General features: G+C 43.2%; 2 protein-coding genes and 1 long non-coding RNA gene across 3 annotated transcripts; 2 read left to right on the plus strand and 1 right to left on the minus strand.

Moving 5' to 3' along the window:
- Nucleotides 1-16,201: 16,201 nt before the first annotated feature.
- On the minus strand, nt 16,202-89,303 carry ERCC6 (ERCC excision repair 6, chromatin remodeling factor). Its single transcript, XM_082718626.1, has 21 exons — nt 89,186-89,303; nt 85,281-85,717; nt 83,321-83,441; nt 81,343-81,454; nt 76,871-77,588; nt 61,335-61,460; nt 55,890-56,048; nt 49,403-49,538; nt 39,010-39,180; nt 38,388-38,564; nt 33,978-34,094; nt 30,162-30,257; nt 27,342-27,557; nt 26,792-26,902; nt 26,280-26,399; nt 25,577-25,671; nt 23,921-24,066; nt 23,134-23,835; nt 21,387-21,591; nt 20,719-20,797; nt 16,202-19,579 (listed from the first exon to the last, which is right to left on the minus strand). Exons 2-21 carry the CDS (start codon nt 85,700-85,702, stop codon nt 19,160-19,162), a joined length of 4,449 nt encoding a protein of 1,482 aa, XP_082574752.1. The 5' UTR covers nt 85,703-85,717; nt 89,186-89,303; the 3' UTR covers nt 16,202-19,159.
- A 187-nt stretch (nt 89,304-89,490) lies between these two features.
- Nucleotides 89,491-90,675, plus strand: LOC309857337. Its single transcript, XR_014307646.1, has 3 exons — nt 89,491-89,789; nt 90,310-90,365; nt 90,499-90,675. It is a non-coding gene; the product is annotated as an uncharacterized lncRNA (long non-coding RNA).
- A 35,299-nt stretch (nt 90,676-125,974) lies between these two features.
- On the plus strand, nt 125,975-128,862 carry SLC18A3 (solute carrier family 18 member A3). Its single transcript, XM_082719267.1, has one exon. The coding sequence runs from the start codon at nt 126,956-126,958 to the stop codon at nt 128,507-128,509; it is 1,554 nt and encodes a 517-aa protein (XP_082575393.1). The 5' UTR covers nt 125,975-126,955; the 3' UTR covers nt 128,510-128,862.
- Nucleotides 128,863-130,295: the final 1,433 nt, after the last annotated feature.

Raw genomic sequence — 130,295 nt, forward strand, 5'->3', positions numbered from 1 at the left:
TTTTTTAACAAAGCAAGACGAATATGTTTTAAAAGTTAAATGCTACTCCAAAGCCAGTCATTAACCAGCTGTACCCTATGCCTTGTCTGGCGTGGGACTACTACACAGGTGTACACATTGTCCTCAAATGCTGGATCCTTCCCTCCCTGTTCTTATTGCATAAGGAGGCATCAAACGTGAAAGCTCCATGTGCAAGGACAGAGCTGGCTGCTTGATGACCATCCTGGGGGTCCCCCACGATTTGGAGTCCCCTTCATCCTGAAGGTCCTGAAGAGTGAAGTCTTTTCTCTTGGTCATTCAGTTTTTCCAGAAGAATCTGCCAATTTCCTAACTAGGGGATGAAATCTGGTTACTGGGATTCTGGGCCCAGGATGGAGAAAGTGGCTTGGCTCTCACCATCTCTACAGGCATCCACTTGATTTCTATCTTGCCAATGTCTCTGTACCCCTACTCTCTGCTGTGCCCACTGCCCCCAAGCCCACAACTCCCCCAGTTCACTTCTGCAGAGGATGCACATTCCTGCACTGCCTGGGAAGCAGAAGGGATCTGGCATTTCCAGACTTGGAGGAGATTCTGCTGCATTCAACCTCCAGCGAGCCCTTGTGTCTCTAATTCTGGCTTTCTGGCCTTCTTCAGCTTTTCTTCCTCCCCCTTCAGATTTATTCTGCTAGATTATTGACCCTCCTTCATCTGTATTGTCTTTTTGAAAATATTTTTGGTATTCTCATCCACTCTTTCCTCTTCTGTTCTCATGCCCTTGTGTACCTACACCATAGTTCAGGAATGAAGGGAGATAGCTGTGACCTCAGCCACACTTTCTAGCTAGAGGCTTTCTCTCTGGTCAGTTTTCTAAGTTATATTGCTTTGAAGTTTCTTAACTTCTCTGGGCATGAGTAACCACCTTTGAAAGCCAAGAATGATAACTTTTGGCAACTTCAAGATCGCAGACTGCTCGATGACCCAAGCACCTAGGTGTGTGGTGTCGCCAGGATTCAGCTCTGTCTTTGGAACAGCAACTTCTCACTCATCATGGAACAAGGCTTAGGAAATGGCAGCATGGGGCGAAGTTGCTGCACTAATGTTTGATGCTGCTGCTGAAAGGAGGCCCTAAAAAGAGGGAAGGAAAGCATATACACTCTGCCCCAGTGCTAGGTGAGTCACTTCCCTCCTGTAGCCTCAGCTTCTACATCCTTCTGTTAAGAAGAAATCCTGTATGCAGGGTCTAAGGACCAAGAGAGTCTTCTCGATGACGAATGGAGAATGGCGAGTGGAAGTGGATGACGGATGGGGAGTGCAAGTGAGTGGAGGTAAATGGAGGTGGATGGTGGGAGATGGGAAATGGAGGTAAATAAAAGTGAGTGGAGGTGGGGAGACTGGATGGCTCCGTCGTTAAGTTTCTACCTTCAGCTCAGGTCATCATCTCGGGGTCCTGGGTTCGAGCCCCGCACCAGGCTCCCTGCTCAGCAGGAAGCCTGCTTCTCCCTCTCCCACTCCACCTGCTTGTGCTCCCTCTCTCGCTGTCTCTCTCTCTCTGTGTAAAATAAATAAATCTTTAAAAAAAAAAAAAAGTGAGTGGAGGTGGATGGTGGTGGATGGTGAGTGGAGGTGAATGATGTGTATAGAATGGAGGTGGATGGTGGGCGGGAAAGGAGGTGGGTGGAGCATGGAGGGGAGTGGTAGATGATGAATGGAGTCTGGGAAGCTCTTTCCCATCTCGGAGCAAATGGAAGACTTTTTCACATTCCTATAATTTTCATATCCACCTTCAAAAGATTTTTTTTCTCCAATCCATTGGAAAGAGTAGGAATTTGAGGTTGGCTCTCAGATAGCATCCCACTCCTGGAAGATAAGTTCCAAAATAAGTAATCCCCAGAACTTAGCTCTAACCCCTAAATTTAGGTCCTAGGGACATATCTGGTTGTTACCTTCCAGAATATAAAGAGAGTAGGTGGCTCCCAGAGTGAGGTCCTTAAAGCCTCAGCACCACCCAGGATCTTGTGAAAGAAGTAGATTTTAGGTCCCACCCCAAATCTACTGAATCTGGACTTCCAGAGGTGGGGTCCATTGATTTAGGGAGCCCTCCAGGACATCACGATGCCCACCCAAGTTCAGAACCACTGTTCTCTAACACGCACACAAATCGTAGAGATCTTGTCAAAATCCAGGTTCTGAGGCCTAAGGCCCTGCCTGCGCTTCTCACCTCTCCCAGGTGATGCTGATGCTGCTGGCCCGAGGACTTCACTCTGACTCGGAAGGCTCTCAAAAATATAGTCTGAGCCATGGATTGAATTATATATTTTCTGGTAGCCACATTTTTAGAAAGTAAAAGGAGAGGGTGCCAGTGTGGCTCCCTCGTTAAGTGTCTGCTTTTGGCTTAGGTCAGGACCCCAGGGTCCTGGGATGGAGCTCTGCCTCAGGCTTCCTGCTCACCGGAGAGCTGCTTCTCCCTCTTCTTCTGCTGCTCCCCTTTCCCCTTCTGTTTATGGTCTGTCTCTCTCTCAAAAAAATAAATGAAATCTTTGAAAGAAAGGAAGAAGAAAGAAAACTCAACACTAGAAGTGGTTTATGAGGTGAAGAAAAAAACATATTGAAAATTAGAAATTATAACCAAGTAATGATGACACACAGGCTTAGAAACTATCAGATCCACCAAGGAAGTATTTAAAGGGAAATTTATAATTTTAAATGCATGTATTAAAATACAAGGAAGATGGAAGGATCATGAAACAAGAACCCAGCTCCAGACATTATTAAAAGAATAACAGGCTAAAACTCCAAAACCATAGATGGAAGAAAATGATTTTTAAAAACATGTTCATTTGGGGAAATAAGTAAAATTGAACCTCTACCTCACACTGTACATAAAAATGAATTCCAGGTGCATTAAGTACTTAAATGTTGAAGTGAAATTTTTAGTAGAAAATACAGGTAAACATCTTTCTGAGTTTATAGTAGGAAAAGATTTTTTAAAGTAGGAGACATCAAGTACTGGCATTAAAATTATGATAAATTTGACCATATCAAACTAAGAATTTATGTTCAATTGACACCTTAAAGAAAGAGCAAAGACAAGTTACACACTGGGAGAGCATATTTGCAACATGGAAAACCTACACCAGATTAGTATCAAGAACCCCTACAGATCAATGAGCAGGACAAACAACCCCATAAAAATGAACAGGAGAAAATGAAGAAGAAAACAGATACTGAGAAATCTACAATAGCATTTGTGAATCAATGATCAAGGGAAAAGCAAATTAAGATTAAGAGGAGAACAGTGCCTGGCTGGCTCAGTTCAAAAGGCATGTGACTCTTGATCTCAGGATTGTGAGTTTGAGCCCATGTGGGATGTAGAGATTATGTAATAAAACTTAAAAAGAAAGATTAGGGGGAGATTTTACTCATTTGACCCACAAAAACTATGAAGTCAATAGCATCAGCTGTTGAAAAGAATATGAATCAACAGGATTTGTTATCATTTGCTTGAAAGGGTGATTTTTGGAACAACGGGTATAATTGCATTCCTGGTTATATCCAGTAAAATATGTCCCAGAGATGGTCTTACTCATGGAATACCAGGGAGCATATATCAGAATGTTGATAACGCAAAAACATGGAAAGTACCGAATGCTTTTCAAGAAGTGAATAAATAGGTAACTTACAGAATATTCACCAAATGTCATACAATGGTGAAAATCGGAGAAGTAGAGCTACATGCAGCAACATGAATGAGACACAGCAGCGTGATACTGACTTTACAAAACGAGTCCTGGGGGCACCTGGGTGGCTCAGTCGTTTAAGCATCGAACTCTTGATTTTGGCTCAGGTCATGATCTCAGGGTCGGAGATGGAGCCCCATGTTGGGCTCCACACCGAGTGTGAAACCTACTTAAGATTCTCTCTCCCTCCCCCTCTGCCCCTTCCCCTCACCCCCACCACTTGTTCACATTCTCTCTCTAAACAGACAGCTCTCAGAATATCATGTAGTACAGAATGCCCTTTATCATATTAAGAATACTGAAAAAGAAACAGTGTACATTCAGAAATACCCACAAATACAGAAGCAAGGAAATGAAAAGCACAAGATTCAGAATAGTGATAGTTGGAGGAGAAAGCTGAGGGAAGGCGGAGGAATGAATGGGTAGATGTGAACGGTTGTGGTTGTCCTTTCTCTCATGTTGAGCAGTGGGCTCCCACGTGGTTATTGTTACATACATGAGCCAATAAAACAGGCCACGACAGCATAATGATGAGAATCCTGAGCCAAGAATTCTCGCTTATCCCATTCTGAGCACCTGAGGTCTGTTAGAAAGTTAATAACATAGTAATCAAAGAAATAATAGAGAGAATGACAAAATCTAAAAGCTGGTTCTTTGAAGAGACTCATAAAAGAGACAAACCTCCAGCATGACAGTGAGAGAAAAGAAGGAAAAAACACAAAAACAATCTTGGAAACATAAAGGAACAAAATTACAGACACAGTCAAAATTGAAATAACCATCTGAAAATAAGATGAGTAAGTTTATGCCAATAAATTAGAAAACCTGGATAAAATGAAGCATTTTCTACAGAAATATAAGGAAGGTCATACACCAGATTCATTTATGAACACAGACTATAAAAATAACAATAAAGATATGAAAATGCAGAATAGATTCATATCTATTTCTTTAAGTAGAATTAGTAGTTAAAACTCCTCCATAAATACAGAAGATACACGAAGTGAAACATGTGGGTTCTTCCAAAATTTCTAGACACAGATAACTTTACGCAAATTTCTCCAAAATTCTGGAAGAGCAGGAAAACTCTCCTAACTCAACATATGTTCTAAACAAGGATAGTATACAAAAGAGGTACCTGAGGAGCTCAGTCAGTTAAGTGTCTTCCTTTGTCTCAGGTCATGATCCCAGGGTCCTGGGATCCAGCCCCGTGCATTGGGGCCCCCTGCTCAGTGGGGAGCCTGCTTCTCCCTCTTCCTGCTGCTCTACCTGCTTGTGCGCTCTCTCTCTCTCTCTCTGTCAAAGAAATAAAATCTTCAAAAAAAGAAAAATAACAGTACGCAAAAGGAAAGTCATACTCCAGATTCATTTATTTTTTTTAAAAGATTTTATTTATTTATTTGACAGAGAGATCACAAGTAGGCAGAGAGGCAGGCAGAGAGAGAGAGGAGGAAGCAGGCTCCCCACTGAGCAGAGAGCCCGACGTGGGACTCGATCCCAGGACCCTGAGATCATGACCCGAGCCGAAGGCAGTGGCTTAACCCACTGAGCCACCCAGGCGCCCCTCCAGATTCATTTATGAACACAGATGCAACTACCCTCGATAAAGCAGAGGCAAATGGAATCTAACAGTATATTCAAAAATAGTAGCAAAGTAGGATTCATCACATGAAAAGATCAAAGAAAGAAAGAAAATCATCATCACCTCAATAGATGTAGAAAGAGCATTTGATAACATTTAACACCATTTTTTATTATGATTCTTAGTAAAATCAGTGAAGGAAATTTCCTTAGCCAGCTATCAGAACCTAAAGCAAAAACCATACATAATATTACTACCTTTTAAACAAGGATTAAGAATTTTCTGCTAAGGAGAAAGTAAGAGAACTTAACGGATAGAACTAATAGATCTATGTTCATCATCACAAGCCATCAGGGAGGTTTAAATCAAAACCACATTGAGATATCACCTCACACCAGTTAGAATGGCCAAAATTAACAAGACAGTAAACAACGTGTGTTGGAGAGGATGTGGAGAAAGGGGAACCCTTTTACACTGTTGGTGGGAATGCAAGTTGGTATAGCCACTTTGGAAAAGAGTGTGGAGATTTCTTAAGAAATTAAAAATAGAGCTTCCCCATGACCCTGCAATTGAACTAGTGGATATTTAGCCCAAAGATACAGATGTAGTGAAAAGAAGGGCGATCTGTACCCCAATGTTTACAGCAGCAATGGCCACAGTCGCCAAACTGTGGAAAGAACCAAGATGCCCTTCAACAGACGATTGGATAAGGAAGATGTGGTCCATACACACTTTGGGGTATTATGCCTCCATCAAAAAGGATGAATACCCAATTTTGTATTAACATGAACTGACTGGAAGAGATTATGCTGAGTAAAATAAGTCAAGCAGAGAGAGTCAATTATCATATAGTTTCGCTTATTTGTAGAGCATAAGAAATAACACGGAGGACATGGAGAGACGGAGAGAAGTGAATTGGGGGAAATCAGAGGGGGAGAAGAACCATGAGAGACTGTGGACTCTGAAAAACAATCTGAGGGTTTTAGAGGGGCGGGGGGCGGGAGGTTGGGTGAGCCTGGTGGTGGGTACTAAGGAAGGCACATATTGTATGGAACACTGGGTGTGGTACATAAACAATGAATTCTGGAACACTGAAAAGAAATTTAAAAAATAAAAAATTTTTTTAAAAAGAGCTAATAGGTCTAATCAGAGGATTTAATCACCTGGCAAATACATTAACAGGTAACAAGAAAATGTAAATTGTTAAAAGGTATGAATCCCAATAGCAACAAAATCTGTAGATATCTTTAACTAAATCTAACAAAAGATGTGTATAAAACTTCATAGTAGGATATAAAGGACCTATAAAAATGGAGTTTGAATAGACTATTCAAATCATAAATATAGCACTTCTCCCTAAAATAATCTATGAATTCCGTGCAATTCTAATTTAAAAACAAACAAGATTTTTCATAGGACCTGAAAAGCTGATCTTTAAGCTCCAATGAGGGAAAAAAAAGAAAAGCCAAGCCTGTTCTTAAGACTGAGATGATAGGGGGCGCTGGGTGGCTCAGTGGGTTAAAGCCTCTGCCTTCGGCTTGGGTCATGATCCCAGGGTCCTGGGATTGAGCCCCGCATCGGGCTCTTTGCTCAGCATGGGGCCTGCTTCCTCCCCTTTCTCTCTGCTTGCCTCACTGCCTACTTGTGATCTCTGTCTGTCATCTAAAATAAATAAGATCTTTATTAAAAAAAAAGAAAAAAGGGGCGCCTGGGTGGCTCAGTGTGTTAAGCCGCTGCCTTCGGCTCAGGTCATGATCTCAGGGTCCTGGGATCGAGTCCCGCATCGGGCTCTCTGCTCAGCAGGGAGCCTGCCTCCCTCTCTCTCTCTCTGCCTACTTGTGATTTCTCTGTCAAATAAATAAATAAAATCTTTTAAAAAAGAAAAAAAAAAAAAAAAAGAAAAAAGATTGAGATGATAGGGCGCCTGGGTGGCTCAGTTGGTTGAGCGACTGCCTTTGGCTCAGGTCATAATCCCGGACTTCCAGGACTGAGTCCCGCATCAGGCTCCCAGCTCCATGGGGAGTCTGTTTCTCCCTCTGACCTTCTCCTCTCTCATGCTCTCTCTCACTCATTCTCTCTCAAATAAATAAAAAAATCTTAAAAAAAAAAAAAAAAGACTGAGATGATAGACTCTCCACTTCACATGTCAAATCTTACCATAATACCACAGAAATTGAAACAATATGATAAATATAAATGTCATATATATAAAATCATATACACACACATTGATTGCATGTGTGGGGGGGCATAAAACTTGTTGTCTGACAGAGGTAAAATTGTAAGTCAGAGAAGAAATAAATAAATAGTGCTGGGTCAATCAGCTATCTATATGGGAAAAGATAAAATTAGATTCCTAGTTCACATCCTCCACAAAAACAGATTCCTCACAGACTGAAAACATGAATATGAAAAATAAAACTTTAAAGGAAAACACAGACGATCTTTATGAGACTGGGGAGAGGGAATGATTTCATAAACATAGCACAATATGCTCAAACCATAAATAAAGAGACCGAGGGCTGAAAACTTCTCTGATAAGAGATAAATTATACAAAGTAAAAACACAAGCTACTCAGAGGCAACTTTTGCAACATACAGATAAAAGACTGATATCTAGACTGTGTAAGTCATAAAATCAGTAAAAAAAAAAAAAAAAATGGGGGGGAGAATGATAGAAATAAGCAAATGATACAAGGAGGCAATTCACAGAAAAGGAACATGATGAACAGCCTTTTGAGCAAATAAAAAAAATGTCTAACTTTTCTAATAATCAGAGAAATGAAAATAAAACAATGAGATACAATTTCACTATCTACCCATTTAAAATACATTTTAAATATGTATTACACTTAACAAGATGAATTCAATGAACATAGGTAAATGTCCACAAACGTAAGGTTTTCACCAACAACCCTCCCACAACAAAATCATTCACAGTAATTCAACTGCTTTTGCATTTGGCAATAATGCCAGATAAGTGAATTGGCTGGTGACTAGCAAAAATGACCCCAAGGCCACATAATCAAGAGTCTTAGCAACAGAGAAATCCTGAGCACCCAGGTCAGGGCAGGAGGTTGGAGCGGGCCCCATGTGATATTATTTGCTTAACTTTCACTTAGGTCTTTGCTAAAACAAATGAAATGTATGTCCTTTAAGTTACCGGAGAAGAAGAGAACAGAACAGATATTAGTTATCACCATTCTGTAACGATGAAATGAAGACATTTCCTGACTGTATAATTAAAAGGAAAAAAGTCTTTAAAAAGAATATTAATCATTTCTATGTGTTCATCATAAAGCTCTATTTCTGAATGTTTTAGTGTTTTAATATCAAAGTAAAAACAAATGAATACTTTTTTGAATGTATAAAGGTTCTCAAAATCTAACAAGTATTGGTAAGGGTGTAGCTCTCATAAACTGTTGGCAGGAAAGTAAATCAGTGTGTTTACAGAGAGCAATTTGTTAGTTCCCAAGATAAGCTGAAAATGCAACCCCACAGCCAGATGCCCGTCAGAGAGAAGCCCTTGCCTTGTGCGCAAGGAATCTGGAACAGAGCTATTCACGATATTATTCCTAATAATAGCAAAAATGTCTGTCTGTAAGGAATTCGATCACAATAGATACTATACAGCAGTAAAAATGAACAACCAAAATAATACATTATATGTTAATTATAAAAGATATTGTGGTATAAAAATTTTTAAAAAATTAACAACCAAGAGCAATACATTACCAACAAGGAACGTTATCTCAAGAGCATAAGGTATGTTAAAAAGTAAGTTGCAAAAAATATGCACAGAATGACACTATTCTGTTTAATGGTTTTTTTTTTTTTTTCTAAAACTTACTCTATTTAGCGTATGGCTAGGTATAGAGTCAACGAATAAAATAAGATCAACATATGTCAACATTAGGTAGCTAGTTACCTCAGGGACAGGAAGCGAAAAGGAATGGAGATGGTTGATTTATTTTGTCACTATTATTTATTTAAGAAAAAAGATCAGAAAAAAAGTTTGCATAACCTTCATATTTTGAAAGTGGGTCAAAATATCATTTAATTCTGCTTTCATGAAAGAGCATAACTTAAAAGGCACTTCATTGAAAACTAGTAACTTAGAAATAGGTGAAATGCAGGGGACAAAAGCACCTTACAAATGAAGATTTATCCTCAGGAATGAGAAGCTTGAGGGTGGGAGGCTGAAATGGCTGAAGAAAGAGGTGAGCAGGGAGGCGGGGAGTTACAGGCCTGGAGAGACCGGGAAGCAGTTAGAAATCTTACTAAAATATTACCTTCCTGCCTTGACATCTCAGGGTGTCTGAGGTTCCAAGAGGTGGTTATTAAATGAAGGGGGCACCTCTTTTTTAATGCAAATTAAAATTATCCTAAAATGTAACTATTACAGAAGTAGGGCTAATGAAAAAGAATTTTAAACCCACTTTGTCCTCTTAAAGGCAGAACAGTTGTTTACATCTTTCCCTGTTGCTTTGTATCTTTACAAGATACAAACTCATAAACTCATTTTACACAGTATACAATCCTGCATCTTGGTCCCTTTTTTTTTTTTTTTCTTTTTAATTTTATTTATTTGCCAGAGACAGAGGGAGATTTGCCAGAGACAGAGGGAGAGATAGCGAGCACAGGCAGACAAAGAGGCAGGCAGAGGCAGAGGGAGAAGCAGGCTCCCCGCCCAGCAAGGAGCCCGATGTGGGACTCGTCATGATCCGAAGGCAGCTGCTTAACCAACTGAGCCACCCAGGCGTCCTGGTTTTTTAACAGTAAAATGTGTTGTTCCGCGGAGGGTGCCGCACGGGGGCGATGGGGGGCGGGCGGTGCTCTGTGTGCCACTGGCGAGGGTTTGCATTTTCCACCCCCGGATGCCCCAGAGCTCATTCCCTCCCACAGCACCAGCAGCCTGTCCAACCCTAGTGCAGCTTTACAAAGCTGTTTTCCCAGTTTCATTGGTTTAAAGCTGGAGCTTTGGTTATTTTGATTACTGGTTATGAGCCACTAAAAACCAAAAGGAGATGAGACCGGAACGTGAGAGCATGGGGAAGAACGGGTGCGGAGAGGGAGAGCTGGTGCTTCAAATTTAAAGCAAAACTTCATCTTCTGAGATAAGCCAGGAAAGGCTCCCAGGAGCCAGGGAAACCTGGAGCACCTAGGTCCCTTTCAGGGAGATCTTCTCCCACTCCAGGGTGTTAAGGACTCCTACCCTAGAAGCACCCCTCTCTGGCCCAGGGAGGGGAAAGAGGGGGGACGCAGATTAAGTGAATAGCAACAGTTGCAAATGTACAATTTCCTTCCCCCCGCCCCCATCCCTTGCCACCCGCACCCTCCCCCAATCCCGCCTCTGCAGAGGGTTAAACTCTAGTTTTCCTAGTTTGCATCACTGTGGTCTAGGTTACCCGAGACAGTGGATTATGCCCCTCTCCAGGCCTCCTCCCTCTGCCTGCCCAGTGGGAGTCCCCAGGCTGAGGGGGAGTGCCCTGGTCTGCCCTGATTGCTGAGAAAAACAAAAAGAAAGCACATTGGTAGTCTTCCTCCTGTCATACCTACAAGGTTGAAGGCACCAAATTCACTGTCCAAAAGAAAACGATAAATGGCGGTGGCCAATAATCAGATACACAGTTTCTCAAACCAGGGTACAGGTTCAAGTGCTGTCCTATCTCCCGCTCCAAAGAAGCAGAGGGTTCTAACAAGCAACTTAGCAGTTCTTGACGGCAACAATACGGATGAGATCCAGTAGTCAGTTGCAGAGATGCCTTTGTCTTAAACTCCGGGCTATCCGAAGCAATAAGCTAAATTTTAGAAGCTGGGGTCTAGCCTTTTCTTCAAATCCGAAATCCACAACACAAGTAAAGGAAATATGCAGAACAAAGGTTATCAGGTCTGAAATCTGAAAACACAAAAGAGGAAATAAGCAAAACAGGTTTGGCGCAAAGGGTCTGCAGCACTCTTGCTGGGTTGGTCTTGCTAAGGAACACAAGAACTAAGTGGTCACAGAACTACGAAGAATTTCTTCTGTTAAGATGGACTGAGATTACGATGCTGTTACATGCTTCACCTCCAAAATTTCATTTCTTTATTTACTGAAAAATATTTTCCACTTAATCTCAGTCGACTTGCTCAGCAAAATGAAATTTTTTATTCTCCTGAAATAAAAAATTCAAAATTATACTCCATTAATTTGAGGATGAAAACATATCCAATCGACTAAGAATATTAGTGATGTTCTTCGCCTGTCGTTCCTTTGTTTGCATTCATTTCATACACTTGTGCCAGTGCAGGTATAAAATGTCCCCTTGGTGTGACTGGATCATCAGGAGGTTACCTTCCCAGCCCTGTCTGCATAAATGAAGTTCTCAGAGATTTAACAGCAGAGGACACTGAATGCGAAAGTGAAACTCTACCTCTAAAAGAACCTTTCCCACTTGGGCAGTAAATTAAGATTCAGATAAAAAATATGTTCTAAAATTACTCTCATGAATTAAGTGTTAATACATTTAGGTTAAAGAAGTTAAATCAGAGTCATTATATGAAGACTGATCAAATGGTAGACTGAGCATAAATGCTTGACACCCCTTCCAGACAAAATATATATACACATATAAAAACATCATATATAGTTGTATGATATATATACATAATCAGTCTCAGTAAGTGTTGGAAGATGAATAAAGGAGGGCACGGTGAATCAGAAATCATGAAGCATCCCTGAAGGGCAGACCCCATGGGACGAGAAGGCAAGCTCGGATGGAGAGGTGGTGGCTGCCATGGTGGCAGTTGCTGGGTGTTGAGCCCAGAGGCAGCAGGAGGTCATCGTCTTAGGATCAGCCAGAGGTTGGGCCCTCCCTCCCCTGCCTTTGTCCACTGTCACTGCAGCCATGTGGGCAGGCACTTGGACAGGGCTTTGCCATGCCTTCTGCTAGAAGCAGTGAGGAGAAATGGGGTGCCTTCATGCACCTGAGACTTGCTTTGGAACTCTCTCCCCCACAGCAGAGCCCAGGTCCCTCCCTCTCCAGGCAGGTTCAGATCAACAAGAGCATCTCTGAGCAGAACCACAGAGGAGCTCACACATATCCATGCAAACATAACTAAGAATCAATCATCAAAGAGGGAAACCAACATCACAAAAAGGAAGTACGGAAACAACCAGCTGCAGCACTGGAGTTCCCGGAAATGAACGGACTAGAGGAAGTAAAAGGAGGTATTAAAAGGTAATGAACACACCTGAGGGACGAGAAATCCTATCGCATCCCTGACAAAGGAACAGACTATTAGGAAAGAAAGACCAATGACAAGTCTTAGAGACGAACAATATATTGTGAAATTAAAAGAATCACAGGAAGGCATAGACAGAGGAACAGAATGGACACTGTTAAAAAATCAATTCAATGAGCCTAAGGATCAAGCTGAAGCATTCACCCAAAGGCACCAAACCCAGAGCTTTACAAGCATTCTGTCAAAGGTTCACATAACTCCCATATGGTACGAACTCATCTTAGAACAAGGTGAGAAGTGTCTCAGCTCATTTTCCAAAAGTAGAATAACCACCCGCCCCCCACATACACAGAGCACATCAAAAAATGAGAGAAAAAAAAATCTATAGAGCAAATTCTTTTATGAACCAAAGGGTTAAAATAAAAATACTAGCCAGCTGAAACCAGCAATATATTAAAAGCAAAATATATCATGACCCAATAGGGATCTCCCACCTCCAACCCAGTATTGAGAACATCCTGGGAATGACTGAATGAGTTGACTCAATAAAAACTAGATCTACTATACTAAACCAATTGAGAACATTAGCAGATTAAAGATTATCTTTAATCTTTAATTAAAGTTATCATCTTAGTAAATGCAGAAAATGCAACTGAAAAATTAAACATTTGTTCTTAATAAAAAATAATTTGCAAGCTAGGAATAGGAATAAAAATTCTTAACTCATTAAAAAGTATCAAACAGGGTACCTGAGTGGCTCAGTGGGTTAAGCCTCTACCTTCAGCACAGGTCAGGAGCCCAGAGTCCTGGGATCGAGCCCTGTGTCGGGCTCCCTGCTTGGCAGGGAGCCTGCTTCTCCCTCTCCCATTTGGGCTTTCTCTCTCTCTCTCAAATAAATAAATAAAATCTTAATAAAAATAAAAGCTATCAACAGAAACAGTGCAAATATACTTGACACATGAGAAGTATCCTTGATTCAAGTAGGAACAAGACATAGGTGGCCACACTATTTACCATTTCTGGCTAGCAGAACTAGTAAGTAAGGAAAAAAAAAAAAGAGGTATTGAAAAGCAAGAGACAATCCTGACATTATTTGTAGATGGTATTTAGAGTACCTAGAATATATAAAAGAATCAGCTGTAAATTAGTAAAATATATCAGCAAGATTGCTAGATACACACCAATATGTAAAATCAACAGTATTCTTATGAACTAGAAAACGTCTTTTCTTAATGTCATTTACTATAGCAACCAAAACCATAGGATAATCAGGCATAAATGTAAGATGTGTATGACCTTAGTATAAATGAAAGATAATAGTGCAATTATGACTTCATAAATGTGTTAAAAATGGAGAAATATCTCCCATTCATAGATAAGAAACTCAATATCATAAACAGTCCTCCCCAAATAATCTGTATAAATCATTACAATTTTGATAACAAGAATCTAAATGTGGCAACCTGATCCTCAAGTTTACATGGAATCATGAACTACGGCATCTTTGGAAGATGAGAGGAATCATTCTACCATATGATAAACAATTCTAAGGCTACAATGAATAAAACAGTGGGTTATTAGCAAAGGTAGCTAAGTGGACCAATTTAACAGAATACAGAGCCCAGAAATATTCCCATAATTATATGAAAATTTGATATAATCATAGAGATATCTTTACAAATCAGAGGGAAAGAATGGGCTTTTTTTTTAGAGGTATTAGGAAAAGTAAATATGAATTTACAAGAAAATTTATGAGAATGTAATCATGACCTCAGATTAGGAAAGGGACTCTTACATAAGGAAACAAAAAAAGGGGAAAGACTGAATTTGACTATACTTACATTTAAAACTTCTGTATGATAAATGACATCATATGCAAAGTAGATACATGGATGTTCTAATTCTCCACATTTTTATGTAAGAAAGATCCCCAACCAAAACTAAAAAATCTTTAAGACCTAAGAATAAACCTAATATGAAATGTGGCAAGACTTCTATGAAGAAAGTTATTAAAATTTTATCCAAGAATATAAAATACTTTAACTAAGAAAATGAGACCTATCATGATCCTAATGGGAAAAACTATATTAATTTGAAGAAGTCTATTATCCTCAAATCAATGAATACACTAATGCAATCTCAATCAAAAGAGCAACACAATCTTAGTGACGTAATAAACTGATTCTAAGATTTACCTGGGCAGTGGACCAGAAGGACTAGGAACTTGCCTGTAGATAGCAAAACATAGTACAAAGTCAACAGTGAAGAGTGTGGTTGGCAGAATAGACATCTGGATCCATTGGTCCAGGAATAAGACAACTTGGCATACAATAAACTTGGCATTTCAGATGGGTAGAAAGAATGAACAGAGAAAAGAATGAAGAATGCAAAACTTCAATAGTAATTAGGGATGATCACCATTTCATTTTTGTTTGGGGGGAGGGACCCTATAAGATTTAAAACCAATTGTAAAACTAGACAAATGTGATGTGAGCAGGGAATACTCAAGATCTACAAATGGTCAACGAACATGGAAATGTTTGGTTGTCTAAGTAATCAGGGTAACTGAAGTTCAAACAAGGTATTTTCAACCGTAAGATTGGTTAAGAACAAAACAAAAACAAAAACCTCCTAAGACTGATTGCTGCTAAGGTTGTGGAGAATGGGTCCTCTTATGGGGTATAAATGGAAGAAAGCAGTTTCACTACATCAATTGAAACTAAAAATCTGGGGTGCCTGGGTGGCTCAGTGGGTTGAGCCTCTGCCTTGGGCTCAGGTCATGATCTCAGGGTCCTGGGATGGAGCCCTACATCGGGCTCTCTGCTCTGCAGGGAGCCTGCTTCTCCCTCTATGACTGCCTCTCTGCCTACTTGTGATCTCTCTCTCTGTCAAATACATTTAAAGAAAAAAAAAACCTAAAAATATCATTCTTTTCAATTATGTGGAATTTAAGAAAAAAAAAACAGATGAAAATAGGAAAAGGCAAAAAAAAAAGGCGAAAACAGAGAAGGAGGCAAACCATAAGAGACTTAACAAGCGGGAACAAACTGAGGAGTGCTGGAGAGGAAGGGCGTGGGAGGATGGGTAACTGGGTGATGGGTATTAAGGAGGACACTTGAAGTAACGGGCAAAGCTGGGTATAATATGCAAATGATGAATCACTGATTTCTACCTCTGAAACTAATAAGACAGTATATGTTAATTGAATTGAATTGAAATTTAAAAAAATTTTTTTAAATTTAAAAATCTATGTCATTTTTAATCCAGCAGAGCTATTAATTGCAAGGAAGAGCTATTAATTGCAAGGAAGAAAAGATGTCTTGCATGTAACATTAAATGAAAAGTTAGGGGCAAAGCAGTAAGGATGAGGGGCGCCTGGGTGGCTCAGTGGGTTAAAGCCTCTGTCTTCGGTTCAGGTCATGATCCCAGGGTCCTGGTAGAGACTGCATCAGGCTCTCTGCTCAGTGGGAAGCCAGCTTCCCCCTCTCTCTCTCTGTCTCTGCCTGCATCTCTGCCTACTTGTGATCTCTGTCCATCAAATAAATAAATACAATCTTAAAAAAAAAAAAAGACAAAAAAAAAAAAAAGCAGTAAGGATGATATAATCTCATCTATGTTAAATCATACCTATAAAACTAAGCTGGTTCTATAATAAAGAGACTCCAAAAGACAGTGGTTTAAGCAAGTCAGCAATTTATTTTGCTCTCAAGTAACAGGTGGAAGGAAAGCAGTTCAAGGCTGGCAGGCCAGCTTCTCCAGCCTCAACACACAAGCTCCACAGCTCCCATATCACAGCTTAAGGTCCCCCAGAATCTCAGCCAGAAGAAGATACACCCAATCCCTTATTTAAGGGCCCAATCAGGAAGTTCCATTCACATCCCACTGCCCAGTCACGGGGCCACAATTTAACTGCAAGGGAGGTGGGGAAGCCAAGTCGTCAGCAAAGCAGCCAGGCGTCCTGGCAAAATTCCAGAAATTCGTCAGTAAAGGAAGGGGGAAACATGACAGCAGCCTTCTCGGCCACATGTATTTGCAAATACCTGGAAAAACAACCTGGAATAAATAGACACTAATTGCCTGAAATTGTTTTAACGGTGATAGTACATTTATGTAGGAACTAGGAAGTTTTAAAATTTCACAAAATTTAAAAATCCTTTATTGTTGCTTGATACCAATGTAACACATTAAATACATTAAATCTGTCTACATCGTACTAAGCTTTTTAAGTTCCAAAAAGTAGATTCTATCTAAACGAATAAGTTACTCTCTATTGTTAAAAACATTACACTTAGAGTATCTTCCGCTAAGCCCCTCCACCTGGGAGGCCTGATGACCATGCTTATAGATGTCCACACTGAGACACGGGCAGAATGGCAACCTGCCCAAGGTCCCCGCATGCTGGTGGCAGAGCTAAGAACGAGAGTGAGGACCACCCTGATTTTACTGCATAGCTTTTTGATGGCATTTTCTATTTGATGAGAAGGTTACAACTTCTCTCACTCTTGGGGCACCTGGGTGGCTCAGTCGGTGAAGCACCTGCCTTCGGCTCAGGTCATGATCCCAGGGTACTGGGCAGGTCGTGGTTCCAGAGTCCTGGATCCAGCCCTGCATTGAGCTCCTTGCTCAGTGGGGAGTTTTCCTCTCCCTCTCCCCTGCTCATGCTCTCAATCTCTCTCAAATAAATAAATAATATCCTTTAAAAAAAAAAAAAGATAAACCTCTCACTCAGTAACTGAGTTCGGATTTCAGAAAGAAAGAGAAAATGAACTGCATTCAATCTGACAATAAGGGGGAAGCGATTTCGTTACAGGCTAATGATTACAAAAATAAAAATAAAAAAAGAACTTCCCAGAAACAAAAGTCATGAGTTTTGACTCCCTTCTGAGCCAAATTCTCAAGTTTAAGATTTATTGAGCTGTTTAAAAATCCTTTCTATGACTTCCAGATAATGACAGCAGACCGAAGAAAATAATAGAATCTTCTTCCGCTAATACATAAATCACTCTAAAAACAGAATAAGATGAATAAGCCAGAATGTTTTTAAAGAGCAGCAGAAAATCCTGGTGGGAATCATGACTCTAGGACATCTCCTCGCTACCTCTAGGATTCTTTGGCCCGAGCTATTTAACAAAATCTCCGGAACGGCGGGGTAAAACGCAAATCCTCCAACCAGAGCTGTGTGGAACCCACAGAGGCTCTTCCCCACTCCCAAACCCAAACCCCTTCTGTCTGGGTCACGGGGAAGGGCATACAGATATGGACGCAGCTCCTCACGTGCAATATAAACAAGGTGTAAAGAAACGGCATGGGAGGAAGACGAGCACGATACACGATACGGAGAAGGCAGAGAGGAAAAACAGCCTGCCACAGAGAACAAGCCCAAGAAAGAACTCCACTGTGACAGCTCGAGAAGAAAGTTAAGGAATGTAATGAATTTAAGAAAACAAGACTTCAGGGCTGAGACGATAAAACAACAGAGAGAGGGAAACAAGAAAATCGAAGCTAAGAAAACAAACTGAGGATCGAAACACCACCATCATAGAACTATAAATGCATAAGCAACAGCCAGAAAACAGCTGAAAACCAAACGTCCAGAACAGGAGCCTCGCAGGGAAGGCAAAGGACAAAGAGAGGTGGACACAACTGGACAGAAGATAATACGCAGGAGAGTGATGGTGCCCAGGACAAAGTCATCAGCATCCTTAGAGAAGCAAACAGTAAATAAAATAAAAAATGCTCCAAGTCCCCTCCCAGCACATAAGCAGAGAGAGGGGGCCACAACAGTGGTCACGACATGGTAATGGTGGCACACCGGCTGCAGTCCGGAGTGACGTTTGTATGTCTGTGTGTGTTTTTATTTTTACTCACTTTTGATTCTGCTTAAGATTTGTGTATTTTTTAAGATAATGTATTTTATTTTCCTAAAACCAACAGTCCCCACAGAGGGGAAAAAGATGTCCTTTGCTTTAAGTTAAGCCCATGTAAGCTGAGTACACTACAACCTTCTGCAAGGACAGGCCCCATTATTTATTACTGAGCTATTTCATGCTTTACTAGTAAAAATACCTGCCGATTTATAGTACCTTAAAAGGAAGACTGCTTAAAGGCAATTAATATATTCAAAAGACATTAAGTCTCATTTGTTTATGGGTGGCAAATGATAAATTTAAACATTTAAAAGGTATGCATCAAAAATAAATCAAAAATAAATATCTGTTATCAGATATTGGTGAGCTAATTAATTGAATAGGTCTGACTGAATGTAAGACATGTTTTTAGCACCAATAAAATGAATTCTTGCGACTTCTTGTCTACAAACATCTAAATGAGTAGTAACGGGCTCTCTGATGGCATCTTTCGGGTGAACAAACAAATGTGATCCAAGCATTAACTGTTAGGTCCCTGATTTTGTAACATAATTCATAGTGCCAAAATAAAAACATCAACCCAAGTATTTTTAAAATTTAAAATTTTAGAGATGAATTTCTTCTTCCTTAAAGTTTTAAATTATGAGGTAGATATCAAAGTAAACATCAGACACAGCCAACTTCTGTTGACGAACATGATTATTAATCATAGGATTAATAATCAGAAATTCCCACTAGGAAATTGAAAGTTTAAAAAGTAATGTTGATCAGCAGTATTCTGGCTTAAGTTTCCAAATTCCTTCACCATTAGAAGTTCTATGAAAAGTGCAAAGATTTCGCAACAGTTCTCGGAAGACACAAGACTGTGAGGCTGATAACTTGGATTCGAACTCCTGCAGTATCTCGCGAGTGCTGGCCTGGCCATCCACGTGGGCCTGAAAAGCGATGAAGTTTCTCATGTCCACCAGCAGGTCATCGTGTTCGGTGGTGGAGGGTGGTGGCACAGATGCCTCGTGGTGTGTATTTTCACTTTCCAGCCGCTCTGGCAGAATCAGGTGGTTCCTAGCTCTCATCTTAGCCAACAGTGAAGACGAAGAGAGGGCCGCGGGTGAAGACTCTGCATCTTCCATTTTCCCACTGAAGTGCTCGGAAGCATTATCCTTCCCATCCTTTCTCGTGACGCCGTCCTGGAGAAAGAACACCACTGCAGTGATGAACCAGCTTCTAGTTCCTGGTCCCACTACTTCCCCAAAGGCCCTGAGGAGCCCCAGACCACAGAGGAACACTCGAGCCCCAGGCAATGAGGCTGACAGCAAAGAATGAGAGAGCATCAAACAAAAAGGGAGGGTGAGAGACGAGCACTGAAATCCAACCAACGTTAAAGAACGTTTCTGGAAAAAACCCAAATCCCCCAAACTACACTCTTCACTTCATCATCATTCTGTGCAGTGAGAGGGAGGGAGGGGAGGGTGGGGGCACCGAGCCTCCCTTTGGCGGGAAAGCCGGTTCCAGGAGGCACGGGTTCTGCAGGCTTCTCCTGCTCTTACTCCCAAATCCACCCTGACCGCGGCACTGAGGGACAAGGAGCTGTTACACAGCTGCGCTTCCTTCTCCTCACTTTTCAGTCTTTTGACTCTTTCCCTCTTTGTGCCTCATGTGAGTTGCCCTAGAACAACAACACAAATCTAACTTCTTTCCACATCCCTACTGCCAAAAGAACCTAACATGGGAAGTCAAAGAAGGTTTGCTATTCCAAGTGTGTTCAAGTTAATCTAAAATAGGAGTCTCAACTTGGGAGTCTTCAACTTTTATCAGCAACATAGCCCTTGACTAGAAAAGACCAGAGAGAGCACTGAATGACGAGGTTTGGTCTAATCTTTACTCAGTGAAGCACTCAAGGCATCCGGGGGTTACGGGACCAGGAGAGACGGGCGCAAGGCTCCAGCAGCCAGTACGTTACACACAACATTCGAAGGGCTCTTCTTCATCTTCATTTTAGAGGGTGGTACTCTCTGGAGTGGGTACCTCACCCCTGGATGGGGCAGGCGGAATGGGCAGCAACTCACACATCACCTATACCCTTTGTTAATTTTCTCAGGCCCAAACACAGATTCCGCTATAGATTTGAGGTTAATACTTGGTCTTTTACAAAGTTGGCTGGTCCTTTTAGCTTCAAATGTAAGTGCTTCATTCATCAGAGCCTACAACACACACACCAGGTGTCATTATGCCAGTGTTTTTCCTCACATCTGACTCAGGTGAAGTTTTCATGGCAACGCAGCCACGTAAGTCTCAGACAAGAGAAGCAGCTAGGCCATCGTATTACCTGGCATTTCTCCTTTGAGCCTGTTGAAGAAGGGTGCTGCACAGAGATGTTGGAATTCCTTTTCTGACCAAATCTACTCCTAAATAAGGAAAAGAATCACAGTAGATAAAACGTTTGTTTTTGTGACTTAGACATGAAAATGCCCTTTCAACAACTTAATCTTTTCCTGGAAAAGTTTTCTTCTGCAAGGTTATTCTTTCATAGCCACTATGCTCATCCCCTTTAATTTTTCTACTTTACCCTCCTAGGAAGTAACTGCTGCATTTCAAGTAAGAACCACTCAATATCTTTTTCAACACAGGATGGAGACTATCCTCAGATTCTAGGTAGGAAGATTATTCTAAACGATTCTACCAAATAGCACAGTGGTTACTGACTGCTAAACACTGCCTAACCATCTCATTAAAGTGTAATTGCTATTCTGTTATCTTATTCTTAACATCATCTCTTAAACAAAACGGACCATGTCTCCTTTCCCTAAAACTCAGCTTTGGAAAGCAGGGGACAATGTAAGGCAAAATGTAAGATGATATGTCGTTCCCCATGCCCTCCAAATCTGGGTGACCCCATTGCTCCCTGAGCAATTTTCTACCGCGCCTGCTCTGGCTGTACTCCTAGCCTAGGTGGTCTGGCCTCCTCACGTGCATGGCAAGGCAGTCATCTCTTACTTGATTCCTGCTGGCGCACCAGAAATGCCCCGGTGGCCCGTCCAGGTGGGAACACCAGACGCTGCCCCCAGACACCGCTGGCGAGAGAGCCTCAGCGCTTTCAGGGCGTCCTGGGCTACCCGGTTGGCCTCCGCCTCCACCAGCACATAATCTGGACTGGCTCCATCCATGATGGCATCATGTTTCATGACACTGTGCACTCCGACTAGCAAGAACAAAAGGAACAGTGACATGTTTCAGTTTGTACACAGTCACACTTTTTCCCTCTGTATAGTCTAGTATGTTGTGGGTAGAGAAAAAACAGTGAACACTTTCAGCTATTTGCCGAGGTGACTCTCATGACCCAGGGACTTTACAAATGCCACCGCCACTCACCTCCATCACTACCCTACAAGGTAGGGACCAGTCGCTATCCCTGCTTTGTAATAACCTAAGTATAATGCCTTTGTCACAACTTCAACATCCCTGCTATCTGGAAAATTTTAAAGCCTCCTATTAATCAATCAATTCTTTATTGAAAGGAAAAATATAAAAATATAAACCAAAATTATGGAATTTTTAGAAAGTAATGATCATGAAAGTGCTACTTATCAGCAGAACTTAATGCAGGCACCAGTGGAAAATTCACAGCCTTAAATATTTATATATCAATAGAAATGAAAGAATAAAAACAAATGAATTAAATTTCCAAGTCAAAGAGTCTTATAAAAGTTCAGCCAAAAAAACCCTCACCAAAGCACAACAAAAACAAAAGCATAAGGAAGAAAGTAATAAAGATAAAAGCAAAAACTAATGAGGTAGAAAACAACCATAGACCTAATTAACAAATTAAAATGCTGGTTTATGTTTAAACAAAAAAAAAAATCACAAAATAGTCAAACCACTAGCTTAACCCAACCAAAAAAGGGGTGGAAGAAATATACAAAATTAGAAATGACAAGGGAGAAACTATCTTGAGACAGGAAGAAATTTTTTAAAAATTGTTACAAGAACATTTTCAATGCCTCTGAGCAAATAAACTTGAAAATTAGGCAAAAGAGATCATTTCCTAGAAAAACAGACCAGGAATTATAGAAAAAAAAAAGAAAGTCACCAGTAAACTACCTTACAAAAAAGTTTCAGGCCCAAATGGTTTTTCCTGAAATGCCATATAGAAACCTGGCGCTCCTGCACCCAGAACGACAGACAGTGACCTCTGGGAACTCGGGGCCGTCATGCTGTGAACACAGTGACTGCAAGGCCTGAACAGGATGACACCCCAGGGATGACGATGCTATGCAGGACTGCCTGTCCTCCCTGGTTCTGAGCAACTGTTGAGTCTGCTTTCCTGAGTTTTCTCCTCTGACAGGAGCAATCAAGCCTTCCGACTTCCAGGAAGCCTGCCCTGCCTCTCCCCCACGGCTGTTACTTTAATCTGCGGCTGGAAAATCAGGTGAAAACAGCACGCACAGAAACTTCCTATCACTGGTCAGTAGTACAAACCTACTCAGAGCACTGCACCCCTCCTGTGTGTGGCTATAAGTCAAGTACTGTTGTGCTCCAGAGTTTCAAATTCCTCTAGGTCTTCAGAAGAGAGAGGTGAATACGATTTTCAAAATGTCGATACATTTCAAATCTGAATTTTAGAAGAACAGATACTTCCAGTCGCGAGCCTACTCTGCCCCGGGAGTCAAGGCTGCGCTGCTAGAAACAGCCTACTCCTCTTCTGTTCCTAGCACACCTGTGACAAAGTCAGCAAAAAGATTACCTGACTTTTTGAAAAGCTTTTCCAAAACATAATCCTCATTGCTCTGTTCGCTGCTCTCATTCTCATTTTCACTGTCCCGCTGGTGGTACCGCCTTTTCTTCACGAGGTGTGGAATCCGAGTTCCTTCAAACTTAGCATCTCTGCGATGCTTAGAGCTCTTCAGCTTCTGCGCGGGCCTCCCAGGCTGCTCCGGGGGCTCCTCCTCTGGCGCACTATGTTTCGTTTTTGACTTGTGCTTACAAAAATTACCCTCCGATTGCTTTTTCTCCCAAAGAGGCTCTGTCTGAGCCTGGCAGTTTTCTCTCCCGTCAGAAAGACCCTGCTTTTCATGGATACTTTCCTCACTAGAGACGCCATCCGGTTTGCTGATTCTTGGAGAATCTGGACAATCCCCCTGTCCATTAATCACGGCTGACTCCTCCAGTCTAGACACTGCCTTCGTCCCTTCTCCAGGCCCGTCACTGCCAGGTAGATTCCGAGGTGTTTGAGGGGCATCGTTCAAAGGATCACCTGGATCAGAAGTTACTGCATTTACTTCAGCTCCTGTCGCTGTAGATTTTTCTTCAGTGGATGGGGCCTCATTTGTGGATGCAGTAGAATCAGGAAACTTTTTGCATATTGGAACATCATGGTCTGCTCCAAAGGCTGGTGGAAGTTTTCTTTTTAAATGGAGCTTGGAAGCCTGAACTTCTGAGCCAGTCCCTGTAAAGAGGAAAAACACGCTCAAGTTACATGACATAATTCTTCTGTACTTTATAATTTTAAGTGAAATTATTTTATGTAATACCTGCAAAAATCGCGCTTGTTTCAGTGCTCTGGGAAGGGTCAGGACTCGTTAGAGTGAATAGCTCATAAAGATCATTGGACTTGAAAAATCGCCTTTGCTTTGGATCTTTTAGCACTCTATTTGCCAGGAACTGCTTGAAAATTTGTCTAAAAAGATAAAAATTAAACTGGTATAAAACAATGTTCAGTTGCAGCTCAAAATCCCGGCTATAAAACAACATGAGAGGTAGGGTAACTGTAGCTGGACAAATGTGTACATCATCCCCAAGCTTTCCGCCTTGGAAAATTACAATTCAAAGTTTATAAAATATCGGGCGGTCTCCCATGCCTGATGGAATTTAAATTACAAAGAGTATCTTATTATTTATACCCAGTGAGCTTTTTCATCTCCAACGTCACGTCAGAAATCACCTTTCTACATACAATCACATGACTCGCAGCCTCTCCAAACTGGAAAGAGTTGGATTCTAGGACTCCTGGACCAAGAGTCCCCTGCCCTGCCCTCCTCAGGACCCCTCTGTGATGGGATTCAGGATTCTCTCTTACTGGGCCTTTGCGAAGCCTTCCCTGGGAGCCATCTCACCCACCTTCCGCCCGCTGATTCACACTGCATGCTAAAGCTCCACACCATCGTCACTCTTGCCCAGACACCCCCACAAAGCAGTTCTGCCCCTTCCCGCACCCCCTCCCACCCTGAGGCGAAAGCACATCTGAGAGGACGCTCTCCCTCACAGGACACAGCTCGTCTCCTGCCCTCTCAGAATAAGGCCTGGAAGAACACACACCTATCTGGGAGTGCCCCAGTGCCTAGTGGAAAGCAGGGAGCTTCCCTTTAAAAGCTGGGGTGCAGTTCAAGAATAAAGTCCTGGCAGAGGAGGGGGAGAAGCTGGCTGTATCTCCACCCCATTGTTAAAGAGCCCCTTGTCTAAATCCCTACTCATACAGAGAGATGGAAAAAGAAACAGGTGTCCTGGTCAACCTCCCCCTCGGGGGCATTTGAGCCAAAGACCCATGCTGAACACAACTGCAAAGTGTGTGAAAATTCCAGGACATATTTCAACTTTGTTGCTTCTTAAAATTTTTACAAAAAAGGGCACCTGCATGGCTCAGTGGGTTAAGCCTCTGCCTTCAGCTCAGGTCATGATCTCACCGTCCTGGGATCGAACCCCACATTGGGTTCTCTGCTCAGCAGGGAGCTTGCTTCCCACCACCACCACCCCCCAGCCTACTCGTGATCTCTATCAAATAAATAAATAAAATCTTAAAAAAAAATTTTTTACGAAAAAAAGATGGTACACTATAGTAGGTATGTACATTCTCTTAAAGAGTAATTAAGATGAAGTTGACACACAAGCAGTCCTTGAGGTTTTATAAGGTAGAAGAATGATCAAGTTCAAAGACATTTTTAAAAAACTCACAATAAGCCATTTAAGCTTATTTTAGTGAGAAAGAAAATAATACAAAAATGAAACAACAAAACACCCCCACATATCCTTTAAATTAACAGCAACTATTGCTCTAAGATAAGAACACTTTTTTAAAACAATGCATTTAAAAAATTCCCAGCTCAACCCTTGTGGCGTACTTCTATAGCTATACCCTGACCGCACGGCAGCCAGGAGAGCTGTCTCCGGTCATAGCCACCGCCTGTACTGACCGGTGGTAAATCTTTTCTTCAATGGTGCCGGCAGTCAGAAGTCTGTACACAGTTACTTGTTTCTTCTGGCCAATCCTCCATGCTCGCTCCCGGGCCTAGAGCAGAGATGCACTTCAACAAGCACCCTTCCCGACGACAAGAGCTCAAGAAAACAAACAGAGCTGGCCGCTTCCTCCCCCTCCCAAAGCCCAAATTCTGCCTAATGCCACTAAATACACCTCAGGTCCATTAAGGAAGATAAAACAGGCAGATGATAAAGACAGGCTGAGCCACCTCTAGATGAAAAACAATGTGTGTCTGTAACTTTGCCCTCTCTCTTTGTACCCCAGACACGGTGATGAACGCTACAGATAAAACTGCTGGCGAGAAGCGCCTGGGTGGCTCAGTGGGTTAAAGCCTCTGCCTTTGGTTCAGGTCATGATCCCAGGGTCTTCGGATCGAGCCCCACGTCGGGCTCCCTACTCAGCGGAGAGCCTGCTTCCCCCTCTGTTTCACTCTGCCTGCCTCTCTGCCTGCTTGTGATCTCTGTCAAATAAAAAAAATAAAAAACTGCTGGTGACTCTGCCCACCTGTGAGGCCGAGGGTGCCTTCCTCCATGCCTAGGACTAGGTAACAACCAAGACAGGGGCAAGCTGACAGGGGTACCAAAGGCCCCTCCCAAGGGCTGGCCACTCAACTGTCTGTCACTCGTACTCCCCTTTACCTGAGTGTCTGTGCTTGGGTTCCAGTCAGGATCATAGATGATGACTCTGTTTGCCCCCGTCAGGTTGACTCCTATGCCACCCACCCGCGTAGTCAGAAGAAACACAAATATGGATGGGTCCTAGAGTAAGACACACAACACTGAGCACACACAGTTAGGACTAGTTTCAGCTCTTCATCTCTGTCTTTACATATTCCACACACTGAAACCTCCTCCCAATACAAAGGATGGGTTACATCCTAGAGACCACTGGTCAGTCAAGATGCCATCTCACAACTTCTGCTTTTAATACCAGTTATAGTGGCAATAGCTCAGAGGTGGCTTTTCAAGAAGGAATACGTTCTTTGTTTACACACACAGAATCCAGCAATGCCCAGGGGTAAAAGCAAAAAGTCCCCCTCTACCCGCCGCCCATCCCCAGGGTAAGCAGGGCTCAGGTGGTTGAGGCTGCTCTTCCCTCCTCTGCATGGAGTAGCACTACTGGGTTCTACTGTTCAATTCCCCCACGTCACCTCATTGTATCTTGTAATCAGTGGCTGTCTTGAAGCGATTGCAGTGGTACCATCCATCTTGAGATAAGAATACTTTTGAGCTCTAAGGAATACTTCAAGGATGTCCAACATCTGTTTGGGAGAGGGGGTGGGGTAAGAGTTTAAAAATCAAATACACACCTTTGGTGAGGTCCACCCTTGTCTAAACAGTCATACCTTCCCACAGTCTTAAATTAAAAGGGGCTTCTTGCTGTGAGGCAGATCAATGTAACTACTACGAAAGTATCTGGTTTTACCCTACTGTTCATTCTTATAGGCCATCTACCTGAGTTCAGACCCAGACTTGCTCACACCCTAGAACCTCACAGTAAGCCTTTTAAGAAAGCCAACTTCTGGGCACCAACTCTAGAGAAAGATCCAAGCTCCCAGAGAGATTTACAGGCTGCCATCTCAGTATCAGCAGGTGAATTTGCTTTTAGAAACATTATTTTAGATCATAACCCATTTCTTCACAACTGGCTGTAAGTCTTAAAGAACCAAACTGTTTCTTCTATGACGTCTGTATACTCACTTGTCTTGACTGAGAAAATAGCAATACTCGTTGACCCTGCTTGTGCCATATCTTCAACAAGGACTCAACTACTATCATTTTCCCAGAACGTTTCCAGTATCCAAACTGATCTTCTTCTAGTTCATCATCTGGAATACCTTTAGCATTCTTTGGACCTCCAGAAAAGAGATCAGGGTGGTTGCAGATTTTTCTTAGGGCTACAAGTCCAGAGAAAATCTATGGTATAAAAAAATTAGGTGCATTTGGATTATGCCATATAAAATAACATTCACTTGGGAAGGAAGGGAAGGAAACTATCTGATATGTAACACAGATTAAAAAGTAATTCTTGGGGCGCCTGGGTGGCTCAGTGGGTTAAAGCCTCTGCCTTCAGCTCAGATCATGGACCCCAGCTCCTGGAATTGAACCCTGCATCAGGCTTTCTGCTCTGCAGGGAGCCTGTTTCCTCCTCTCTCTCACTCTGTCTGCCTCTCTGCCTACTTGTGATCTCTGTCAAATAAATAAGTAAAATCCTAAAAAAAAAAAAAAAGTAATTCTTGGGGTGCCTGTGTGGCTCAGTTAGTTAAGCATCCGTTCCTGATTTAGGCTCAGGTCATGATCTCAGGGTCATGGGAATTAGCCCGCAACAGGCTCTGCACTCAGCATGGAGTCTGCTTGTCTCTCTCCCTCTCCTCCTCCCCCCACCCACTCTCTCTCTCTCTCTCTTTCTAAAATTAATGAATATCTTTAAAAATCTTAAAAAAAAAAAAAAAGTAATTCTTCATCAGCTTCTTAGCTTCCTCCCTATTCACAGCATATTAGGAGCTAGAAGAAATCAACCTTCATTCATCTTTTCTTGACAAGGCAAGTTCTCTAGAAACAAAAACATTCTATTGGATCAAACATCTACTGGTCATATTTAATTGCTAATGACTTATTTTCTCTTACTAGGAAAAAAAATACATAATTCACAGTATATAAAAAAATGACCCATCTTTTATGTGAATAAAAAAATGTCAGGGTGCCTGGGTGGCTCAGTGGGTTGAGCCTCTGCCTTCAGCTCGGGTCATGATCTCGGGGTCCTGGGGTCGAGCCCCGCATCACAGCCCCGCATTGGGAAGAAAAGCCTGCTTCCCTTCTCTCTCTGCCTCCCTCTCTGCCTACTTGTGATCTCTCTCTCTGTCAAATAAATAAATAAAATCCTTAAAAAAAATGTCATGCCCATCTAAACTAGGAGAAATCAGGTAAATGACTTAGCAGATGCATTCAAATACTACACTAAGTACCCCTCATTAAAGGTTCTGTAGTTAAACATATGCATCAGAGGTTGAAGTTCCACCTACTTATACAGTAGAATATCAGAAAACACATCTGCATGGGAAATACACAAACGGGAAAGATATGGCGGTGGTTCACGCAGCAGAAGGGCACAGGAGACTGGGGGTGCCTGCCCTCCAGGCCCCAGCAGGAAGGCATCCTTCATAGCTTTCCAAGTGTGACCCAAATCCACCTCATAAGTACAAAAGCTCAAGGAGAAAAAGATAAACCATAATTTAATAAGCCAAGGTAGTTCTACTGGCGAACAACAGTTAAACAAATAATTAAAAATCTGAATAAATCAGGAATATTTCAGAACTCCCATGAAGAGTCATGTGTAACTCCTCTTTCTGCCTCCAGATTGATGCTTCCAGTACAGTGGCCACAAGCCACAGAAAGCCAGTCTACACTGAAATGTGCTGCAAATGTAAAATAGCCAATTTGGGAGACATAGTTTTAGGGAAAAAAGGGTAAAATACCTCACGAATAATCTAAAATTTTTGATTACATATTAAAAATGGCATTTTAGATCAAATTAAATAAAATTCATCACCAAAACTGATTTCACCTGTTCTTCTCTTTACCTTTTCGAATGTGACTGTTAGCACAATTTAGAATCACACATGTGGCTTATATTCAGTATTTACAGGTCAGTGCTAATCTAGATCACCTGAAGCTTCACAACTTGAAGGCACATGAAGATAAGGGCAGATTTAAGAGAGATGAATAAATGTGAATGATGTAAGAACCTCTCATAGAGGCCAATCATAGATGAAATAAGAGAAACAGTGAGCGATGGCCAAAAGAACTGAAATGACTTCCTCTGGAAGAAAAAGCATGCAGACATGATGGGACACAGGCAGCCACAACACCCACACTCATCTCTTTAGCAACCTCTGTGTATGAGCAGGAAGTGTGTTTCAGAGAGTAAGATGCTTGCTACTTAGCTGTACCTCCCATGAGGACAGATCCAAGACTAAGAAGTTTTATATGCCTAATAAATAAAACACAATTCACACTTTAGGACCCTGAGGCACAAAGAAACTGATTAGTTCATATGGAACTTCAAAGTATATGCTGATTATAAACCCACTATTTATGCTTACTGAACAGACCTTTACCAGCATCTGTTACTGAGTACTGCCAATAACTAAAATGTTATTACTTACACAAACACTTATGATAGTTAATTCTTCCTTCAGGCCCCTGCTAACCCCAGCAGTCCAGGGCCACTTCCCTGTGTTCTGCTCAGAACAGACATCCCTGAAGGACTCAGCGTTACAGACCCTGTACCTAGCACTACTCTTCTGCTAGACCACATGATGTGGGGTTCAAGTGTAATGGTGCTGCAATATAGACAAAAGCAAGTGTGCTCAAATATAACTGCACGTTGTCTTACTTCTGCAACAGCTCTAAATTAAGGGATGGTTCACACCCAAGTTTTCCCCAAGAGGAAACTGTGAAACAGGACTAGTACTAGCTTCCTTTCCTCCCCACTTCCCTGCTCTATAATTCATTTCTGACCTGCATATCTCCATTGAGAATTCTGTAAACTTCTTTGGAATCAATAAAATTTTGGTAGACTTTATGTTGCTCCTCTGTAAGACGGCAAAATAAGACCTATGGGGGAGAGAAAAAAAAAACCCAGAGAATTAAAAAAAATAATTAAGACATCAACAAAGTTTTCTAATCAAAAAAGCACAACCTATACAATATTAACAAAGTACCTCTTTTTTCAAAAAGCCAAAATGGTGCCCCATTCCAAAGCTAAACAAAAACACAGTCACCCCTTCTCATCAGTTCCTCCACTTCTGTCATCCATCAACCTCTTGGTCCCTACCCACTATCCCAACAGTCCCTGAAGACTGGCTTCCTTCCCAAAACAACGTTCAGCACAAGTCCTCCTCCATCGTAGCCTCCAAGCACTCAGACAGCCCATGCCCCTCGCTCACACTTCACTTCAGACCAGGGACCCTACCCTCACTTGACCTGCCCCCTTTCCTAGAGGTCAAAGCACAGGTCCACGAGTTTACCAGACCTGTCCATCCTTCCAGCCCAGCTTTGCCTGTTATTCCATGCCAGAATGTTCCCTTTCTGCCTCTCAATCCTCCTCTCCTTCATATTCACTCTATTCCTTGGCTAGTCATAAACCCAAGACATCTTCCTTTAGCTACCCCTCTGCCACCTACTACTTCTGCCTTGTAAACTTTCACATGAAGACTGACTCAAACTCCTGCCTTCAGGTCATAATCCCAGGGTCCTGGGATCGGGTTCCTCATCAGGCTCCTCGCTCAACAAGGAGTCTGCCTCCCTCTCCATCTGCCCCTATCAGCACCCCTACCCTGCTCATGCAGTCTCTCTCATACTCTCCCTCCGTTCAAATCAATAAAACTCTTAAAAACAAAACAAGACCAAAAAAATGGACAAAACATCAAAGACAGAAATCGAAGCTATCAGTCATGATTCCCTAATTTTCACCCCCTAAAGTTTATCTATTTATCTACCTCACTTCGTTTTTTTTGTTTTGTCTTTTTGTTTTTTTTTTTTTTAATTTTCAGGGGAACAGCTAGTTTCCTCTTTGGGAACTGGGACAACCCTCTGACCTTCGCACCAGATCTAAAAACCCTCTCCTCTTCCTCTGGACAGTGCTCCACCACCTTACTCTCTCCAAAAACTGAGGGGGGAAAACTCCCTAAAAGGATTATGTGTACTCACGATCCCCACACCCTCTCCTTCTGTCTCTTCCGGGACAAGCCTGGAGGGCATACCCACTGAGAAAGTGCTATGAACGAGCTCACTAATGATTTCCTAGCAGCCAGCCATGCCGAGTCCCTAGGCCTCATGCTTCCACTTCCCCCAACTCCCTCCTGCCTTTCTACCTAGGCCTCCTGTCTTCCCAGCTGGCCCCTCTGGATACCGGCTCCACTGTAACTTCTTTCCTCTCGGTCTGTGTACGTGCCTCGGGCAACCTCACCCCTGCTCATAACTTCCACACCTTCCTGGCTCTGAGGTCACAACTATATCCCTGCCTAGAATTCTCCTCAGAACCCAAGACCCACCTATAACTGCCTTTTGGGCAGGCAGATGTGCAGTGGACACTTTAAATGACCCGAATCAACTCACAACTATCTCCTCTATGCTCTGTCCTTTTGAAGTGTCTGTCAGCAGATCCATCCCAGCATCTAAACAGGAACCTGGAAAGCACCCGCCAGCCCCACACCCTCCAGGGCTCAGGCCCATCCCCTCCAGTCCCTCCCGACCCCGCTGTGAACTCTGGAAGGACCACCTAACTCACCCCTTTGCCTCCACTTTCCTTCCCCTCCAATGCTTTCATATGCTGCCTGAGTCATCTTTTGAAAATACGAATCTGAGTATTTCTAATTCCTCACTTCTTAAATTTGTATTTCAGTCTTTAAATACAATGGTAACAGAGAAAAGCCTTTTCTCTGATAGCCACAAGGTTAACTGAACTAATCATTCACCAGATGCTTAGTGTGTACAAATCACTGTTTTAGGTGTTGCGTGGCACTTTAAGGTCCCGATCTCAAGGAGACCTAGTCAAGAGTCCTGATCTCAAGGAGATCTAGTCAAGAGCCTAGTGGGATCTTACAACTTCAGTGTGTGGGAAAGCTGGAGGGTGGGGTGGAAAAACCTCCAGGAAGAGGGAACATCACATGCAAATGGAAAGACAAGTGGCACATGTCTGGAAAACAGGAACTGTTTCCAAGCCATTTGTCTTGGCTCCACATGGATTACAAAGAAGAGACATTCTGGGACCCCATAGTGAAAATAAATTGGTGCAAAGAAGCTAAATCGGGATTCTTGATGGGAAGAGGGCCATGAAGGTGTGTCAGCAGGAAGAGGAGCCTGGGAAAACAAAGCCAGCGATGCTGTGTGATACCAAGTGAAGTGGAGAGCGCCCACGGCTGGAGGCCAGTAAGACCGTCAGACACCGGCCAGACACCGGCCGCACTACTTTACGAGGATGCCGCGCAAAGTGGGCGTCGAAAAAGGACAAAACAGCACAACAACTGACAGATTGGGATAGGCCACGGCACAGAGCACTGTGGCCCAAGACACTGGCCGCAAAGGGAGACCTGTTAGGAGAATGTGGAGATCAAGGGTTGACTTTGGAAATGAGTTTGGGGGAGGGAAGAGGTGGGGATGAATCCAACCTTGGTGAGAGATCTCCGAGACCCTTTACAGTTTCAACACTGAGAATCTACAATGTATTTACTGTTCAATGTTAAAAAGAGGGTGCAGTCATCTATTGCAATAACAGAACACCAGGATGGACTTTAAAAGAATGCCCCTTCTACAACCTGAGTCAGATAACGTCACTCCTTGGCTCCGTCTCTACCTATGAACTGCTTCCTCACTCACAGTAAAATCTGAAGTCTTCACCACGACCAGCAGGCCCCGATGACCTAGCCAACTAACTGACTTCTCCCTCCAAGAATTCTCATCCTTCTTCCTGCCCTCAGGCCACAATGCCCTCCCTGCTGGTCCTTGGAGGTACCAACACCCTCCTACTTCCATCAACCTGGAATGTTCTTCTAAGAACCCCATGATTTGCTTCCTTTACCTTCTTTAGGCCTCTGCTCAAATGTCCGTTTATCAGAGAGGAAACATCTCACTGTCCCCTTTAAGAAGCCCACTTCCGGTGCACCTGGGTGGCTCAATGGGTTAAAGCCTCTGCCTTCAGCTCAGGTCATGATCTCAGGGTCCTGGGATTGAGCCCCGCATCGGGCTCTCTGCTTAGCAGGAAGCCTGCTTCCCCCTCTCTCTCTGCCTACTTGTGATCTCTGTCTGTCAAATAAATAAAATAAAATCTTAAAAAAAAAAAAAAAAAGAAGCTCACTTCCCCAAATCCTCACCCTATATGCCCTATTCCCCTGACTCTGCTCAGGGTTTCCTCCACATTACTGCTGCCTACCAGGTGGCATGTGTGTCTGTGACTGTCTCCCCTCCTCAAGAACAAAGGTGAGTCAGGAGAGCAAGCAGTTTCTCTGTTCACTGCTATCTCCCAGGAACAGGCCTGGCACCTCCAATTTATGGCATGAATGAGTTGGGGCGTGAAGAAAATGGGTAAGTTCAAAAGTGCAGCCGCAGGAATCTGTGTGTAAATAGGACAAAGATCACAGCCTGTGAACTAAGGAAGAGTCTTGCTGAGGACAGGTGCCACAGCAGGCTCACTTGTCCCATACAGGTGTATACAGATAGAAACCAGCTGCCCTGAGCACACCCATTAGCCTACCATTTTTGCATGTGAAAAGCAGAATAAACAGACAGGTATACCCACACATTAGGAGTGGGTTGGTAACTCCTGGATTTACAGACCTGTTCATTTTTATCTGGCAAAGAAAGGCTCATTTTGACATCTGACTTCATTCTCCGCAACAGGTATGGATTTATGGTATCTCGTAAGACACATGCACATTTATAAGCAGTTTTAACCTTCAAAAAGAGAAAAGGGCAAACAATTACTTATGTTTAACAAATGCATTTGTTCTTACCTCTCAACTGATTCCAATGTTTAAAAAAATTTTCCAAAGACCTATGGTTATATATAATTGGCTGGAAATGGTTGAAAATAGTTTGGAAAAATTAGGATAAGTTCCATATACTCCAAAAGGTGGTACCTTTCCAAAGGTATCATCAGTTAAAAAAAACTTATTACCAAAATGTACAACAAAAGAACTGGTAATCTAATCTTGTGTCTAATTCCTCCTCCATACTTTGCTTTAATTATTATTATTATATTGCTAGACCCTACAGTAGAGATTTCTTCGGTTCTCGACTACCCTCTAGGGGAAAAAAACAGCTTTCAAATGAATCTCTGTTTATAATCTTGCATTCTCCTAAAGCTACAAGGGAAGTGCTGCTCTGCAAGACTGAAGATCAAAAGCTAACTCTGGGGGAAAGCTTCAGCTATGGGAGCAACCAGATAATAAGCAGAGATTACTGCCCACTGGGGATTTAGGAGAGTAAGTTCAAGAAAAGCCCTATGATCCCAGAAATGAAAGGTCACTCTAGCCTGAGATGGAGCATATGGTTCTGTAATGGAGCATAGCCACATGAGATGGGTATTAACTGTATGTAGAAAAACAAAGACCCACAGCTCTGGAAACACTCCCTCTGCAATTCACTTAAAGGCAAACAAAGAATTCAGTAAATTATTGATACTTAAAAAAAAATTCTGAATAGGCTTAACAACCTAGTAAATTACTATTTAACGGAACAAGAAAAATTTTAACCAAAGTCTAACAAAATTAGCTACAAAATGAATGAAAATAAAAAGAGTTTGAATGTAACACATACAGAAAAATTCACATTAAAAAATTAACATAGGGTGCCTGGGTGGTTCAGTCAGTTAAATGTCTGCCTTTGGCTCAGGTCACGATCCCAGAGTCCTGGGACAGAGCCCCACATTGGGTTCCCTGCTCAGCGAGGAGCCTGCTTCTCCCTTTCCCTTTGTCCCTCCCTGCCCCACTATGCTCTTTCTCTTTCTCTCAAATAAATAAATAAAATCTTTAAAAAAAAATAGTGAAAAATATTTTAAAAAACCCTAAGAATATCCTCACTCAAGTATGTATACATGTATACACACATATGTGTGTTCACCTTGTGTGTATGTGAGCATGTACAGAGAAAAATACAGGATTTATTTGGAACAGCAGACAATAACAAATAAGTTCAATTAATCAACAACTTCTAGTTACAGGTAATATCATAACTGTATCATTCAGCCACTGATTACAAATTATCCTTAAGAGGATGATCAGGTATATATTATGGTTTGGAATACAGAGATAATAAATTTCAGAATTTAATGTGACATTACAGTCCCACCAAGAAGTATACTGTTAAAATTCTTCCTAAAAATATATACAGTATGTTAAGGAAACTATCTCCATATCCCCACCTCTACTCACGTATTTCTCCTCCAGAAGCACGAGTGAGCGAGATGATGCTGCTGGCAAACCAGGGCCGGGTTGGTGAGCACCTGGCCGCTCACTCCCACTTTCTCCTGCCCGCCCAGCCCTCTGGAGAGTTCTCCTTCCACCATCCCTCCCTGTTCCTGGCCCACTGTGGGGAACTCACAGGGGTCAGACCTCACAGTGGCTGGGGATGGGTCTGTTTTTCACACCCAACTCTCCTTAGAGGAAGAATTGGAACTCTGGAATGTGGTGGGGATAGAAGAGCAAGGAAGACTAAGAAACCCAGTTTTAGCCTTGATGTTCAGCCACGTTCTCTGTCCAGCCTTCCTAGGCAGTCCTGTGCTTCAGGCAGTAACGCGGATTCTAAATTATTTTTCCCATCTGCCTCCCTGTCTCTCTGACCACACCACATGGTAGGGATCCAGAACTGTATTTCTCTTAACTATCACTCCCAACCTCCCAGTGCCATGGAAAATGGAGATCAACTGAACATCTAAGTTTCCTTTCTATTCCTGACAAGGCAGAGTGATATTACTCACCAGTTCTGCCTTTTCCAGAGCTGAGAAACCTTACCTTAGGCCAGTCACCAAACCATGGAATCTCAATAAACCCTGAGTAAGAATGAGGAGGTTCTTATCAGTTCTAAAATCTAAGCTTAACATGCAAAGCCAAGAAGCAGGCCATATTCTTGGTAACTAATGTTCTCCCCCCTCACCTTCCTCAGCCTAGCACAGTCATCTCTCCTCCCGGAATCCTTTCTTGACTCCCACAAGCTCTGATATTAGATATCCCCCCTGATCATAGTCCTCACTACCCTGTACTACAATCATCCTACTGAACTGAGAACACAATTCAAGAGAAGGTTCTGGTTGCCAGCCACCTCTCATCATTTTAGCCCCAGCCTGAAACAATAAATAACTGCTGACAGATGATCTTCTTGGGATTCAGTAACTCATGACAACCATGGACTTAAAACAAAAAAGCAATTACAAAAACAGCAGCTCTGGGGCCCCTGGATGGCTCAGTCAGTTAAGCATTTGCCTTCAGCTCAGGTCATGATCTCAGTGTCTTGGGATCAAGCCCCGTGTCGGACTCCCTGCTCAGTCGGGAGCCTGCTTCTCCCTCTGCCTGCCACTCCCCCTGCTCAGGTTCATTTCTGTCTGCCTCACTCTCTCAAATAAATAAAATCTTTAAAAAACAAAAAAACAAAAAGTTCTGCTCCCAAAGACCTTATAACCTACAAAGGGAAAATAGGTAAGTACATAGACTTCTAACACAAGGATGTCAAGGAAAAAAGAGAATGTTTAGAGGGTTTCCAAATCTCTCTGTAAAGTGATTTATTAATTCCAAAGAAAGTGGTTAATTCAAAGAGTTTAGAAATCTGGTAAATACCGCCTCACCCAAGCAATCAGACACTACCAACTGCCACTACCCATGAAGGATAAACCAACAGCATGTGCTAAAGTGAAACACCAAGAAAGACAAGTCACAGAGAGTGGAAGACAAACCCAAAGGGAGGCACATTCTACAAAATACAAGGCCTGTCGTCTGGAAAGTCACGGAAGGCAAAACAAAAACAGAGAAACTGTTGCAGATTAAAGGAAAACTAGAGACAAGGAAACTACTGGAAGAATTGACAAAATGTGGATGACTACAGTCTAGACCTCAGAGATGTACTGTGTTAAATTTCCTCCTGATTTGGATATTTTTACTGTGGTTATATAGGAGGCTGTCCTTGTTCTTAGGAAATACACACTGAAGGATTTAGAATAAAGGGACATAATGTCTACAACTTGCTCTCAGATGATTCAGGAAAAACAAACAGTATAAATTTGTGTGCATGGGTACACAGAAGTAGGGAAGGAAGGAAGGAAAGATAAAACAAATGTGGCGAAATGTTAGCTGATGCTAATAACTGGTGGATCTAGTAAAAGAGTACAGGAGTTCTTTTTATAATTTTTCCAAATTTTATAATTTCCTACCCCATTTCCTTTATCTTAAGGGCCCCCATGTCTTGTTTGTTTTATGGGAAAAGATGCCATTTGGAACTTTTGCTCCCCACCTTCTTTCTCAGAATCACCATCCAAGTCCAGGTTCAGGTCCTCACCACCCTCACCACCCTGACCCCTAACAATTCCCAGAGGTCCCCAAAGCCAGCCGCAGTCCCATCACCACCTGCTGCCTGAGTGGCCCTGGAAGAGCAGCCATCTTTCAACCTCCCGCTCAGACACCTTCGGTGGCTCTTTGCTGCCTGAGAGCCTCTGCCTCCCTTTCAAAGCCCCCATCTCTGGCACCCACACCTTCCTGGCTACCTCACAAGCATCTCCAGGGCAATCAGGCATGTCTCTTCACTGTGGCCCATGGCCACACAATATGGCTGTGGTCATACCACTGCCCTGATCTAGAATGCCCTCACTTTTCTTGGCCTGTTTTCCCAGAACTGGGTTAAAGAACATTTAAGTGTTGTACTAAGTCCTCTCTGAACAACTCAATCCTCCCTGGCTTTCCCTTCTCTAAGCTGTTACACTATCTTATAAGATATACTAAATTATATAGTGTCCAGAACGGATTCATTCATCCCTTGTTTTACTTTCTGACTGGTTTTGAATACGTTAGATAATTTTTTAAAACTCATCTAGAAAAGCAGGAGCTCTCAAGCAAAAATAATTTTATGATTTTGGGCAGATACCGGTTTATAAGCTTGGCCATTTCCCTCATATTATGAATGACTTGGCTACAAAGTACAGTATTAAGTAGAAACAGTTTAAATATTAAAACGCCTACAAGTGTTAGCTGCCTACTACATTACCTGCACTGGGGAGGCATTTGAATACCCCCCCATGGTGATGGGGACCGAGAACTGCTCCATGAACACGGGCAATGTGCCTAACTTTCCTGGGAAGATGAAGTCGAAGAGCGACCACAGCTCCCGGAGGTTATTTTGCATTGGCGAGCCAGACAAGATGATGCGATGAGGGGTGCGGAACTATTTGGGGAAAGAAAACACTTTTTGTTAAATCCATTTTTCAAGAGATGATCCCCATCCCTACCCCAAAATATGTCCACACAATCCTGGTTATTTAACATTTTTACACATCACTTTAATCTCCAAAATGTAGACATTTTACGCAATATAGAAAAAATAAAGAGGGAAGAATATTTCTTATTGTTCGTTGAACACTAGGAATGAGAGTTGGATTGGATTACATTCTAACCACTGATCCCTACGAGACACAGTCAGTAATGTGAATAATTTGAATTTCTTAAAACCATGATTATGGGCAAGAATAAAGAATTTTCTGCACTAAGGCAAAACATGTATTTCAAATTCCTTATGCAGAGGCACAAGAGTCAATAAGAGTGATACCAGAGTTTATTCTCAATTAAATACTATTTTCCCTGGAAATCTCCCTTGTTATAAAAGCTCATACCTGTTTGCAAGCGAGGGTGACAGCAGCATTTGGATTTCGAATTTTGTGTCCCTCATCCAAGATCACATAGTGCCAGTCATGCCTACTAATGTCATCTTGCATCAGCCGAATGTAGGAGTAAGAAGTGATCAAAATGCCATGACAATGAGCAATATCTCGAATTAGTTTCTCCTAAAATGATGATAAAATGGTAAAACCAGTTTTAAATAAGCTCATTTAAATAAACTAAACGAACATGATTCTTTAAATGGTAATCTTTCAATGATGTAATCTACTGTACTTTTTTTTTCTACTGTACTTTTAAAATATGTATACAATCACAATACATACAATTGCAACTATATATTATCAGCACTGGAAGTTTATGTTTCATTACTCTGTAAACACTGACTACTACATCTACTTAAGGAGGAGGGCCCTCAAAAGAAAACTAGAAAAAGTTACAATAAGTAAACACTTACCCAATATTTATTTTTCTAAAATATCCTTTGTGTCAATTCTTTTTTTTTTTTTTAAGATTTTATTTATTTACTTGACAGAGAGAAATCACAAGTAGATGGAGAGGCAGGCAGAGAGAGAGAGAGAGGGAAGCAGGCTCCCCGCTGAGCAGAGAGCCCGATGCGGGCCTCGATCCCAGGACCCTGAGATCATGACCTGAGCCGAAGGCAGCGGCTTAACCCACTGAGCCACCCAGGCGCCCCCTTCGTGTCAATTCTTGTTAAATTTAAAACAACAAGATAGATGGGAAGTGATTTGTTATTTTAAAACCAGAAAAAGAAAATGAGAGAAAAGCCAGAAAGACCAGAAAGACAAATTCAGGCGCTCTACTGATGCAGAACATGAATTCCAGGAGGAGAGAATAGAAAAGGATATAAAAACAATTTTTTTTTTAAAAGGCAGAAAAAAATTCTGAGGAGAAACAGGAGTCTATAGAGCAAAAAGTAATGGAGTGTCAAGGAGAAACACTGAAAAAAGACCTATCGTTAGGAATATACCTACTAGAATTCCAAAAGTAAAGAGAAAATGCTGTAGCTTCTAGTCAGAACAAAACAGAAGATTCCCTTCAGAGGAAAAAGACTCCACCTGAGCTGGACACTTCTTCTGTTATACTAAACTGTCAGAAAGCAAAGAGCCAGACTTTCCATAATTGTAGGGGAAACGCTCTGACCCCAGAATTCTGCACTGATCCAAACTAGCAGTCATGCTTGACAGAAAAAATAAATTCTACCTCCAGACAGACAAAAACAGAAAATAAAGCAGCCAGAGAGAGGCCAGGTATAGTACATGATATATCCAGCCAGGTGTGGTCACTGAAAGAACACGGTCCCTTTCCAAGGGCAGAAGAAAGTGTGCCGGGAACACACAGCACTCTGCAGAACAGCAGAGAGTAGAGCTCCCAGGCCCAGAATGCTCACTGCAGACAGAGCACGCCCAGCAACTCCCTGACAAAGGACAGAGTCCTTATGAACCCCTGGTTTATGGGGGGAGACTGTAATAATATATCAGGTCACACAGCTGGTAAGTGGAGGAGTCAAGATGTGAACGTAGACGGGCAGCTAACTGCAAAGCTAGTATTAACTAAGTATCAGGCAACATTGCCTCATACCTAACGGTGAAAGAAAAAAAAAATTTAAGGGTAAATTACATGTAATATTACACCAGTTCTTTCAAATATTACAGGTATCCTCTGCTTTTCCAAAGTTCAGCTAGCTTCTTCACTATTACAAAAGACGTACTTTAGTACCCGTTTTTGCCCACCCAAAGAAAGCCAAAGAGGATTTTCACTTTTATAAAAAAGGTGAAAAGCAAAAGCAGCGTTCCGTCTTTGTTGTGCAGTGAGCATTTATAGAGGCAGCCCACGCCCCGAGCACGAGTGGGGCGCCACCAAGCTCCTTCCCTGAGAACTACACTCTGCATCTGGGCAGCAAGCGCCGTAGCTTTGAATGGGATCTATAAGCATCTATGCATTATCTCGATTTATTTTGTGCGTGTTAGCAAGATGTATCCTAAGGTATCAGAAAAGCCTAAGAGAGGTACTGTTTGGGTAGGGAACGCTCAAGAACTTTTCCATATAAATTAATGGTAAGTGCTTCTTCATTTCAAGCGGTTTCAGGGTACGAAAAGGTTTTGTAGGAATGCTCCACTTTTGGAGAGCAAGGAAATCTGTTTTAAAACAGTAAGTAAATGTTTAAACATTGCTTTAAATATTAATGAAACCGTTAAGAATAAATCTAAAATATAAGGAGGGATATATTTGGGGACGCCTGGGTGGCTCAGGGTTAAGTGTCCACCATCGGCTCAGGTCATGATCCCAGGGTCCTGGGACAGATCCCCACGTCAGGCTCCAGCTCAGATGGGAGTCTGCTCTCCCTCTGCCCCTTCCCCTGCTTTTGCTCTCTCTCACTCATTCTCTCTCAAATAAATAAATAAAATCTTTTAAAAGGGGGGGGTATATTTTTAAGTGTCACTATAATTCTAGTTTAATATAACAAAATCTTGAATAACAAACAGGAGAAATATGTGTACTAAAAATCCTGCCCTGTCCAAGGGTAGAAAGGGGCAGAGATGACAGACATTGTCCACTTTTTAACTGTGAAAGAAAAACACGTTGGATTATATTTGTAAAAAAACAAGCCCATCTACTGACCCACAGCTGCTACTTCCACATGAATACAAGAAAAAAACAGACTGTAGAACTGTCAAACCACTCTAGGGGAAAAAAGTAATAGAAGATAGAAAAAAAAAATCAGGAAAATAGAAAATACAATCGCTGGTTTCAGATGAAATGTACCAGGAGTCTCCACAATGACAGTGGGTTATTAGCAGCAAGACTTTCCCGTGGGTACACACGGCCCAACCCTTACACCCAAACGAGCCTGGAACTGAAAGCCAAAAATATAGGCATTACCCAAGAAACGCAAACAGAAATGGGGCAGGACTAGAAATACAAATAGCAGACAGAAAGAACTGAACAGAAAAGAAGAGGGATATTTTATATCTTAAAGGAGACAGTGCACAACGGAGGAGCCGCGCACCAAACCCGGGGCGCAAAGCCTGCAGAGCTGTGCTGATGAAGCAGGACATCCACAGCCGGCAGGGGACCCGGCACAGCCTCCCAGAGTCTGACAGACCAGAAGATAGAAAGTAAGATTAAAGAAAACAAGAGGTCAAAAATTAAGATACAAATGATGTGAGCACCACCATCCCCGAGCTCCTTTTAATAGTATCAGCAGTTTCTGACCACACAAAGAATACTCATTCTTCGCATGCCACTGACGCTAAACTCAGGCAGAACAGTCAGTCAGCGCAACCTGCTAAAAAAGGAAAATGAGGGAATAAGGTAAAAACAAAACTCAGTGGACCCTAAAAAAACAAAACTGGCAGAACTGAAAAACCATAAAATGAAATAGCCCACTGAAAAAATCAAACAAAACAGACAAAGATCTGTCAAGTCAGCCCAAAGAGCAGACTCAGACGCAGAGCATGAGAATGTCGAAAGAGCAGAAAGCAGATGGAGACACTACACAAATGTCTCTTCTCTCCACCACCACTAGTGAGCTAATGCCAAAACCCTGAACACTTTGACAGAGGACAACTGTTCAAAAATAATAATAATAATAAAGTACCAAAATAGGCCCAAGAAAAATGAGACAAACCAATCAGACCAATTACTGAGGAACTTAAAAAAGATGGTATATGCTCTTCTCACCAAAAGCCAACCAGACTCAAAGGGTTTCATGAGCAAAGTAGAAATCCATCCCATTGTTTAACCTATCTCAAAATGCAGGAAAAGACAGGACGCATTGAAATGCGTTACTATAAGGCCAAAAGAACCCTGTTTTCAAAACTAACAGGCACAACACACACGTGTACTCCCTAGCAGAGATCCGTTACTTATAAATGAAACCTAGCTGTATATTAACCTAATAAGGTTCATCATAGTAATATAAGAGTGAAATATCAAGAAACCTAACACAGTAGTTCATGTAATTATAATTATACGAATTTTAAAAAATTCAACATCTTCAAAAATGATTTTAATATGTTAATAAACTAGGACTAAAATATTTTTTTTAACTCAACAGAGTTATAAAAGGGTGTAATAAGAGCCAAAAAAATTTTGAAAGAGAAAAACAAAGTAGGAGAAATGACTCTCTCATGTCATAACACACTCAAAACTTCCCAGTTCATAAAAGTACGATACCCAGTACACATCAAAGGTTCAACAGGGAGAGCTGTATTATCTACTACTACTTTGCTGTCCTCCTATTCACGGTTTTCAATGCCTGCACAGTCCTACACTGAAGACCACACCTGACTAACCATTTCCCAACTCTGTACCTTATGGTGAATGCACAGTAAAAACCTCAGAGCTCACAGCTTTCCAAAAACACAGACAGGTTTCTCCTGGGACTCACCTCTCTCCCTTTCATCCTGACTACACTGTTTATCCACCACCACCGGCCCCCCACAGCTACCAGCGCTCATGTAGAAAGGTGGGCTGTCCAAAGACACACTGCACCACCTCGATCGCCTCATTCCACAAGTCCCGTGATTTTCAGAAGCCAGAGCGGATCCTAAGAGCTCTTCTGCATCTCAATTTTCCATTGAGACTGGGGACAGGCAGCTGCCACCAGCTCTACCCTCATTTTCCCCACCAAGAGAGCAGTGGCAACTAGAACTCATGAAGCAGTTAGGACCCGAGAAGGCAGCAGACTGAAACCGAGAATGTCCATGCCCAACTCCCCTCTAGACCTGGAACTCTGTGCATACACAGAGGGGGATGAAAACAACTACCAATGTTTGGGGCTTCACAACCAAAGAGGATCAAATTACCACCCACGTTTATAAAATGTCTGGGTCATAAACAAGCCCTACAAATGTGGGTCCACTTGGTTGGGACCCTGAACTCCTGTAACTGCTGGACGCAAAGACTCGCCATGGCCATTCCCTTAAACCCCGCCAAGGAATGCCACCCCAAGCTGGATTCTGGATGTCACTTCACCACAGGAGAACAAATGAGATGCCAACCCTCTCAAATACACACCACTGGCACTGTGGTCACCTTCTTCTGCATGTTCAATAAGGACTAAAGTTTATTTGGAAAATTCTACAATGTTAAGCCACAGAATTACACAATTTCTACCATTCTCAGAAAGATGTATGATGATGAGTAAAAATCAAAAAGACTTTTATAAGAAGCATAAGAAATTTTTTTAAATGTCCTATTGAAAATGTAACTTCCACTTAACAGCCACTGGGTAAAAAACACCATGTAAGACTTTTTGTTTTCACCTGATTCAATCTCAGAATTCTATAACTGCCTAGACTAGAGTTTCAATAATGGCGAATTGTTGAATATTATGGACGTCTCTATCCAAACACTTAAGACAAATCATCTCGGGCGGTTTCAAATTAAAAGCTTGTAAAATATGTAACCTCTCCTAGTTTTTGCAATTAATAGGGTACATCTGCAATTAGCCTGACTTACTGAATGCAGTGCTGTTGTCATTAAAAGATGTCTGTGAAAGTGCTGCTGTTATTATGGAGGCTCAGGAGACCAATCCCTCCTAGAGGGCAAACAGTGGACTGGTAGAAAACAACAGCCATAAATCACACTGTCAGGCAGCGGGGAGAGCGGAGTGGAGCACAGGCACATGAAGGCCATTCACGGTAAACACAGCACGGCAGCTTCCCAGGCAGGATTTACTGCACCTGTAATTAATTAAAATTTCCTTCAAGCTAAATCTTTAATAAACAAGGATTTGTGCTGACAATGAAGAAAAAAAGGGCTCCAGCAACATAATTTTACAATATACCTCACAGAACAAGCATAGCATCTATCATTTCTTGTATCAGGTGTATACACCGTCTCTGAAGTTAATAGGAATTACATCACTTTGTGTTATAATTTGTGTACTTGGAATGGGTTTGAAATGTTTAGGATGCTTGAGGGACCATGCGGCCCTTTTTAACTTTAATTTTTATGTTTTTTCCTGACTCCCTTCCAGCTCTTTAAAAAGCCAAGTCCTTTGACTCTAGTGTTCCAGAAAAACGGGCCTTTTTAAAGAACACGTGATGGCAGTTTCATCAAATAGCCATGTTTTCCATGGTTTGTTCTTTAATCAAAACTTGTGTTTCGCAAAAAGAACTTTAACATGCTATTTCATTGTTTCCATTTGGGACCAAATGCACCTGGATGTGAGAAAAAAGGTCTAGATGTGAATGCCTGTGAACGTGTTTGATAAATCAAGTGCGAACCTTCAGTCTAGCGAGTATTTATACTGAATCAGTCAGCAACAGCAGAGCATCTTCTCTTCGGACTACCACAGAAGAATGGGTCTACAACATCCTTTGTTTCTAACAGTAAGAATTACCTGAGTAAATGAATGAGTAAAAGAATTACCTGAGACACTAAGCTTCTCGTGCATACCTATTACCTCAACAACTCTTCACAAAATTACCAAAAATACTCATTTTTTGAGAGACCAATCTAGGCTCAGAGAAGCTAAGTGATTTGCCCAAGGTCACAAAGCTGTAAGATTCAAACCCGGGTCTGGTCATGGCAAAAGCTATGCTTTAAAACCTTTATGCTATTGTTGCGATTCCCTCTAATTGTCATGAGTTTGTCAAAATGAGATAAAACTCTTTGAATTATCACAAATATTCCACAGAATTACTGTATCTGCAGGATACAGCAGGGAAAGGTGGGAGAGACAAAGTGACAACTGTTCAAAATACAAGGAAGACATTTCTCATTAAATATCTTCCAGAAAATTGAAAAAAGGGTCCTTAATAATTAAATAAACTTCATAACACAGTAGCTAAAGATGCCACCATCCACTGTGAGTTATAGCATAAGTACCACAAAACTCCCTTCTTTTATTATCTTTTCGGGCATTTTCTCTCCCCAAGAAAATGGCTAGATTTTCAAGGTCAGTCAAAAACACCATATGCATTTTTTGGAGCGCTAACAGCCTCAAATACAATGCAATGCAATGACAATACAAATGCAATGTCATGTTTATCGTTACTAAACAAGTAAGTGTTAATCAACTCACATATCAAGTTTCTCTATGTTAGAAAAAAGGGATCACAAAACATAATGAGAAAAAGAAAAATCTTAGATTCCTAAGAAATGAGATTTCAATTGACCATTAAAAGAAGATCCAGACGACTGAAAATGTCTGTATCTGATTTGATTGTTTGGTTGAAATACCAGCCACATATTTTTCTGCATGGTTGCTGGGTTCACATTTGATAATTCCAAATTACACTGTCAATCAAAGAGAGTATTAACAAAGATAATACAGGGTCATGTGGTGAGAGGTGGGAAGCTAAAAGGCAATGTAAGGAAGAAGAATGACGGATGCGCTCCATTCAGAAACTGATCATCTGATGCCTGTGCTCTAAATGGAAACTTTAATTTTCAAAATTTTATGTCATATAAGTTACAAAAAATCATTAGGAAAATAAAGACAATCTACATGAATGATATGCAGAACAATTCTTGAATCAGTACTTTCAAGTTTTCTAAAGAGAAATTCTCTTTTCTTCTATATTTTCTCCAGCACTGAAAGTCCCTATGCCAGAGCGCCGTTATCTGGACAGGCCCGGGGGCACAAAAAGCTCCCCCATGGAGAAAAAGAATCCTAGTTGATAAGGACAGAAAGGAAGTCAGGGGTTAGATGCTGGGTTGGATCAGACACTGAGAGAATATTTGAGATATGAATTTAAAAACGTATTTAACTCCAATCTAACACATTATCTGCAAGTCAACAGGTATGCAGGGGTGGTGACAAAGATCTTCAAGAACAAATATTAAAAGGAATGAGAAAAGGTATCAAATGTCACTTTGGTTTTTTAATCTAGCAGCTGGAATTCTGATCTTGGAAGTGTTACTAACGAGGTCTATGCAAAGGATTTAATGTATTTTCAATATCCTCATCACAAATAATAAACTGATATTAACAATAATAAATAATAAATGATGCATACAAACATCTTTTTGGTCTTTTGCATAACAACTTACATATTCAGAGATCTGGGATTCTTTATAACGAAAAAGAAACAAGAGGGTTGGGAGCAGTGGTTAGAGAGGGTGGTTGGGTTATGGACATTAGGGACAGTGTGTGCTATGGTGAGTGCTGTGAAGTGTGTAAACCTGGCAATTCACAGACCTGTACCTCTGGGGCTAATAATATATTATATGTTAATAAATAAAAAAAAAAACTGGTAGAGTTAATTAAAGGTCAGAGGAAAAACACACGTCTACTGCTTTTCCTCAAAAGTTAAATAAAAAACTTCAAGTTAAGGTCCGTAGCATACTGTAAAGCATCAAACAAAATTATGAAAAATCACATGTATACATGCGCTGGTGTGTGCAAAACAACCTCAGAAGATGGAATCCCTGCAAACAAGTGAAGCGTCTCTTCTCCAAAGCTCTACCCTCCAAACAAGGAAGCAAGGCACCAACAGAGACATTTGGTTTACATGAAGATAGTTTTTCAGGTTATAATAAAAGAGGAAATGTAAGTAAGCTATGATAAAGGTGAAATTGAATATATACCCTTCAGAAGCCCAAAAGAAAATAAAAAGATAAAGAGAACTTATGAAAAATGTGCCTTTTCAAGGGAAACATCAAGTAAGGAATCCTGCTGGATTCTGCAACACAAAACATTACGAAATGTCAATAGATGATGGAAGTGAAAAAAGACATCAAAAACTTTTAATAAAGGTGTCAAAAAGAGGGGCGCCTGGGTGGCTCAGTGGATTAAGCTGCTGCCTTCGGCTCAGGTCATGATCTCAGTGTCCTGGGATCGAGCCCCGCATCAGGCTCTTTGCTCAGCGGGGAGCCTGCTTCTCTCTCTCTCTGCCTGCCTCTCTGCCTACTTGTGATCTCTCTCTCTGTCAAATAAATAAATAAAATCTTTAAAAAAAAAAAAGATGTCAAAAAGATAGTTACAACCATTTAGTTTGACTAGAAAAACAATCAAAATGGTTATTTTCATGCTGTTAAAAATCACTGTTTTGTTTCGTTTTGATCACAGCATTAACCCTACTTCATTACTTTAACTCAGTTTGTTTTTCATTTATCATTTAAAATTCGGGACAAAGTCACTTGGCTTTAATAGCAGCTAGTATAAGCAGGATTCCACCCCACTGAACTTGAGCTACCCAATTACAGACACTCCTGATTCACTTCTATCGAAAGTTCCACTTACTCATAATTGTGAATAAAATGGGAGTTTGGAGGAAAGGGGTACTGGGTCAAACTCCAGAAACAATGGCGTTCAGGGGCTCACGTGTCTAACTCAGTGAGGCAAACATTCAGCAGCTTTTTCAGGCACACTGCTCTTGTGGGGGTACACAAGGCTCACTCAAGAGCTCCAAAAACTTGGGAAAGAAAGAACTCATAACAAACTACCACTTCATCTCAAAAAAGTAACCTGCAAACCCACAGGGAAGAAGTGGAATTATCAGCTATTCAGCAAACGCTTATGGGCACTCCACCCAGCTCAACAGTCTGGATGATCAAAGCTGAAAATTTAAAAAGCATAATACAATCTCTCCATGCTATCCATCTGAGCACAAATAAACCTCCTTTTTAATCAGGTGACTAAAACTACAAATAAGTAAAGAAATCCAACTTTCAAAATACAGTGATTAGGCTTACATGATGACCAAGGATTCAGAGAACACAAAGCAATTTAACTAAAAACAATACAAATTGGGGGCGCCTGGGTGGCTCAGTGGGTTAAGCCTCTGCCTTCAGCTCAGGTCATGATCCCAGGGTCTCTGCTCAGCAGGGAGCCTGCTTCCCTTCCTCTCTCTCTGCCTGCCACTCTGCCTACTTGAAATCTCTGTCTGTCAAATAAATAAATAAAATTTAAAAAAAACAAACAAACAAAAAAGAAAAACAATACAAATTAAGAAATTCTCATAATTGTAAAGGTTGTTCCTTTGTTCATTAAAAATATGCTGAAAACCATGTTAAATGTATGTACTTACCAATTATGAGTTATTACATTATTTTCCTAAAACTGTGGAAAGCTGCTAATGGCCCAAATCCAACTACTTAACCATTCTGGAAGCCCCCAGTGCATGGTCCCACTCATGCTAGCAGGCTTGTGGTGCCCAGTCTGTGCCCAGTTGTGTTTTGTTGGACAACAAACACATCTCAAGGCACTATGAACTGTTAGAATGATAAAGCCTACATTCATGTATTGTTTTGAAAACATACAGCTCTAAATTAAATCAGTAACATTAAGTTAATGCATAAAAGCACACAGGAACATACACTTGAGAAATACAGGAATCAAAGGAAAAATATGTAAAGTGGAGAAGTTTAAAAGAAAGCAAACCAACAGGTACTGAAGTATTGTAGTGTTACCTTTTTGTGCGCATAAGAGCCAGTTTCGTGTAGAATTGCCACACGGAATGGAGGCCACCACGTGTGAAATTCCTTCACCCACTGATGCATCACTGTCGTTGGACAGACAATTATAGTCGGACCCAACCCCTTGAACCTGCACCCAAAACATCCAACAAAACACAACCGTGAATGACAGCATATGGATGAGTAACCACCAAAAAACAAAAAAGAAAATAAATAGGAAGGTAACAGCTTGAAATAGAAAAGCCTAGCTGTGGAAATTTATTGATATTTTCTGTAAAGAAAAAGCTGTTGAATTTAACACCCAGTAAATGAAATTCAGAGTAAAATAAAAGAAAATGAAGCAAAAATTACTTAACCAACTCTAAGTGAGGGAAGGTATTACATAGCTCTTCAAACCTAGGAGAATCTTAGGAGTTTCCACCCACACAATTTCAGCCAACCTCCCAGCTGTGGGAAGTAAGCAGGACAGAAGTGCTCTGAAGGTCGGCAGGCCCAAAGGGACGTGGTTACCAGTGGACGTGGCGATGTCTACAATCAGTTTTCGAACTGCCATGGCCTGCTTTCCTGACACCGCATGGCTGGCTTCTCCATAGTGTGTGTGTGTCGGGGGGAGGGGGGCGGGAGGTGATCACAGTGACCACTTTCCCTGGAGAGCCCACCCCAAGAGTGCAGCTGCGCTGTTCTTGTGGAAAGCAGCAGAGCACAACACAGCAAGAGTATTAAGGGCAGTCCCCCACTGACCCAGCAGTCCCAAACACACATGGATGGACCAGGATACCCACCGCAGCATTATCTACACTGTGGAAAAAATGGATGCTACCTAAACATCCATGTAGACGAGGGTTGGACAAACCATTCCATTTCTTTAATTCAGCACAAGCTCGTCGTTAGGAGCACTGCCTGGGTCTGAATTCCAGCTCTGCCCACATTAACTGCATGATCTTAGGCACATTACTTTACCTCTCTGAACCTCAGCTTCCCATCTTAAAATAGGAATAATAATAGTACTGATCACACAGGACTAAATGAAGATTAATTCAGTTAATACCTATAAAGTGCTCAGAACAACAGTGCCATATAGCAAATATTATAAGGGCTTGTTAAGTAAGATGGAATATCACAGAACTATTAAAATCACTTTTGAAGAATATTTAAAAACCTGGAGAAATGCTCCTAAGAAGTCTTAAAAAACAAAACTTTACAGAAATCACTCCAACTCACTTTCACAGAGAGATGGGAGATTGGTCATGGTGGCCACTATCTCAACATCCCTCCCTCCCTCTCCCTCCTTCCTAACAGAGCCAAGACTTTGTGCATGTGTTCCCTCTTCAGTCCCACACTCGTACTTGATGGGACTCCGCCCACTGCCTAGCTGCGGCGGTGAGATGGCAGAAGCAGGAACTCGGGTCATCCACAGCTGTCAGCACATAGTACCCCTTCCCCCCACCCCAGCCTGGTACCACTCACTCTCCCACTAAGGGCCTGGAAAGACAGGTTTCCTTCAGTGTAGGGAAGGAAGGAAGGATTTCCACTGCAGGAGAGTTTTCTCTCGAGGTCTCTCCATGAACAAGGAAATATCACCCAGTGGTTGTGGGGCAGTTGGGCTGCAGTGCAAGGACATCTGATACTATAAGGAGAACTGACCTTGGGAGAAAACTGAAGTCTCTGGGTCCCTGATGACAGCACTGAGCTGCAGATCACACTGTGTCTACTGCCCACCTCCTCTGGAGGTTCCTAAGTGTATCACACATTTGGGAATATCTGACTCAGTGTAAGGTTTTGCCTACTTGCAGCCAAAATATCCTGATACACTGCATACCACAGGTAACTGACTGAACCTGTACCATCCTGCCCTCCTTCCTCCCATTACAGTGAAACAAGTGTCCTTCTTGTGTAACTAATCCCTCTGTCTGTACCTAGGAGCCCACACCCCACTACATCAAGGCTTTAATGTTTGCCCACTGTTCTTGAATAATCTACACACCTTAAACTGGCCTATGAGACCAAAAGGACTGACCTCTGCTCACCTTTTCAGCCTCACCTGTCTCACTGCCCCCATCCCAACATCTGCCTCTGTGGTTCTGCACTCCACTTGCCAGCACTGTCTTCAGTCCCTGCAAAGTGCACATTTCTCTCATGTCTTGGCATTCCCCTTGTCCCTTCTTACCCTTTATCCGAGCTGCCATCTACTTGAGCGTTAGCCCCTAGCTTCTCTTACAGAGTCTTCCTTTTTCTCTCCAAATGGTTTAAGGATCCTTCCTTGGCATACCCACACTAGTTAGGACCCCATACTAATCCTACCACCATACACATATCACTTGTTCTGTAATTGTGTGTTAGATCCTTTCTAAGCCCCAAGGGTAAGAATGGCTTCTTCTTCAAATGCCTAGACCACAAGATATAGTTCATGAATACTGGCTTTATTAAATGAAGACATTTTCTTAAAGGTTGTTAGAAAATAATGTTCAAAGAGATTATTTCTGAGTTAGGGAATCATGGGTAATTTTTATTTTTTTGCTACAGCTCAGTAAATTCTGAGCTTAAAAAAATTTTTGTAAGTCACTCAGAGTAAATCACACAGTGCTTGAAATATTAAGAATAATCTTCCACACAACTCAAAAATACCTGAGGTTCTAATACAGAAACAAGCCATAACTGAAACGAGGTACCCTTGTATTCCAACGTGACAAAAAGCCTCTACCTACTTCTAAAGCCTCTCACCCTTCAACTACAGCTACTGCCCCAGCCTACTGTCCATATTAAGGGCTCAAGAAGTAGGGACTACAGCAGACTTTGACACTTCCCAAAGAATTCCCAAGGAGGCCCTGCTCCTCACTAAGGACAGGGCCTGCGCAGGCGCCCCCTCAAGCTCCCTGGGGATGGCATAACTCTGGTCTGACCCCTTCCACGACAATATTTCTTTCTAAAAGGATTAAATGCACCAGCTTCTTTATACCCTCCACGGGGAACAAGAGTTATTATCAATATGCACTTAGCAGGGATTAGGAAACAACCAATCAAAACCTGTTTAAAATATTTACAAACAAAGTCACTTTCAAATAAGCATAAATATATATACATGCTTTATTCAGCTACATAACATTTTTTTTCTTTTTATTACATGCTTTCTGCAAACTGCTACACTGATGACTCACACTGTGTCATTTAGGGCCAACACTTTATCCTAGCTGACACGTATCTGGCATTATGATGCCCTTTCACTGCTGCCATTCTCCCCCATTAGAAGACTATGGAGGTTTTCACACTGAGTAGAAATCCAGGAGCAGACCTAGATTGTTCCTGAACCACAGGAGGGGCAATCAAATCCATTAACAGTCACATCAACTGAATCACCCTTTTCCAACCCTCAAAACCAGTGAGATGAGCATAAGAAATGGCTAAATGTACTAGGGTGATTAGCATCAATTACCAAACTGGCTAAAATTCCTTTCATCTTTGATTAGCATTGATTATCTAATGAGTTTAGGACAAGCCACTAGCTCCAAATACCTCAATCTACAGGATGGAAATCATGCTATCCACAGGCTAGGACTTACCAGGAATTACAAAGTAAAATATTAACCTTTGAAAGTTCATTAATTTTTTCAGGCCACTTTATTTGTAACCAGGAATTTAAAGTCTTGGATATCATTTAGTAAATTACTAACTGAAGTTTGAAAAGTAAACAATTTATTTCATCATGGAATTCAGGGGCCCCAGCGTTATAATATGAATAGTCAAGGGAAGAGAAGGCAGTATACACATGATGAACTGGGAGCACAAAAACCAGTATAGACTTGTACAGGTGCATTGTAATACACTCTCTTTTAAAAACACACATGCAAGGAGAAGAATCAATGAAACAAGATGGGATTGGGAGGGAGACAAACCATAAGTGACTCTTAATCTCACAAAACAAACTGAGGGTTGCTGGGGGGAGGGGGGTTGGGAGAAGGGGGATGAGGAGGGTATGTGCTTTGGTGAGTGCTGTGAAGTGTGTAAACCTGGCGATTCACAGACCTATACCCCTGGGGATAAAAATATATGTTTATAAAAAATAAAAAATCATAAAAACACACATGCAAAACACATTAAAAAAACAAAACCAAAAAACTTCTTTAAAGTGAAGTTTCTTCTTGGTAAACCAGAGACTTAAACCATTTCAATGATCATGGACCACAAAATGCAACACAAGTTAGGGCCCCCAAATCTAAAGCTCACAGGCGTTCAGAAAAATGTAAACAGCCAAAATGAGCCATGTCAGCCCACTGAGAACTTCATTTGACCATTCATCCATTTTTCTTTAGGACATAAACACAGACAAGAACTCCAAGTTCATCTAGTTGCAGAGGTGGACAGGTTATAAAACTGTGAGAAAATTGTGATTACAAAATAAGCTCTGGCACATGGAAGTGGAGGGGACCAAGCTCCCACAGCACACCTCTATTCATAAAGAACCTGGCTGTTCGTTCGGCTGACACAGGACTGCATTCTGGGAAGCCACTTCTACCAGTACTATTTTAATAAAGACAATCTGGGCTATTGTCCAACATGCCACACTATTTCATTATGGAAAAGAGGATATGAGCATTGATGGTTAATTGATTACAGCTGCTGCTCATGATTAGCCCTGCCTTCACTCCTAGTAGGATTGCCACCACTCTGGAGAGCATGTTTTAATTTTTAGATCAAAACTACACTGCAGGGATGACTTGAGTTTTCGTAGGCCCAGAGTAATAGACTCCGCACAAGTTTCATGATAATAGGAAGGGAAGGAAAGATAAGAGATGGGAAATAAGAAAATCCCAGATATCATTTAAGGAAAGAAAGACAGTCCTAGAAACCATCTGGGGCAGCCTGGGGCATTCCAGTTATCCAAAAAGAAAACAAACAAACAAACAAAAAATACCCAGGTAAAGATGCAGAGCCAACCCAATCAAAGGGCTTATGTAGAACAGAGAAAGTACTTTTTAAAATGCTAAACTAATGACACTCATAGATAAGAAAACACTAAAGGCTCATTTTCAGCTCTGACTTTTCCCTTGGGCTGGGCTGTTTTCATGGTTCCAAACAAAATATGCAATAGAATTCTAATATTTGAAGGAAAACCTCTGCTTCAATACAACTTCCATGTAATAACAAAAAATATGGCATTTTAAAAGCTTCAAATGCTTCTTTCCCTTTCCCCCATCATGTAAAATATTCCCAAAATAGTCTATAACTTTAAATACTCATGAGAATTGTGATCTTTTAAATTAATGGAAAAGTTAAGGAATAAAAACAGAACACTACTGAAAATCAAAAAAAAAAAAAATTCTTTGCTCAATAGTTTATGGTTTGCATTTGGCTCCATACTAAACATTTCTCTGGGGTTAAACCCATGTTACCATGTTACAGGACAGTCACTTTCTGCAGTTGCTGACTTCAGGCACAGCACACTGTTAAAGGTATCTCTAAACCCTGTTTAGTGAGTATCTGAGGTTGCTACAACATAACCATCTGGTAAACATACTGCTGTTATTCATTAGATAAACCTACTGGAATCCAAGGAGCTCTTAGATTATCTGGGTTCAAGATTAAATAACCTATATAATTCACCTCATATTAGTTTTACCAATGTTGACTTACATAAAGCCGATTTACAGCTTCAATATGGAAATAAAGGCTCACTGTACTTCACGATAAAATACTTCAGTCCTAACATACTGAATTTACACAATCTAAATGCCAATTCTTTCTGAATATCATAGCTTTAATAGTTCAACTAAATTCCTAAAGAGAACAAAGATCACAATCGAAACATAATTTTCCATCATTTTAGGCAATCATTTAGGCTCTGGCTTTAGGGTTGATATAAAATTCTTGAAGACTAGAGAGGGAGAGAGAAGCATAGCGAGCAGACAATTTCATGTTACCAAAAAAAAAAAAAAAAAAAGCCACTACCACTATCTATAAATGCTATCACACATAATGATTATAAAAGAAATTCAGGAGAATGGTTTCTCCAGAGCTCCAACTTTCCCCAGGAAGAGACTTTGTACTTACTGTAATGCTTACCTGGTCTCTTGCCAGAACAAATATTTTAATGTAAAATTTAATAAATGGAACGAAAGGTATTATGCCCAATTTAAAATTCCATATTGTGTAAACTATCGATATTAACATAATTGAGTTTGTAAACAATCCATTTGTAGAAGCTAACCTTAGACACTGTATTGACCCAAAATATCTAGTGGGGCTCATCTGCAAAATGAAGCATCAATGCCTGGAATTCATTAAAAGTGTTACATGTTTAATTTCTCCTGCCCTACAGCTCCATTGTCTCGTAAAAATTTTCCTTTGATGTCCCCCACTAAAAGAATTAAAGGAATATTGTAATTGAAATGTCATCAATAATTCACAAGACCCTCCTCCACAGCAATACATCTGATGAAATATTAATTGAGCTCCACAGACTGACAGTCTGCAGAGGAGCACTTGCCTGTAATTTGAACCACGAGTCCTGATCTTGCTGTAGCTCAGACCTGCCAAGAAGGCAATTATCTGGATGGTCTTGCCCAATCCCATTTCGTCTCCCAGAATTCCTCCTGCCTGCTGGCAGTGCAATTCCCACAGCCACCTAACACCTGTCTGCTGGTACCTACAACAACAAACACCAACAAGAAAGAGAAAATGGCAAATGGTGGATAATACAGATCATAACAGAAAGTACTCATGAATTAATCATTTGGCTAGGTTCTAGTACCAGTCAGAGAAACATGCCGGATGTGTGTTTTACATGAGTATTATATTTATAAGGTCATACATTTTTGATTACCTAGGCATAAAATCACAAATTTTTCTTTATAGAACATGTTAACACATTTCTAATTAAACTGATAGATGGGATAATTAGGGACTATTTCATTTCTTTTTCAACATTAGAAATAGCGTGGTAAACAAGCATAAATTTATTATCTTTTATTCAGTATCTTTCCAGGAAAAAATCTCAAATATTTTTAGTTATATAAAGTTCCAACATTTTTTCTATGAAAAAGAAGCATTAAGTTTTTCTATCTCAGCAGCATCAAAAAGCAAAAGAGAGAACACAATTTACAGCCTATACTGTTGAAAAGTCACTTGACAATTATATTATCCTTTATAGGAAAAATTTAATTGAATTTTAAGGCCATAAACAAGTTTGAATAAAAGGGTTGCTCACAAAATTAGTGTATGATAGATGATCTCTCATATTATTAGCAGATGCAAAAACGAACAGTTTAAAGACTCAACAATACAAAAAGTCTTTTTAACATTTTAAAGCAAAACTTGATTCAGGGGCTTTATCACAGATACAGAAAAACCAAAGCTATTAAAACTTTAAATAAGGAGTACAAGACAAAGAAAAATAGTATGCTCCCCTCTAAAAACAAAGTTGGTATTTCCCTTTCTCCATCAATGGCATATTTAATCTATAATCAAAAAGTGAAGTTAAAAAAAGGAATAATACAAGAAACATTTTGAGAATGAAGGCAAGATAATATCACACAATGGTATGAAAATTATACGGCAAGTTTAAAAATAAATCTAAGGCAAAAAATATTCAAAAGACCATGAAATCTAAAGATTATTTTTTTTCTTCCAAAGAAAATATCAAGGCTGATGAGCTTCCCATCTTAAACACAGGTGGTTTTGGTGTTGGTTTACTGGCCTGATATTTGCTCCAGTCTGTGTGGTATGTCAACCTAAAAATCTCACTGTGAACCCTAGTCCTTGTTGAACTAATTTTATTTCATCTCTTAATCATGTGTTATAATTAATTTCCCCCAGTAGTTACCCAGAATCAATTCCAAAAGTTTACCTCTAGCTGTTGCTATTATGACTATATAAGGAAAACTTTGTATAAGAATGTTGCTGCTCAGTAGGTTAAACCTCTACCTTTGGCTCAGGTCATGATCTCAGGGTCCTGAGATCAAGCCCCACATCAGGCTCTCTGCTCAGCAGGTAGCCTGCTTCCCCCCCATCTCTCTGCCTGCTGCTCTACCTACTTGTGATCTCTCTCTCTGTGCAAATAAATAAATAAAATCTTAAAAAAAAAAAAAAAGAATGTTGCTGCTTATTAAGTTTGCTATTATACACACTGACTATGCATCCTGAAGAAGAGGATTAAAAATCAAAACACAGTAAAGTCTAGTACGGATAAAAGATCATTAAATCAAGGAAGAAGTACAAGTTCTATTAGTACATGGTATATAATCAGAGAATAATGGTTAACTAACTCTTAAGACGCCAACTGCTGGGGAAACAAAGGGCCTCATGGTTTGGATAGAGCCTCAAAACCACCCTACATAAAGATGAGCAACCCATTTTACAGTTAGGATATGAAAGCAGACAGAGGTTAAGCAACCTGCCAAAGGTCACACTGTTAGGAAAAAATGAGCAAGCCAGAACTGAAATCCAGAGCCTCTCCTTCCAAAGTGACTCTACTTTGGAGAGAATCTTGACCAGCAGTTCTTGATGGGAATTATTTTGCTCCCTGGGGGACATAGCACAATCCCTGGAGTCATTTTTGGTTGTTCAAACTGGTAAAGTACAATTGTTATCTAGTAGGTAGAGTCTAGAGATGCTGTTCAACATCCTACAATACAAGAATAGTCCTCACAACAAAATAATTATTCTGTCCAAAATGTCAGCTGTGCTGTGGGTGAGTACGCCTGATCTAGACCAAAAAAATCTAGCTGATTGTGAACCACTACACTAGACCAATCTCAGCTGTAGATAATGATATAGTGCAACGAACTGATGTATGACCAGAAGCACTAAATACTAATCAACCTCCTTTTACTGAAGTGGAGAACAACTATGGGATCAGCTCCTCCAGGCAGAGTAAGGACCAAACTCTCCCAGAGTTTCTCTAGTGTTCCACCACTACAGCACACTGCTTCCCCAACATGGGTCCAATACCTCTTTTTGTTTGGAGCCAATCAACTGAAGGCGGGAAAATCCAGAGGAGCACTTGAGAAACCATGAAAGGAATAAAAAGTAGCAACCTGCACAGTATCCCAAAGGGAGTTTAGGAAGGCTTTAAGACGGCTGCATCCTATGTGACCCAGGAGAGGCAATAACAGTGTGATGGGTGTCTCCTCCTCTACAAATGTAATCTCCAAGGGCATATGATTGTGTGTTTATAAAATGATTAACACTAAAGAAATGGTTTAAGGAAAATTATCTACTAAGTGGTCCTATAAGTCACATCACTACACAGAAATTCCCAATAACTGGGGCATTGTGCAAAGATGGCAAAGAGTGGCTCTTTCTTTCTACAGTGGCCGTCGAACTGCATCAGCACACTGGCTGGCAGGTGTGTGCCACTGGAGGAAGAGGTGTTAGGGGGCCTGGGTTCTCGTTTTAGCAGTGCCACTGACTGACTTAGGTTCTGTTGCATTAATTTCCTAATAAATACTGTAAACAATCAAAAGCAGGTTACAGAACACAGTTTTCAGAAAATTTGGAAAGCATATAAAAAATTACTCCTTGTAAAGATTTTTTTACAAACTACTGGACAATAGTTAAAAAATGATGATACTCTGCTTCCCCCATGAGACTGAAGTACACAAAATAACCACAAATAATTGGTATATCTTGGCATTGTCACACTAACCCAAGATTGCATTTGCTAGTGTGGCTAAATGTAAGGTCAAAGATTGAAGTTTGTCATCTGATTGCTAAATTACACAGATGAATGCATTTGCTGGGCAAACTTTCAACATAGAATTTTAAAAGTTAAACATGACCTTGCAGAAAATAGCACTTAAATGGATAATTGTACCTTCTGACTCCCTTGTGTACAACTATACCCTGTTAATTTAATTCCACAGAGTGCAATAAATACAGCAAAAAATACATCTATGGTTTAACATTAAACTGGCCTGGCTAAAACTTAATCATAAAAGAAAAATGGAAACTTATCAATCCTATTAATTTTTTTCATACCACGAAAGAAAAGGAACAGAAGTTTAATAACACTTATGAAATATTTAAAAACCCATTTTTGAGAAATAAACACAAAATAGTTTCCAGAAACATGTAATTAAGACTAATTAAAACAAACTGACATGTATTTATATATTTATATAAATACAACTATATAAACAATATATTTTTATATATATACACCTCTACATAAACTACATATTTATACAACTACATAAATATAACTACACTATAGAGTTAATAGTCAATACGCTGAATCCTATTTACTTTTTTTTTAATTTACTTGACAGAGAAAGAGAGATCAAAAGTAGGCAGAGAGGCAGGCAGAGAGAGAGGAGGAAGCAGGCCCCCTGCTGAGCAGAGCCCAGTGCGAGGCTCGATCCCAGGACCCTGGGATCATGACCTGAGCCCAAGGCAGAGGCTTAACCCACAGAGCCACCCAGATGCCCCTCCTATATACTCTTAATAAGCAAAGTTTGGTTCTAATAACTGAAATTTCTTTGGCAGAAAATCTCACACTTATACAACAATGCACATTCAACTTGACTCTTGAGGATACATACCAACTTACTACACAGGCAGAAGTATCCGTCTTCATTAAATCAATTTAATTTATAATGTGAATATTCCTTTTGCTAGTACAACACTGATACTATTTGGACTGCTCCTTAACAAGCAATCACTTTAGAGATGATAAAAAGAATTGTCAATAAATGTTGTTTACATACCCTTCCATAATTAATTTTCATTGGGAAGAAGCAATAAACAAAGTAGCCACCTCTCTGGGCTACAAAATGATTTGTCTGCAAAAATTACTAGAGTGATTCAGATTTGAGCTTCTACGTAGATCGGCTTCTGTCCCGTGATGGCAACCCCGCCAAGATACTTCACATTTTTAGGATTTCAGCTTTCCTGTATATTTAGCGGGATAAACTAACACTCCCAACTCCTTTTGCCCACCCTACCCTCACTAAGGTAAAAATTAAAACCATAATATAAGCCCTCTGAGGGGAAATATAAAAAGCATGTTATTTTTAAATAGACATCTTGCACGAGTTTAAGGCATGGCAGACAACCGAATCTATGAAGGAGAATAAGCATAATCGTCTCAAAGAAAGAAGTTAAACATCCTCCAGCCAATTACCAAGTGATGCTACTAAATGGAAAGTAGCTCTTTAATGGTTTAACTTCCTATGTGCATGCATCAAGAAGTCTTCCTAAAGTATCTTGTTAAGTAAATCCCAGGAGTGATGAGACTGAAGCTGCGCCTCAGTATTTTCATTCATCATGGGGGACTGGCCCAGGCCATGCAGGCCAGAGGCTTCTATCACACAGCTTCCAGTTATCTAGAACACTCGGCCACTTCACATATGAAATAGTCAGTTTCAAATAACAACTTAATACTGAAGGTGTTTGCCTTGATCTTCTATTTTGACATTAGAACAAGATCTACATAAAATATTTAGATGCACATTTGGTCAGCTCAAAAGTATTATACCCTTAGGTACAATATAAAACACTCAAACTACTCTCAATAGTTTTTATTTCTACACGGAAGAAAAAAAAACACCCCAATATTGATTTTAATATACAGCTCTTCTGACTTAATTCATCTGACTTAAGAAATTAAGAGGTTTGGTCCCTTAGAATCACTAAGAACAAAAAAATAATTCAGTGCAGATGGCTTTTAAACGTGTTGCTTTAGCTGGCCGAGACAGGTCCACATAGACTCACCAGCTTCCAAACATGCCCCATGCGCACTTCAGTCAATTTATTATCATCTACTTTTAATGAGCAGCACGTGGCTAAAATTTCATTTGACAGTATCTATATTTGCAATGAATTGCTGCAAGTATCTTAAGGGCCCATAGGTAACTACTGTGTCATATCTAAACTATAAATTTGTACACAATGGCTTGATGACAGATATAAAGGAAAGAACACAGGCACATACTTAAAAAGCTTTTTGAACAGAAAACCCGGCATTTTAAAATCATCAAACTCTGCATCGCTCTCCTCAGAATCGTCTTCCAGCTTCAGAGACTTCTCTTTGTCCCGCAGCCTCAGCTTATTCCATCTCCTACCATGAAAATAAAAATCATATTTCCATTACTTTGGTTACAAGACAGATTAAAATATAGTTCTAGATAATGCACAGGAAAAAGAAGGAAATTAGAATGGTCTTTTAGCTTTCTGCTACTGTCATTACCCAAAACACTGATAGTCAAAGAAAAAAAATTCTCTTCTCCTTCCTTCCTTCCTTTTCAACTCAATTCTTCTTTGAATTATTACATCTGCTTTAGAAATATTTCTGTAAGGTCCCATTTCATTATCAAAACTACTTGTGCCTCTTCTGACTTTACCCTGAGGGGAAATTTTTCTGCTACTTCCTAAGATATATGAATTTAATTCTAGAAAAGATTCAGTGAAAATTTCAATATAACTAAGTATCTCCAAAATAGCAATATAACAAAAAATAGATTTTATTTATCATTATTATTTCTGTGCTAAAGACATGATAGTCATAGCATAAAACAGCATAGTACCTTGAACATAAGTACCTTGAACATAGTACCTTGAACATAAAGCAAATTTTGTGTCAAAATTGCTATATATCAGATTAACATACTGTTTACTTAATGGGGGGGCATCACCAATATCAAAGGACTAATAAGTAAACAACTTAGAAAAAAATGTGTTCACTAAATAAAATCTAAGTTATAAATTTAGTAATATGATGCTTTTCGGATATAAAATGAGAGTTTACATTTCACAGAGGTGATGCCATGCATGTATACCAGAAGAAACGTCTAAAGATCTGAAAGTCTTAATAAAGACACACTGAGGTTTTTGAGAAGATATAGTCCTTTAAACAGACTAATTCGGCATCCAAATAACTACATAATGGACACCAGTGTCCTCAGTTAATATGTGTGTGTGTGTGTCTGTGTGCTGTGTGTACAACTTACACACACACACACACACACACACTCAAGAGCCTCATATTCCATTTACTTCCAAAATAAAAGGATGACCTTTCTCAGTATGCATGCAGCTCACAGTGTGAATTTCACAAAATGGTGGCAATGGAATAAAGAAATACCATCTAAGTAAAAATGCCGTCTAAGTAAAAACCTCACAGGAGGGAATGAGAACAGCAACATGTATGAGCAGACCTGTAACGGCCACTAATCACACAAGAACACTGAGAGAATGTGTGGGGGAAGGTAAAATGAGGAAATGGAAGGATCGTGTCATACACGCCACCTGATCGGACCAAGGGTGTTTTCCAGGGTCAATGACCACACCCGCACAGAGGCCAAGTACAAGAGCAACAGGCAACCCTATCCGGGTAGCTGCCGGAGGACCGTAAAGCACGTCCTCCAACAGATTCCTGCCTTGAGAATGTCAGCTCTTTACAGGAACAAAAGGAAGGGCTACCTGAGGTCTAACTGTAATCGATAAGGAAGAAGTCACTGGTGATGGGCAGCTGCTTCTCAGGCTACTAAGAGTCCCTATAAATAAGCACTGTTGGTAATTTCCAGAGAAGAACAGCTAATGTAAGAGGCAGTATTTAACCAAGCCTAAGAAAATAGCTGTCATATAACCATGAGATAGTCTTTTTGTATAAAATATTTAATGACCTTTCTGTGCTTAACTTCTAAAGGCAATCTCTTCCTCCCTTTTTTTTTTCTTCCTTAAAAATTATCTCCGTGAGGGGCGCCTGGGTGGCTCAGTGGGTTGGGCCTCTGCCTTTGGCTCGGGTAGTGATCTCAGAGTCCTGGGATCGAGTCCCGCATCGGGCTCTCTGCTGGGCGGGGGCCCTGCTTCCTCCTCTCTCTCTCTGTCTGCCTGCCTCTCTGCCTACTTGTGATCTCTGTCTGTCAAATAAATAGATAAAATCTAAAAAAGAAAAAAAAAATTATCTCCATGCAACTGATGAAATGAAGTACCTCTTGGTGGCTATAACTGTCTTTACTATTCTTCTGAGTTTCATATTATCTACAAATTGAGTTACGTGCGACGGTACACAGCCGTGGTTCTCAACCAGGGGCAGTCTGGCCATCCTGCCCACCCTAGGGTAATCTGACCACGTCTAGAGGCATATTTGGTTGTTACGACAGCTGTGGGGAGGGGGATACGCTACTAGCCTCCAGCAGGTGGAGGCCAGGGATGCTGCTAAACACCCTACAATGTACAAGCCAAGCCTCCACAACAAAATGTTATCTGCTCTCAGATGTCCACAGTGCCAAGGCTGAAAAACCCTGGTGTGTAAGTAGACCCGCTACTGAAACTTAGAAACCAAAATGACGTACATACATTTTCCTGGTGTATATATCTGAATTCTTGCTACCTTCTATCTGATTTAGTAAGCAAGCAATTTCACATAACAAAATATTCCTCAGTATCCAAACTCCTTACCATCAGAACTCAAAACCAAACATCTGCAAAACAAAAGATACTTGTATTTAGCAATTTTATGACTAATACAAAACTCAGAAGAATCACAACAACTACCATTATCCGCTTAAAAATACTCCATTTTGCAATTATGCGAAGAAGATTTTACAGGAAGAAAAATAAAAATACCAGAAGATACTGGTGTAAGAAGTTTGGCATAAAGTCAGTAAATATTTTGCATAAAGAGTATCACATATTAAACTCCATTGATAGATGATAGCTATTTCCTCAGACTTAGCCAGTAATTCCTTGTGGCTGTTCAATTTCCCACTGCATCACTCTGAGTCAACAGGGTTTCAGCTTCCTCCTCCTCCCTTCTAAAATCTTCAGGCATCATGTCACCACAGAACACAGCACCTAGGAAACCACATAAGCCACTGCAGAAATAATTGCATTCCAGTGCCTTCCGCTTCATAAAGATGAGAAGAAGCCGAACATTTATTCAGTTTGGCTAAAGGATGACTAAAGGTGGTAGGGAAAAATCATTATTGCCTACAACCATCTGTACCACTGTGAAGACAAATCGCCCCAGTAGAATCATATACACATATTAGAGACAGAAAATACCAGGGTTATAAAACCACATGCATATGCGGCTCGGGCTAAGACACCCTTCTGTTATATAAAGCAGTAATTCGTCATGTGGCTTGTAGCCAAAACAGACCTCTGACCACCTAAACAATGCCCACCGAGGCAGTGCAGCACCGAGTGCCGACAGACAAGAAGGACGCTGTGGCAGACCAGAGAGGTGGAGGAGCGCCGGATTCACCTGAATCGAGAGAAACAGATGCCCTTCCCATCCAAGATGCCATCAAGGGTCTTAAAGTTGCTCTCTTTTGTATGCTTAACCGCTTGTCCTGCAGCCTGGCGGGCTGAGCGATCTGTCTGGCCAGCAGGTGTGAAGAGATCTCTGTGCTCTGAATAAACTGGGTCTGACGCATGGTATTGGCACAAGCCAAAACCCACAAAGCCCATACCCGGATGGTCTAGAATCGAGTCCTGATTGCTCCTTATCAGTTCTTTAACCTTCAGCAAGTCACTCGGCCTCTACGGCACCTACCTTTCCTCACATGTGAGGAGAGGACAACAATGGCATGCACTTCCCCAGATTTAGGGAGGATTAAATGAGGTGTCACATGAAAGCACTTAGCATGAGCCTAGACTGTAAGTACTCAACGAATAAACGCACTGTTCTGCATAATCACATCTGCTCACTGAAATCCTCACCCAAGCTCACACATGACCCTCAGAAGCCGGTACTATTACTCTGTTCCCGAGAAGAGAAGGAAGTAGAAGCAGTATGCGTACAATACAATCTGCCTACGATAAACCAATGCACCATAAGGCTTGACAGAATGACCTAAACACGTACATTTGAGCAAAAATCACACTTGTGAATCAAATGGATGCTCAGAAAATCGTTACGAATAATGTGATCACTGATCACTGTGTGTAAACACACCTTCCCCTCAGAAGTTTCCTGCTGGAACACCTCCATTTTAAAATTCTGTAGTAGGTGTGTAAACAGTGAGCTGTCATGAAATACGGCTGCCTTCAAACTGAGGGCAACAAAAAAACATACAGAAAGACTTAAAAATTGGTTGGGGGTGGGTGAAGATTAAGGTCTGGAGCCCAGAGACTTAAAATCATAAAAATCAGATATGGTCCCCAAATGTCTAAATTCTGTTATTTCAACAAATAAGCTAGAGAATGGATTTTAAAAATGGAAGGGGACAGTCAATATTTACATCCTGGAAAAGAAAGAACAACTTCATATTTTCTGTGCTCTCACTTAAAGACCTCCACACATGTCATCGTCACAGCTGCAGCCACATAAAAGCAAGTGGGCCCGGTGTTCCCTGGCAGTGTCTCTAACTTCACATGCCTGCCATCATCAGCCCACTAGCGACTCCACTGGCAGCAACTTAGAAAAGAACCCAGCAATAAACATAAACTTACCATTCCAATCAGATGCAGGCAGAGAAACTGCTCCCGGCTCAGCTACATTCATGCAAGAACAAGAACCCGGCCCAGGCTGTGGGGCCTGGGGCCAAGACCACAATAACGATCTTGCAGAAGCAACTCAGACCTAGGGCCGGGCCGCGGGTAACAATGCTTGGCATAACCAGTTGAACCATACCAGGAACAACGCTTCCTTCAGGTGCCACGCCACCATGTCAATGGAAACTTAAGAATACACCTGGCAGCTAGCTGCCACCATTTCAACTTATTTTCAAAGGAAAATTTCCAGAATGCCAAGGATGTTCAAAATACCTAAGTGGGAAACACAGCTAGCTGTCATTATGCCACTGCCTCATGGTTTCTTCCTTCCTGTGCCATCTGTATCTTGTACTGTCCCCAGCCTCCCTCCCACAAACACACACATACACACCCTCCATGGGGTCTTCAGAGCTCTGCTCAGGAAGTGCCTTCAGAGGAGGAAGACTTCTCTGACCAGCCCGAGTTAGGTGACCTGTCCTCCAGGTTCTTCTCAACCCCTCGGCACCACGGGCATACCTGGTGTTTCTAAACTAGAGCACTCATCAAGTGTTCAGCATCATTTGAAAACCATATCTATCTCCTCCATTAGACCGGGAGCCACATGAGCCCAAAGACTATTTTTGGTCATTCTCATACCTCTAGAGACCAGTACAATGGTTTACCTTAACACAGATACTCAGTAAATGCTGCATGAATCAATGAATGAGGTTCAGAATTGATCTGAAGATAAGGAAGATACCAGGGACAGAAGCATGGCTTGAGAATGGTGGAAGTAGGTCATTTAAAAATGGGTTCAAGAATGCTCCTGTTCTGTTTCATTTACAGCCTTAGCTCCTGCTGCATTCCTCCTCTTTCCACACATATGTTAAGGTATTACTCTAAGATTAATCTACTGGACAAACATGGTTAAGGACCACAACAAAGAACAAGACATAGCAAGGACAAAATCAGAGAAATTCTCAATTTTATTTAAAAAAAAAAAAAAACAAACAAAGAAGAGAGGAAGCTCATTATATCGAGTAATAAAAATATTTTAAGTTATTTTTAAGTCCTGAGTTCTGTTTTTTGGGTTTTCGAGCAGATTTACTTTGCAACAACACTGGTTTCTACACTCTAGTCCTTGGGAAGAATCAGGAACCCTGAGCTGGGGTCCAAGCTTCCCTAGGACAGGTGTAAAAGGGAGGTTAAAAGATTCAACTTTTTTTTTTTTTTTTTTAGATTTTACTTATTTATTCGGCAGACAGAGATTACAAGTAGGCATAGAGGCAGGCGGGGGAGGGGGGGGGAGGGAGCAGGCTCCCCGCTGAGAAGAGAGCCGGATGTGGGGCTCGATCCCCGGATCCTGAGATCATTACCTGAGCCAAAGGCAGAGGCTTCAACCCACTGAGCCACCCAGACGCCCCTCAACTTTTTTTAATGAAAGAATTCATCTTCTGACAGAGGTGGCAAAAGTTTAACTAGCCCTAGTGACATAACTAGAAAAGAAATAATGCTTTTGATGGTCCCACCTTCATCTTTTTCTTTAATCCACACATGTAATAGTCACAGTTGCAACCAAATAAAATGAAGTATGTTAGTCACTGGGGAGATTTTCTAACTCTGATAATTTCGCAGACTTTGGTGGCTGCCACTCGAGGAGAACCCAGTAAAATAAACTCAGATTTCAGAGTCCCACTAAGAAGTGAAAACTAGATGTGGGCCGAGAGCTAAATTTCAGGTCTATAAATGGCAAGGGGCGATCTAAACTTTAGAAATATCATTCAGGGTCACCTCGGTGGCTCAGTGGGTTAAAGCCTCTGCCTTTGGCTCGGGTCATGATCCCAAGGTCCTGGGATAGAGCCCCAAGTTGGGCTCACTGCTCAGCAGGGGGCCTGCTTCCATTTCTCTCTCTCTCTGCCTGCCTCTCTGCCTGCTTGTGATCTCTGTCAAATAAATAAAATCTTTAAAAAAAAGAAAAGAAAAGAAGGAAGTATCATCATTCAACATCATTGCATTTGTCTCCTCGGCCAAGAAAGGAGCCAAATAAGCAGTTCTCACAGCACTACATGATAATATATGTACTACACCCTTTGGAAACTACTTATTTTTTTTATACTGCATACATGCCAGACCCCATCTCACAATTAATTATTGGCAGGAGATTATACAAAAAAGTAAAACTGAAACATTTTTGTTAATTATAGGTTAAATAGGAATAAAAAATAACAACTGTGAGAACACCAACTGCAATCTTGGGCAGGCAGGAGCCAGATGTAGCCCCCAAGTCTAGAAGGCCCTCTTGCCAGTTCACCCATGCCATCAGCCAAGAATAAGATTATCACAGACCACTTGGGGAATGATGTCCTGCTCATCTAGGTCAGCAAGGAGTATGGAAATCAAGCCTTACAAGACACAACAGAATAATCCAGAACACTGACCTGAGAACAGAGAACACAGTGAGGAACCCAAGTGTAAGCCTGACTTACACACACTTAGAACGGACCAGCAGGCTAAGAAACTTGGAAGAGTGCCCCCTGGGCAGAGGTCTAGTGCCCCCTAGTGCATTCAAAGGAGAAATAATTTTTTTATTTCTCCCCAAACTATGGATAATGTGCTCCTATTTGTACAGACATTTTATCACTAAGTGGACCTTATCATGTTGATAAAAAAATGTGAAAGAGGTAAGAAAAGCCTGACATTAACATAACTTAAGTATTATAATAGCTAATGATCTGGTTATGCATACTAATACCAACTGTAAACTGCCTTTTACTTTAGAAAGAGGACACCTTTTCGTATATATCAATATATATGGGCTCTTCTTCATGATTCTCACAGACCCTCTTACTGGCTTGAAGAAATCCTTGTAGCAAATATTTTAGCTAGTGGGCATGCAAATAAGAATAGCTAGTACTTACTGAGTGCCTGACATATGCCCAATAGCTTAAATATATTATCTTTTACAATCCTCACACGACCCCTGACCAAAGTACTCTTACAATCCCCATTTTGCAGATGAAAAGATGTAGAATATCTCACAGCTATAGGTAAGACTCTGGCATCTGATTCCATGGCCTGTAATCTCTAACCCCTATGTTACATACCACCTCCTAAGTAACATTTGCTGCTCTGGACCAGCTGTGTTTTGGGAAATTACACATACAAAACCCATACCATATATATGTGTGTGTGTGTATGTGTGTGTGTGTGTGCGTGCATGTGTGCATGTGTGTGTGCATGTGTGTGTGTGGATGTATTTTTAATTTAGAGTCAGAAAACAAATATTAAGTCATAACAAGAATAGTTACCAATGTTCACTGTGTGCTGGGCACTGTTGTAAGCAATTTACCACTATTAATTCACTTAATCCTTACAAACCCTATGAGGCAGATACTATTTTTAATCTCTTTTTCACAGTTGAAGTAGGCAGGGAAAGGGTGAAGTAGCCTGGCCAAGATCACCAACGTGAAGATTCGAACACAGATAATCGGCCCCCAGAGTCTGTACTCCTGTTACATATCTTGCCTCTCAAAAAATATTTTTTCAAACTACCTCAAACTACTTCTTTTCTCATAGTGTGAGCTAAAGAATCAATACTTGCCTCTTTAAGCACCATACAAGGAAAACAACTGTACAAGAGCAAACCAATTTCTAAAGCTTCAATTCAAATTTGTCTCAAAAGATGTCCTTCCCTACCTCAGTACTGCACAGAGCGAGTCAAAACTCATTCTTCACAGCACACCTGCCAACTCTGTCAAGTAACACTAAGTCAGCTTAGCAATTCCTTTCACTACAAATAACCTGGGCTGAACAAACTCACAGGATACATTTAATAAACAGAAAAAACGGTGCCTATACCAACTCACAAAAGAGGCAAAATACACTGAACAATAAGAACTGTCAATTATCAGTAGCTTCAGGTCATATAGTAATAAAACGAAGGTGCCCATTCCAAAGCTCCAAGGAAGTCATACACTGAGCTGCTTGAAATTCAAAAGTGACCTAACTGCTCTGCCTTCATCTTCACATTGCAAGGGCCACCAGGCTCAGAGTCTGGATCTGCACTGTGAGGAAAAAGCCACACATCGCATAGTTAAATCATTCTCAATATGGGGTGAAATTTCAATCTCGGGCTCATTCTCCACTATTGCAATATCCAAGAAAGAAATTCTACAACAGAAGCACAATGAGCACAATTTGATTTTTGAAAATATATTCAAGGCACCAAGCTGGGTATTTAATATTGTTTTCTTTTCTGTAGTGCGGTAGGTTTTCTATTTCAGACAGCTAAGAATCCCTTACAGATTAGTCTAATTTGCTAAATTGAGATACTCAGTGTTTTACTTTTCTTATCTGCCTTTTTATGGTCTATCTGGGTGGACTTAATTGGCACATGTGAGCAGATGAAATACCCTCAGTTAGGAGTCCAGATCTCACAGAGTAAATTAAGACTGATGCACACAATTAGGCGCTGGAGCTGGGAATGAGAGGTGTGTGCAGAGCACGAAGCAGAATTAGTCTTCATTTGTGTCTCAGCTTCGTCATTTAAAAGGAGCCAAGATTCTCTCTGAGAGAACTCTGTAAGGGAGTAACTTTTTCTTCTCTCTTTAAAATACGGACTCCGGGGGGGAGGGGGGGGGCGTATTTCCTGAGAAATTAACTCCCAGAAACTGATGATAAGAAAAATCTTCAAATCATTAGGTTTCTTGATCAAAGTAGGTTTAGGTTTCTTGATCAAATTTAAACTTCTAATAAATTCAGATTTTAGAGAACAAATGATTTTTTTAAAAAAGTTATAAGCTCTACAATGTAATCTGGCCTTCCTTCCCGAATGTGCTAAATCATCATCCAAGGCAAACAAAGATCCAACTAAAGAACAAATGAAACAATCGCAGTGCAAAGGGAGCCAGCTCTGGGCAAAGAGAAGGCAGCTCTGGGAGGACAATAAGATGGAGACACGCAGCTAGGAGAGTGGTTCTAGGAGGCTTGGCCTCCTAGGAACGGTACCCACAAAAAGTGTGGAGGTGGTCCCCATCAAGAGATGGCGGAATCCTGCTGCTGAAGCAATGCTCTTCTCAGTCCACTGTACTGACCAAGCCGATAATCACTCCCGCCTACCCCAATCCCCTTCAGACCCCCTCCCCTTCCCCCAGGCTTCTCTATCTATGTTCTCTTGGGCAAATTAAGTGAGCTTTCTGGGCTCAGGTTCCTAGTTCCTCAGGGTTGTGAGGATTAAACCAGCAAGCCCACTTGACATGAAGCACTGCCAAGTACTATGCATTCAGTGATGCTAGCTATAGTTGTTCTCAGAGAACCTCCTTCCATCCCCTACATGCCACCCTTGCTCAGGCCATCAAAGCCTCCAAATTTCCAAACCCAAGAGACGTTTTTCAACATTTACCCCACTTGGCTTGAACCCTGTAAGCATCTGAAAACACTGACAGCCTTTCTCTTCTCAGTCTCTTTTTCTTCTTCTCTTCATGTATATACAACCAAACCCTCCAAACCAGGATCCAATCCACCCCTGGCCATAGGGGCCCAGGGCTCAAGAGGAAGGACAACGGAGATACTGTTTACTCAGATGATTAAGCCTTGCAGTGTGAAGACACTGTGTAAGATATGCATAATGAATGGAGCCATTTAAAGTTAGTCACATAAGATAAAGTAAAATTTTAAAAAGGGGGGCTGAAAAGAAAAATCTTTAAGGTTTAAAGACATTTTATTAAATGGATTAGAATCCAGTTACACCAACAGGCATCATGACTACAGATGCAGGTTAAACAAGATATGACACAAATCCTATCCCCATCCACACATTATCTGTCAAGTCTTCTAGACTCCCTATAATCTCCCCAAGTCCCCATGCAAGCGACTTAGGTTTTTGGTTGTTTCCATCAAAGGGAGGTGGAGGCAGCTATGTACTGATTCTTGGCGCCACCTTGTGGTCATATCTAGATATCGCACATTCCACCCAATCCCACAAACAGAAGGAAAATGACATTTACACAACTCTGTCCTGGCTTCAAATCCCAGCTCTATCTCTTAACAGTGAGATCACAGGAAAGTTGATCAACCTGAACAGGACATGATCAAATGTTTGAACCTCTTACTATAACTTTAATAACTGAAAGATATGTATGCGCAGGATCAAAGCCTGGAATGAAATGTAGACAAATAACACAAAAAATAGAGATGTAAGTAGTTATTTCATCTTAATGTTATCATAAGTTCACTATTTAAAAAAAACAAGGAATCATCAGAAGTGCAAGGTGGAGAGTGTGGAAAGCCTTCAAACCATTCACAGGGAGCAACTCAAATCGGTTTCAGGCTGTGACCTCTGCAGCTTGGTCCCAAGGACCTGATAATCTGAGAAGACTTAGGCACCACCTACTCAAGAGTCTGGGAAATCTACTGCCACTCGCTGAGGTGGCAGTGGAATGCGAGAGGGGGCAGATTTATTCCAGCAGCAATACCAAACTGATTCTGGGCTAGAGTAGGGGAAAAAAGCATTTCATTTTCAAACCCCAACATCCTTACCCACAGTTCTTTCCAACAGTCTCAAGGGCTTCCTCAGTGGGAACACAGTAAGGGCCTGTAATGATAAGGAATGCTACCAACCTCACCTCAGAATCAGCGGGAGCTCAGTCAATGTACCCACACAGTGCCCAGCTCCTCCCACCCCTGACCTGGAGCCTCAGACGCTCTAGGCTGAGTCTGGAAGATGCTTTCCAGGTGATTCTGAAGCATCTGGTCTGATAGGAAGGAAATGATCTATTACATACAGCAAGTAGCTGAATGAACTAACCTCAGTTCCCCTTCAAGCCCTCCCCTATATAAACAAACTTATGCAGGGTATATATAAAGATTTTAGAGAAACAAATACAAACTGAATCTGCCAAAAGCCACAACCTCAAAAAGGAAAACAGTATATAAAACCTATTTATACACAACATGTACTTCCCAAACTTGACAGTGCATCAAACCACCTAGAAAAGCTTCTAAATATTACTGCTTGGTAGCCCCATGCTAGCCTTCTTGAATCAGCACCTCCAACGGCAGGGCTCCCAGGTGATTCTGCAGATTCAGGCCATGGTGGGGTAACCTCTGCTTTAGTCTACGCTCACTGCCAAGGAAATACAGCCCATCAGGTTAGCAACTTAAATAATAACGTCTGGCAAACAGAAACAGAAAGAAGAGCTTCAGGGTATGGGTTTAAGTCAAAGGCTAAACACTAGCCCTACTTGTGCCAGCAGGAGACAACGTGTATTTGGAAATTCATCCTCTCACTCGGGATGGAACCTGACCTACAGCCCAAGCCTGACCCAAGCAGTGCTGACTGCTGCCAGAGAAGGAAGCCAGAATTGGTGGCATTTTTTGTTGGTGCTGTATCTCAAGGTTGGCAAACGGCTGGCATGAAGGCTGCTGCTTCCCCCAGGCCCCCATGCCCATGGCAGAGACCACTAATGGACTGTGCCACTCTTGCCTGAAGAGCCCAAAGAGGGTCTGTTCCCCACCACCCCCCGAACAGACTGCCACTACCCAAGATGGGAACTGTTCGGCAAGGCAAGGGCCTGTGCCTGACCTGTCCTGCGGCGGATGGCTTAGAAGCCAGGCACCACCTGGCAACGGCGGATTGCTTAGAAGCCAGGTGACCACCCCACCAATCCAAATGAGAAATAATGTGCCTCCAAAGCAAACAAGTATTTTCCCTCTCAGTAACCTGCACCCTAAGGTCTATTTCAAAATATCTGAACTACTCAATAGACAAAGCCCTGTGCTAGAATTAATCTCCTCCCCAAAATCTTTGGTGTCTGAATTCATTATTCCCTTCACATTGGGCCTACTGGTGACTGTGTCCCCTAATAAAAGTTCACAAATTCCTTGCTGGAAACCCTAGTCCTGGTCCTAGAGCACACGTATGCATTCATGCAGCGAGAACAAGGAGGAAACAATGGGAGTTGCCTTCTATCTCATCTGTTCATCAATCAGGAACACTAAGTAACAAGGACTGCTGATCTTTGATTACCTTGAGGAGAAAGGTGCACCTATGTCTGGTCTTCTAGGCCACCCTGACCTGTTCTGGCTGTACAGACTGGATGAGGTAAGTGACATGTAAGTGTTCACCAGGGACACCTAACGCTCCAACACTGAATGTGTGTCATTCCTATTATTTGGCTCCTGGAGCTCCCGGGCCCTAGTTTTGTAAAGCAGCAATGTATTTTAAGAAAAGCTGAACAACTAAAAGCAATACCCTAATTGATACTCTGCTCTACAAAATGAAAATTAGAAAATCATGGATGTTTTCTAGGCTCTGCATACTAAGGACATGAGTAAGAACCAACAGAATATGTACTTCTAAGAACTAGCTCATCCGTCCTGGTACATTATCAGAGGTATGAAAATCAGGGAACACCACTAAGGACACAGACAGCCTCCAAATGCAACTCAGTAAAGAGAAGCAAGATACAAATGTGGAAAGGGAAAAATATATGGGCAGTTTAAAACAACGAGTAACACTTCCAAGACTGTTCTGAGGTCTTGGGCTAAGTCAGAGAAAGTAGGATCCTAAGTGCTATTATCCTATTCCAGAAAAGGTTAAGCTCTAGAGAAGGCTTGATAGGAAATTCCCACTTGGCAACAGCTAAAAACAATGATACATAGTTGGCATTACACGCAAAAACTAAGCTAGAGCTAAGGAAAGAACTCTGACAATTGAGCTGAGAGAATTAAGGGGTTAAGATCTGTAGGACTGACTCACTTTCACTTCTAAGCACCACAATGCTCTAAATGAGCATAATAATTAACAGGGCTATAATCAATACAAGAAAACACCTGGCCTAGGAACATATTCCTAAGTTTGAACCATAAAGGAAAACTCATTTTCTATGTTGCAAACTCTATAGGGCTTTATTCTGATCATCTGTCATCAAACCACTGCTAAAGGGAGCCTGAAGTCTTTTTTGGTTTTGTTTTGCTGTTGTTCGTTACAATTTCAATATGTACACAAAGATCAGCAACAACAAGCAACAAAATAAAAAAGCAACTTGTAGTTCTAAAATGTTCTTAATGCTTCTTAGATCCTGCCTTTCCTTTTACCATCCCCCAAACCATAGAGTACCAAAGGAGATGTCATACAAACATTTCAATGTGTTATCTGCAGTTTAACAGCCTTAATAACTGTAGCCATAAAATTTTAAAAGCTACAGTATTTTGGTGGCAATTAGAGTTATTGATATTTCTGAAATTCAGTTGAGATTTTACTGTAACTTCAGCAAAAAACTGGCTTTGATATGGCTTTCGAAGTAACTGTTCTACGGTCTTGAGATTATTAAGAAAAACGTGTTGCCATGAATTTAAACTAAATCCTTATTTAAAATTCAATCAAAATAAGCCACTTCTGCTCAAGATACTAATACATTTAAAATAAATATTGAATGAGAAGAAAGTACTATTCCATTTACAATCAATACGTTGAGATTAACACTTTTATTAATTCTACAGTTAGTTAAGAGAATGACAGTGCTCAAGGTTCAAGAGTATGCAGCCATATCCCTCAAACAGCTCTACAGATATTAAATGTGCAAAATAAAGTTGCAATGAGAAGTAACAAATATAGGGATGCCTGGGTGGCTCAGTTGGTTAAGCAGCTGCCTTCAGCTCAGGTCATGATCCCAGCGTCCTGGGATCAAGTCCCACATCAGGCTCCTTGCTCTGCAGGGAGCCTGCTTCTTCCTCTGACTCTGCCTTCCCCTCTGTCTGCCTGTGCTTGCTCTCTCACTTGCTCTCTCTCTGACAAATAAATAAATAAAATCTTAAAAAAAAAAAAAAAAATTGTGAATTTGTTTAAAAAAAAAAAAAAAAAAGAAGTAACAAATATAAGTCCCTCCTCAACTATGCTACACTGGTCTACCACAGTGTGAGTGTAACAGTTCTCAAGAACCGGATTCAGGTCACAGGTCCTCAACCTCTTTGTGAAAAGAACTATGCCACATCTGCTTTTAAAAGACTAGATAATGTATGTGATAGTCTGGGTGTGGGTCATCAGTTCTCAACAGAAGGAAAAAAATTATCAGGACAGTTTGCATTCACGAAGATCAGCGGAAAGCTACAAGAAACATGATAAATAAGGTCTCCCTGCATAGAAAACAAGAAAAAACTATTGAGGACTGGAAAAAGACCAGCCCGGGAGCAAATACTTAAAAATGAATCCACTAAACAGATTCCCTTTCCCTTGGACCTTCTTAGTGCTGAGTAAGCTCACGTGGGAGGCCGGGGAGGGGCAGGGTCGTGCTTGGTGGGCACACCAGGTACCTACAGCGTCCAGACCATTTTTCAGGGCTCACAAAAAATATGTGGCAACTGACTTCCCAAAGGAACATGATCACCTTCCCTTTCATCTTATTTGCATCATCTACTGAGTCACGGAAAGAAAAGCCAAAGTCAGTGTCCAGCATCAAAACTGAAAAGTGAAAAGGAAGGGCAGGCGATTGCCCGTGAAATGCCTTTCTGGCAGCATGATGGGAGTTCGTAATTCTGCAGGGGACTACTTTCTCAAGACAAGGAAGGAGGGATTTAAGAAAACAAGTTTATACTTTCATATACTAAAGCTTAAATTTCAGCTCCTTTTTGGAAGAAAGTCCTGGACAATTACTTCCCTGCATCAAAAGAAAAAAACCAACCACGCAACATACACGACACAGGCCAGTGTTTTCCTCTTCCTGACCCTCCCTTCTGGGTCCTCTCTGAGGGTAAAGGCACACGGCTCTTGCTTCAGTCCTCTGCATGCCTCTTGCCTGGGCCCTTCCCCTAAGCTCTTCTTCTGAGACATGCCCCAAATCTGAACGAAGATACAAAAGTTAGAGGCATTGGGGATTAGCTCCATTGGGGATTCCAGGGCTCTGCTGGTTCAAGGAGGCTAAGGCTGCAGGGATTCCAACCTTTGGATAAACGGGGGCCTAATACTTAAGCCAAATCTAGAATTCTTATTCAATAAACCTGCAGCCTAAGAGAAAGCAAAGAGCGCAATCTGTTTACAACCTGCAGACTGACCTTAACCGCTGCTTATAATAATCTTCATCTCCATCATCTCGGCATCTCACTACTTTCCGACTTCTTCCTCCACAGGCAGCTTCTGCTTCTTCCCCAGAACTTGGAAGGAAGTCATCCTCGATCTCCTGCCCTGTGACTTTTTTCTGCCGTTTCCGGTGCTTGAGCACAGGCTTCAGTTCATAGTCTGTGTCCTCTGCCGTCAGCTCGGCCCCCTCGGCCTCCTCCAGCTCCTCCTCCGTGGGCAAGTACTCGGACTCTTCACCCTCAGAGCTGCCCTCCACCTTCGGCCTCACGTCAGACTCCAAAGGTTTCTTTCCTTTTGGCAAGCCCACCTTCCCCTGGAAATGAAGAGCCCTTTTCTGGAGCTTCTTCATGTGCTTTTTCAAGCGCTTATCTGTTTTTGAGAGAACTTTGCTTTGCTCATTTGGTTTGTTTTCGTGGAGTGCTGTGCTCAGTTCCGAAGTGACCGAGGCCGGGGTTTTTCTAGAAGCTCTTTTATTACAAGCTTGCTTCTTCCTTTCAAAAGACAATTTTGCTTGATCTGCCAAATACTTTTCAAAACCCGATGCTTCGTTGAGCATTAGTTTTCTAGGCTTTTTCTCCTGTTTCTGAGGGATCTGGGTTCCAAAAGGTGTCATCTGGCCCGTGCGGATGAGCTCTTCCCAAGCGGTCTCCTGGGCAGGCATGAGCATGCTGCCGAGACAGGACGGCCCCGGTTCTGAAAGAGGGATGACAGTGCATTGGGCACTAGCGGAAACCTTTCCAAGAGCACAACACAAATGGTCACTTCTCCAACAAACAGCAACTATGATTAACTCACATTTTTAAAACATACCATGGATGGGGGCACCCGGTGGCTCAGTCTTTTGGGCCTGCAATTCTTGGTTTCAGCTCAGGTCATGGTCTCAGGACTGTGAGATTGAGACCTCAGCGGGCTCTGCACTCAGTGCAGTCTGCTTTAAGATTCTTTCCCCCCCTCCTGCTTCCTTCCCCTCTACTCCACACCCCACTCGCATGTGTGCTCTCTCTCTTAAAAAAATAAAAATTTTTAAAAATTAAAACATACCATGGATGTACAAAAGCATATTGTGTATAAAGAAGAGAACAACATTTATTATAGCATTCATCATGCCAAATTCAATATACTGAGTCAAAAAGCTGAATCCTCAAAAACTTTTTCTTTTTTCTTTTTTTTTTTAAGATTTTATTTATTTATTTAAGAGAGAGATCACAAGCAGGCAGAGAGGCAGGCAGAGAGAGAGGAGGAAGCAGGCTCCCCACTGGGCAGAGAGCCCAATGCAGGGCTCGATCCCAGGACCCTGAGATCATGACCTGAGCCAAAGGCAGAGGCTTAACCCACTGAACCACCCAGCTGCCCCTCTCAATAACTTTTTCTAAAATAATGCATTATAAATATACTCTCTATGCAGCCAGAGACAGACCTACCCATATGTAACGTTCAGACAAATGTGTCTGTTTCCTTATCGAAGAACAGCCCCCCCCCCCCCAGGAAGCACTCTCCCAAGTTTCCATGCCATTTCGAGTACCAGGACCCGCACAGACTTAAAATGCAAGAAACAGCAAAACTGCAAATGTATAAAGAATCAACATGCACCTGAATAGGTAAAAGTTAAATGTTTGCTCCACACAATGTGGCTATTTAAATTTAAGTTGAAAACTCAGATCCTCAAACACACTTGCCATATATCAAGTGCTCGACGAGCCGGGTGGGGCTAAGGACGACCACAAGGGACAGCACAGACAGCACTCCCATCACTGCCAGCAGGTCTACAGAACAGCACTGTTAGATGTGCACCTGACAGAACGGAGGGTGTAAACGGGAAGTTCGGTCTTAATAACATAAAGTCACCCGGAAATCTCTGAACTTCATCTCGAGTAGCACTACTTTACCCAGAGCCGAAACTCCAACAGAAGTAGGGCTGAGCATAAGGAATTCACATTCCACAATCTACGTTTCTCGCGGTGCAGTAACACCGCAGCCCGTTCTTCACTAAACTTGCAGTGAAGAAAAATACACATCAGGAAGTGCACAAATGCCAAGTGTACAGCTCAGTTACTTTTCACAAAAAAAACACACTGCACACCCATCTCCAGATCGAGAAACAGAACCTGCTAGCACCACCAGATGCACCTGTGATGGCACGTCCCAGTCTCTAACCCACTCCCAGAATAAAGACCCACCACACTATTAACACTACAAACAAGCTGTCCCTGGCTTTGAGCTTTATGTAAACGGAAATGTTGGTACACTTGTGTCACCTTATTTGGCTCAACATTACACTTGATAGTCATCCCCATTCTTGAATACAGCTGCAGTTGCTGGTTTTCACTGTTGTTAGTATTCTATCACATGGCTACACTGTAATTTTTCCATTCCACTGTTAATGGACATTTGGGTAGTTTCCAGATTTTAGTTACTATGAATTACGTTGCTATGAATATTCCAATACACATCCATCAGTAATTCGTGTATACCTAATTCTTTGGGTATCTTAAGCTTTAGCAGACACTGCCAAACAGTTTTTCAAAATGGTCCTATTAATTTTAAGTTCCACCAACAATGTTTGAGAGTTTCGATGGGTCTACATTCTTGGCATCGTAGCTATTCTAGTAAGTATGCAACGGTACCACTCTGTGGTTGTCATTTGTATTTCCCTACGAACTAAAGGACTAGGGCACCTCTTCATAGATTCGTTGACCTTCTGAATAGCCTCTTTTGAAGAAAATGTTCAGGTCTTTAGCCCTTCCCAAGAGTTCTTTAATACACTCTGGATTCCTGTCCTTCAATTAATACATGTGTTACAAGAATCATCTCCCTTCGGCTTGCCTTTTCACTCTCTCGGTGTTCTCTTTTCAACAGAAGTTGTGAGACAGCTCACTCATCAAACCTTTTCCTTTACCATGAGCATTTTTATGTCTCATTAAGTCTTTGCCCCAAGATCATGAAAATACTTTCCTATGCTGTATTTTAAAAGCCTTGTTTTACCACTCACATTTATATTTAAAATCGATTTTTCATTTATTTCTGTACATGGTGTAAGGGCCCAAGGTTCGTTTTACCTTGGTGTGAATGAATCCAGCACTACTTACTGAAAAGATGATACCTCTTCACAGCACTGCACTGCTGTATCTGTCATAAACCAAGTGACCACGCGGGGGTGGTTCTGTTTGCTGGTCCCTATATTCTGTCCCACGGGTCTATTTGTCTTTCCTTGTGCCCATACGTCACTGTCTTAATCACTGCAGCTTGATAACAGGTCTTGGTATTTTGTTCCTCTTCAAGATGAACTTTTCTTGGCCCAACACATTTTTACATCAATTTCAGAATCAGGTTGTTGATGCCCCCACCCTCACCCTATACTTCCCACCCCAGACTTTCTCCCTCAGAAAAGAAAAGCAAACAAAACCACCCACTGAAATGGTCAGAGGGCCAAAAGGAAAACCAGGAGAGACTGGGATCCTGGAAGGCACAGAAGTATCTGCTGCTACAGACAGGCCAAGTGAAGCAAGGGTGAAAAGGGGCTTCTGGAATTGGGGAAGCAACCACTAATCCTGGGCAAAGTTTTACCAAGGAAGCAAGAGGAGGTAAAATGCAGTAGAAGGTTTTAGGCAGCCAGACAGGAACAAGAAACACGGCCTCTCAGCAGCAGAAAGCCTTGGTCACAGGCCCAATAAATTCTGAGAGACTGAAATGTAAAAGTTCATCTAATGTTTTTTCTATTGCCTCAATTAATTCTTCATAATAATTCTCCCATGTTACGGAATAAACTTCAGAAACTAGTAGAAAATATCTGCTTGAAAAGCTTAAATGCGAAGAAGCCTTAATCTGTATTTCAAATATTAAATGACTGAGCAGCTACCAACAATTTCTAAACACACACCTACACATACACACACACAGACCACAAAGATATTTCATTTCGGAGCTTATGCATTTTCTCAAAACATTCTCCAAAAGACACCCATTCTGGGCAGTAATAAAAACAAAATCGGAGCCATAGTATGATAGCTCTTCTTAAACAAAAGAAGTGATGATGTTTGGAAAGCCTGTCAAATACATCCCAAAAACATATGTAAAAGCAAGTCTATGAATGCTGACTGATGATGCTGGGCTTAAAAATGTAATTCAATCAAGAAGTCAGTTGTCCCTACAAAATTAACTACACAAGAATGCTAAGCTCCCTAATTTATTAAACTAATACCAAGTGTACACCAGCAGTCTCTAGTAGATGGAGTTGAACATTTACTTTCATTCTCCAAATACCCCCTTATAACTTAAGAGATTTGGTTCTGCAGGGGTAGACAATAAAATCTTCCTCATCCGTTTTAACAGTAAGGCAAAGAAAGGGATTTTTCCTGAAACCCCGGCCAGGACTGAGGAGATACCCTCACCGCTACAGGCATCAGGCACCAATTCAAGAACAAAGAGACACTGTTCCCAGTAGCCTCACCTATATCCTCCTCCTCCAGACTGGCATGGTCCACTTCAACTTGTACCTCCGCTCCTCCAAGGATGGCCTGGAGACGTTTTTGTTTTGCTGTGATCTTCTTTAGCTGTTGTTCCTTGAGTGGTAAATATTGAATATAGAAAACAGCAATGAAGTGATTTACTGCTAAATACAAAAGATACATTTAAAAACTTTAATCAAGGCAAAATAAAACAGAAATTCCATATATTACTATTATCATAAAGAACCATATTTGAGCCAAAGGACGTAGGACGTAGGCCTGAAAGCATTCCCATGGGGCGGGCAGGCATGCCTGTCCCCACCCACTCTCCTGGCTGGGCAGCCCAGCTTTCTATGTGCCTGAGCACTGAAGTTCCTGTGCACTGACACTGCACTAGGAGGTGGAACTGCTCTAGTTAGGTTTCCCCACTGCCCACTGGGTAAATGACTAAACTTCTGTTTCTGACTTTAGCAACGGACAGGCTATGAGGTCCATAGGCTGTAGGCAGAAGAAACAAACACAACTGTTCAAACACATAAAAAAGCACCTCTGATCATCTACCGTATGTACAACTGTCCTTTACAGACTTTTATAGTATTCTACCCAATTGCTAGACTTTAAAAGGCATATACATTTGAATATACTCTTTTACCCTACCCACCCCAGACCCCACTTTGTCTTGTCTCCCTCTCTATCACCAGAGCTCAGCTATGCAGCGGTTCCTAGGGCCTCTCCAATTAACTAGGCCTATGGTACCTGGTTGTTCTTCCCAAGGTCAAGAATGTTTAAACACCAAATATGAGAGTGCGATGAGGAGAAATGCTGAGTATAAATGCCGTATTATACTAAACTGCAATTCCTTTTCCTTCAGTTTTCCCTCATTTAATCTCATTTAAACAGCCTTCTAAAAAGAAACAAACAGAGCCTTTCACTCTGAATAGTTTATCTCTAACCATCAAAGGGCTATTTTAGAAAGATAGGAATCTACAGCTGACTTAGACTAGTATGTAAAACGGCCCAAAGTCTGGTTTCACATGCTCCCACAAGAGGCCAGATGTCCTCTCTCTGCTTTGGGGAGACCTCAGCTGCTTGAGGCCACTGCTAGCTCTGACTTTTGGGCTGCTGTTCTGGAGGTAGGTGATAGACGATGGGACGGTGAAGATAACAGACTGGTGAGTGGAAAACAAAAGGAAGCACTCTACAGACATCACTAGTTTAAATAAAGTAAATGAAGTTTAAATAAAAGATGCAAGGACTTTACTCGCAGCAGGGGGTCAACTGCCAGCACAAGGATATCTGCTCGTCATTTTGGATGGCAGAAATCAAATGATCAAAACCAGGCATTCCTATCCACTCTGACCTATTTTCAAAAGGCATAAATTCCAAAAAATGTTACAAACCTCAAAAAAACAGTGTCATAAGTAATAGATATTCCCTACCCTGAGGCTGTACAACCCTAAGTGCAGATCCATCAGTGTGTCTGGGTGGTAATCATAATACCTAAGAGTAGTGACCTTGAGCATATGTGGGGTGATGGCTGTGGCCATAGGAAACACAATAATCAGGACAAGCAGGAGCCAAGCAAAACAAACAAACAAACAAACAAACAAAAAGAAAATTCACACAACACAAGGAGATGGACGTGAGGCCCACATGCCAAACAGGTGCCTAAGCTAGGTAAAAGAAAATGGCACAGCAAGGAAGACTATAATCATCAACATCAACAAGACAGCACACAAAGCCAGCAAGAGAAACTTCTCTCAAGTATGTGTGATGATGTATGTGTGTATTTTAAAAGACGTTCTTTAACATAAGATATTAAACAGAAACAGCTAAAATATTAAACGTGAAAAAGGAACTCAAAATTTTCTATTATACCTATTTCCTTCACATCTTCTTTTCAGAATACTTCCCAAATATTAAATGAACAGCAATGATGACTTTTTCAAAAATGCAATACTTAATGTTATTTGGAATCACCTTATTATACTTCTGTCGTTTTACTGAATCTAGTTTCCTGTTGATGTCTCTGTTGGTGGCAGCTTGAGGGCTAAGTTGTTCAATAATTTTATTGATTTGCCTTAGGGATGTTGTACATGACCTGAAAAACAAAATAAAATGTCTATTTTCCACTCTAGTAACATTTTTTTGTAGTGTAATGTGAAGACAGAAATGCTACAAAGATGTCCTTTTACTTCTTATTAACTGACAGATAAAAGAAACTAAAGCAGAATGCATGTTCTTGTTGCCAAATACACAACTTGAAGGGTTATTACAAGTTTAAGATAACTGCTAGTGTTTTCTTTGATCTGGCTGATTAGAACCAGGCACATTCCCATTTGTAAGCTGTTTCATTCATTCTACATTTTAAGTGACTACCCAATTCAAGAGACTGTGCTAAAACAATGTACAATAGTTGTCCTTTTAAATTAAAATAAAATGATATACGTTGTTTGGTTCTTCAAGATTTTAGTTTTTCAGAGCAGTTTTAGGTTCACAACAAAATTGAGAGGAAGGTACAGAGACTCCGATATAGCCCTTCCCCAAACACACACAAGCTTCCTCATTATCAACTACCCATACATGGGTTTTTAAAGCCCCTTTTGGAAGTAACCCCAAGTCTGGAAAAGTACTAAAAATGCTGACCTTTTTTATAAAGCCAGATACCTGTGACAATATTTTTTTTTCACAATACTGGAAGACTTATTTGCTGTAGCATAATATTTTATAGTGTGACGGGGGGGAACCAATCTCTAACATGATTCTTCTAAAACAGACACAGTAGAATGGTAACTCCCAGTTTTCAAAACACAAATTTAATCTTGACACTTGTATACTTTGCTATTTGTATCCTTTGTGGATATCAGGACTAAGGATGTTATCAATGCAAGTTACTGGTAGTCTAACCACATGTCACCACGGATGTCATGTTCATCCATGAGGTAATTCCTCAGCACTCTGTCACCTAAGCAAGCAGGAGGCACATATCTAAGATCAAATGTGAAAGTATGTTCCTTATCAGGAATCGAGCTCCCGAGACCTAGAATACCATAAGTACTCCGGGGTACCTGCCACTCAGAAGGCCAAGAGAACACACCAGGAAGCTGCTGGCAGAAAACATGTCCTTGAAGTTCCAACCGCCATCTGCACCACAGTGTCCCCAGCCAAGGGTAGCCAATAGCTCCTCATTCTTCCCTCCTCTCCCGTTCCCCATTTGAGACTGCTCCATTCCTCCCCGCACTCCTTTTCTCTTTCAGGCTTGCCTGACACAGCCTAGAACACTAGCCAAGACAGGGCAGACTAGCAATAGTGAAGAAGCTCCACCGTCGCCTGCCCCACCCTTCCAGCCCAGGTCCAGAGCTGCTTCTCCTCCAACACACAAATGAAGTTTCCATGGGACTTCATCTTTTCTATTGAGTCAAAAGTAGGACAGAAGAAAGGAAAGGCAAGGAGTTGTTTCACATTATTTCTCGAAATGCAAATCTGAAAAATTATCAAAAGACGGACATTGGGTTTAGACACAGGAAACTAAAAAGAAACTGAAGGGCAAGAGAAAAATGTGAGGGGTAAGGGCATGATGTGTTCCTGGTGTCTCAAGTTGCACACATCACACCTTTAGGTACACTTCACCTGAAAACCATTCTGGGCACATGGTTGTGAGTTCTGGGCTACTCAGAACACTATTTCTCTCTAGGATGTTATGCATAAACAGGTTGTTGTGAGCTGACCTGAGACCCTGACTACCACATTCAATGTTGCTCCTGAGGGAAAGGACTTAAGCTCACGCACACATGGTTGAGGACTGACCTAACTGACTCCATCCTCCAAATAAGAGGTTCTATAAATCTCCCATATTTCTGGAATACCATGGCTATTACCTGCATTTCTCCATCACATGTAAACACAAAATCTGCAATCAGAGAAGACAATCCACACTCACGTGAGGTCATCCAGGACTGATCGGTACTCCTTCTCCGCATCGGCAAGCTGGGCCGCACGGCTAGCCTCATGAATGGCGCTGTCCACTTGCCGAAGCACTCCCTGTTCCAGCACATCTTGGTCATACACATCCACACCCAACCCCTGCAGTTCAAGGGCCTGCGCACTTTGCTCCACCGTCTGTATGTGATGTCTGTTGATGTGCAGCAGGGCCGGCCCTCTCCTCGAAACTTCCAATGAACACCCCTCGGCAGAACTGGATGGTCCATTAGCAGAGGAACAAGAGGGGAGGCTTTCCTCCACCTCCACACTGCCATCATTCTCTTGCTTGATTGTCATTTCTTGTTTATCATTGACATACTGACTTTGCAAACCGTCTTGCTCCTGAGTTGAACTTGAGTTGGAGATTCTCGCATTTTGCATCCTCTACAAGAATACCTAAAGGGGGAAAAAAAATGTAATAAACCTTTTTGGTTATAAAGAATTGATATTTATATAGTTTCTTAACATCTTTATAATTAAGGAACACTGAATTCTCAAAAGATCAAGTAATAAGCCTCCAATTAGATAAATTTGAGTTTGCAAGTATTACTTTTCTTAAAAAGGCAAAAGCTATACATCTTCTTGAGTTCTGATAATAAGAAGTATTAACCAAAAAAAGAAAGAAAAAGACAAGAAGGAAAAAACAGCATCAACAATAAAAGACATTTGGAAAGCCATGTAAGAAAACTGGCAATCAAAATCTTGACTGGCACCCTAAGAGTCTTTTCCAAATCAACTGACGTCATTTGACTGCTACTTTCCAAGTTAGCATCTTCACTGCATTGTGGCACAAAAGTTTGATAATACAGTGGCATGATGAACTGTGATACACAAATTTAGTGAAGTAAGCAACAAGCTTCTCTATGAATCTGACCACTAGAAACTTGGCTACTTAATACGCAGAAACTCTGAACGAGACATAGTATCACCACTAAAATCCGGCATCTGAGAAAATTCTCAAAAATTACCCTATTCCAACGTGCAACACAATTTCTTGCCAATCAGGTTGTAAAAAACAGGTTAGGCCTGATTATGTCCAGCAGACAAGGAAGATCCACCCTCACACAATGCTAAAAGCAATATGAATTACTAAAGCTTTTTTGGAAGGCAATTTAACGATATCTATCAAGATTTAAAATGCACATGACCAGATACGTATTCCAAAGAAATACTCACATACATGCAAGGAAGGCTATTCACTGTAGCATATCAACAGTTTAATATAAGCGTATAAGCATTAAGTATTTTCAGTGACACTGATACAAAAGGCTTGTAAACTGAAAAGAAATCAGAGTATGAACACATTTATGTTAGATAAAAAAAAGTCTATCTGCATCTGTGTGTATTAAATGCATTCAAAGTGATCTGGAGAGACACACTAAACCTGCAACCACTGGGGAGGAGGAAGCAGGATAGGGGAGAATAAAGGAAGATTTCACATTTCACTCCACATACTCAGGATCTCCTTCAGTAAAATGTATTCACTATGTTGCCTGTGTAACTCTAATAAATACATTAAAAAGCAATGCAATAACCAAGAGACAGCCTTGCTTTTTATTTAACTATATAAACTAAGGTTTCTTTCACCACCGAAACTTTGTTTATATAAAAATACCAGGAGTTCTCCCAATAAGCCCCAATGATTTCTCATTAAATAAAACCATCTTGGCAGCCAAGCACAAGTACAAAGACACCAGGAACTCAGCACTATCCCTTCCAGAGTAGCTTATTCTCTAGGGGAGGAGAAACATGTCAATAATAACACAGCAGGGTAGGTCTGTAGAAGAGGCACCAACAAGAGGCCGCCTGGAAACAGAGGAAGGGACAATGCTTTGGGTCTGGAGCTAAAGAAACTTATACAAGCTAAGATGTGAACCCCTGATCCAGGGTCTGATACACTGAAGACACCCCATATATCCTGAAGGGAAGTAATGTTCAGAGAGGAGTCTAAAACAACAAGTCCAATGTGGACAACTGAGTCACTGGTGAATTCTGCCATAAAAATAAGAATCTCAGAAAGGAAGCAGATGGGAAACAGAAAGAGGGGCTGGAGAAGAATAAGAATCTGCAAAAAATGTCCTATAGAAGGGAAAAGCTGATGGGGAACAAACACTGGTGACAGGTGTGGAGGGCCCCCCAAAACCACAGATTGCCAACAATCCCCAAGGCTGTACAATTTGCTCCTTGGGTAATTAACAGTCCAGGGAAATGTCACTGTTGGGAGCTTTCAGAGCAGAAGCAGCAGAAGGACAAAAGCGCATGGGTACAGATGCTGAAGAGAAGAGTAGTTCAAGTAACTGAACTTGGGGTCCTAGCTGGATAGATTAGAAAAAAAGAAGTAGCAGCAGCCAGAAGGTACTGGGATAGGAAGGGAAGGAAGGAGAAAGGGAGACATCAAGAAGCCACTTGGAGAGTGACTATGGACCAAAGGGCCAAGTTTCCTGAGAATAAAAGCTGAAAATCAGGAAGTTTTCATCAGAAACTAAACAGTTTCAGATGTGAAATAAATCATTCATTTAACAAATACTTGATAGTCAATTATACCAGACAGTGTACTAGGTTCTGTCACCACAGAGCTTAGTCTCTTGGGAAAAACATACATTTTAAGAATTATATACACATACACATATTTATACATTTAAACATGTTCATACATAAATTATATCCACACACGTAATTATGGTAACCGCTATAAAAGTACAGGATTCTTTAGGACAAAGTAACAGAGGAAACTAATTGACAGTGCAGAGTTAGGGATAAGGAGGGAGACCTCTCTGATAATGATACCTGAGCCAGTGTCTGAAGGATGAAAAGGATTAAACAGGACAAAACTGAAACGAACATTATGCAAAGAAACGTGTAATTTCTAAGGCTGGTAAGAGCTGGTGCCCTTGGAAAATGAAAAGATGGAACACAGTGAGAATTTTTTACTTTATACTATGGGCATAACAGTTAAAGTTGCTGATAAGGATTCCATTCATTGTATAAATCTTGCAGATTATTTTCTAACACTCTGCAAGGAGTAATCATCTGGAAAAACAGTATCTTCATTGTCCTCCCCTTTGAGCACTGGGACTTGTGTGGGAGGCACTGGATTCTGGTTTGCACTCGGTTGTCAACATGCCTAGCTGGGGAGGGAGTGGGGCCCAAATGAAGATGTGAAGAAGTGAAGATGGAGGGGTAGCCAAGATCACAAAGGAACTGGTAAAACATGAACTTGGATTTCATTCCAACGATTTTGAAGACTTTTAAACAGGGCGATGATGTCATGACCTATCTGAATTTCCTAACAGATCACCTGGGCTACTGTATGGATAACGGACTGGAAGAAACAGTACCAGGAAACGACGGGAGACGCACGGGTGGGAAAACGACTGCAGCTTGGAACAGGCTGAAGATGGACGCTACGTAGGAAATCCCTGTTACAGCATTCGTATACGGACTGCTCAATCCTTTACCCAATCCCACTTGACAGTATCAATGCCCAAAGCGCCTGACTTGCATTTACCCCGATGCTTTCTTTCAAGTAACAACTTCAGTTATTTTTTTCATCGAAATCGAACAGGGCCGCGCTCATCCTGCGCTCTGGGCCAACACAAAGCCCAGAAGCTCAAGTTTCCGGGCCGGCCCACTACTAGCCTGCCGCCGGCCCGAGGCTGGGACCCACCGCCGCCCCAGGTGAGAGCGCTGGGCGTCACTTCCGGCCGCAGGTGCGCGGGCCAGGAAGGCGCGCGCCCGACTCAAGGGCCAGTTCCTGGTCAGCCCCGCGGATGGACTCCCTCAAGACAGCCAGATGCCCAAGACGAGGCCATAGGCTCCTGGGAGTCCGAGCTCGAAGTTCAGCACGGCCTCCCCAACACTCACCCCAGGGCCCCGCGGCCACCAGTACGGAAACGCAGATGCCACCGACGCCCGCAGCCGTGGAAGCCGGACCGGGGCAGCCGCGGCGCATGCGTCTTTGGTTCGTCGTAAGCACCGCCTCCCAGCGTGACCTAACCACGGCGCAAGTGCCGGAAGGCCCTGGAAGGGCGTGCGCGGCCACGTGATTGGACGAATGCGTGTAGCCCCGCCTTTCTCTCTGCGTTTTGCGTGTAAGGGTTGTATGGGCTGGTGATCCGATGTGTAACTTGGGTCCGGCGTTTCAGTGCTGGTCAAAAAGTACCTCTTCAGTAGGACGATCATAAGAATGGAAGGACATGTTTTCAGGAAGAAAGAGAGAGAGGTACTGTGTGCCGTGAATCCCAAAGAAAATAAGCTTGGGGAGGGGAGCCGGCTGGAATGTCCCGTTTCAGTCGCCTCTCGCGGCGGGCGTTGTTGCTCCGTCTTGGTCATCTGGCACGGCTGTTAGCACGCAAAGAAGAGGGAGAGGCCTTGTTTAAACCTGTTGCCCCTCCAGCTCCTACACACACAGCTGGGCGGGGAGGATGTGTGTGTACAGTGGACCCACATGAATGCCTTGATTGCACTGGTGAGTCATTTAATACCTGTCCTCACATCAAAGCAGTAAGAAGGATTTGGGGCCAAATGAGAATTTTTGCTTGGAGCGTTTAAAGAAACAAAATAACCATCCACACCTAGGTTCAGAACGGAGGGAGGAAACTGAGCTACTCCTGAGGAAGGAGTAGCCCACGATAGGTGTCCGCCTTAACCAAAAGGGCGGCTTCTCAGGGCTTCCACTCCCTAAGAGAATGAATTTTCTCCGGAAAGTCCTCGGCGAGTAGCAGTGACTGAGGGAAGGACCTTTATGTTGGGGGGTGGGGAAAGTTCTGTTTAGTTTGGTTTGGTTTGTTTTTTTAGGAAAAGATCTTTGGTCCTGAGTAGGGAAGTGCCTTCCTCATTTTGAAGCCTGAAGTCAGACAGTAGGAAAAGGGGGCTAGGAAGCTACTTGGTAATAGTAATAGCACCCACCATATCTCTCTTGTTAGCAGCACCAATCTACGTTTGCCTTAAGTCATCCCACATAAAAAATGTTTGTTTGTTTTTTAAAGGAATAAAGGATTCTGGTGATCTCCTGAGTACAATAATTGTGAACAGAAAGGCATTGGTAAGATATTAGTTTTAATGCTTGAATGTGAAAGCTGTTTCTCCCAGATATACAGTGCTTTCCAACAATTTTGAAAATGAGGTCCTGGAGCCGGTGGGTGGCTCAGTGAGTTAAGCCTCTGCCTTCGGCTCAGGTCATGATCTCAGGGTCCTGGGATCCAGCCCGGCATTGGCATCATCAGACCCTCTGCTCAGCAGGGAGCCTGCTTCCTCCCTTCTCTCTCTACCTGCCTCTCTGCCTACTTGTCATCTCTCTCTCTCTCTGTCAAATAAAGAAATAAAATCTTTAAAAAAAAAAGTAAGAAAGAAAATGAGGTCCCCCTTTTAATGTGCACTATTTTCGTGAGTGCCTGTGTGTCAATTAGAATTTGGACAGGAGGCAGGTGGTACACTCTTAAGTGGTTGAGGAGAATTAACAACTTTTTTTTAAAGATTTTATTTATTTATTTGACAAACAGATTACAAGTAGGCAGAGAAGCAGACAGAGAAAGAGGAAGGGAAGCAGGCTCCCTGCTAAGCAGAAAGCCCGATGTGGGGCTCGATGCGGGGCTCCATGCAGGGCTTGATCCCAGGACCCTGGGATCATGACCTGGGCCGAAGGCAGAGGCTTTAACCGACTGAGCCACCCAGGTGCCCCAAGAATTAACAACTTTTATAAAGGTGTGGGCAGGATTAGGAAAACAACTCAGCACAGTACCCCCGGGCCTAGCAAGACTTTAGGAGATGTTCCCATATATTATGAGCTGGATTGCATCCCTCCAAATTCAGTTGAAATCCTAACCCCAGTACCTCAAATGGGACTGTATTTGGATATAGGATCTCCTTTAAAGACACTAAAAATCTTTTATTAAGTTAAAATGAGGTTATCGGGGCAGGCTCTAATCCAGTATAGCTGGTATCCTTATAAGAAGAAGAGATTAGAGCATGGACATGCACAGAGGAAAGACCATGTGAAGACATGCGGAAACAACAACCATCTACAATTCAAGAAGAAAGGCCCCAGAAGAGACCAGCCCTGCCAGCCCTGGGTCTCAGAGTCTCCAGACTGTAAGAAAATGCATTTCTGTTTTTTAAGCCATCCAGTCTGTAGTACTATGTTATGGCAGCACTAACAAGTGAATACACCATCCCTGGGCATGAAAGGGTCTTCACGGGAAGACATAGGTTCAGAAGAGAACAATTGAACGGAAAAGACCAGTTGAAATGTACCAACCCATGGTCACTCATTGGGAGGGAACTGGGAAATCCATACCCTAAACTCACTACCCTTTCATTATTTCATCTGTGGCTGCCTCCTATTGGTCAAAACCTACTCACTGCCAGAGGGTCATGCAACCCGTTGGTGCCATTCTATATAGATCAGCCTCATTGGGCACAGGGCAGGGTTGAGAGAGATGGAGAGTAGGTTTGGAGCACCAAACTGGAAAGATGCATCATTACCCCACATGATTGTAATTATCCTTTTAGTATCCCTTTAATTTAGAGCAGGCATCATGAAACAGTCACTATTAATTCAGTAAAGCTTTTTAGATGAATTTGTATTTAGCTAATTAAAGGCTCTGTGTACTTTAAGCCAAGTTTCTCCTGACTTGTGTTGCCTGAGAGTAGTAATAAGGTCACATTAGCAGCAACAGCTCAGATTTTGACGATTCCTGTGCCCACCTGAATACTCAGGATCCTTCTTTTCACCCATGCCCTTATGAATGGAATTTAGTGCCATTCTAAAAGAGGCCCCAGAGAGATCCTTCCCCTTTTCTGCCATGTGAAGACACAGCAAAAAGATGGCAGTCCATGAACCAGGAAGTCAGCTCTCACCAGACACCGAATATGACAGCATCTTGACCTCATATCCCAGCCTCCTTGACTATGAGAAATACATTTCTGTTGTTTTTTAAGCCTCCAGTTCTGTAGTAGTTTGTTATCAGCCTGAATGGGTTAAGATCAACTATAAGAAGTGGTGGAGGTTTTAGTAACTTACTTATTGTAGTCGTTTACAAACTTAGGTGTCTGAATGTCAACCAAAACCTTTCTCCTTTCCCCCTACATCCATTCAGTCCCCAAATTCCACTGGTTCTGCCTCCCCCATAGATTATACATCTATCCCATCTTCCCCGTCCCCTCTGTTCAATTTTCTTGACTGTTGCAGCCAGTCTCCTAGCCCAATCTTGCTCCCTACACAGGCACTTGGGTGGGGATTTCAGACCCTTCTAATCCTGTCTCTCCTCTGCCTCAGACCCATCCCTGCAAGATAAAATCTGAGGTATTTAACATGTTATCCAAGCCATTTTATTATCCTGCCCAATCTGATTTTCTGCACTCTGGATGCCTATGCCCAAGATTGAAGGAACTATTTACTATTCTGTTTGTGATGGGCTGCCATCAGCTTGGACTGGCTAGCAAGTCTGTTATGTGTACCTTTTTTCAACTGTCTCATTTTTCTCAAGATGCCATAACAGAAATATTATGCACTGGGCGGTTAAACAACAGTTACTTATTTTCTTACTGTTCTAGAGGCTGGGAAATCCAATGCAATCCCAATGAGGACTCTTTTCTGGGCTTGCAGATGGCTACCTGCTCACTGTCCTCACTTGGTGGAAAGACACTTCTGGTGTCTCTCTCTTTTTTTTTTTTTTTAGATTTATTTATTTACTTGAACGAGATAGAGAGCATGAGGTGGTGGGGGTAGGAGGTAGAGGAAGAGGGGCTCGCTCCCAGGACCCCAGGACTCCGAGATCATGACCTGAGCCAAAGGCAAACAGTTAACCAACTGAACCACCCAGGTGGTCCTGTCTCTTTCTTATAAGGGCAGCAGTTCAGGACCCTCCCCCCTCTTAAGATCTTATTTACCTTAAGTACCTCATAAAGGCTCTATCTCTAAATCTCATCACATTATGGTTAGGGCTCCAGGGCGCCTGGGTGACTCAGTGGGTTAAGCCTCTGCCTTCGACTCAGGTCATGATCTCAGGGTCCTGGGATTGAGTCCGGCATCTTGGGCTCTCTGCTCAGCAGGGAGGCTGCTACCTCCTCTCTCTGCCTCTTTGCCTACTTGTGATCTCTCTGTCAAATAAATAAATAAATAAAAAGGGTTAGGGCTCCAGCATGTGAATCAGTAGCCTCACATTGGGAACTTGAAATTGGGGGTTGTGGGATTTACACTACCCAAACAGACAAAATCTCTGAACCAGGGTTTTTGGTAGGAGGGGGGCCGTTTTATTTTTTCCCAGCATATCCCTACTTCTTATTGTCAGGCCTCTGTGATTTTGCACATGGGTCTCTCTGCCTGGAATTCTCTCACCCATTCCAAAGTTTCTTTTTCTGAAGCTTTCCCTGACCCTCTAAACAGAATTAGGCCTTAACAGCTTCTCTGCATCCCAAGCCAATATTTTCAGTATCCCTACTGTGGCACTTCCTTCTTTTGGATTTTAATGCATTTTACGTAACAAGCCCTTTTATAGCCCTCACTGTGGACCAGGTTTTGTCCTGCTTTACAAATATTAACTCATTTAAATATGACCAGAATTGTCATTGTGCCTTTACTTTCTATGTAGTGTTCCATGTAAGAAACTTTCTCCCTACCCTTACAAAACAGAACAACTAAGCTGACTCTCACTTTTCAAAACTTCAGGGTAGTGGCAATGCCCCAAATTGGTTCCCCATTTTCCATAAACATGAAAAAACTAATTAAAAAAGCAAACAAACAATAGAAATATACTAGAAGTGGATTGAACACTGTGCAAAATTGATAAAGCTAAAAATAGGGGTAAATGCATATTTAAAATTATGTCAGCAACCACTACAAAAAAGTGTTAAAAATATTTTGAATAAATGAATAATAATTATAAAAGCAATGATATATGACAATGGTTAGATAATTCCACTGGAACCTACATGTATATATGTGTGCTGATGTGCTTGTGTGTCTACAGTAGCGGAGTACAGTGTGGAGATGAGGAACTGTCTTCCTACTTTTTGGTCATGTCTCCGCCATGGCCTTCTGTGCCTTTAACTTTCTTAGTCTCACTCTTTCATACAGTCTATCCGACTTTGTCTTTACCCTGACTTTTTCTCAAATCCCTCCAGGATTAATTTTGGGCACTGCCTTTTTCCCCTAATCTTTTAGGGTCGTTTCAATAAACTTCAACTAACACCTTGCTCTCCAAAGCTGATACATAAAAGAAAAGAACAAGAAATCTTGTCATTTGCAACAATATGGATGGATGGACCTGGAGGGTGTTTTGCTAAGTGAAATAAGACAGAAAAAGTCAAATACCATATGATTTAATTTATAAAATAAAATACCTAAAAAAAAAAAAAAACCATGAACAAGCAAAACAAACAAATAAAATAAAATAACAGAGCCAGACTTATAATTACAAAGAATAAACTGGTGGTTGCTAGAAAGGAGGGGAGCAGGAGATGGATCAAATAAGTGAAGTGATTAAGAAGTTCAAACTTCAAGTAATAAAATGTCACAAGGATGCAAACTATCATGACCTAATATGGTCAACAATATTGTAGTAATTTTGTACAGCGACAGACAGATGGTAACTGCACTTAAAGTGGTGAGCATTTCATAAGGTACAGAATTGTCAAATCACAATGTACCACTGAAACTAATACTGTATGTCAACAACACTTCAATTGAAATTTTTTAACAAAATAAATGAATAAATAAATAGGAAAGAAGAAGAAAACATACGCATGAGCAAAGCTCTGCTCAAACTTCAGGGAAAAGTACAGGTTACTCTCAATGCACCCTGATTTTAGCAGACTCTGCTATCCCAGGGTAATTTTGTTAGTAGTACCCAGCATGGTAACTGACATCTGCGCTTGTACATTAAGGAGATTTTGAAGGGAACCATGGTGATTCTGAACATAGGAAAAGGAAAGTTATTGCTGACCTAGTCTCTGTATGAGTGGAAACTGATTCAGAGTATAAACATAAAGAAGAATTTAGCAAAAGTAAGAATAACTGGAGGATGAGGACATGTTCACAGGGTAACTAATTCCAGATGAAATCTGCAGAAAGAAAGTGGAATCACATGATCTTGAATGCTGTACAATGTGGAGCGATTCCACTTGTTTGTTACATGTGTAGCTCCCTTGGAGCAGCCACCTCGCAAAGAAGGCTATTCAACAAATGGCCACTAGAGAACGCAGAGCACCAAGCGAATGGGTTTGGTTAATTTCATTTCAGCAGATACATTCTATCCAGCAGCTACTACCCTCTCCTGTCCTGATGGCTGTGGGGGACACAGAGGCCAACAAGGCAGACAGGGTCCATGCACTCATGAGACTTTAATTCTAGTGAAGGTGGAGGGGTGACAATAAATGTATGAAGCAAATAAAAAGATAAAGTAATAAATGCTATTCAGGAAAATAAAACAAGATTATAGGTTGGAGAGTACCTGGAATGCCTCTTTAGTGGGTATAAAGTAGCGTCTGAATAGGGGGCATTTTGACTGCTATCTGAATGAGAAAAGATCACTATCTGAGGGTCAGGTGGGAGAGCATTTTCAGCAGCAAGCAGTAGTGCGAAGAGCATCAGACTGGTACAAACTTGACAAGTTTTAAGACTAGAAATTGGGCCACTGTGACCGAAGCCAAGGTAGCCAGGGGCCGGGTACCTGGAGCTCTGTAAGCTAGGCATGGGACTTAGCTTTTAATCCAGGTACAAATCAAATCCATTGGAGGATTTTAAGTAAGGAAGTGGTAAATAAATACATTTACATTTTAAAATATTATTTTGGCATAAGGAAAGTCATATAGATCAATGGAATAGAAATAAGAGTCCAGTAAACCCATATATCTATAGTCACTTGATTTTCAACACATGTGCCAAGACCATTCAATAGAGAAAGAATAGTCTCTCCAACAAATGGTGGTGGGAAACGAGATATTCACATGCAAAAGAATGACATTGGAATTTACCTCACACCATATACAGAGATTAACTCAAAGGGAGTGAAGAACTAAAGGTAAGACTAAAACTATAAAACTCTTAGAAGAAAATTTAGGAGTAAATCTTCATGACCTTGGATTTGGCATTGGATTCTTAGATATGACAGCAAAATTACAACTCGGTTAGGCAGCTGCCTTCGGCTCGGGTCATGATCCCAGTGTCCTGGGATCGAGTCCCACATCGGGCTCCTTGCTCAGCGGGGAGCCTGCTTCTCCCTCAGCCTCTGCCTGCCATTCTGTCTGCCTGTGCTCGCTCTCTCTCCCTCTCTCTCTGATAAATAAATAAAATCTTAAAAAAAAAAAACCAGCAACAATAAAAAGAAAAAAAGATCAATTGCTTCTTCATCAAAATTTGAAACTACCATGCATCAAAGAGCATTATCTACAAAGTGAAAAGACAACCCACAGAATAGGAGGAAGTATTTGCAAATCATTTTTGATGAAGGACTAGAATACAGAATATATAAAGAACTCTTCCAACTCAGCAACAAAAAGAACAATCAATTAAAAATGGGCAAAGCCCGGGACACCTGGGTGGCTCAGTTGGTTGGACAACTGCTTTCGGCTCAGGTCATGATCCCGGAGTCCCGGGATCGAGTCCCGCATCAGGCTCCCAGCTCCACGGGGAGTCTGCTTCTCCCTCTGACCTCCTTACTCATGCTCTCTCTCACTGTCTCTCTCTCAAATAAATAAATAAAATCTTAAAAAAAAAAATGGGCAAAGCATCTGAATAAACATTTCTTAAAAATATATATATAAATGACCAAAAAGCATATGAAAGGCATGAAAAGATGTTCAGCATCATTAGTCCTTTCAGAAATGCAAACCAAAAACACTTTAATTGGTATTTGCCAAGGCCTGTGGGAAAGGGGAGTTGGAGAGTAATTGCTAGAGTACAAGGTATCTTTTTGGGGTGATGAAATGTTCAGGAATTAGTGGTAATGGTTGCACAATGTTGTGAATATCCTTAAAAAAAAACACTGGCTTTTACACTTTAAAAGTGAATTTTATGATATGTGAATGATATCTCAATAAAACAATTTTTAAATAAGCTCTAATACATTAGGGCTTGAATTCTTGTTTTGGAAATCTTGTGACAGCTGCCATTTAAATAAATCGAAGGGACATTAGATAAATTGAAGATGTGTGAGTGAGGTCATCCTAGACCATTCAGTCCCATCTGAGACCTGGGCCTTTAGCTGACTTCAGGGATCAGCAAAGCTGATCCAGACCAGAGAAATTCCTCACTGACCCACAGAATTGTGAGAGCCAATAAATATTGACTGTGTTAAGCACTGTGTTTTCAAGCACCGTGTTATATAGCAAAAGCTAACTGATCTGGAAGATGACCCAGGAGGCTGTCACAATGCTCAGTGCCAAAGACGGGAAGACAACAAAGGGGCCTGGTACAAACTTGACAAGTTTTAAGACTAGAAATTGGGCCACTGTGACCGAAGCCAAGGTAGCCAGGGGCCGGGTACCTGGAGGAGTCGCCGTACCAGAGAGGACCTGCCAGGTAGCAGGTCACCGCACTGTTGCGTGGAGCAAACACATCCCTAGGGACTCCAAAGGCCGCACAGAGGACTGACATTTAAAGGAGATGCAGGAATGAGCGAGCAAAAAGAGAGCCACTCCTCATCCACCGTGAGCAGGTGGTCCTTCAGTGGGACCCTTCCTGGCACTGCCTGATGAGCACAGACACCTGGAGCTTAGAGTTTGGGAGAAAGGGGGGCCACATGCTTTCCTCTGCTTTCCTCTGCCAGAAGCCCACTGCTTCTGAAGACCTGGGCCGAGAATCCTAACACTCCAAGAACCTGAATATTTACCTGAAAAGACACAAAAGTTTTAACCCTACATTAGAATATTAGCCAAGTGTGACCTGGGGAATCTTGTCTAGCAAGAGACCAACTTTTCTTTCTCCCCACTTTCACGAACAGAAGAAGAAACTGAGAAAGCAAAGTTGATAGTAATGGTTATCAGACGGGGGGTTGGGGGGGTCACATTTGTACATTGCTAGGCTAAAACTGCTCAATTCACCCTGTTACCTTTTTTCACTCATTTTTCTCCCCCTAATATTTGATGTTAGCCACGTGCCTGATCTCGGGAAGCAGAGGAATAAACATCGGAGTCTTTGCTCATGTCCTTCTCCTTTGTGATGATGGGTATTCTAGGAGTCCTCCGTGATTTAATTCAATTCAGCCCTTTAATAAAACTCTGCTGACCCCTGACTTCCGTCTGCAGGAAATTCTCCTTGCTCTTCATCCTCAATTCCAGCGCAGCACTCCCAGACAGCTTTGCAATTGGCTGGGGCAGTATCCCTTTCCCAAGATCTCAGCTGCTCCCACAACCTTGACCCTTTCCCTCCAGGGACACAGGATGCCACTCCCAGCCTTGTCCTCTCCTACACACAGGACTGTCAGGGACTGCAGGTAGAGACTGGCCACTCCTTCGAGGTGCATCAGCCCCTCAGAGACTGCAGATCTCTGAGCCAACAGCTGTGCTCAGGTTATATGAGGTGGTGAGAAGCTTCCAAAACACGCCTCCTCTAGCCTGGCAGAGCTCCTACCCACAATCCACCTCACTTCTGTGAGGTCTGTGTTTAGAGACCCACAGATTCCTCAAGATGCTTTTTAAGACTTCCTGCTCTTTGCTGGCAAATTGTTAATCAGTTTGTGGCAGCATAAATAAAATTAGAGGGTTTAATTAAAACTAATGAATGAGTGAGCGGAGACCAGCCTGGCCACTTTGCTCTATGAGCCTCGGAGCAGTAAATAATGAAAGTGTCACACCGCGAGTGATGGGTTTTAGCAGAAGTGTAGGGCCAGCAGAAACAAAGCCACAGAGAGCTCCTCCCCCCGGGTGCAATTTGCAAGTTGGTGCAATCCCCATTTTAGTGTGTCTTATTAACTAATTCTGCAGAAACTGCTCCATTTTTCTGGCCTTTCAAAAAAAAAAAAAAAAAAAAAAAGGAAAAACAAAGTAACACTCTGGAGGCCCTTTGTCTCCATATCCTTGGCATGCTTTCACAGGTCACTCCTTAGTATCTTGGTCCTCATGTTGAGGAGCAGGGAGCACAATGGTGAGCAGGGGGAACTACAGGCATTTCTTGGACAGGGATCTGGAATTCTGACATTCTCGGTGGGTAGGGCATAAAAGGGAGAATCATCCTACATCCCATTTGACTTTCAATTGCTTCCCTAGAGATGTATGTAGGTTTAAAAACAAAAATAAAAACGACCCCCCCCCCACAAAAACCCACCTGTTTATAATTATTTGGGCTTATGCCTGAGCTCCGTGTAAACATGAAGTCCCTTTTGCACAATTTTACCAAGGACATGCAACTACCATGCGAGCAAGGGAAACTGGGACTTTGCTTGATGGCATTTTAAAAGTCACATCCCCAGTGGCAACACCCCTCTTAATAGCCACATCTCGAGTATAACACCTGCATCTGTTCTCTCTGTCGCTTGTCACTTTTAAGATGATTCCACATACAGGGACAAGCATGGTACTGGTATGTATTTCATTTGCACGCGAGTGTGGGTCTGTCTGGATATTTACATGTTGAAATGAAAACGATTTTATTATGAATGACTTCCCTTTTGTTTTACTCAGGTAGGACCTTATGCCAATTAAAAAAAAATAACTGTGTGTAGGGGGTGTGAAGAAATATTTGTTATAGAAACGGATGGGTTGGATCATATGAGTGCGAAAACCACAGCTCGTGCCAACATGTGAATGTAAAGATTGTTGAGAGGGTTTTGGAGAACAAGCTCTTCCACTGCTCCTTCTGTTCCCTGTCCCCACCATCTCAGCAGGTCTGATTCAAGTTTGAGGGGACTTCCAGAAGCCGTTTCCAAGCCCCTGGAGCATCACATCAGCCTGGACAAGCTGTGCCCGGTCTAAACCCTCCATCAGGCTGGCTGCCATGCTGAGTCTGTCCCCAGCTCTCTGCTCACACTGTACACCCACTCCAGTTCCTGCAAGTCTTGGGCAAGGCCAGGAATGTTCCTTACTTGGTTTTCCTTACTTTTCCACTCACTACTATGTCCAGGGGTTTGGGGCTATGAAGGTGGGGATCCCAGACCTGGCCTGGACGCCGGGACGATGTGTTCTCCTGACTGGGACACAGGGGCACTACCTTTGGCCTTTTCCCCCAGGATGCAACACTAGGTGTGATTTACTATCTTGTGGGGTTGGTGGGGGGGAGGGAGGGCAGCTGTTTCAGAAACTTCTCTTGGCCTTCCCTGTTGCAGTACCTCTTACTCCATAGGCCAAGAGACCACTGTGGGCATTCCATCGATCACCAAGTATGTGCCTCCCAGTGATCCACTTGGGGGCGGGGGAAATAACCAAAGGGTGGGTCTTTGAGTCCTTCCACAAAAATCGTTAGCTCGGTGACCAGGTGCTCCTTTGTCCAATATGTAATGACCGAGTCATATAGGGGCACAGAGGGTAGGCTCCATGCCACAGCTCCAAGCATCTACGGACGGCCAGCCCAGCCCCAGGACTCTCAGGGGGTTAGTTCTGCCTTTCTTGCAACTGCATCCCAGCTGAACCGCCTGCCTCCCTCCACCCAGCCCCACTTTCCTCACTTCCACACTGCGTGGTTACCCAGAGCACTTCCCAGTAAACGTCCTCTGCCTGAGAGTTGTGTCCCCAGGGACCAAGACCTGAAACAGTCCGATTCCAGAGTGGTTCAAGGAAGCGGACTCTAAAATGGGATCTTACAGGCTGCCAAGGAGGGCCCCATAATTGGATTAGGAGGAGCAGACAGCCCCTAGCATGTGAAGACAGTGCAGTTATTATAACTTACACCAGTCATGCACTGGAATGGGTCAGGGGGGAAAGGATATTACAGGAGCCACGTCTCAGGCTTCTGAGAAGTTCAAGAGAAGTAATGGTCATAAAGGCAATGAAATTGGCTTGCCTTTTTTTTTTTTTCCCCTGTAAAAAAAGAGCTCTGGGGCACCTGGGTGGCTCAGTGGGTTGAAGCCTCTGCCTTCAGCTCAGGTCATGATCCCAGGGTCTCTGCTCAGCAGGGAGCCTGCTTCCCTTCCTCTCTCTCTGCCTGCCTCTCTGCCTACTTGTGATCTCTGTCTGCCAAATTAATTAATTAATTAATTAATTTAAAAAAAAACCAAAAGAACCCAAAGCTGGGCTCGATCCCAGGACCCTAGGATCATGACCTGAACTGAAGGCAGAGGCTTTAACCCACCAAGCCACCCAGCCGCCCCTGAAATTGGCATTTACTAGGTGCTCAGATCACATATGAACTCGGTGGCCCACGATTAAGCATTCAGTCTCTACGAAGACCCAGTAACCAGACCCAGTAACCAGCCCAGTATTGTCTCTCGAAAGGAGAGTTAGTTACCTGTGGAGGATGGCAGGGCTTTGTCCCCAAGGGCCTGCATTTCAATTCCTCTCCAGGGACCTACTGAAGTCTCCAAACCACATTCCTCTCTGCCACGGACATTTCAGTTAAAGACTGGATTTTAAGAAACAGAATAAATAAGTGTGGGGCTTGGTTTTTTTTCCATTTGAGTAACAGCTTCTTCCATGCTCCATAAATAATACTTTAAATATAGCATGGTGCTTTATCAGTGTGGACACGGATCCCACTGTGTTACGAAGCCCTGAGGGCAGGGACAGAAAGAACCCATTATACCTCCATACCCTCCCCGCCTAACAAAACGCCTCTGTTTGGTTTTTATGAGATGGATGGGAGGCTGGCCCATGGGCTCTGAAAGGGGTCTGCCAGGGTTTCCTTTTACCACCTGGCTCTAGCACACTCTTCTTAGATAGGAGCAGTGGTTCTCAAAGTGTGGCATAAGGCACACCTGCATCAGCTTCATGAATGTGGTCATTAAAGGCAGATTCCCGGGCTCCCTTCAGACCGCCGGAACTGGGATTCCCCAGGCCTGTCTCCCAGCCTTGGCACCTGCCACTTGCTGAGTGGCAGCCTCTGGAGTTCCAGACTCGGGAAGCATTTCTGATTTCTCAGTGAAACCTCTATCCTTCCTTCTCATCCTCACTAATACTCTCCCACATTTGGCTCTTTCCTTTCCTTACATGTGCCTCTACCTCCTGGTTATCTCCCTCCTCTCATGCCAGAATTACTACTGTGAAGTCCAGTGGTAACATTTTTCATAAAGTCACACTGCTTCACATTACCCACTCAAGAAACGCGGTATTTTGTTTGCAGCTGGCTGTTCTAGCCAGAGTCCGTACAAAACCGATACAGGTGGGGACCAAAGGTGTAGAAATCGGGAAAGGTCCCAAGATAAATCCCAACTTAACAAAACAATACCCAAGAAAAGAATGCAAAACCCTCTCAGACAATTCATGTCTTGAAATCACATCTCTAATTTAAATCCTTATTGGGGATATGAGTTGGGAATCACAGCCCATGTGGTATGTGTTGTTTTCTCACTGAAAGGGGCATTGAGGCCTTTGGTCCAGGGCAGAAAATGCCAGGCTCAGCAAGATTCCAAAGTGAAAGCAATTTGGAAATGGTTTGGAGATCAATTCGCTGCCCAAATGATCCAAGCAAACCCAAACGAGAGTGTTTTTTACACAAATGATTAGAAATGAAAGCAAAAATTTTGTCAAAGCAAAGGTGTGCGCGCAACATATTGGCCCCTTGGTGTCCTTTGAAGGAAATTAATGTGGAAGGCCAAGGAGATGGAGTCTGCAGTATGCAATGCTCCAGAGACCTGCCTGTGATTTTGTTCCTAGTGTAGCAGAAATAAATGCTCCCAGCAAACCTTCAGGGAGAAATAAGACATGTGCATAAGTAAGATTAATCAGTAAAGCTACCGTCGACGTAATGAGTCATCTTTGGCATCATAAAACTTGAAAAATACAAGGTTGTGGTCTGTCCGATCTGTGCGTGCTCAGAAGAAGCAAAATGCAGGCTGCCCAGGTGCCCAGCTCTAGGCACTCTTGGGGGCATAAGGCCTCACAGAGCAGAAGAAACAGAAACATGGCTGCATTGGAGGTTTATGGAGCTACCGTAGGGCTGTTTCTGTGGAGACCTGGGGTGGGGTTCTGGGGTAGAGAAAATCGAAGGTATGGGGGCTAATGCACCTTTTGCATTTTGAACTGCTATTCAAATGCAGTTCCCAGGGACTTGGTTTCCATCCAAATACATCAGACACCAGGATTTCCTGGGAGGCAGCAGCCCCTCCTGGGAAGCTGGGGAGAGGAGGGCCACAGAACATGGCCAGGACAAGACCTCCATGGGTAAAGACTTCAAAAATTTCCAGATCCCACAGAGAAGTGTTTGGTGTGGCCTTATGTCTACCAAGCTGCCAATTCTCCACTCCCATTTGTCATCCAATCCTGATGGCAGCTGCCACCTAGAATTAACCCTTCTTCTGAGCTATGCACCCACATCTGCTCACACACAGCCTTGACTTCCCTTGGGCCTGAAAATCACTTTGTGTCTCTCTTCGCAGCTCTGATTATCCCCCAGACTCAATCAGGGAAAGGCTGAAGGTCATGTGCAGTCCTTATATATCACGGGCCCTTTTGGAAGGTAGTCTGTGCCTTAGGTATCCCACTCCCGCCACCCTTAGCCATCAAAATACCAAACCTCCTCCTTAGAGAATCATGGATGCATGGCAAGCCAGACCATGGCCTCTTGACTATATACTCCCCAGCTATGTCCTAGGTTTGAAAGCTTTCTTTAAACACCCAAAAAACTGAAATCCTCCCTCCCTCTGTTGACTGATTCCATGTCGATGGTGGACAACATATCCCCATCAATCCTAGAGAGTCCTTCGTGGTTAGAGCCTGAAAGAACAGCCAGGTCCCAGAATGCCTGGGTGGCTCCATCAGTAAAGTGTCTGCCTTTGGCTTAGGTCATGACCCCAGGGTCCTGGAATCAAGTCCAACATGAGGCTTCCTGCTCAGCTGGTAGCCTGCTTCTCCCTCTGCCTCCCTCTTCCCCTGCTTGTGCACGCTCTCTTTCATGTGCTCTCTCTCAAATGAATAAATAAAGTATTTTTTAAAAAGGAAAGGAAAAGAAAAGAAATGAAAAAGAACAGCCTGTCCCCTCCGCTGTCACCATGCACAGCCAGTCTCAGTGGGAGCAGTGTCCAACTTGCAGGAATCAGAGCATCTCGCGCCAGCACTGGCATCTGATCAGCATCTAGACCTCTCCAGTCCTCCACACACAGTGCCGGTCCTGCGTTGCATGGCCAAATACCTGACTTACTCCACAAGACTCAGCTGTAGCACTCGGTATTCTGGGCACACAGCACCACTGCCCTCACCTCAAGTGGCTGATCCTGGAAGTCCTTGGTGAGGGCATCAGATCTGGCCCACTTTTCTGGGCATGTGCACACTCCCCGCCATGCATGCACCTAGAGGAGAGTTTTCTGGGACCCTTCCTCATGACAGCCATTGAATATATGGAAAGGCACAATCTTTGAGGCCATGTGGCAACAGGCTTGTCCTGGTGTCCTGGCTCAGCCCCTGATATGCATCCTGGGAAGTGAGTCAGCATCTCAGAGCCTTGGTTTCCTCATCTTTTATTCATTCAGTGATTCCGGTTCCTGCTGTGCTCTGCCCTGTTCTAGGCACTGAGGAGACAGTAGCAAGTAACAAAGATATGACCCTGCTCACCTGGAACTAAAGAGAGAGGTCTGAAGTAGAAACAGAAGTTTGGAAGTCTTCAGGACGTAGACGAAAGATGAAGCCATGAGATCAGACAAGAACAATCCTTTGTGTCTATAGGACCCACATCATGGGACAAAACAGTACAGTACATGCAAAAGTCCTTATGTGCCAGGCATGGGAGGGCCACCTCTCACCATTAAAAGGCCTATTGTTGTCTACCTCCCAGGCCTACTGCTCTCATGAGGCTCTTGTGGGCCACTCTGTCCCAAATTGCCAGTAATTTTATAAATAGAAGAGCAATGACAGCACTGTTCCCACAGGAAATCCACTAGAAATTGTAGTGAATATTGGGTAATGAGAAACTTTCCAAGGAATGGACCCAGAAGGATTAAATAAGAGAGGAGGATGGAAAGAGGAATGAAGAGTGTGTAAACATTGCCAATGTGGCAGAAAACAAGCTTTGCCAAAGAGGAGGAAAGGATGATTCTAAACCTCATTAAGACACTGGGACCAGCCGTTTAATCTTGATTGCACTCTGATTGCTAAAACAGACTATCTATAAAGTAGCTGGGTTGACAAGAGATGTGAGTAAATTTTGGACCTTTTGGAACAGAGCATGCAATCTGAAACTATTATTTCAAAAGGTAAAATAACCCAGTTATTTCCAAACATCTCTATTGTTTCTCCATGTCTTGAGCAAACCACAAGAAAAGGCTCACAACAACCACCATGAGCTTTAAGTACTTGACTTGTGTGTGTGTGTGTGTGTGTGTGTGTGTGTGTGTATGAGAGAGAGAGAGAAATGCACAGAGAGAGTTAAATAAGGGAGTAAATTAACCCTTTTTTTAAAAGGATTATTTTATTTATTTGAGAGCGAGAGAACAAATCATGTGAGAATACGAGTAAGAGGGGGGCAGAGGGCGTGGGAAAAGCAGACTCATCACTGAGCAGGGAGCCCAACATGAGGCTCGACCCCAGGACCCTGGGATCATGAACTGAGCCAAAGGCAGATGCTTAACTGAGCCACCCAGGTCCCTCTAAATTAACCTTTTGAAAATCATATTTCTATGTTAAATACTGTGTAAGATGTTTCTACTTAAATTTTTCTCCCCTCTTTCACCATCTCTCTCTCTCTCTCTCTCTCTCTCCCTCTCTCTCCTGCTCTTTCTCTCTTTCTCAGAGTACTATTGGCTTTTAAAATTTGACATTACAGATACAACTCTGTCTGGCTAAACAAGGTCCTACATTGTGTTCCCTATATTAAGTCAAAAGAAAGCAGAAATAAATAGTGCAGATTATTTTGGATTCTCATAGATCCCCAGATGGCCCCAGTATCTGGTCTGTTTAAATGAGCTAAGCCCAGGGACACCTGGCTGGCTCAGTTGGAAGAGCATGAGACTCTTGATCTTGGGGTTGTGAGTCTGAGCTCCATGTTGGTTTTAGAGATTACTTAAAAAATTAAATAAATAAAACATTAAAAAAAATTAAAAAAATAAAAGAGCCAAGGCCAAAGATGAGAATTGGTCACTTGTTTCTACCTCTTGCTGATGCTAACCTAACTGCCACTCTGGGAGGAAGCACAGAGGTGCCCACAGAGAAGCCCCACCACATCAGAACTTCACGCAGACATTATACCTGTGGCCTTGCTCCTTTGCCTTGCTTCTTTGTTAAATACCACAGAGCGTCCTGGTTCTCACGCCCATGCCAGCTCTCTGACTGGGTCTGCGTTGTTTTTTTCTCTGCCATTACACTGGACTCTAGTGACTGTCCAGTGTCCTCTAGACTCTCCCCAGTCTTTGATTCTCAGCTTTTTCACCCTGTGCTGGTCCTCAGCTCAGTCAGACCATGTTCTGCTTTTAGTCAACCAATTATTATTGTATTGTTATTATTATTATTATTGTTGTATTATGTATACGCAACACAACATCCACCCACCCACCTGTCCATCTAGTGAGCATTTATTGATCACCTTCTCTCTTACAGATCCTATACTTGATGCTGAGAAGTCAGTAATAATGAGAAAGTAATAATAACACAAAACCAGATTTTGAGAGGGAGTAATAAGGACCGTGTTTACCGCCCTCCCCCAAAATGGAACAACCAAAAATCTAGTCAAAATACATGAAACAATGGATTTCAACATATTAGACACCAGGCAATGAAATACAGAGATGGTAAAAAATCAAGATGAGCCCTAAAATTGCCTCAGCTTTCCACCTTTAGAGCATTTCCAGGCTGTAATACAAACAGGAAGAACTGAAACAGAACCAGAAGACTCTCTGATTTGAGAACATGGAGCTGAGAGTCTAGGACAACAAAGACAGCTAACGTTTAGAGGGCAGAATACCAGAAAGGAGTGAGGACTATGGAGACTTACAGACTTACAAAGAGTCTCTCTTGAGTATTTAGCAGAGTATCAACCAGCATGATTATATAAAAAAATTACCCAGGTCAGGGAAAAGAGCCATCTAAAAAGATTAGAGGTAACAATGCCTATGCTCACACAATGACTGGACTACGCCTGCTTCAACCAGACAGACTGGAAATCTTCATAATTTACAATAGAAGTACTCAGGAAAGTCTTGTCTCATAATGCTAAACAATCAACCCAAGACTGGGTACTTCTCCAGACCCACCAAACAAATTATAAATCAAACTTAAAGAATCAAACTGTCTCCGAGTAAATTATACTGCATCCCAGAACAAAGCACAGGAAGATTTTAGTAATAAAACATATTCAGCAACCAGCAAGGCAAACTCATAATATCTGACATTCAAAGATTACCAGGCATTCAAAGAAGCAGGAAAATAAGATTCATAATGAGGATAAGGAACTTATAAAAGGACCCAAGTTAAATTCCTGAGATGAAAACTGCAATGTATAAGATGAAAAATACAATGGATAAGATTAATGGCAGAATATAAATTGTAAGAAAAAAGATTAGTGAACTTGTAAACAAAAGCTATCCAAAGTGAAATAGATAAAAATGAATTTTTAAAATAAACAGAGCATCAGTGAGTTATAGGACAACTTTAAGCAACCTTATCTGTGTGTGACTGGAGTCCCTGAAAGAGGGCGAGAGCAGAAAACATTTGAAAAATAATGGCTGAAAAGGTTCCAAACTTGATGAAAACAATGAACTCACAGATCCATGAAGCTTACCAAACCCCATGCATAAGATATATGAAGAAAACTACACCAAGGGATATCGTAATCAAATTGCTCAAAACCAGTGTGAAGGAATCTTAAAAGCAGTCAAAAGGGAAAAAAATATCATGTACAAAGGATAAAGGATAGAGAAGACCGAAGATTTCTCTTTGGAAACGTTGCAAGCAGGAGCACAGTGGAGCAATATCTTTAAAGTACAGATAGGCAAAAAACATCAATCTAGATTTTCATACCCAACACAAACATCTTTCAAAGACAAAGATGAAGTAAAGACTTTTTCTGACATAGGGAAGCTTAAAGGATGTATCAGGAGTAGATCTGCAATATAAATAATGTTCAAGGAAATCTTTCAAACAGAAATAAAATAATACCAGATAGAAATCTGAATCTATCAGGGTGCCTCAGGTCATGATCTTAAAATCATGAAATCAAGTGCTGCCTTGGGGGCTCTGCACGGGGCATGGAGCCTGCTTGGGATTCTCTCTCTCCCTCTGCCTCTGCCACTCCCCCTCCCCCCACGTTTTTGCTTCTCTAACATAAATAAATAAATAAAAATAATTTAAAATTAAAAAAAAAAAGTCTGGATCTATACAAAGAAACAATGTCATAAAAAGTAATTATATGGGTAAGTGTGTAAGACTTTTTTTATTATTTAAGCTGATTTATTTTTTTTATTTTTTTATTTTTTTAGATTTTATTTATTTATTTGTCAGGGATAGAGGGAGAGAGAGTGAGCACAGGCAGACAGAGAGGCAGGCAGAGGCAGAGGGAGAAGCAGGCTCCCTGCCGAGCAAGGAGCCCGATGTGGGACTCGATCCCAGGACACTGGAATCATGACCTGAGCCGAAGGCAGCTGCCCAACCAACTGAGCCACCCAGGCGTCCCTATTTAAGCTGATTTAAAAGATAACATAGTTTAAACAGAAATGTTGATAATGTATTATAGTAATTACAGCATATGTAAAGTATATTACAAGAGCACAAAGCCTAAGAGAGAGAGTAAGTACACTGTTACAAGGTTCTTTATCCTATATGTCAAGGTTTCTCAATGACTTCAATAATGACATTTTGTACCGGGTAATGTTTCACACTGAGGGACAGTCCTGTGCACTGAAGGATTTTTAGCAGCATCCCTGTCTTCTACCCACTAAAGGCCCCTAGTGTCTAGACATTGCCAACTGTCCTCTAGAGCACAAAATTACCCCCAGTTCAAAACCAGTGTTCTATGTGAAATGCTTTACTATCACTCAAAGGTAGACCATGATGATTTAAAGATATATGCTATAAGCCCTAGAGCAGCTACCAAAATCACAAAACAAAGACCTAATAGGCCAACAGAGAATATAAAAAATTGAATATTAGAAAACATTCAATCTGAAGAAGACTTAAAATGGAACAAAGAGGGCGCCTGGGTGGCTCAGTGGGTTAAGCTGCTGCATTCGGCTCAGGTCATGATCTCAGGGTCCTGGGATCGAGTCCCGCATCGGGCTCTCTGCTCAGCAGGGAGCCTGCTTCCTCCTCTCTCTCTGCCTGCCTCTCTGCCTACTTATGATCTCTCTCTCTGTCAAATAAATAAATAAAATCTTTAAAAAAAAAATGGAACAAAGAAAGGATACACAGAAAACAAACCGTAAGAAGATAGACTTGAAATTAACCATATAAAGGAATCACATAAAATGTACATGGGTTAAACATCCAATCAGAAAACAGAAATTATCAGACTGGATGGAAAAGCACTACCAAAACTACATGCTACAAGAAATGTACCTTAAGTATAAAGACAGAAATAGATTAAACATCATGGTAGAAAAAAACATATGCCAAGATAACACTTGTCAAAAGAAAGCTACAGAAATTCAGAAATATAGCTTTCAAAAGAAACCTATATCAACATCAGACCAAGGACACTTCAGAGCAAAAATATCAGGGATTGAGAAAGTCACTTCATAAAGATAAAGGGACCAATTTATCAAGAAAACAAAACAATCATAAACATTTATGACCCTAATAAAGGAGCTTCCAAATACATGGAATAAAACCAATAGAACTTCATTGAGAAATAAATAAATAATAGATAAATCCACATTATATTCAGAAATTTCAATACTCCTCCTTCAGTAATTATAGAACATGGGCACCTGGGTGACTCAGTTGGTGAAGTGTCTGACTTCAGCACAGGTCATGATCTCGGGGTCCTGGGATCAAGTCCTCATCAGTCTCCCCACTCAGCAGGGTGTCTGCTTATCCCTCTACCTCTGCCCCTTCCCCTACTCATGCTCTCTCTCTCTCAGATAAATAAATAAAAATCTTTTTAAAAATAATTCTATAGCAAGCAGACAGAAAAACCAGCAAAGACAGTAGACTTAAACATTCTCAGCCAACTTGACCTAGTTGACATTTATAGAATGCTCCCCAGAAAAGTATTCATTCTTGTCCAGTGCTCATGGAACATTTGCCAAGACATTCTGGTTTATAAAATAAGTCTCAATATTCAATCTAATTCCAGTGTAATAATCATATTTCTGAAGTCATCCAATTTAAAACTACCTTCTACCTTAGTCCCTACCTGTTCCAGACTGGAAAGTTCCAGGGAGCCTGAAGATAAGGTAGGTATAAAGAACATATCTTCAATACCTCCTTGTTCTGCTCCCAGTACCACCAACGGCTAGACTGTGTTGAACCAGGAGGAACAGATGATTAACAAAAGGCACAAAATCCCTGGTCATCTAGTAAATGTGGGCCCTGGATACCAGATGTATAGTTGCCAATGTGTTCTCTCACTCAGGGATAGCGTAGGTTCATTGGTGGTCTCTTTTGGGGGAGAATCATCCTCTTAAGAGCTCAATAGTGATGTGTGGAGAATAGTGGCAGAAAGAAAGAAAGAAAGAAAGAAAGAAAGAAAGAAAGAAAGAAAGAAAGAAAGAAAGAAGGAAGACTGGAGCCTTGAAATCAGGGAAAGTAGCTCGCTCTTACCTTCCCACAGACCGCAACCCAGATGGGACTGGGACCCAGATTCAATTATGAAACTAGGGAATTCATTCTCAAAGTGTGGTCCCAGACCAACAGCTTCAGCATCACCTGGGAATTTGTTAGAAATTAAATTTTGGAGTATATAACAGACAAAACTAGAAACTCTGAGAGTGGGGCTCAAGTCTGGACTCAGGGAAATCATACACAATTCTCTCAAACTGCAGTAGCTTCCCCTTCCTGGATGCTCAAAGAACAACCCATGTTCCCCGCATCTGAGCACCTAGCCCGCAGCTTCTGATCATGGCTAGGATTCAGACCATGGTAGATCCAATATGAGACGAAGGGCTCTCAGTCACTAAGTAACAGTGCTTCCTGTCCCTTGTCCCTAAGCAAGGCATGCCAAGACCTTTATGTGTCTTCTGAAAGGAAAGTGGTCTATGAATCTGCTCTGAGGGAGGAGAAGAAACATGTATCTTCTGTTTCAAGCAGATGTTTGAGAACCCTTTCTTTAACAACCCTACTTGTTTAAAACTCAGTTTGAATGAGTTATATATCATAAAGACATAATTCATTTTTTAAAACTTGTTTGCCTACTCTTTTGATATATATCTTAAATAAATTGGGGGAAAGAACTTGGTTTTTTAATGCCCAAATAGAACCAAGGAGATATGTTATAGCTGTCTCTGTGGACCTATAATTTTGCCCCAGAGAGGGTGATGTTGGTCAAAACAAAATCCCCACCTTTTTCTGCTCAGTTGTCCTTAGAGGGGCTTAACTAAGAAAACAAAAAAAGCCAATAGGTCCCTCCACCCCATCCCATTGCCAGGCAAACCCCTATAGACCAGGGCCACATGTGTAGAAGTTCTCTAAATCCCAGCGATCCCAGCTGATAACTCCTGGACGTTACATGGTGCTGTGTACATCTGGGCACACAGGAGTGAAAACCTCAGAGGACAGTTGGTGTCCAGGTGATGAGCTGTTTCCATTTTAGGAAGAATGAAGCATCAGAGTATATAGTCTAGCCTGGATAAGGACAGATGCAGCCCAGGTCTTTGCAGACCCTAAAAATACCTATGACATGCCCGGGCTTTACAGACCTTATGTTACTAAATCCTCGGGAAATGGAATATTAGTAACCCACTCAAGATCACACCAACAAGTAGCAGATCCTAAATTCAAATCTAGGCCGTTCAATTCTGATGGTTTCAAATTTCTTGGTTCATCCTAGAAAGAGATCATTTCATAATCCTGAAATTACCCAGACAAAGCAGGACATTTTGACTCTGCCCATTTAACTTCAGCCACATTTTGACCAAATTTCCTGAAAGTTGGGGGACTTGTTAAAAATAGAAGCATAAAATACAATAGATATAAAAACATAGACAAAAAATTTTAATTGATTAAGTAACAGATTAACCCTCACCTAAAGAAAATTCTCGGGGGTAGTAGTTATGTTGGGGAAATTTGACATGGATTATTAAAATCCAGTGGATAAGTAAAATTTTCATTGAGGACTTTACAAGGACAAGAGTTCATCCCCTTTAAGATACTTTCAGAGAAATCAATATTAACACCAAGAGCCAGGGAGCCCGTGGGGCTCAGTTGGTTGAGTGACTGCTTCAGCTCAGGTCACGATACTGGACCTTGGAATCGAGTCCCACATCGGGCTCCCTGTTGAGCAGGGGGTCTGATTCTCCCTCTGACCTTCCCCCTCTCGTGTTCACTCTCTCTCATTCTCTCCTCTCTCTCAAATAAATAAGTGAAATCTTAACAAACAAACAAACCAAGAGCCAGATGAATGGACGCATAATTGACACATCAGAGAAGAGCATGTCATTCTCAAGAATAACCAGACGGTGGCAGCAAAGACCAGTAACAGAGTCAAACCAGCCAGTGGCTCTCTAAAGACGGTGTCAGAACCAGCAGCCCATTCAGGAAAAGTGTAAGATAATCTCAGGCAAGGGCAAACAAAGCCCTGCTGGGAATAAACAAACAAACAAACAAACAAACAAACAAACAAACAAACAAAAACAACCAGATTCCCAGACTCACTGAATCAGAAACTGTGGGGCCCCAAACCCTGTGTGTTAACACACCCTCTGGGCAATGCTGATGCCCAATTCAGGAAACTGTACGGCCAAACACAGTCAGCTTTTCCCTTTTCGCGTGACCTCCTGGAGCATCCATTCCAGGGAGAGGAGACAGACAGTAAACACAATCTATGAGCATGAGGATTCACACTGGAAAAGAAGAAAAGCAGCCAAAGGGGGATAAGAAGTGCGGGGAGAAATTTAGGCAAGGTGGTCTGGAGAGGTTTCATTCACAAACGCAGATCAGAGGGAGATGAGGGAATGAGATGTGCAGAGGGATTACTTTCCTAGCAGTGGGTGGAACTCACGCAAAGAGTGGATCAGCTGTGCGGAGGACCTGCCAAGCAGCTGGGATGATGGTTGTGTCTAGACCATAGGGCCCGGAGGCCACTGGGAGGACAGGGTGCTGATGTCTAATCTTCAGAGGGCAATAATGAAACAGAGGATGTGGCTCCCCTATGAGATTGTTGGTTTTTAAAGATAAAAACTAGTTGCTGTCAGGTTGGAAAGAGGCACTTTGCTGTGGGAATGGAATCGGGAATCATGCTTTTAGAAAGCCTTTTGGCTTCATGTATTAAAAGATGTAAAAATGGTCCTACCACTTGGACCCATCATTCTACATCTGGAATTGTATCCTTTTAAAAAAAGGGGGGATTCTTATTTTGTTTCTTTCAATTAGCCATTCATTCCAGATCTGGAACTGCATCCTTAAAAAAAAAAATAGGGATTCTTATTTTTTTCCTTTCAGTTAACCACAGAAAGGTAGTTGGTTCCCAGGGCCTTGGCACAGAGCCACTCCAACCCCAGGGTTTTGCACTCCTGCATGTCCCCCCCACGCCCAGCACCCCCCAACCCCCCACCTGCAGGTCCTACCTCTGGGGGTGGTAGCCTCCGTCTTTTCCTCTCTGGACAGCACTTGTCAGTATGTGCCTCTCTCTCCAACCCTCTGGCCTGGGGAAGCCCATTTACACTCCACCCCCAGCTCAGGAATGAGTTCTCTTCCTCTCCCCCAAATGCCCAGGACTGCTCCTACAACAGGTGCTTCTCTCCATCCCTCCTACAAGGGTCTGAAGCTGGGCCAGTTGGACAGGATCAGAGGGGACAACTTGGGCATCTCTTATTCCCACCACAACTAGAAGGTCTTATCTGGTGGTCCTCCATGTGGGAGGACCTTTTCTGAGCCCTTCTAGAGTGCTCACTGGATCCCATGTCTCACTAGGGATGGCCGAGTAGGGCTACTCAGGGCAATGCCTGGCCCTGCTGTTCTCTCTTTCTGGCCACTAGAGAAAAGACAGAGGCTTTCTGAGCCCATCAGCCCTGCAGATTAACTCACAGGGAGGCTGGAATTGGCTCAGTATCTGAGGAGGACAGAGAAAAAGTACATTATTTCAGGTCAAGTAATCTTCTATCAGATGGCATCTGAGAAGTTCAAGAGAGGACATGGCACCTGTCCTCCTGTCATTTGTTCATTTTACAACCCCACAGACTGTCCATTCTTTATTAGTTTGGCCAGGCCTGGAGCTTGCTGATAGTTGAACTCTCTGCTCGGGCCTCCTAGCCCAGGGGAGACAGGCAAGGTCCTTATGAAGGATGCGTGCATGTATCATCAAGAATCAGTTTGAAATGGGACACCTAGGGGGTACAGACAGCTGGGCATCTGACTCTTGGTTTCGGCTCAGGTCATGATTTCAGGGTCGTGATCTCAGGGTCGTAGGATGGAGCCCCACTGTTGGGCTCTCCACTAGGTGTGGAGTCTTCCTGGGATTCCCTCTCCCTCTCCCTCTGCCCCTCTTGCTTGTGCTCTCTCTGTCTATCTCTCTCTTGCACATGTGCACAAATAAATAAATAAATCTTTTTTTTTTTTTAAGAATTAGTTTGAAACCAGCGTTTAACTAGAATCTCAATTATCTGAGAAAACAATGTTCTGGCTGGTCTTCCTGATACTCAGAGTTGATCATGTTTTCTGAACTGAGAGTGCGCCCACTCATCTCCCCACAGCTGGCACCCTATCTGCCCAGTCCCCCACACCTGTGGGTAGAGAGGAGAAGCCACGTCTGCATTCACACCTGCAGCTATAAAGTCTCTGTGCCCCTGTCCATGTCACCATCAGGAGCTCCAGGACTAGTCGGGGGATCCCCTCTCCCACGCAGGCAATCCTGAGTCAGATCTCACTGTAGAATTGGACACGTGGAGCCAGTATGATCAGAGGGTAGGTCACTCAGAAGTGTCCCTGGCCACCCGCCCATACCTTGTAGGACCATTTCTTTCCATCAAGATATAGGTTTTTCCCTCCAGAACCTCCCATGACATCACCAGAAGTTTGAGGGTTGGAATACACAACTTTCCAGCCCAAACTTGTTCTCTCCTGGGGACATTCTCTAGGGGCCTCAACTTGCCACGTGGCCACTGAGCGGGCCTCTGAGTTTCTTCAGATGTGTCTTAATATCTTCATACGTCAACAAGGAGAAGTCACAACTCTGGTCCTTTTCCTCCCTGCAAACACCTCCAGAAAAAGCCACTTTTTATTCATTTTTCCACACGTGCCAGACACGGAGCCAGCTCCTGGGAACACACCGATGACAGATCTGAGGGAAGCATGGCTCCTGTCTATGAAGCATTGGCCAACACCAACTTGCCCAACTTCCCATCCCTCTGCTACCTCATCCCAGCCTCACTTGCTGAGTGCGGACCCCGGGTGAGGAAAGGATCCCGCTGTCCCTCATTCTGGCACAAGTTCACTGTCCTCTCCCTCCCGGAGGTTCAAGAACAGCAGTCAGACCACCTGGCAGCTGCAGCCTAACCTCAGGGGGAGGTGAGGCACCAGCTCTTTTCTTTCCTGTTGGCCTTTTCCCAAGGGTGTGCAGGGAGCTGGAAGCCACCCCTGCATGGGGCTCAGTCTGACCTCCTTTCTACCAAATCACCCCGCTCCACAAGCCCTGACCCATCAGCAAAGCCACATTTGTGCAAGTTGTGAGCATGGATTCTGGGACCACCTGCCTGGGTTCAAACCCCGGCTCTTGCTTCCTAGCTGTGTGATGTGCTTTTTTGGGTCTGTATCTCATCAAATATAAAATGGAAAAGAATAGCAGTGTAATATGATGACGTTGTTGTGAGGAATGAGGGAGGTGGTACAAGCTTTTCAATCCACAGGTCACCAACGATTTGCTGGTTATAAACCCAAATTAGTGGGTTGTGATCAGCATCTAATGTAACTATAGTAGAAATGGGAGTATGCCACCTCACTTGGGATAGGTCAGTATACACATATCTCTATGTGTGTGTGGAAGAAACCGTTCCCCAATTTTTTTTTTTCCTGTGAGATCCCGTTGTGGGCTCGGGAGATGTTAGATGGATTAAATACAGGCCAAGATGGGGAGAAGACATGCAACCAAACCCTAGAATCCCTCTTGCAGTGCTAGGGGTAAGGTATGGGTACGTGGGCCATGATGCTCCCCCATAGTTAGCAACTCATTGTGTTGGGAAAGACAACATAGCCAACAGTGGACTAGGCAGGCAGCCAGGTGCGTATGGCATGGAGTGCTAATAGAAGCAGCATGGGGAGGAGCTGGGGACATAATAGAAGGCCTTGCAAGCCATGGTTAGCTTATGAACCTGGCCCTGGGCATGGGAATTTAAAGCTGAGCTTGTAAGGGCGCTGAGTGGCTCAGTTGGTTAAGCATCTGACTCTTGATTTTGGCTCCAGTCATGACCTCAGGGTCATGAGATCAAGCCCCACGTCAGTCTCCACACTCAGTGCAGAGTCTGCTTGATGTCGTCTCTCTTCCTCTGCTCCACCCCCACCCCACTCGTGCTCTCTAATTCTCTCTAAAATCAATCAATCAAGCAAGCAATTAAATCAATTTAAAAAATAAAATAAAGCTGAGCTTGTGAACTTGACCCTAGGCAATGGGAATTTAAAGCAAGAGGATGACTGACTTAACAAATATCTATTAAGTGCCTACTGTGGGGGAAGATTTATGCTTTTAAAAAGTTGGCTGTGGGGAGTCAGGAGCTGGTGATAACACCAGAGGCAGAGGGAATCGACCAAGAGGCTACTGTAATAGTCCTGGCAACAGAGAATAAGGACAGAGGTCAGAATGTCTAAAGAAGGAGGAAATCTGTCCTCTGTCCCAGGGGCTGGATGGTCCCCAACACCCAGAAGAGGATGGCAGCCATGACCCACCCGCTGTGGGGGAGAGCAGAGTTTTGAAGACCACAGAGAAATTCCACAAGCCTCCAGAGGACGGAAGCCACATGGCCAAATGGATAAACCCACGGACATGAATCAGACAGCCAGGTGACCTCGGCACATTACTCAACCCACTACACTGCCAATTTATAAAATGAGGCCCAGAAGAGGACTTAGCTCATAGGAATTTTATGAGATTGAAAGCTAATAATGGTAAAAGCCTTTCACGGTGTCTGGCACAGGACCTGCGCTTGCACTAGGGCTGCTTGCTGGCCTCTCTCTTACATCATAGACATGCCCGGAGAAGGCACTGGCAGGTAGCCTGGAAAAGGACAAACTTCTGGCCTCTCAGACACAAATCGGGGGAACTGAGATGACTCTGTAGTGTCCCTGTCCCCTCCAGGCCCATGTTTGAAACTCAGACCCATCCATCCACAGTTACTTGGAAGCTGAGGGCAGTAAGCAGGAGGTGGGCCCTGCAGGACCAGCCTTCTTACCTGATGGGGTCCTCTCCTTGCGTCTTCACCATCTATAGCTGGCACCCTTCTGAGAAGGAGTCTATTTTCGAACCTTCAAGATAGATGATCTTGAACCCATGATGACACTATCCAAGCACAGAGGATTTCCATTGTTCGCAGGGGAGATGGTCAGTACATACCCATTCAGACAATTCACTCCCAGACAAGCATCTCCCTTGGATTTGCACTGAGCCCTTCTAAGTGCAGAGACTGTGCTAGGTGCTGGGGATGTACCGATCACATGCCTGGTGTCACATGCATTCTGGAACAGTCTTCTGCCCTCGCTCTGTGCAGGGCTCTGAGATTTCTCTGCCCTAATCTTATACTTTTCAAGTCTGAAAATTGGAGTGGTTCTGACTGATCAGTGCTTGCTTTTCTGATCAAGACAAGCCTCTAAAAACAAAAAGGAATGGCTGGCAACCTTCATCTAGCTTCCTGATTTTCCCAACCTAGCCAGCTCTAACTGTAAAATGTAGCATTTCCCTTAATATCTTTTTGTCCATCCAACTAGTCAATCAGGGGAGCTTTTTGGCTAGGCTGCAGTGTCAATGTGTCTTAAGGCCAATCTCTTTCCTGGCTCTCCCCAGAGTACATCTAGGACTCTTTTTCAGGTACACTTTAGCTTTCCTCTAAGTGTCCCTCTGTCTGATCCAGGTTCAACAAGATTTTGGCAAAATGAGGAAGCCCTATTCTTTTCCAAAACTGACATATAGACTAATTCTTCTTTGCTGGGGTGTTGTATACCAGGCGCTGAGTGCACCCCACCTTCCTCAGACCCTACCCTCTGGTAGAGGAAAGAGACAGGTGAACTCACCTTTGCAACAATGTGTTACAAATACAGGGATAGAGACATGGTCTTGGCACAAAGCAGAGAGCAATCAGTTTTATTTGGGGAGTAGGAAAAAGAGACTTGATTTGACTACAAAAGACATGTAGGAGTCATCTAGGCAGACAGGACGGGGGATAATTAACAGCAGCAACCACTTACTTCACAAGGAATCTCATTGCAAACCCTGGGAGGCATTGTCCATGCACCCATCGTATAGATATTATTAGTAAGGTTTGGGGAGGTTAAGCAACTTGCCGAGAAGGGACAACTGTATGCTTTTAAATGACAGAAGCTAGATCCAGAGCATTTAAGTAAATGTACCCAAAGTTAAACTGATAGAAATTGATGGAATCGGCAATCAAATCTGGGTATCACATTGAGGCCACAGAGGTATATGGATTAGAAACACCCTGTTACATCAAGCTAAAGAATTTGGAGTCTCTCCCATTGATGATGAAGAGGCTCTGAAGGGTTTTAACTGATGTTGCAACTTCACATCCACTCCAATCTATCCTGCCTAATATGCATAAACCGTAAATTCTAGCAGTAAAGATGTAAGTGATTTTTATTCACAACGGACATGTCCAGGGAAAATATATTTGATTTAATGAAGATATTCTATTTAATAATGATATTGTATATAATGAACATTCCTACAACTCGGGAAAGAAAGAACAAACAACCTCATAGAAAAATGGGGAAAGAAAGTAACAGGCAATTTATGAAAAAGGAAACACAATCGGCCCACAAAGAGAAGGTATTCGGCCAATTAAAATATCTAATTAAAATAATGTTGAATGCAATTTTTCTCCCAACAGATTGACAAAGGGGAAAAAGGCAGAAAAGAACAAGTATTGCTAGAGTATTGGAAATTGTGTACCCTTAATTACTACTTACGGGGGTACACATTTATGCAGCTACTTTGGAGGGCAATTTGGAAATTTCTTTCAAAATTCAAAATGTGCACAGATTGCTGGAATCAAGCAAGGTGCTGGGAAACACCTTCTCCCGGGAAAGCACCTCAACCCACGCGCAGGAGAGCTATTGCAGCGTTACCATGTCTAAACATCAGAAACAACTCAAATGTCTCTTGTGAGGAGCTCACTGTGAACACTGGGGCATGTTCATAACAAAAAAAAAAAAAATACCACACATCAACGAAGAAAATTGAGCTATTTCTTTATGGACTAAAGTGGATATATTCTTGAATGGAAAAGGAGAGAACTGCAGAATGACACATGTATAACAACCTTAAAGTTTAAATATATATATTAAAACACAAAGGCTGCTTGTGTTACATTTTATATGGGTTCATAGGTATGCCTGGAAAAGGGTTTGGAAAGCTCTTGGAAAATACATGTAAAAACAGTAACAGTAGTAGTTTCTGAGAGGAGGCAGAGGGGCCAGGGCTGGGGACCAAAACTAATAATCGTCATGTTCTAATTTCTATGAGCATGTCTGTAAGCAATTTTTATTCATTTATACCTCCATGATTTTCATTTTAGTAAATGTAGAGATAGATTTAAAAGCCAGTGACATATCCATTCCTATGCAAAGTGCTGTGACGGATGCTCTGAAGGCATGACAAGCAGATCTTGTTAATAGACACACTAGGCAGATAATGCCTTCAAGGAGCTCTCAGGCTGGCAGGGGGGAGCAGGTCCAATAGGGGTATGAGACAAATTCCTGAAGAGGAGTAGAAAAATGCAGTAGGGGTTATGATAGGGAGAGGGGAGGGCGCTCACAATATTTTAGGAATCAGGGAAGCATTTATGGTAATGAAGGAAAGGCAAAGCCAGGCATGGGCTGAGAGAATTTCAGGTGCAGAGGTGCAGAGATGGGAGCTCCAGGGGTCTGTTAGGGAAGACAAGGAAGACAGGAAAGGTTGGGGACTCATTGTGGAAAGCCACAACACTGGAAGAAGAAGCTGGACAGCAGCAGGGTGTCCTGCGAGGTCTGTAATCATGTGGGAACTTGCCTGAAACTTTGCAGTAAAGAAGTTTGGCATCCATGCAAGGGTGAATTGGCCAGGTCTGGAAGCAAGGGACAAGCTTGGGAGGTGATTGGCTGTCCCAGTGTGAGGGAAGATTAGGTTTAAGGGAAGACTAGGGGTCTGGGCAGGGATGGTCTCAATGGAGGAGGGAGATGAAATTCATTGGATTGAGAAACTCATTGGATTGGGGTGAGGAGAGTGGAGGGGAGCATAAGCCAAGTGATTTTGAGGCCCTGCTTCCACTTCATGAGAAGTGTCGGGAGTCAGAAGAAAAGCAGGTAAGAGCAGCTTCTACTTTGAGAGCTGTAGAGGGGTTCCAAGGCCTGCCCACAGGATGAACTTCAGTTCCCTTACTCCCCCACTGGAGCCCAGCTATGCAGTGTGCATGACAGGTCTGAGTCCTAAGGACGCGCTACCCAAGGGCAAGCAGGCAGGCACGTATCCCTTCTGGCTTCCAGCCACCAGACTCACAGGCTTCCAGGAAAAGCTGACAGGGGCTGCTCTGTTCCTTTGAATCTGAGAATATGTGACTGAGGAAGCCTAAGTTAATTAAGTGATTCTGAGGCCCTGAGGAAGCACACAGGGTGAGTAGTGAGACCAGGGTAAATGGCACCCCCTCCCCCAGTACTGGAATCCGAAGAGGCATTTGAGCTTCATTGGAATTAAGCCTGCACTTAAGTGCTTCCAGGGAGACAAAGAAATCATAAATCAGGAATAGGTGCCCCGCCCACAGGCTGCCACCACTGCTATCAACATGCTTCTCTATAGTAACATGGTCATTTCTAGTCTCTGAGACCAGATGTCTCAGTGAAGCAACAAATGGCATGGCCCTGGAATTAACATGATCCACAACCTTCCAGAAAAGAGTCCAGGATGAGCTGATGCCTTCTTCCAAAGCAGCACCCACATGTACAACTCTCTCCAGATCCATTCAGGCATACACCCACAATACATCCCCCAGACACATGCGCAGGAAGGTTCTCCTTCCACACCCTCCTCGAGCTCCCACATACCAGGACTCCCCATCGGCAACAAGCAACACTAGGACCCCAGTCCAAGCTTGAGGAAAGGGCTTTGTTCTAGAAGATGGAGGCCACTGCTGTATCCAGTGGATAAAATGAGAAAAGTTGTCATCAGGGAATCACCAAGTTGTCTCTGTCCATACGAAATAATAATTCAGCTCCTATTAAGTATCAGACATTAAGCTAGATTACTTTCAAGGGAGTCAACTTATGATCTTCAGCCCTCCTGGAGGAGGATGGCATAGTGGTTGAGAGCTGGGTGTTGGGGCCAGGTAGTCTGCATTAGAATCCTGTCTCCACCACCTATGAGCTCTCTGACAGCCGATAAATTACTGTCCCTCGGTGTCCTTGCCTGTAAGAAGGTAATATGAAGGTTGGTATAAGGATGAAATGAGTTAATGTTTGTAAGATGCTTAGAACAGTGCCTAGAACATCATAAGCACTTCTATGTGCTTAAAAATAAATCCCTTCCTTTTACCATTTGACTTACCTGGAGAGCAGATATGTACTCTGTAGCAACAGTTTCTATACCTATTTGAGAAAGCAGAGAAGAAAATGTTGCCATTTTCTCCAATATGATTGGATGGGAAGTTCTCTTCTTCCTGCAAGTTACTGTCAGATAGAGAAGTCTCTGGAAAGGAATTTGACAAGAGTTCTGTTGAAGAGGAAGCCACAGACACAGGAAAACAGGAGGGACAGGGTCACCGCATAAAGCTTGTTAGCCAGCTGCGAAGCTGTGGCCAGTACCCTGGACAGCTCCCCACAGGCCAGCTCAGGAGCTGGGATTGTTCCCCGTTCTGCCAAGGCTCAAGCCCTAGCTTTTTGCTGGGGGAGGGGGTCCTTAATTCCCTGAGACTCCTGTCCCCTAGTCCTTGGAGCTCTGACTGATGGGATAGAAGACTGCCTTCTGAGCTAGAAGTTGGAGGGTGGGGAGTTTAATGTCCCAAAAGCTTCCTTAGGGAGGCCGCCAAGAATCTTCCTCCTCTCACCAATCTTCATCTGTCCCTCTACCTTATTCTGCTAAGGTGTGGCCACCTTACAGATGGACAAGCAGAGGCACACTGAAGCACAGGAAACAGGGAGGTCATGAAGACCACAAGATGGGTCCCGCAACCTTAGTTTAAATCCAGGCCCTACTGTTGGGATCTCAGGCAAGTGACCTGGTTTCTCTATGCCCAGCTTCTTCATCAGTAAGACAAAGGAAAAAACACCTACACTGTGCCAGGATTGAGTGAGATTAAATGAAACAGCACACATAACACCCCTGGCATAGAGTGCTTAATAAATGAGTCTGTTTCCTGCCATTGGAGAATGGAGAAGGGTTGAGCAAGATCTAAGAGATAACTTGGCTCCATGCTCAAGAACAGTTATGAATTATGACGGTTAGCAGGCTGGGAGAGATGTCTGCACCTTGAAGTCTCTGGAAAAGTTTCTTTTCTCTAAAATTCCACTAAATTCTTCAGCCACTAGACAGAAAAACATCTGCTTTAAATTCCCCCACTCTTTTAAGATCAGACAGGGTAAACAATATATGCATATAAAATGATTGCTCTATAGGCTGGAAGACTGCCTCTCTAAAGGTCTTACAATGAGAGAGTCAGAAGAGCCCAGAGGTCTGTGCTGGGAAACAGGAACTGAAGTACTGTATTAAGAATATGCAGATTATGATGTGCTGAAAACCACCCACACAGAGGTGGCAGTAGCCCCCCAACCTCAGGATCCAAGCTCCCATTCTGGGAAAGTGAAACCCATGGGGTCACTTCAATTGAAGATGCAGTTTTAATACAACTGTACAAAGGAGGCAGAGTCACAGATTTACTTGTTACAGATCCCAGAAAAGGCGGGGGAGATCGGGGGTGGGGGAGGCGGAGAGAGGGCTGCAATAAACAGGGGAAGGGCAGTCCTCTGGTTCTCTGTTCCAGGTCAACAGGGAGCAGTAGACAGCAGGGTAGCAAACACTACTTATAAGGTGGTTGAGGTGGAGGTCACCAATATTTTGTGGGCTTAACTCTAAGTAGTTATTTTTCAAGGTGCCCCAGGAAAAGCAAAATGGGAACTTGGGTCAGAAATCCTAAACTCAGGGTGCCTGGGTGGCTCAGTAGGTTAAGCATCTGTTTTTGGCTCAGGTCATCATCTCAGGGTCCTGGGATCAAGCCCCTCTCCCCAGGCATGCTTAGCAGGGAGTCTGAGTTCCATGCTTAGCAGGAGAGTCTGCTTCTCCTTCTCCCTCTGCCCCTTGCCCCCTCACCGCCTCATACATACATACATATACATATATGTGTGTGTGTGTGTGTATAGATATATATGCACATCTATCTATCTATCTATCTATCTATCTATATCCTAAACTCAAGTCCTTATCTAAATGTCCAGACTCTGGGTGTGTGTGAGGCTATCAAACTGCAAAAGGTCTAGGCAGACCCTGAGAAAAACAAAAGTTGTTTTTCTTGGAAGTTGTTTTCCTCATCACAAAGTTTAAAACTCAAATGACTGAAAAGCGTGGCAGGTGACATAAATGTGCAAAGTCAGTTGGAGGGATGCTGTGGTAAACTGAAAAGTGTAAGCTGACTCAAGGCCTTCGAATAAAATTTAAAATAATTCTGTCACCCCGAAGAGCCCTTCTCCGGTACCCACCTCCCCAGGGAATGCAGTGAGTGGGGTCCTCCCTCACCCTTTACTTAATAGAGACAAAGGCTGGAGACTGAGAGAGGCTGTGACTTGCCAAAGGTTGGTCAGAGCCAGATCAGTCTCCATACCAGGCTCCTTCCCTGTCTCAGGCAGAGGGCAGGTTGCCCAGGACACAGCAGGCACCGGGAGCTCCTTAAATGGAAGAGTTTCTCCTCTTCTTCCCTGGGGTGCTTAGTGGGAGAGGTGGGCAGATTAAACAACAGGTACCAGAGCCGCTGTCTCTCACTCTGACACACTGGTCTTTATCACCTCATCCCACAGCATCTCAAAGACAGAAGCCAACATGCCAATGCCCTTGGACCTCCCACAAGCTATGACAAAGTCTGGAATCACAACGACCGCCTAACCACAGGGACTAGCCAGGAAGCCAAGATGCCCCTGTACCTTTTACCTGCTCTTCACAAGACCTGCTACCATGAAAGGAAGATAAAAGAACATGCTTTACAGAGAGTGGCGACAACAGCAAGCACTTACATCACTCTTACTATGCTATGGGCCAGGTGCCCTCAGCACCACGTACTCTCGCCCTCAGCACCAGATACTCTCGTCACCCCGTTTTACAAATAAAGAAACTGGAGGACAAAGAGGTGAAGTAAGTCTCTGGCACCCTAACGAGTAAGCAGCGGAGCTGGGAGCCACTTCAGTCGTCTGTCTCTTAAGCCCAAGTTCCGCACACTGCATCACCGGGGCCGAGCTTGGGGTGGGGAGCACGGTAGAGAAAGAAGCTGGATCTAGTGCTAGTGTGCTTTTGAGACCAGAAGAATGGGAAAATTCCTCTCTGACTCTGGCAAAGGCCAACTGTAATCTCAACAACACAGGTCTCCCAATCTCAGAGCCTTTCTCCTGCCAGCCTCGGACTGGAGCACGGACTCGGTGTGCCATCCAGGGTCATGGTTCTTTGGGGAACAAGTTAGGCCCAGGTCACAGCCAGGGCGGCTCAGCCAGTCTGCAGAGAATGGGGCGTCTGGGCGGTGCGGCCCTCTCAGAAGGTGAGCCTCCCTTGAGCCTCGGATGAGAGCAAAGCTGCTGGCTGGGTCCTGCTGTGGGAGTGGGCGCGGCGCCCACTCGGGCTTTCTTACAGCTGCAAGAGAGGACCCCGGCCATGTCACTCCTAGACTCCACCTGGGACTTGGGAGGCAGCATTGGTAATTGGAGGGGGGAGGGGAGTATGCGGGGGAGGGGGGAGGCAAGGGGGCGGGACCTCGCTGAAGCTGCGGGAGGGCTTTTCGAGTGCTAGAACGCCTGGGAGGAGTTACAGTGGGGAGGGGGTCAGGAGGAGCGAAAGGAGAGGAGGCGGAGCTGGGGGACCCGGACAGTTTAAACTGAAAGGGGGAGTACCGGCAGGGAGAAGGTGGCGAAGCAGCACGGGTGGGTGGGAGGGGCAGAGCTGCTATTCGGGGCCCTTGGTGGGAGCGAGGCGACTTCTCCCTTCCATCCCCAGAAGCTCATAGTCCGGAATTCTCTGCTGTGACATTCTCCCGAAGGGCCGGTCTGTCGGAACCCGGCCCAGCAGTCTCTGCGTCTCCCCCTCCCTTCCCGGGGGTGGAAGGGGCCAGGGGGCGGGGCCAGAGAAAGGGTTGGGGTATCCCAGCCGGCCCCCCACCAATCGCCGCCCCACGTTTCAGCTGCGAGAACTGATGGACGCAGGCACCGCTCACCTCGGGGGCTCTTTGCCGGCTATGCGCCGAGATCCAGGCTGAGGCGGAGATCTGGAGCCCTCCGCGCCCTCCTCTCCAGCGGGGCCGGTGGGGAGCGGCCGCTGAGCGACCCTCTGGGGAGGGAGAAAAAGCGGGCGCAAAGCCCGCGGGTCCTAGAACAGGGCGGTAGCGGGGGGAACAGACAGCCCTCTCCTCCCACAGCGCATCCATCCTCAGAGGCTTGACCAGGACTCTCTTCTCACCAAGACCCCTTTCTAGGGTTTCCAGTCCTGGCGCATCTGGGAAGGGGACCCCTGCCCGGCCGCGCCCCGCCCCCCGGCCCCCGCCCCGCCGACGTCGCATTAGCATGAGCGACGCAAGTGGCCCGGGCACCACTCGGGGGCCGAGACTCGCCGCGTCACAGCCCCGAGTGGAAAGGGAAAAAAGAGGAGGCGGCGGAGGAGGAGGCAAGAGCCGACGCGAGGGGAGGGGAGAGCGGCTGCTGGGCGAGCGAGTCGGCGGGCGGGCGGCAGCAGCATGCCCCTCGGCCCGCGCGGGCGGCTTTTCAACGCTTCGGGGACGGCGCCCGGGGAGCCGGAGGTGCAGCGTGCTCAGTCTCTAGCCCTGGCCCCTCGGCGCGCCCGCCTTCCCTGACCGCCCCTGATCCCAGCAGCGGCTGGTCCCGGCTCGGCTCCGAACAGCCGCGGCGTCTCGAGGGGCAGGGTCTTTGCCTTTCTCGGGACACATGAGTCCTGCAGCCACCTGAGAAACAGGGGGCGCTGCGCTGCGCTGCGCCGCGCGGACCGCGCCGGCGAAGTTCGGTGCCTTGGTCTCTGCACTGCAGGGCGCCCGAGCCCGGCCCCGGCGGAGGCGTCCTCGGAAGAGCGGCGGAGTAGAGGCGATGGAACCCGCGGCGCCGGTGGGCCCGGCCAGGGCGGCAGCCATCAAGCTGTCGGAGGCTATGGGCGCCGTGCTGCAGGACCCCCGGCGGCAGCGGCGCCTGGTGCTGGTCATCGTGTGCATAGCGCTGTTCCTGGACAACATGCTGTACATGGTCATCGTGCCCATCGTGCCCGACTACATTGCCCACATGCAGAAGGCCGGCAGAAACACCCCGAGCACCGAAGCATCCACCCTGCAGCCGTCCACTCCAGCCAATGGCGGTGCCAACATGGGCAACACTTCAGAGTCCCAAAAGGCAGAGACAGAGAGTGAGGACGTGAAGATCGGGGTGCTGTTTGCCTCTAAAGCCATCCTGCAGCTGCTGGTGAACCCCCTGAGCGGGCCCTTTATTGACCGCATGAGCTACGACGTGCCGCTGCTTATCGGCTTGGGCGTCTTGTTCGCCTCCACCTTGCTGTTTGCGTTCGCGGAAGACTACGCTACGCTCTTCGCTGCGCGCAGCCTGCAGGGCCTGGGCTCAGCCTTTGCGGACACGTCTGGCATTGCCATGATCGCCGACAAGTATCCGGAGGAGCCGGAGCGCAGCCGCGCGTTGGGCGTGGCGCTGGCCTTTATCAGCTTTGGAAGTCTGGTGGCGCCACCCTTCGGGGGCTTCCTCTACGAGTTCGCGGGCAAGCACGTGCCCTTTCTGGTGCTCGCCGCTGTTTCGCTGTTCGACGCGCTGTTGCTGCTGGTGGTGGCCAAGCCCTTCTCAGCTGCGACGCGGGCGCGGGCCAACCTGCCGGTGGGCACACCCATCCACCGCCTCATGCTGGACCCTTACATCGCCGTGGTGGCCGGGGCGCTGACCACCTGTAACATCCCCCTCGCCTTCCTCGAGCCTACCATCGCCACGTGGATGGAGCATACGATGGCGGCGTCTGAATGGGAGACGGGCATGGCCTGGCTGCCAGCCTTTGTGCCGCACGTGCTAGGCGTCTACCTCACCGTGCGCCTGGCGGCGCGCTACCCACACCTGCAGTGGCTGTACGGAGCCCTCGGGCTCGCAGTGATCGGAGCCAGCTCCTGCGTGGTGCCTGCCTGCCGCTCCTTCGCACCACTAGTGGTCTCGCTCTGCGGCCTCTGCTTCGGCATTGCGCTAGTTGACACGGCACTGCTGCCCACGCTGGCCTTTCTCGTGGACGTGCGCCACGTCTCTGTCTACGGCAGCGTCTATGCTATCGCCGACATCTCCTATTCCGTGGCCTATGCGCTCGGGCCCATAGTGGCGGGCCACATAGTGCACTCGCTCGGTTTTGCGCAACTTAGCCTTGGCATGGGCCTGGCCAACCTGCTCTACGCGCCCGTCCTGCTGCTGCTGCGAAACGTAGGCCTCCTGAGGCGCTCCCGATCGGAACGCGACGTGCTCCTGGACGAGCCACCCCAGGGTCTGTATGACGCTGTGCGCCTGCGTGAACGCCCGGTGTCTGACCCTGACGGCGCACCTCGAAGCCCTTCGGGCCCCTTTGACGAGTGCGAGGACGTCTACAACAATTACTACACCCGCAGCTAGCAGTCCCGCTAGTCCTCTAGGCCACCCACCCACTCCCCCCCTCCCTGGGTCAAGGTGGCTACTTTGTTAGAGCACTGGCCAGCTCACGCTGAGGGCCCGCCCCTTCCAACGAGTATTCCACAGCCTCGCGCGTCTTGACTTCCCTGTCGGGATCCCCTCTCTATGACCCCTTTCTGTGCCTCCCTCCCTCTCGTCCAGTGGGGCGTAGAGCACGGGCGATGCCATACGGTCCTGCAGAGATAAAGAGGTGCGAGAGGCGCCACCTCGGGGCTCCCCTGTGTAGAACCGTGCGTCTGTCTCTTTCCTTCCGTTTCTCTCAGTGCCAAGTTGGCCCCCTGCACCGCGGTGCTTCCGGCCCGAATCAATAAACTATATCTGTTCGAGACCGAGTCTCTTTACTGATGAGGGTGGGCGGCCGGGCACAGGGCTAGGGCAGAGGGGAGGGTAAGCGGGGTCTAGCCCTAATCCAGGTCTAGCCTGACAAGCTCTGGGGAAGCCTGTGGCAGAGTAGATACACGAAAAAAAGCAAATTCAGCAAAGGCTCCCATACACCCTGTAGCACACGACTCCCTTCAGCCCGCGGCAGCCCCTTCTTTCCAGCCCCAAAGCAGCGCCCCAGGGCGCCGCCCGGGGGAGCCTGAGGACCCGCACCCTCCGGGTACGCTAGGCCCCGCCCCTTGAGGACACTCCCTGTGTCAGCCTTGGAGCTCGGAAGCGCCGGGCGTGGGCTCCCTTCGAGCCCGGCATCCCCGCCCGCCGCGGCTCCGGCGGCTCCGGTGAGGAGTAGTGGCGGAGCTGTTCCGGACAGAGGTCTCAGTCAAGTGTGTTCGATAGATAGCTAGGCTCTACCCTTCGAGGAGCGGGGGAACAGTTGGTGTGTCCGCTGTGTCCTGCCTGTGCGGGTCAGAGTCATGACTGAAGAGGGTGCCAATGTAGGAGCTGGTGCCAACCCCACCCTCTTTACCCGACCCTTACCCCGGACTTGGGGGAAGCATCTGGCCAAGGCTGTCGGAAGTCTCCCCACCTGAGTCTCCGGACCTGCAGGCCACGGGTTTGCAGGCCACTCCCAGTCCTGGAGCCTGCGGCCTGATGAAGGCCGAAGAGCCCTCCAGTTCTGGCATAGAGGGGCAGCGGAGTTGGGGTATGCCTGTGTATTAAACAATGCCTGTAAGCGTCTTCACTGCTGGTGCGTGCACGTCTGTCCCCAGTCTGCCTGTTGGGCTGTGTGTGGGTTTGTCTGGGCAGGGTCTGTCTTTGTGGGTCTGTCTGTGTGTGTTGGTGTGTAAGGATCTATATCTGGGGTGGGTGTGGGGGGAGGAGTGCTTTGTCTGGGAGGAGTGTCTGCCTCTGGCTGCGTGGTCTTTAAGCATCCCAGGTCTGTAATCTCCACTCCCTCCCCCACAGCCCCCTGCCCCATAGTGCCAGCAAGGATGGAGTGGAAATAGAAAAGGACGGAGAACCTGCAGTGATCAAGAAACAGGGTTATTATTATTATTATTATTATTATTTTCATTATCATTTTGAAAGGAGTTGTAGTTTGATTTGAGCCTGGCCTAGACGGCGGGGAGGGCCCAGATTTCCCCGGACCCAACCCTCTCCAGGGTTGTGCGGACGCAGCCGGGGCTAGCGTAATGGAGTTGGGGGAGCGCCTGGACTGGGGAAGGCTGGTCAGGGGACCAGTGGGCATGGGTGGAAAAATCTCGGGCATGGGTGGGAAAATCTCGGGCCTGGATTTCGCCGCCCTGACACAAACTCGTCCGGGAAGCCGTCCGAGCCGGGGCAGGGG

Source organism: Mustela nivalis (assembly GCF_964662115.1).
Source record: "Mustela nivalis genome assembly, chromosome: 2".
NCBI classification, from domain to species: Eukaryota; Metazoa; Chordata; class Mammalia; order Carnivora; family Mustelidae; genus Mustela; species Mustela nivalis.

Bases quoted from the DNA above. Each gene is read 5' to 3' on its own strand.
- ERCC6 (XM_082718626.1), bottom strand. From the start codon at position 85,702: ATGCAAAATGCGAGAATCTCCAACTCAAGTTCAACTCAGGAGCAAGAC. The intron at 81,455-83,320 runs GTGATTCCAAAT...TTACCACTCAAG, and splicing joins AACGACAGAAGTATAATAAG to GAACAACAGCTAAAGAAGAT. The intron at 24,067-25,576 runs GTCAGTACAGGC...TTATCTTTTTAG, and splicing joins GAAGAAAAGATTTACCACCG to ACAAATTTTCAAGCAGTTCC.
- SLC18A3 (XM_082719267.1), top strand. From the start codon at position 126,956: ATGGAACCCGCGGCGCCGGTGGGCCCGGCCAGGGCGGCAGCCATCAAG.